This window comes from Bombina bombina, chromosome 1, assembly GCF_027579735.1.
Source record: "Bombina bombina isolate aBomBom1 chromosome 1, aBomBom1.pri, whole genome shotgun sequence".
Lineage (NCBI taxonomy): Eukaryota > Metazoa > Chordata > Amphibia > Anura > Bombinatoridae > Bombina > Bombina bombina.
Window position 1 is genome coordinate 527,157,523 of NC_069499.1, and position 144,179 is coordinate 527,301,701.

The following is a 144,179-nucleotide window of genomic DNA, read 5'->3' on the forward strand; positions in this document are numbered from 1 at the left end:
CAACAACAAATACTAAGAGAACAAAGTACATTTGATGATAAAAGTGAATTGGAAAGTTGTTTAAAATTGTATTCCCTATCTGAATCATGAAAGTTTAATTTTGACTAGACTGTCCCTTTAAACATGTATTAATGAAAGAAGACAATTTTCACACTGATGAGTATTGCACTTATTTTATTATTTCCCTTTTATTACATATACTGTTTAGTTTATATAATATACATAAAGAAGATTGTATATTTTAAAGAATAAATTAAAGATAGATTTTGTAGAAAATTATTTATTAGAACATTATTTTAAGACATTTATTTCAAGTAACATAATAGTTCAAATTAAATTTGAACATATGCTTTTCACATTTTATTTGATTATTTTTTTATTTAAATATAATTTGAATATCAAAAAATTTTTGCAGGAAAATATATTACTGTTCAGCAGCATACACACATATGACGTGGATGGCCTTCACAACTGTAATCAAACACCACATTTATAGAGAGCTAATAGTGGCTTCTATAATAAAAAATAAGTAAACTTTGACTAATAACACTAAAAATATTTGAGTTTTTGTGGTTGAAAACTATAACACAGTGTATGCACAAAATACATTTTTAAGCCATATTGCAAATAAAATGACACTTGCAAATGTTTAATATTTTGAGACATATTTATTTTTATTGATGTGTCAAAGAGGATTACACAAGATTACAAGTCGCGTGCTAGAATAAAATTTCTGTCGGGCACTAACTACGCTCAAAGTAAAAATGCATCACGGTCAGGTAAGCGAATGCATTACAAGGTGAAAGTAAAAAGCTATTGTGCGAGCAAAGGACTGATGCCGCTAACTTCAGGACTTTGGATACTGTGACTACGCTAACTTCATCTCCCCATAGACTCGCTGTGAAAAAAAACTGTTATCGCTTGCGTGCTAACCTGACACCGCATTAGACCATCTGCACTAAAGTGAGTTAGGAATACTTTAAACTTCTATGTTCTTCAATTAGAAGAAAATTTTCTTTTTATTTTAAAATATGTATATATATATATATATATATATATATATAGTGTGATTTTTAAAAAAATATATATCTATCACTATATGAATATTTATCTATATGAATATATATTTAAAACTTTCAACTTGTAATTAGTGATGTTGCGAACTTAAAAATTTTGGCGGACTCGAACTTCCGGTATTGTTCGCGAACCGGCGAACCGCGCGAACCGCCATTGACTTCAATAGGCAGGCGAACTTTAAAACCTACAAGGACTCTTTCTGGCCACAATAGTGATGGAAAAGTAGTTTCAAGGGTACTAACACCTGGACTGTGGCATGCTGGAGGGGGATCCATGTCAAAACTCCCATGGAAAATTACATAGTTGATGCAGAGTCTGCTTTTAACCCATAGAGGGCCTAAATCACCTAACATTCCCAAATTGTTTGCAATAACGTGCTTTAAAACATCAGTTATGATGTCGTATCTATCAGGTAGTGTAAGTGTTACGGCCGCTTCACAGTGACAGAGCAAACTCCAAGTGTAACGCACCGCAAACAACCGCAAACAGTCCATTTGCACAACCCCGAGATAGATAGATTTGATAGATAGATACATAGATTACATAGCTCAATCGATGCAATATATATATGATCGATACAAATTACATAGATCAATAGATGCAATATACATTTGATAGATACGAATTACATTGATCAATAGATGCAATATCCATTTGATAGATACGAATGTTATCGATCCAAAGATGCAATATACATTTGATAGATACGAATTACATCAACGAAAGATGTAATATACATTCTATAGATACGAATTACATCGATCAATAGATGCAATATACATTTGATAGATACGTTTGATAGTTAGATCGATTTGATAGATAAATAGATAGATTTGAAATACAGGGAGTGCAGAATTATTAGGCAAATGAGTATTTTGACCACATCATCCTCTTTATGCATGTTGTCTTACTCCAAGCTGTATAGGCTCAAAAGCCTACTACCAATTAAGCATATTAGGTGATGTGCATCTCTGTAATGAGAAGGGGTGTGGTCTAATGACATCAACACCCTATATCAGGTGTGCATAATTATTAGGCAATTTCCTTTCCTTTGGCAAAATGGGTCAAAAGAAGGACTTAACAGGCTCAGAAAGTCAAAAATAGTGAGATATCTTGCAGAGGGATGCAGCACTCTTAAAATTGCAAAGCTTTTGAAGCGTGATCATCGAACAATCAAGCGTTTCATTCAAAATAGTCAACAGGGTCGCAAGAAGCGTGTGGAAAAACCAAGGCGCAAAATAACTGCCCATGAACTGAGAAAAGTCAAGCGTGCAGCTGCCAAGATGCCACTTGCCACCAGTTTGGCCATATTTCAGAGCTGCAACATCACTGGAGTGCCCAAAAGCACAAGGTGTGCAATACTCAGAGACATGGCCATGGTAAGAAAGGCTGAAAGACGACCACCACTGAACAAGACACACAAGCTGAAATGTCAAGACTGGGCCAAGAAATATTTCAAGACTGATTTTTCTAAGGTTTTATGGACTGATGAAATGAGAGTGAGTCTTGATGGGCCAGATGGATGGGCCCGTGGCTGGATTGGTAAAGGGCAGAGAGCTCCAGTCCGACTCAGACGCCAGCAAGGTGGAGGTGGAGTACTGGTTTGGGCTGGTATCATCAAAGATGAGCTTGTGGGGCCTTTTCGGGTTGAGGATGGAGTCAAGCTCAACTCCCAGTCCTACTGCCAGTTTCTGGAAGACACCTTCTTCAAGCAGTGGTACAGGAAGAAGTCTGCATCCTTCAAGAAAAACATGATTTTCATGCAGGACAATGCTCCATCACACGCGTACAAGTACTCCACAGCGTGGCTGGCAAGAAAGGGTATAAAAGAAGAAAATCTAATGACACGGCCTCCTTGTTCACCTGATCTGAACCCCATTGAGAACCTGTGGTCCATCATCAAATGTGAGATTTACAAGGAGGGAAAACAGTACACCTCTCTGAACAGTGTCTGGGAGCCTGTGGTTGCTGCTGCACGCAATGTTGATGGTGAACAGATCAAAACACTGACAGAATCCATGGATGGCAGGCTTTTAAGTGTCCTTGCAAAGAAAGGTGGCTATATTGGTCACTGATTTGTTTTTGTTTTGTTTTTGAATGTCAGAAATGTATATTTGTGAATGTTGAGATGTTATATTGGTTTCACTGGTAAAAATAAATAATTGAAATGGGTATATATTTGTTTTTTGTTAAGTTGCCTAATAATTATGCACAGTAATAGTCACCTGCACACACAGATATCCCCCTAAAATAGCTATAACTAAAAACAAACTAAAAACTACTTCCAAAACTATTCAGCTTTGATATTAATGAGTTTTTTGGGTTCATTGAGAACATGGTTGTTGTTCAATAATAAAATTAATCCTCAAAAATACAACTTGCCTAATAATTCTGCACTCCCTGTATATATAATTTCCCTGACAGAGTATAAGAATAAGACATGCTGTCTGTGACCCGTGGTGTGTTAAGTAGTACTATTCTTAGCAGTTTACTACAACCTGTTACTCCCCCTATCGGGGGAGTCTATATGGCCTGCATTTTTGGAACCGGGAGATGGAAGAAGATGATTGGTCTGTCCTCCTACTTCAAATTTGTCAAAAACACAAGTGGCTGTCTCAAAACAGTCCGGACACAAGATAGATAGATAGGATAGATAGATATACATAGATTGATAGTTATATAGAATCGATAGAATCGATAGAAGAGAAATAGATAGATTTGTTAGATATATAATTACCCTGATAAAGTATAATAATTAAACATGCGGTCTGGGATCCATGGTAACTAGGTTGTGTTAAGTAGTACTATTCTTAGCACTTTCAGCCCTGTAACTCCTCCTATCGGTGGAGGTCTATATGGCCTGCATGATTACCATGACAAAGTATAACAACAAGACACGCGGTGTGGGACCCATGGTAACTAGGTTGTGTTAAGTAGTACTATTCTTAGCACTTTCAGCCCTGTAACTCCTCCTATCGGTGGAGGTCTATATGGCGTGTATGATTACCCTGGCAAAGTATAACAACAAGACACGCGGTCTGGGACCCATGGTAATTAGGTTGTGTTAAGTAAAACTTTTCTTAGCACTTTAATCCCTCTTACTCCCCCTTTCGGTGGAGTTCTATATGGCCTGCATGATTACCCTGACAAAGTATAACAACAAAACATCTGGTCTGGGACCCATGGTAACTAGGTTGTGTTAAGAAGTACTATTCTTAGAACTGTAATCCCTGCTACTCCCCCTATCAAGGGAGGTCTATATGGCCTGCATGATTACCCTGACAAAGTATACCAAAACATGAGGTCATGGACCCATGGTAACTAGGTTGTGTTAAGTAGTACTATTCTTAGCACTTTAATCCCTGTTACTCCCCCTATCGGGGGAGGTCTATATGGCATGCCTGATTATCCTGGCAAAATATAACAACAAGACATGCGGTCTGGGAACCACTGTTAACTAGGTTGTGTTAATTTTTACTATTCTTACCACTTTAATCCCTGTTACTCCCCCTATCGGGGGCGGTCTATATGGCCTGGCTGATTATCCTGGCAAAATCTAATAACAAGACATGCAGTCTGGGAACCACTGTTAATGTTAACTAGGTTGTGTTAAGTTGTACTATTCTTTGCACTTTAATAACTGTTACTTTAATCCCTGATCGGATCAGCCAATCGGATTGAACTTGATTCTGATTGGCTGATTCCATCAGCCAATCAGAATTTTCTTACCTTAATTCCGATTGGCTGATAGAATCCTATCAGCCAATCGGAATTCGAGGGACGCCATCTTGGATGACTTCCCTTAAAGGAACCGTCATTCGTCGGGAAGTCGTCGTCGGAAGAAGATGGGTCCACGGTGGAGGTCTTCAAGATGGAGCCGGTCCTCATCGGATCTACTCTTCTTCCCGGATAGGATGAAGACTTTGGAGCCTCTTCTGGACTTCTTCAGCCGTCGGATGATGGATGTCTAGCCCCCGCTTGGGCTTAGATGAAGATTTTGGAGCCAGGACGCATCGGTGATACCCGGTGAGGTGAAGACAAGGTAGGAAGATCTTCAGGGGCTTAGTGTTAGGTTTATTTAAGGGGGGTTTGGGTTAGATTAGGGGTATGTGGGTGGTGGGTTGTAATGTTGGGGGGGGTATTGTATGTGTTTTTTTACAGGAAAAAGAGCTGAATTTCTTGGGGCATTCCCCGCAAAGGGCCCTGTTCAGGGCTAGTAAAGTAAAAGAGCTTTGAACTTTTGTAATTTAGAATAGGGTAGGGCATTTTTTATTTTGGGGTCTTTGTTATTTTATTAGGGGGCTTAGAGTAGGTGTAATTAGTTTAAAATTGTTGTAATATTTTTCTTATGTTTGTAAATATTTTATTATTTTTTGTACTTTAGTTAGTTTATTTCATTGTAGTTATTTGTAGGTATTGTATTTAATTAATTTATTGATAGTGTAGTGTTAGGTTTAATTGTAGGTAATTGTAGGTATTTTATTTAATTTATTTATTGATCGTGTAGTGTTAGGTTTAATTGTAACTTAGGTTAGGATTTATTTTACAGGTAATTTTGTAATTATTTTAACTATTTTAGCTATTAAATAGTTCCTAACTATTAAATAGCTATTGTACCTGGTTAAAATAAATACAAAGTTACCTGTAAAATAAATGTAAATCCTAAAATAGCTATAATATAATTATGATTTATATTGTAGCTATATTAGGGTTTATTTTACAGCTAAGTATTTAGTTTTAAATAGGAATAATTTATTTAATAAGAGTTAATTTATTTCGTTAGATTTAAATTATATTTAATTTAGGGGGGTGTTAGTGTTAGGGTTAGACTTAGCTTTAGGGGTTAATACATTTATTAGAATAGCGGCGAGATTCGGTCGGCAGATTAGGGGTTAATAATTGAAGTTAGGTGTCGGCGATGTTAGGGAGGGCAGATTAGGGGTTAATAAATATAATATAGGGGTCGGCGGTGTTAGGGGCAGCAGATTAGGGGTACATAGCTATAATGTAGGTGGCGGCTCTTTGCGGTCGGCAGATTAGGGGTTAATTATTGTAGGTAGGTGGCGGCGACGTTGTGGGGGGCAGGTTAGGGGTTAATAAATATAATATAGGGATCGGCGATGTTAGGGCAGCAGATTAGGGGTACATAGCTATAATGTAGCTGGCGGCGGCGTGCGGACGGCAGATTAGGGGTTAATAAGTGTAGGTAGCTGGCGGCGACGTTGTGGGGGGCAGATTAGGGGTTAATAAATATAATATAGGGGTCGGCGGTGTTAGGGGCAGCAGATTAGGGGTACATAAGGATAACGTAGGTGGCGGTCGGCAGATTAGGGGTTAAAAAAATTTAATCGAGTGTCGGCGATGTGGGGGGGCCTCGGTTTAGGGGTACATAGGTAGTTTATGGGTGTTACTGTAGTTTAGGGCACAGTAGTTAAGAGCTTTATGAACCGGCGTTAGCCCAGAAAGCTCTTAACTACTGACTTTTTTCTGCGGCTGGAGTTTTGTCGTTAGAATTCTAACGCTCACTTCAGCCACGACTCTAAATACCGGAGTTAGAAAGATCCCATTGAAAAGATAGGATACGCAATTGATGTAAGGGGATCTGCGGTATGGAAAAGTGAGCGTTAAACCCTTTTTTGACTGACTCCAAATACCGGCGGTAGCCTAAAACCAGCGTTAGGAGCCTCTAACGCTGGTTTTCACGGCTACCGCCAAACTCCAAATCTAGGCCATAGATTGATAGTTAGATAGAATCGATAGAAGAGAAATAGATAGATTTGTTAGATATATAATTACCCTGACAAAGTATAATAATTAAACATGCGGACTGGGACCCATGGTAACTAGGTTGTGTTAAGTAGTACTATTCTTAGCACTTTAATCCCTGTAACTCCCCCTATCGGGGGAGGTCTATATGGCCTGCATGATTACCCTTACAAAGTATAACAACAAGACACGCGGTGTGGGACCCATGGTATCTAGCTTGTGTTAATTAGTACTGTTCTTAGCACTTTAATCCCTGTTACCCCCCCTATCGGGGGAGGTCTATATGGTCTGCCTGATTACCCTGACAAAATATAATAATAAGACATGTGGTCTGGGACCCATGGTAACTAGGTTGTGTTTTAAGTAGTACTATTCTTAGCACTTTAATCTCTGTAACTCCCCCTATCGGGGGAGATCTATATGGCCTGCATGATTACCCTAACAAAATATAATAATAAGACATATGCTCTGGGACCCATGGTAAGTTTGTGTTAAGTAGTACTGTTCTTAGCATTTTAATACCTGTTACTCACCCTATCGGGGGCGGTCTATATGGCCTTCATGATTACCCTAACAAAATATAATAATAAGACATATGCTCTGGGACCCATGGTAAGTTTGTGTTAAGTAGTACTGTTCTTAGCATTTTAATACCTGTTACTCACCCTATCGGGGGAGGTCTATATGGCCTTCATTATTACCCTTACAAAATATAATAACAAGACATGCGGTCTGGGACCCATGGTAACTAGGTTGTGTTAAGTAGTACTGTTCTTAGCATTTTAATACCTTTTACTCACCCTATCGGGGGAGGTCTATATGGCCTGCATGATTACCCTAACAAAATATAATAATAAGACATAAGCTCTGGGACCCATGGTAAGTTTGTGTTAAGTAGTACTGTTCTTAGCATTTTAATACCTGTTACTCACCCTATCGGGGGAGGTCTATATGGCCTGCATGATTACCCTTACAAAATATAATAACAAGACATGCGGTCTGGGACCCATGGTAACTAGGTTGTGTTAAGTAGTACTGTTCTTATTAGTTTAATACCTGTTACAACACCGAATGGTGGGAGGTCTATATGGCCTGCATGATTAGCCGCACCAAACCAAAAAAAAAGGCATGCGGTCTTGGACTAAGACCCATGGCTAACTCGGTTGTTTAAAGTAGTACTATTCATAGCACTTTCATCCCTGTTACTTCCAGGCCTCTCGGGGGAGGTCTACATGGCCATCATGATTATCCTAACAAAGTACAACAACAAAACATGCGGTCTGGGACCCATAGTAACTAGGTTGTGTTAAGTAGTACTGTTCTTATTAGTTTAATACCTGTTACAACCCCTAATGGTGGGAGGTCTATATGGCCTGCATGATTAGCCGCACCAAACCATAAAAAAAGCATGTGGTCTTGGACTAAGACCCATGGCTAACTCGGTTGTTTAAAGTAGTACTATTCTTAGCACTTTCATCCCTGTTACTTCCAGGCCTCTCGGGGGTGGTCTACATGGCCATCATGTTTAGCCTAACATAGTACAATAAAACCTTGGCTCTTGAAAGCCTGTTAATTGGCTTTATTTTGGTAGTACTGTTCTTATTAGTTTAATACCTGTTACAACACCGAATGGTGGGAGGTCTATATGGCCTTCATGATTAGCCGCACCAAACCAAAAAAAAAGGCATGCGGTCTTGGACTAAGACCCATGGCTAACTCGGTTGTTTAAAGTAGTACTATTCTTAGCACTTTCATCCCTGTTACTTCCAGGCCTCTCTGGGGTGGTCTACATGGCCATCATGTTTAGCCTAACATAGTACAATAAAACCTTGGCTCTTGAAAGCCTGTTAATTGGCTTTATTTTGGTAGTACTGTTCTTATTAGTTTAATACCTGTTACAACACCGAATGGTGGGAGGTCTATATGGCCTGCATGATTAGCCACACCAAACCAAAAAAAAAGGCATGCGGTCTTGGACTAAGACCCATGGCTAACTCGGTTGTGTAAAGTAGTACTATTCTTAGCACTTCCATCCCTGTTACTTCCAGGCCTCTCGGGGGTGGTCTACATGGCCATCATGATTAGCCTAACAAAGTACAACAATAAAACCTTGGCTCTTGAAAGCCCGTTAATTGGCTGTATTTTGGTAGTACTGTTCTTATTAGTTTAATACCTGTTACAACACCGAATGGTGGGAGGTCTATATGGCCTGCATGATTAGCCGCACCAAACCAAAAAAAAAAGGCATGCGGTCTTGGACTAAGACCCATGGCTAAGTCGGTTGTGTAAAGTAGGACTATTCTTAGCACTTTCATCCCTGTTACTTCAAGGCCTCTCGGGGGTGGTCTACATGGCCATCATGATTAGCCTAACAAAGTACAACAATAAAACCTTGGCTCTTGAAAGCCCGTTAATTGGCTGTATTTTGGTAGTACTGTTCTTATTAGTTTAATACCTGTTACAACACCGAATGGTGGGAGGTCTATATGGCCTGCATGATTAGCCGCACCGAACCAAAAAAAAAGGCTTGCAGTCTTGGACTAAGACCCATGGCTAACTCGGTTGTTTAAAGTAGTACTATTCTTAGCACTTTCATCCCTGTTACTTCCAGGCCTCTCGGGGGTGGTCTACATGGCCATCATGTTTAGCCTAACATAGTACAATAAAACCTTGGCTCTTGAAAGCCTGTTAATTGGCTTTATTTTGGTAGTACTGTTCTTACTAGTTTAATACCTGTTACAACACTGAATGGTGGGAGGTCTATATGGCCTGCATGATTAGCCACACCAAACCAAAAAAAAAGGCATGCGGTCTTGGACTAAGACCCATGGCTAACTCGGTTGTGTAAAGTAATACTATTCTTAGCACTTTCATCCCTGTTACTTCAAGGCCTCTCGGGGGTGGTCTACATGGCCATCATGATTAGCCTAACAAAGTACAACAATAAAACCTTGGCTCTTGAAAGCCCGTTAATTGGCTGTATTTTGGTAGTACTGTTCTTATTAGTTTAATACCTGTTACAACACCGAATGGTGGGAGGTCTATATGGCCTGCATGATTAGCCGCACCAAACCAAAAAAAAAAAGGCATGCGGTCTTGGACTAAGACCCATGGCTAACTCGGTTGTGTAAAGTAGGACTATTCTTAGCACTTTCATCCCTGTTACTTCAAGGCCTCTCGGGGGTGGTCTACATGGCCATCATGATTAGCCTAACAAAGTACAACAATAAAACCTTGGCTCTTGAAAGCCCGTTAATTGGCTGTATTTTGGTAGTACTGTTCTTATTAGTTTAATACCTGTTACAACACCGAATGGTGGGAGGTCTATATGGCCTGCATGATTAGCCGCACCAAACCAAAAAAAAAGGCATGCGGTCTTGGACTAAGACCCATGGCTAACTCGGTTGTTTAAAGTAGTACTATTCTTAGCACTTTCATCCCTGTTACTTCCTGGCCTCTCGGGGGTGGTCTACATGGCCATCATGTTTAGCCTAACATAGTACAATAAAACCTTGGCTCTTGAAAGCCTGTTAATTGGCTTTATTTTGGTAGTACTGTTCTTACTAGTTTAATACCTGTTACAACACCGAATGGTGGGAGGTCTATATGGCCTGCATGATTAGCCACACCAAACCAAAAAAAAAAGGCATGCGGTCTTGGACTAAGACCCATGGCTAACTCGGTTGTGTAAAGTAGTACTATTCTTAGCACTTCCATCCCTGTTACTTCCAGGCCTCTCGGGGGTGGTCTACATGGCTATCATGATTAGCCTAACAAAGTACAACAATAAAACCTTGGCTCTTGAAAGCCCGTTAATTGGCTGTATTTTGGTAGTACTGTTCTTATTAGTTTAATACCTGTTACAACACCGAATGGTGGGAGGTCTATATGGCCTGCATGATTAGCCACACCAAACCAAAAAAAAAGACATGCAGTCTTGGACTAAGACCCATGGCTAACTCGGTTGTGTAAAGTAGTACTATTCTTAGCACTTTCATCCCTGTTACTTCAAGGCCTCTCGGGGGTGGTCTATATGGCCATCATGATTAGCCTAACAAAGTACAACAATAAAACCTTGGCTCTTGAAAGCCCGTTAATTGGCTGTATTTTGGTAGTACTGTTCTTATTAGTTTAATACCTGTTACAACACCGAATGGTGGGAGGTCTATATCGCCTGCATGATTAGCCGCACCAAACCAAAAAAAAAGGCATGCGGTCTTGGACTAAGACCCATGGCTAACTCGGTTGTTTAAAGTAGTACTATTCTTAGCACTTTCATCCCTGTTACTTCCAGGCCTCTCGGGGGTGGTCTACATGGCCATCATGTTTAGCCTAACATAGTACAATAAAACCTTGGCTCTTGAAAGCCTGTTAATTGGCTTTATTTTGTTAGTACTGTTCTTATTAGTTTAATACCTGTTACAACACCGAATGGTGGGAGGTCTATATGGCCTGCATGATTAGCCACACCAAACAAAAAAAAAAGGCATGCGGTCTTGGACTAAGACCTATGGCTAACTCGGTTGTGTAAAGTAGTACTATTCTTAGGACTTCCATCCCTGTTACTTCCAGGCCTCTCGGGGGTGGTCTACATGGCCATCATGATTAGCCTAACAAAGTACAACAATAAAACCTTGGCTCTTGAAAGCCCGTTAATTGGCTGTATTTTGGTTGTACTGTTCTTATTAGTTTAATACCTGTTACAACACTGAATGGTGGGAGGTCTATATGGCCTGCATGATTAGCCGCACCAAACAAAAAAAAAAGGAATGCGGTCTTGGACTAAGACCCATGGCTAACTCGGTTGTGTAAAGTAGGACTATTCTTAGCACTTTCATCCCTGTTACTTCAAGGCCTCTCGGGGGTGGTCTACATGGCCATCATGATTAGCCTAACAAAGTACAACAATAAAACCTTGGCTCTTGAAAGCCTGTTAATTGGCTGTATTTTGGTAGTACTGTTCTTATTAGTTTAATACCTGTTACAACACCGAATGGTGGGAGGTCTATATGGCCTGCATGATTAGCCGCACCAAACCAAAAAAAAAGGCATGTGGTCTTGGACTAAGACCCATGGCTAACTCGGTTGTGTAAAGTAGGACTAATCTTAGCACTTTCATCCCTGTTACTTGAAGGCCTCTCGGGGGGGGGGGTCTACATGGCCATCATGATTACCCTCACCAAAATATAACAACAAGACGTGCGGTCAGGGAACTATGGTAAGGTTACTACCTTTCGCAAAATCTAGTATACCAGTTGCAGGCAGAGTTTCTGACCCTGCATTATGGCTGCACCTCTCCCTGAAAGAGGCATCCGTTATAGAGTCTGTGGGCATGTATGCAAAGAGCTGGCCTGCCTAAAAGGAGAGATTTTTAGGAACCGTGAAATTGAACAAAAAATCATGGTTGGACACCCAGTACAGTACAGGTCGTTCTCCTTCGGCCTTTTTATAAGAGGGTCCCGGACCCTCAACAACAACAACAGCAGGAAAGAGGACATATGGCATCCTTTTGAACAATAGAGTACAGGTAAGGCATTGATTTTAGAAACCCGGAGATAATTTTTAGGAAACGGGAAATAGAAAAAAACATTGAATGGACACCCAGTACACTTCTTTCTCCTTCGGCCTTTTTATAAGAGGGTCCAGGACCCTCAAGAGAAACAACAGCCGGAAAGAGGACATATGGCATCCTTTTGAACAATAGAGTACAGCTAAGGCATTGATTTTAGAAACCCAGAGATAATTTTTAGGAAACGGGAAATAGAAAAAAAGATTGATTGGACACCCAGTACACTTCTTTCTCCTTCTGCCTTTTTCTAAGAGGTTCCAGGACCCTCAACAGAAACAACAGCCGGAAAGAGGACATATGGCATCCTTTTGAACAATAGAGTACAGGTAAGGCATTGATTTTAGAAACCCAGAGATAATTTTTAGGAAACGGGAAATAGAAAAAAACATTGATTGGACACCCAGTACACTTCTTTCTCCTTCGGCCTTTTTATAAGAGGGTCCAGGATCCTCAACAGAAACAACAGCCGGAAAGAGGACATATGGCATCCTTTTGAACAATAGAGTATAGGTAAGGCATTGATTTTAGAAACCCAGAGATCATTTTTAGGAAACAGGAAATAGAGAAAAAAATATTGATTGGACACCCAGTACACTTCTTTCTCCTTCTGCCTTTTTATAAGAGGGTCCAGGACCCTCAAAAGAAACAACAGCCGGAAAGAGGACATATGGCATCCTTTTGAACAATAGAGTACAGGTAAGGCATTGATTTTAGAAACCCAGAGATAATTTTTAGGAAACGGGAAATAGAAAAAAACATTGATTGGACACCCAGTACACTTCTTTCTCCTTCGGCCTTTTTATAAGAGGGACCAGGACACTCAACAGAAACAACAGCTAGAAAGAGGACATATGGCATCCTTTTGAACAATAGAGTACAGGTAAGGCATTGATTTTAGAAACCCAGAGATAATTTTTAGGAAACGGGAAATAGAAAAAAACATTGATTGGACACCCAGTACACTTCTTTCTCCTTCGGCCTTTTTATAAGAGGGTCCAGGACCCTCAACAGAAACAACATCAGGAAAGAGGACATATGGCATCCTTTTGAACAATAGATTACAGGTAAGGCATTGATTTTAGAAACCCGGAGATAATTTGTTGGAACCGGGAAATTGAACCAAAAAAATTATTGGAAACCCAGTACACTTCTTTCTACTTCAGCCTTTTTATAAGAGGCTCCAGGACCCTCAACAAAAACAACAGCAGGAAAGAGGACATATGGCATCCTTTTCAACAATAGAGTACAGGTACAGCATTGATTTTAGAAACCCGGAGATAATTTTTAGGAAACGGGAAATTGAACCAAAAAAATGATTGGACAACCAGTACACTTCTTTCTACTTCAGCCTTTTTATAAGAGGGTCCAGGACCCTCAACAAAATCAACAGCAGGAAAGAGGACATATTGCATCCTTTTGAACAATAGAGTACAGGTACAGCATTGATTTTAGAAACCCGGAGATAATTTTTAGGAACTGGGAGATGGAAAAAGATGCTTGGACAACCAGTACACTTTGTTCTCCTTCAGCCTTTTAATAAGATGGCCCACAAACCTCAACAGGCACAACAGCATGAAACACCACATATGCCATCCTTTTGCACAATCGAGTACAGGTATGGCATTGATTTGAGGAACCCGGAGATAATTGAGAGAAACTGGGAACATTTAACAAAAAATGTGCTTGGACACCCAGTACAATAGGGGTTATAAGACCTTAGAAGGAGACAAAATTGAGGGTTTTTTTCCCTGCCACCAATGTAAGGCGTGCAAGAATAGCACCAAACTTAAACAGATTACATCTGAAAAAGATGGAAGGATTATAAAGATTACCGAGATTATAAGATGTACAGATATAAACATCATATACATGTTACAGTGCGATTGTAATTTGAGATACTTTGGACAGACAGGGCGAAAACTAAAAGACCGTATACGCGAACATATACTGGCGATTGAGCATGAGAGAGAGGATACCATCTTGTATAAACATTTTAAAGAGGTCCATAGGGGAAATCTAGGAGCTTTTAAATTCTGGGGAATAAAAAAAGTAACACCAGATGGGAGGAGAGGGAATTTAACAAGGAAATTACTAAAACAGGAGGCCGAATTTATTTTTAATTTTGGTACACTACACCCAAAAGGTCTAAATAGTGAAATGGACATAAACTCTTTCATTTAATTGGACAATCTTTCAAATATTTGATGAGTGTCTAATATAAACTTAACTAAATGATTGGTGTTAATCCGCAATTGATATAATGAATGGTAAAATAAACAACCCTAAATCATGTGAAGGTACAAATTAATCGAACAACATATATACTATAATCCATAATTCTTTAAGGTTTTTTAGCCAAATGAGTTAAGATAAAATAAGGGATTTTTTTGATAAGTATCTTTTCACTATCAAAATATATTTTTTGTAATATCTAAAATAATATCTCACACTTAAATTTAGACACTAACATCATGTAGTACTGAGTAGACATCACATCCTCCATAGAAAGAGATGAATATCTAGATTATTTGAAATAAAACTATATAACAGATCGAAGATTGAGACTATTATAGCCACTGTACAAATAGCATAGTGGTTAAGACGTAAACCCTTGACAGGGTAGGAATAGGAGTTTGAATCAAGAGAGGAATTGAAAACATTAGTTTAAATTTTTCCTTAAAAAGATGATCAGACAAGGAGATATGATTCAGACTGTCTAGACATCAAGACGTATAACAACCATAGCACAAGGATTAGGGATATGGATTCTAGACCACTATGTCACCAGTTCGAATCTGACCATGATTTATATAAATGTCATAAGAATTTTTTTTCAAGATTTTGTTGTTTTTTCATGAAACGTTGCAAATATATATTTACTTAAGACCAGTGCAAAATTCATTTATCTTAGTTTTTTACTAAATTTAGATTTGAGATGGGTTTAAAAAGCAAATTGCTAAATGAAATTTGTCTGAATTTTAAAGTATTATCAACTGATGACACAGCCGTTTTTGACAATTTTTTGACAATGTTTTATTGAATATATGGGATAATGCATAACTTCTAAACAGGGAAATATTATGAGTTGAAATAATATGAGTTTGAACCAGAAAGTTCTGAAAAGATTTAAAAAATCCTAAGAAAGGGTTAAACATGGAGCGATCGTATAAAAAGGCATCACAGCTGGTGGGGGTTATCTTGACAAAGGCTCCCTGGAGAGCTGAAACGCGTAGAAAACCACACCAGAGTTTGTTTTTGGGAAAGACTCAACCTATTTGAAAAGACTTATCTGGCTCCCAGGACCGTCTAAACCAGCTCAGGTGGAATAACTGCAAGACAACGCTGAGCAGACGGTAGGAGTGAAGAGTGAAAGAAGGAGAAAGAAAACTGTAAGTGTGCACACTTAGGAGATACATTGTGATTAAAGGAAACGCTGAAACATAGGCGAGTGTTTGTACCTTGCCTCCTCCCACACCGGAACTCCGGACAGTAGGATTGGGGAGAGAACTCGCTGTAGTAGCAGCCTGAAAAGGGCCCAGGAAACAGCTGCTTAGTGGCTCACATAAGAAAATTTCAACACATTTATGAATGAACTTTATGCCTGAACATTAGGAATTGGCTGCTAGAATAGAGCCGAATACAATAGACTTTATCTACCAGTGTATGACACTACATGTCTGCATAAGCAAGTGTGTCAGTAATTTAAGTAACGAATCTGCTAACAAAGCGCCAAGAGACACTAGCTTTATGTAGGGAAACTGAATTTCTAATCCCTGTGGTATATGCTTAAAACTACTAGAACAATTACATTTATGTTATGGTAATTGAATGCCCAATCCCTGCAATATATGTTTAAAGGCTTGTTTTTATACGTATCAGTTGAGTGATATTAACCATTTAGGTTTTAGAAGTGAACACTGGTGTTTTTAGAAAAAGATTGATTGCTTTTTTAGATTTATTATTGAATGCATTGTTTTAAATAGGAATTGAACCCGCTAAATGAATTGAACCCTTCAAATCGATTGAACTTGAGAAATATTATTGAATATTATTTTTTATAACTGATCAATAAATTATTGTGGACTTTGCTTTAAACTAACAATTGTAGTAATTTGCTTTATTATAAATATCGATATTCAGATACATATAGTGTCTACTAATTAATCAGATAGCCTTAATTGGCGCCACTTCCAATCAGTATTTTTTGTGATTGATTTTAGAAACCCAGAGATAATTTTTAGGAAACGGGAAATTTAACCAAAAAAATGATTGGACACCCAGTACACTTATTTCTCCTTCAGCCTTTTTATAAGAGGGTCCAGGACCCTCAACAGAAACAACAGCAGGAAAGAGGACATATGGCATCCTTTTGAACAATAGAGTACAGGTACAGCATTGATTTTAGAAACCCAGAGATAATTTTTAGGAAACGGGAAATTTAACCAAACAAATGATTGGACACCCAGTACACTTCTTTCTCCTTCAGCCTTTTTATAAGAGGGTCCAGGACCCTCAACAGAAACAACAGCAGGAAAGAGGACATATGGCATCCTTTTGAACAATAGATTACAGGTAAGGCATTGATTTTAGAAACCCAGAGATAATTTGTTGGAACCGGGAAATTGAACCAAAAAAATGATTGGACACCCAGTACACTTCTTTGTACTTCAGCCTTTTTATAAGAGGGTCCCGGACCCTCAACAAAAACAACAGCAGGAAAGAGGACATATGGCATCCTTTTGAACAATAGAGTACAGGTACAGCATTGATTTTAGAAACCCGGAGATAATTTTTAGGAAACGGGAAATTGAACCAAAAAAATTATTGGACACCCAGTACACTTCTTTCTACTTCAGCCTTTTTATAAGAGGGTCCAGGACCCTCAAGAAAATCAACAGCAGGAAAGAGGACATATGGCATCCTTTTGAACAATAGAGTACAGGTACAGCATTGATTTTAGAAACCCGGAGATAATTTTTAGGAACTGGGAGATGGAAAAAGATGCTTGGACAACCAGTACACTTTGTTCTCCTTCAGCCTTTTAATAAGATGGCCCACGAGCCTCAACAGGCACAACAGCATGAAACACCACATATGCCATCCTTTTGCACAATCGAGTACAGGTATGGCATTGATTTGAGGAACCCAGAGATAATTGAGAGAAACCGGGAACATTTAACAAAAAATGTGCTTGGACACCCAGTACAGGTCGTTCTCCTTCAGCCTTTTTATACCATGGGCCACGACCCTCAACAGGCACAACAGCATGAAACACCACATATGCCACTCTTTTGCACAATAAACTACAGGTATGGCATAGATGGAACCCGGAGATAATTTAGAGCAACCAAGAGATGGATAAAGATGCTTGATCGGTCCTCCTCCTTCAAATTTGGGGCACTGCGCGTGCAATTTAATTGTCCACCAGATATGAGTGGTGTGTTAAGTTTTACTATTCTTAACAGTTTTATCACTGTTATGTGCCTTTTTTTTTGCTTTGAGTTTTGTAGCCACAGAGCAGCAGCAGAGGCCAGAAAAATTAGGCATGTACAAATGACTGAAAAATTGGGTATTGTTGCAGCCACTGCTGTATCAGCTGCCAGAAAAATTGATGTTTGTAAAACATTTAGAAAGTGCCCTAAAAGCTTGCGGCTTGAACACTAGTTGTTGGCGGATAAGTCAAGCAAGTCATCCTGCATTATAAGAAAAAAAAGCCAGCGTGTGTACCAGTTGTAGCCCAAGACAGCTCATCTCATCATCAGGCCTTTTTTACTCAAATGTATCGTCCAATGTCAGTCCCTTCGGGATCCATCCCTCATTCATTTTAATAAAGGTGAGATACTCAAGACTTTTTTGACCTAGGCGACTTCTCTTCTCAGTGACAAAACCTCCTGCTGCACTGAAGGTCCTTTCGGACAGGACACTTGAAGCGGGGCAGGCCAGAAATTCAATTGCAAATTGGGATAGCTCAGGCCACAGGTCAAGCCTGCACACCCAGTAGTCAAGGGGTCCATCGCTCCTCAGAGTGTCGAGATCCGCAGTTAATGCTAGGTAGTCTGCTACCTGTCGGTTGAGTCTTTCTCTGAGGCTGGATCCCGAAAGGCTCTGGCGATGCATGGGAGTTAAAAAGGTCCGCATGTCCTCCATCAACAAGATGTCAGGAAAGCGTTCTGTCCTTGCCGCCGTGGTTGTGGGAGGAGGAGGATTACTTTCATCTCTTCCCCTTTTACATTCCCGTGGTGCTGTGACATCATTCTTATACGCTGTGTAAAGAATAGTTTTTAATTTATTTTTAAAATGCTCCATCCTTTCCGACTTGCGGGAATTTGGTAACATTTCAGGCACTTCATGCTTATACCGGGGGTCTAGTAGTGTGGACACCCAGTACAGGTCGTTCTCCTTCAGCTTTTTTATACGAGGGTCCCCCAACAGGCACGACAGCATGAAAGAACCCATTTGCACAAGGTTGGATGCCGAGCTAATCATGTCCCGTTCCTCCTCCTCACTGATGTCACTGAGGGTATCTTCTTCCCCCAGCCACGTACAACACCACAGGTACCAGAAAGGTGACAACAACGAGCACCCTGGGATGCCTGTTGTGCTTGGTCTTCCTCCTCCTCCTCAAAGCCACATTCCTCCTCTGACTCCTCTTCCTCACAAATTCCTCTTCCTGCGTTGCCGCAGTTCCAGCAAGCAATGCTGATAAGGCTGTTCGTGGTGGTGATGGACACCACAACTCTTCCTCTTCCTCTTCACGCTCATCTACGGCCTAATCCAGCACTCTTCGCAGGGCACGCTCCAGGAAGAAAACAAATGGTATGATGTCGCTGATGGTGCCTTCGGTGCGACTGACAAGGTTTGTCACCTCCTCAAAAGGACGCATGAGCCTACAGGCATTGCGCATGAGCGTCCAGTAATTTGGCAAAAAAATCCCCAGCTCCCCAGAGGCTGTCCTAGCACCCCGGTCATACAAATACTCATTAACAGCTTTTTCTTGTTGGAGCAGGCGGTCAAACATTAGGAGTGTTGAATTCCACCGTGTCGGGCTGTCACAAATCAAGTGCCTCACTGGCAGGTTGTTTCGACGCTGGATATCGGACAAGTGCGCCATGGCCTTGTAGGAATGCCTGAAATGGCCACACACCTTCCTGGCCTGCTTTAGGACATCCTGTAATCCTGGGTACTTATGCACAAATCGTTGTACAATCAGATTACACACATGTGCCATCCACGGCACATGTGTCAACTTGCCCAATTTCAATGCCGCCACCAAATTACTTCCATTGTCAGAAACAACCTTGCCAATCTCCAGTTGGTGCGGAGTCAGCCACTGATCCACCTGTGCGTTCAGGGTGGTCAGGAGTGCTGGTGCAGTGTGACTCTCCGCTTTCAGGCAAGTCAACCCCAAGATGGCGTGACACTGCCGTATCCGGGATGTGGCATAGTACCTGGGGAGCTGGGGGGGTGCCATTGATGTGGAGCAAGACGCAGAAGCAGAAGAGGACTCAGCCGAGGAAGAGGTTATGGAAGAGGTTATGGAAGAGGATGGAGTAGGAGGAGTAGAGGAGGTAGCAGCAGGTTTGCCTGCAAGTCGTGGCGGTGTCACCAACTCTTCTGCAGAGCCACGCATTCCATGCTTGTAAGACGTCAGCAGGTTTACCCAATGCGCAGTGTAGGTGATATACCTGCCCTGACCATGCTTTGCAGACCAGCTATTCGTGGTCATATGGACCCTTGCCCCAACGCTGTGTGCCAGAAATGCCATTACTTCCTTTCGCACAACAGAGTACAGGTTTGGGATTGCATTTTGTGAAAAGAAATTTCTGCCAGGTACCTTCCACTTCCCAATAGATACAAATTTTTTGAAAGCATCAGACTCCACCAGCTTGTATGGTAAAATCTGGCACGCTAAGAGTTCAGACAAGCCAGCTGTCAGACACCGGGCAAGGGGGTGACTTTGAGAAATTGGTTTCTTACGCTCAAACATGTCCTTGACAGACACCTGACTGTGGGCAGATGACCAGGAACTGCTATGTAAGAGAGACTGAGTGGAGGATGGTTGAGAGGGGGCAAGGAGGACAGCAGTGGTTGATGTGGCTGAAGATGCTGGAGCAGGAGGAGGAGGGTGGCTTTCAGTTTGTGTGCTGCTTCTACTCATGTGTTCTTCCCATCGGCGTTTGTGATGGGAGACCATGTGCCTTCGCAAAGCAGTTGTACCCAGGTGGGTGTTGGACTTCCCACGACTCAGTTTCTTTTGGCACAGGTTGCAAATGGCATCGCAGTTGTCAGAGGCAGACACACAAAAAAAATGCCACACTGCTGAGCTCTGCGATGACGGCATTCTGGTGGTGGCAACAGCATGCGTTGATGGGCGTCGGCGTGCTGTCTGACTGACCCCGGGTGCCGATGCATGCTGTCTGACTGTGCCACTAGCTCCTTGCGACGACCTCCCCATGCTTCCAACTTGTCTCCTCCTCCTCCTCTCTGTCTCCCCATCTGAACGTTCCCCCTCTTCTTCTTCTATTCTAGCAGGCACCCACGTGACATCCACCGACACATCATCATCAACCACTTCACTTGTATCTGACACATCAAGCAAGGAAGCAGCAGCGGGTACAACATCATCATCACACCGTACCTCCATGTCTGTAATGCTGCCTGACTGAGACATATCACTGTTATCTACATCCTCTGTCAATAATGGTTGCGCATCACTCATTTCTTCCAACTGATGTGTCAATAACTCCTGTGACAGATAAAGTGAAGCGGCTGTGGTGCTAGTGTTGGTGGTGGCGACAGGCGGGCGAGTGGCACTGGTCACTTGAGACGTGCCCAAAGCACAGCTGGACATAGATGGTGCGTCAAGGTTAGGAGGACTAGGAGCGGAAGCTGTAGAAGATTGGGTGTCCTGTGTTAGCCATTCAACTAGGTCCTCCTCAGAACTTTTCGCGTCCCCCCTGGCACCCGGCGACTGAGCAATGTGCATATTTGTAGGGTCTAAAGGAATCACAGCACCACGACCACGATGTAACCTGCGGGGTGGCCTGCCTCTGCCTGTCATTTTTTTTTAAATGGACACTTACAATACTATTACACAAATTATGAGTGGTGGCACTGGGCAAGTGGGCACAGTATACGCTGTGAGACTGACAACAAAAAAAGACTGATGTTTCAAACTCAAAAATGTTTATTTTTTAAATATTAGAAGTACTGTGCCAACAAATATGATTGTTGGCACTAGTTGGCAAATGGGCCTGTCTGGCACACACGCTGGGAGTAAGGCAACTGCAATTAGATTAAACTAAGTGAGTCATGCTTCTTAGTCCAAATTTTTTTTTTTTTTTTTAAATTGACAATACTGTTAGAACGAATATGATTGGTGGCACTAGTTGGAAACGGCAAGTGGGCTTGGCACACAGGCTGGCAGGCAGGCAACTGCAATTCAATGGCACTAGGAGACTGAAGATCCACAGTCAAAAAAGTTATGATTTAAAAAAATTTCAATACTGTTACAACAAATATGATTGGTGGGAATAGTTGGCTAGTGGGCCTGGCACACACGCTGGCAGGCAGGAGGAAACTGAAATTCAATGGCACTAGTAAACTGATGATTCACAGTCTAAGAATTTTTTATTTTAAATATTTACAATACTGTTGCAACAAATATGATTGGTGTAACTAGTTGGCAAGTGGGCCTGGCACACAGGCTGGCAGGCAGGCAACTGCAATTCAATGGCACTAGAAGACTGAAGATTCACAGTCAAAAAAGTTATGATTTAAAAAAATTTCAAGACTGTTACAAGAAATATGATTGATGGCACTAGTTGGCTAGTGGGCCTGGCACACATTCTGGCAGGCAGGAGGAAACTGCAATTCAATGGCACTAGCAAACTGATGATTCACAATCTAACAATTTTTTTATTTTAAATATTAACAATACTGTTACAACAAATATGATTGGTGTAACTAGTTGGCAAGTGGGCCTGGCACACAGGCTGGCAGGCAGGCAACTGCAATTCAATGGCACTAGGAGACTGAAGATTCACAGTCAAAAAAGTTATGATTTAAAAAATGTTCAATACTGTTACAAGAAATATGATTGGTGGCACTAGTTGGCTAGTGGGCCTGGCACACACGCTGGCAGGCAGGAGGAAACTGCAATTCAATGGCACTAGCAAACTGATGATTCACAATCTAACATTTTTTTATTTTAAATATTAACAATACTGTTACAACAAATATGATTGGTGTAACTAGTTGGCAAGTGGGCCTGGCACATACGCTGGCAGGCAGGCACTTGCAATTCAATGGCACTAGGAGACTGAAGATTCACAGTCAAAAAAGTTATGATTTAAAAAAAATTCAAGACTTTTACAACAAATATGATTGGTGGCACTAGTTGGCTAGTGGGCCTGGCACACACGCTGGCAGGCAGGAAACTGCAATTCAATGGCACTAGCAGACTGATGATTCACAATCTAAGAATTTATTATTTTAAATATTTATAATACTGTTAGAACAAATATGATAAGTGTAACTAGTTGGCAAGTGGCCTGGCACACACGCTGGCAGGCAGGCAACTGCAATTCAAAGGGACTAGCAGACTGATGATTCACAGGCAAAAAATTATTTATTCTAAATATTTACTATACTGTTATAATAGTTGGCAGCAAGTGGGCCTGGCACACACGCTGGCAGGCAGGCAACTGCAATTGGATTACACTAGCAGACTGATCTTTCAGAGTCAAAAATTTATTATTTTTAATATTTAAACTACTGTTATAACAAATATGATTGGTGGCACCAGTTGGCAAGTGGGCCTGGCACACACGCTGGCTGGCAGGCAACTGCAATTCAATTGCACTAGCAGGCCGATGATTCACAGTCAAAAAATATTTTATTTTAAATATTTATACTACTGTTATAACAAATATGATTGGTGTAACTAGTTGGCAAGTGAGCCTGGCACACACGCTGGCAGGCAGGCAACTGCAATTAAATAACAATAGCTGAGTGATGTAACAGTTTGTTTTTAAAAAGTTACAAAAATGTTACAACTGATAGGAGTAATGGCACTCAGGATAGAACTAGGCACAGTATGTGCTGGCAGCCTGACACACAGGCTGGCACTAGTGGTGGCAGGCTGGCCTGTGAACTAAGATTAAATAACACTCGAAGAGTGATGTAAGTTTTTTTTTACAAAATTTTATATTATGTTACACCAGATAGGAGTCGTGGACTGGCACTGAGGATGGAAGTAGGCACAGTATATGATGGCAGCATGACACACAGGCTGGCACTAATGGCAGCCTGGCTGGCCTGGCAACTAAAATTAAATAACACTAGAAGAGGACTGATGTAAAATTTACACTAATGTTGTTACACCAGATATAAGTGGTGGAAAAAAAAAAATAATAATCTGTGTCACACTATATGATGTGGGCCAGAAACACACAGGCCTGATGGAAAAAGAAATTAAATTACACTAACAAAATGATTTTAATTTTTTTTTAACTTTAAAATAATGTAAAGCAGATATGAGTCGTGGCTGGTAGGTAGGGCAGCAATTTAACACAGTATGCTGTGTAAGTGAGAAAGACACAGGCCTGATAGAAAATGAAATTAGATTACACTAGCAAAATAATTTAAAGGTTTTTATTTGGAATTTAAAAAAAGGTTAAGCACATATGAGTCATGGCTGATAGACTAGGGAGGGCAGCAATTAAACACAGTATGCTCTGTAAGTCAGCAAAACACACAGGCCTGATAGAAAATAAAAATAGATTACACTAGCAAAATGATTTAAAGTTTTTTTTTTTTAATTTAAAGAAAAAGGTTAAGCACATATGAGTCGTGGCTGCTAGCCTTGGTAGGGCATAAATTAACCACAGTAGGCTCTGTAAGTCAGATACACACAGGCCTGATAGAGAATAAAATTAGATTATACTAGCAAAATGATTTAAAGTTTTTTTTTTAATTTAAAGGAAAAGGTTAAGCACATATGAGTCGTGGGCCGGCTGCTAGCCTTGGTAGGGCAGCAATTAACCACAGTAGGCTCTGTAAGTCAGATACACACAGGCCTGGTAGAAAATAAAATTAGATTACACTAGCAAAATGATTTAAAGTTTTTTTTTTGGAATTTTAAAAAAAGTTAAGCACATATGAGTCTTGGCTGATAGACTAGGGAGGGCAGCAATTAAACACAGTAAGCTCTGTAAGTCAGCAAAACACACAGGCCTGATAGAAAATGAAATTAGATTACACTAGCAAAATGATTTAAAAGTTTTTTTTTAATTTAAAATAATGTTATAAGCAGATATGAGTGGTGGCTGGCACAGAGCAATGAACCACAGTGTATGCTGTGTGAGCCTAAGACACAGGCCTGATAGAAAATGAAAATAAATTACACTAGCAAAATAATTTCAAATTTTTGTTGGTTAAATTTAAACTAATGTTAAGCAGATATCAGTGGTGGCACTAATCACAGCATATGCTGTGAGCCTCACACACAGGCTGAAAGCCAGGCAAATGCAAATAAAAATACAAAGAAAAAAAAAAAACGACTGAAGTTATAGCCCTAAAAATGGCTAATGAGATGAGTCCTTCAGGACTGTAGTGGACACTAAATACACTAGCCTAGCTATCTATTTCCCTATAATGTCAGCAGCAGCAACACAAAAGGTCCTCTCACTAACAAAGCAAGATCGTAATGAGTCTAAAATGGCTGCTGCCAAGAAGCTGGGAGGGTCTGTGAGGGAGTGTCTGATGCTGATTGGCTCTAGTGTGTCAGAAGGCTGTGACATACAGGGTCAAAGTTTCCTCAATGATGACACATAGGGGGCGGATCGAACATCGCATATGTTCGCCCGTAGCGGCGAACGCGAACATGCTAAGTTTGCGGTGAACTGTTCGCGGGCGAACAGTTCGGGACATCACTACTTGTAATATCAGCGCAAATTAGCGTGTTTGCAATATACATTGAAAGTATAGGCTGCGTGAAGTTAGCCGAGCTAATTCTTCTCTGGTTAAAGCTCTTTACAATAGACTTCTAATATCAAAGTTGCCATCTAATTGTGGTCAAACGATATTGGTTTTTGCGTCTGTGCTATCATTAGCACTTCACTTTGTAATCTGGCCCTATATCTATATTAATATCTGTATATATTCATATAGATTTATAGGTATAGATATTTACATAAAAAATCAAATATATATAAATAAATATCTATTTAAAAAGAAAAAGAAAATGTTCTATGTGAAGAACATAGGAATTTAAAATATTCCTAACACACTTTCGGGTTTAGCTCAGTTGGTCTAGAGCAATGTTGGGTTAGCGCGCACGCGACAAATAGAAAAGGCTATTTTAGAGCACCTTATAGAAGTCTAAGGAGAGAGCAATTTAGTGCAGTAATTATATACCGATGTCCAGAAGTTAGTGGGTGTCAGTCTTTCATGACACTTGTAACCTGAACAACATGTGTAGGTTTCTTACTGAAAGATATTCTAAAGAAGGGCTCAAATTTGAGCTGCATCTAAAAACTCTAAAACATCTCAGCACGGGTGAAAATGGCTCAGTGTTTAAGGGGTTAATATTAACTGTGCAGTACCCTCCATTACTCATACCATCAGCTGCCTATCTTTAAAGAGAAAATATATTCATAAATCTATCCATAATACAAAATCATGTACTGGTAAGATAAACTATACTAAATTAAAAAAATAGCTAAAAAGGGCTGCTTCCCCTTGAGGGAAAGTAAATTGCATACTCTGTGTATTTCAGTCCATGTAGATTAGATGTCAAACCAATATTTAATTGAAATTGATTTTTACTGAACATTTGTCATGTTACATAATGAAATTGAAGCAGTCCTTATAACCATATCTTAGTTGCGTTCCTTTACATTACTTTGTATTCTTGTAGGTACACAAGTCATAGTAATCAACTTAACGTGAATAAGAGAGCTAGACCAAACCAACTAAAGGTTGAATAAATAGCATTACTTATTTTCCTTCTGTAGCTGTCCTTGAATATTATACATTTTGTCTATTAAGTCTAGATCTCTAAAAGATGATTGTGTTTGTATTTAACAAATGTTTAAAATTTTAACAAAAATATAGTAACTTGGTATAACAAAAAAAACTAATAAAACACTTCAAATATAATGTCTTAAATAACCAAATTCACTGTACATTCTCTTCTAGTTGCTTAAAGGGATACTAAACCCAATTTTTTTCTTTCATGAGTCAGATAGAGCAGGAGCGAGCTGCACTGTGTCTAATGGTACGGTCAGGCCGGGCTGTGACTATACAGCTGGCCCGATGCGCTCAGTAAAAACAACAGACCCGCTCAGCAGAGCCCAGAGAGCGGGTCTGTAAAACAGCAATATTTTTTTAAAATAAAAAGGCAATATTATGATTTAAAAAGTTTGGCTAATGTAATGTTATATAATTCTGCACTATGTGCAGAATTATATAACATTATTTTTAAGGTTTACTGACCCTTTAATACCTCCTGCTACTCTGGTACCCCTGTCTTCCAATGTTTGGCTATATTGATACGGGTGACAGTACATATAATTCTAATAAATGTGTTTATATGCTTATTAAACTTAGTTTTTTTTTTTTCATTTAGCAGTGCTTGAGCTGGGGTCAGAGTTAGTGATTCACCTAAGATCAGGGATAGGCACGGACAAGGCTGTGGCAGACATTTTCCAAAGTACAGACCTTTGTGAAGGACACCAAGGTACATTTTAAATTAAAAACATCAAAAAAACACTCTCTTTACTGAGAGGGTAGTGGATGCATGGTGGAATAGCCATCCAGCAGAAGTGGTAGAGACAGTTAAAGGGACATGAAACTCACATTTTTTCTTTCATGATTTAGAAAGAGAATGCAATTTTAAACATCTTTCTAATTTACTTCTATTATCTAATTTGTTTTATTCTCTTGATATTCTTTGCTGAAAAGCATATCTAGATATGCTCAGTAGCTGCTGATTGGTTGCTGCATATAGAAGCCTCATGTGATTGGCTCACCCATGTGCATTGCTTTTTCTTCAAATAAGGATATCTAAAAAATGAAGCAAAATAAATAATAGAAGTAAAATGTAATGTTGTTTAAATTTGTATGTTCTATCTGAATCATGAAAGAAAGATTTTGGGTTTAGTGGCCCTTTAAAGAGTTTAAAAATGCATGGGATAGGCATAAGGCTATGCTAAGTATAAGATAAGGTCAGGAAATAATAAAAGTATTCAGAAAATTGGGCAGACTAGATGGGCCGAATGGTTCCTATCTGCCAACACATTCTAAGTTTCTATAAGTCAGGAGAGTGGCACTTTGCTGTCAAATGGGCTGCTTGTTGATTGCCCCTGGTCTAGTTCCACAAGTACAAATTAGTCATCTAATCAAACAACTTTAAAATAGCATTTATATAAAGACTGCTTGTGGTATACTAGTATAAAAGGTTTTAAAAATTCGAAACTTTTTTTTTTTTTTTTGTATTGATAGTCTGCAACTCCTAACCAAATGAACCCACCTTGATGTTAATCGCATGATCATCATAATTGGTTACCTATTTGGTTATTTAAGGTTTATCAGTGTAGGCGGCGGTCTTCTACACACAGACACCAGCACCACACTGCCGCACAGATAAAGGAATCTGGACAGGTCACGGCTCACGGGTGGTTGACACAGGCTGCACTGCAGGCAGCTTGCTTCTTCCCTCTTTCTCACTCACTTTCCCACTACTAGGCGGCGTCCCGTGGGTGCGGCCCCAACCCTGCAAAACGTGGTGTTGCCTGCGTCAAGGAGGAGTCAGGACCAACATTCATCTGTCCTACTCCTCCTTGCCCACCAAAAAATGGGTGACGGACACTGCAAGGGCCAGTCACGGACACCAGTGTCCGTGTACGGACACCTTGCCTATCCCTGCCTAATATATTGGTTAGAAATTTAGATAAGGCATTCCATACTAATTGTACTTTAGGGCACTCCCACCATAAGTGAAAAAATGTTCACATATTTTTCAGCATCCTCTGTAGCAGTCTTTGGAGCCCCCACGTATCATGTGTGCCGTTCTTACTGGAGTCATATACCACCTGAATGTGGTTTTAATACAATTTTCCCTTAAGTCTGCACAAAGTAAACCTTTACTAGAGTTAAAGAATATTTTATCCCATTTATCTAGTTCCATTTCTCTTGCTATATCTCCCTCCCAATGTAGGATATTAGAAGCTTTAGATGTTTTGTCGCTTGTATAGCATAATATAGATGAGAAATAGATTGTTTTGGTCTTTGTTTGACTTCACATAGTGCGGGGTTGTGAGGTCTGTAAGGTGTTCATGTAAATATGTAGTGCAGAAGCTGTTTGTAGATAAATAAACCAAGGTAACCGAAGGGGATTTAGTCTTTGCTGGAGTTGGTCAAACCAATATTTAAAGGACCATGAAAGGAAAAAATGTTTTTTCTGATTTAGATAGAGCATTCAAGTTGAAACATTACAATTATTTCTATGATCAAATTTGCTGTCTTCTCTTGTTATCCTTTGTAGAATGAGCAGCAATGCATTACTTGGAGCTATCTGAACACATTAGGTGAGCCAATGATAAGAGGCATATAAATGCAATCACAAATGAGCAGCTAGTTTCCAGTAGTATTTTGCTGCTCCTGAGCATACCTAGGTATGCATTTAAGCAAAGGACACCAAGAAAACAAAGCAAATTAGATTATAGATGTAAATTAAAAAGGTGTTTAAAATTGATTCATGTCCCTTTAACAAAATCTGTAATAAAAATATTTGAGCTTTACAGAAGACGTGGAGGAGTTGTTCTGGAGTGCCGTCTTTAAACCATTTAAGATTTTTATACATATGAAAAAATATATAGCACCCGCAATTACTAATTTACAGAGGATCAGTCAAGGGCAGGTTAAATGTAATCTAGTCAATGTTTTACTGTTAGATTAGCCTCAATTTATGTGAAAAATAGTGTCCCGATATAAATAAAGAAACATTAAACCCAAGCATACTCACTATACCTTCTTATTGCTCAGTTTGTAGGCCTATATTATATATATGATTATATATAAGTATAGATATATACAGATATACAGAGGTATTTGACTGCAAAGGGCCTCACTGTACACACACACACACACACACATATATATATATATATATATATGTGTCTATATATGTATCTATATATTTATGTGTTTTACTGTATATTTACTGTACATATTTCACATTCCAATGTTCTTTACTTAAAGGAACATTTTTTTTGTAAATGCATATTTATGTATGTATATATATATTTATATATATATATATATATATATATATATATATATATATATATATATATATATATATATATATCCCTACACCTGTATATCTTTTCCAATAGATATATAGGTATAGATATCTATTTTACATTAACATTATCATATATATATATATATATATATATATATATATATATATATATATATATATATATATATATAGTGAAGATTGGAGTAGCCGTGTTAGTCCAGTAGATAGATGCTCAAATAACTAAGTATTGCAGTATGCAGTGATACCTTTTTTATTGGACTAACATTATATTTAAAAGACAAGCTTTCGAGAGTTTTCCTATCTTCCTCAGGTCTAAAGCAATACTGATCATTCTGATATAGATACACATCACATACAACAAATGGAAGGGAGGGAGGGGGGTGAGAGGGGGGTCATAAAAGCAGAGAATGTGTCTGAAGGAGAAAATAGCTGAGAATAGCCAGAAAGAATAAATAAACAGAGGAGAGTAAATAGGCCAGATGAGAGGAAAAACAAAAAGGAAAAAGAAACCAATATAGGACAATAAGATGAGAGATTATAGAAAGTTATGGTAGTGTGTGAGAAAGCCAGAGTCTACATTAAGTCCTTCATTTCTGGTATTGAAATGTGTGATCTTTTTCATCTCAAACGTCTTTCGTTCATGAGAGTCTTTGAAATTCCCTTTAAGAATTTTAATCCTGAGGTTAAGGATGGAGTGACCAGTCTGGGTGAAGTGATGACCAACAGGGGTACAATATTCATTTTCCTTGTGGTTTTTGATCGAGTGTCTGTGTAGATTCATTCTGAGATGCAGCTTTAGGGCAGTTTCTCCAATGTAGCAACCTCTGTCACACGCTGTACACTGATTCATGTACACCACATTAGCAGATGAGCACGAATAGGATCCTTTAATATTGTATGACGCGTTGTTGTGTCTGGCTGTGTTGTTGTCACATATATGTTGACACAGTTTGCAGAGTGATTTTTTGCATCGTGCAGTGCCATTCTGTGTAAGCTTCTGTTCTGTGGTTAATTTGCTGCGGACCAATCTCTGTCTCAGGTTAGGCGGTTGTTTGAATGCTAGTATAGGGGGTTCAGGAAATATTTTTTTGAGTGTGGGGTCCTCTGAAATTAGTGGTTGTAGCTCTTTAATAATTTTGCGCACTCCTTCCAGAGTAGGGTTGTAAGTGACTACTAGAGGGGTTCTTGTTTTGTTTTCCTTTTCTTTGTATTGTAGGAGTCTTTCTCGTGGTGTTTTTAGGGCAGATTAGATTTTTTTAGATATTGTCCTTTCCTTGTAGCCCTTTTGCTTAAATGACTCTGACAGTGTACTCAGGTGCTGATCTCTGTCTTTTGTGTCAGAGCAAATGCGGTGATATCTGATAGCTTGGCTGTAGATGATACCTTGTTTGGTGTGATTGGGATGGAAGCTGGAATTGTGGAGGTAGCTGTACCTGTCTGTGGGTTTTCTGTATATAGATGAATGAAGGATGCCATTGGTGACAGTTATTGTGCAGTCCAAGAAGTTCACACTATGATTTGAAAAGTCCATTTTAAGGTTTATTGAAGGGTGAAATGAATTAAATGATTTGTGGAAATCTAAGAGGCTTTCTTCTCCTTCTGTCCATATTATGAAAATATCATCAATGTAACGATAATATGTATACGGTTTGTGGGGCTGAGTACATAAGAATCTGCATTCTAGGTACGCCATGAAAAGATTGGCGTATTGGGGTGATATTTTTGTGTCCATCGCTGTCCCTGTCATTTGTAGGTAGTAATTGTTGTTAAAACTGAAATAGTTGTGTGTGAGTATGAATTCTATAAGCTGGGCAATAGTTGCACTATCATATTTGTGTGTTGTTTAGTGGGATGAGAGAAATTTACTGCAGGCCTCAATACCATCCTTATGCGGGCTGTTGCTGTATAAGGATTCCACATCCATAGTAACTAGTATAGTGTTTCTAGGTAGTTCATTTATCTGGTTAAGTTTATTAAGGAAGTTTGTAGTGTCCTGTATAAAGCTATCCGTTTTAATAACAAGAGGCTTAAGAATGTTTTCTATTAGGCCAGATATTTGTTCAGTGAGTGTTCCCATACCTGTTATAATGGGGCTTCCTGGGTTTCCTGGCTTGTGGATTTTGGGTAGCATGTATAAGGTACCCATCTGAGGATTGGAAGGTACCAGATTTTCTAATTCTTGCTGAATGTGTTTAGGAAATGCTTTGATAAGTTTTGTGAGATTAGCTGAATATTCCTTGGTGGGGTCCATGTCCAGTTTTTTGTAGTAGTTTATATCAGACAACTGTCTGTAACCTTCTGTAGTGTAGTCCTGGGTATTCATGATAACTACTGATCCACTCTTGACCGCCGGCTTGATGATGATATTATTATTCATCAAGTTTTTCAAGGCATTTCTTTTTCAGGGGGGGTATTGTATTTTTATTACAGGTAATAGAGCTGATTACTTTGGGGCAATGCCCCGCAAAAGGCCTTTTTAAGGGCTATTTATAAATTAGTAAAGGGTAGGGCTCTTTATTATTTTGGGGGACTTCTTTATTTTATTAGGGGATTAGATTAGGTGTAATTAGTTTAAAAAACTTGTAATTATCTTATTATTTTCTGTAATTTAGTGTTTGGTTTTTTTCGTACTTTAGATACTTTTTTTCAATTGTATTTAATTGTAGTTAGTTTTGGTAATTAATTTAATTATAGTGTAGTGTTAGGTGTAATTGTAACTTAGGTTAGGATTTATTTTACAGGTAAATTTGAATTTATTTTAACTAGGTAGCTATTAAATAGTTAATAACTATTTAATAACTATTGTACCTAGTTAAAATGAATACAAAGTTGCCTGTAAAATAAAAAACCCCCTAAGATAGCTACAATATAACTATTAGTTATATTGTAGCTATCTTAGGCCTATATTTGGAGTTTGGCGGTAGCCGTGAAAACCAGCGTTAGAGGCTCCTAACGCTGGTTTTAGGCTACCGCCGGTATTTGGAGTCAGTCAAAAAAGGGTCTAACGCTCACTTTTCAGACGCAACTTTTCCATACCACAGATCCCCTTACGTCAATTGCGTATCCTATCTTTTCAATGGGATCTTTCTAACTCCGGTATTTAGAGTCGTGGCTGAAGTGAGCGTTAGAATTCTAACGACAAAACTCCAGCCGCAGAAAAAAGTCAGTAGTTAAGAGCTTTCTGGGATAAAGCCGGTTCATAAAGCTCTTAACTACTGTGCCCTAAAGTACACTAACACTCATAAACTACCTACGTACCCCTAAACCGAGGCCCCCACATCGCCGACACTCGATTACATTTTTTTAACCCCTAATCTGCCGACCGCCATCTACGTTATCCTTATGTACCCCTAATCTGCTGCCCCTAACACCGCCGACCCCTATATTATATTTATTAACCCCTAATCTGCCCCCCACAACGTCGCCGCCAGCTACCTACACTTATTAACCCCTAATCTGCCGTCCGCACGCCGCCGCCAGCTACATTATAGCTATGTACCCCTAATCTGCTGCCCCTAACATCGCCGACCCCTATATTATATTTATTAACCCCTAATCTGCCCCCCTCAACGTTGCCTCCACCTGCCTACACTTATTAACCCCTAATCTGCCGACCGCAAAGAGCCGCCACTTACATTATAGCTATGTACCCCTAATCTGCTGCCCCTAACACCGCCGACCCCTATATTATATTTATTAACCCCTAATCTGCCCTCCCTAACATCGCTGACACCTAACTTCAATTATTAACCCCTAATCTGCCGACTGAATCTCGCCGCTATTCTAATAAATGTATTAACCCCTAAAGCTAAGTCTAACCCTAACACTAACACCCCCCTAAGTTAAATATAATTTAAATCTAACGAAATAAATTAACTCTTATTAAATAAACTATTCCTATTTAAAACTAAATACTTACCTGTAAAATAAACCCTAATATAGCTACAATATAAATCATAATTATATTATAGCTATTTTAGGATTTATATTTATTTTACAGGTAACTTTGTATTTATTTTAACCAGGTACAATAGCTATTAAATAGTTAAGAACTATTTAATAGCTACCTAGTTAAAATAATTACAAAATTACCTGTAAAATAAATCCTAACCTAAGTTACAATTAAACCTAACACTACACTATCAATAAATAAATTAAATAAAATACCTACAATTACCTACAATTAAACCTAACACTACACTATCAATAAATTAATTAAATACAATACCTACAAATAACTACAATGAAATAAACTAACTAAAGTACAAAAAATAAAAAAGAACTAAGTTACAAAAAATAAAAAAATATTTACAAACATAAGAAAAATATTACAACAATTATAAACTAATTACACCTACTCTAAGCCCCCTAATAAAATAACAAAGCCCCCCAAAATAAAAAATGCCCTACCCTATTCTAAATTACAAAAGTTCAAAGCTCTTTTACCTTACCAGCCCTGAACAGGGCCCTTTGCGGGGCATGCCCCAAGAAATTCAGCTCTTTTTCCTGTAAAAAAACACATACAATACCCCCCCAACATTACAACCCACCACCCACATACCCCTAATCTAACCCAAACCCCCCTTAAATAAACCTAAGCCCCTGAAGATCTTCCTACCTTGTCTTCACCTCACCGGGTATCACACCGATCCATCCTGGCTCCGATATCTGAAGAAGTCCAGAAGAGGCTCCAAAGTCTTCATCCTATCCGGGAAGAAGAGTAGATCCAGACCGGCAACCATCTTCTTCCAAGCGGCATCTTCTATCTTCAACCGATGAGGACCGGCTCCATCTTGAAGACCTCCACCGCGGACCCATCTTCCGACGATGACTTCCAGACGAATGACGGTTCCTTTAAGGGATTGGATCAGCCAATCGGATTGAACTTGATTCTGATTGGCTGATTCCATCAGCCAATCAGAATATTCCTACCTTAATTCCGATTGGCTGATAGAATCCTATCAGCCAATCGGAATTCGAGGGACGCCATCTTGGATGACGTCATTTAAAGGAACCGTCATTCGGCGAGTAGGCGTCGGGAGAAGAGGATGTTCCGCGTTGGATGGAAGATGATGGCTCCCGAAGAAAGAAGATTGAAGATGCCGTTGATAGAAGACTTCATCCGGATCATGGACCTCTTCAGCTCCCGCTTGGATGATGACTTCAGCCGGATCATGGACCTCTTCAGCCCCCCGCTTGGGCTTGGATCAGGACATCGGAGGAGCTCTTCTGGATCGATCGGTGAACCTGGTATGGTGAAGATAAGGTAGGAAGATCTTCAGGGGCTTAGTGTTAGGTTTATTTAAGGGGGGTTTGGGTTAGATTAGGGGTATGTGGGTGGTGGGTTGTAATGTTGGGGGGGTATTGTATGTTTTTTTTTTACAGGCAAAAGAGCTGAACTTCTTGGGGCATGCCCCGCAAAGGGCCCTGTTCAGGGCTGGTAAGGTAAAAGAACTTTGAACTTTAGTAATTTAGAATAGGGTAAGGCATTTTTTTATTTTGGGGGGCTTTGTTATTTTATTAGGGGGCTTAGAGTAGGTGTAATTAGTTTAAAATTGTTGTAATATTTTTCTAATGTTTGTAAATATTTTTTTATTTTTTGTAACTTAGTTCTTTTTTATTTTTTGTACTTTAGTTAGTTTATTTCATTGTATTTATTTGTAGGAATTGTATTTAATTTATTTATTGATAGTGTAGTGTTAGGTTTAATTGTAGATAATTATAGGTATTTTATTTTATTTATTTATTGATAGTGTAGTGTTAGGTTTAATTGTAACTTAGGTTAGGATTTATTTTACAGGTAAATTTGTAATTATTTTTACTATCTTAGCTTAGCTTAGTTCATAACTATTTAATAGCTATTGTACCTGATTAAAATAAATACAAAGTTGCCTGTAAAATAAATATTAATCCTAAAATAGCTATAATATAATTATAATTTATATTGTAGCTATATTAGCGGTGAGCTCCAGTCGGCAGATTAGGGGTTAATAATTGAAGTTAGGTGTTGGCGATGTTAGGGAGGGCAGATTAGGGGTTAATACTATTTATTATAGGGTTAGTGAGGCGGATTAGGGGTTAATAACTTTATAATAATAGTGGTGCGGTCCGGTCGGCAGATTAGGGGTTAATAAGTGTAGGCAGGTGGAGGCAACGTTGTGGGGGGCAGATTAGGGGTTAATAAATATAATATAGGGGTCGGCGGTGTTAGTGACAGCAGATTAGGGGTACATAGGGATAATGTGAGTAGCGGCGGTTTACGGAGCGGCAGATAAGGGGTTAATAATAATATGCAGGGGTCAGCGATAGCGGGGGCGGCAGAATAGGGGTTAATAAGTGTAAGGTTAGGGGTGTTTAGACTCGGGGTACATGTTAGAGTGTTAGGTGCAGACGTAGGAAGTGTTTCCCCATAGCAAACAATGGGGCTGCGTTAGGAGCTGAATGCGGCTTTTTTGCAGATGTTAGGTTTTTTTTTCAGCTCAAACAGCCCCATTGTTTCCTATGGGGGAATCGTGCACGAGCACGTTTTTGAAGCTGGCCGCTTCCGTAAGCAACTCTGGTATCGAGAGTTGCAGTGGCGTTAAATATGCTGTACGCTCCTTTTTTGGAGCCTAACGCAGCCATTCTGTGGACTCTCAATACCAGAGTTATTTTAAAGGTGCGGCCAGAAAAAAGCCAGCGTTAGCTACGCGGGTCGTTACCGACAAAACTCTAAATCTAGCCGTTAGGGTTTATTTTATAGGTATTAGTAATAGTATTTAGTCTTAAATAGGAATAATTTAGTTAATGATAGTTATTTTATTTAGATTTATTTAAATTATATTTAAGTTAGGGGGTGTTAGGGTTAGACTTAGACTTAGATTTAGGGGTTAATAAATTTAATATAGTGGCGGCGACTTTGGGGGCGGCAGATTAGGGGTTAATAAGTGTAGGTAGGTTGCAGCGACATTGGGGTGGCAGATTAGGGGTTAATAAATATAATGCAGTGTTCAGCGATGTTGGGGGCTGCAGATTAAGGGTTCATAAGTATAATGTAGGTGGCGGCGGTGTCCGGAGCGGGAGATTAGGGGTTAATAATATAATGCAGGTGTCAGCAATATCAGGTGCGGCATATTAGGGGTTAATAAGTGTAAGATTAGGGGTGTTTAGACTCGGGGTTCATGTTAGGGTGTTAGGTGTAGACATAGCTTTTATTTCCCCATAGGAATCAATGGGGCTGCGTTAGGAGCTGCTTTTTTGCAGGTGTTAGGCTTTTTTTCAGCCGGCTCTCCCCCATTGATTCCTATGGGGAAAATGTGCACGAGCACGTTTTACCTGCTCACCGCTAATGTAAGCAGCGCTGGTATTAAGGTGAGATGTGGAGCTAAATTTTGCTATACGCTCACTTTTTGCGGCTAACGCCGGATTTCTAAAAACCCGTAATACCAGCGTTACTGTAGGTGAGCGGTGAGGGAAAACTGCTCGTTAGCACCGCACAGCCTTACCGACAAAACTCTTAATCTAGGCGTAAAATTCTGAGGCCTCACAGAACTGAAAAGGTTTTTTAGATAACCTTGCTAGACTAGATATTTTAGAAAATCAGGCCCTATGCACATCTATTTATTATATTTAGACATTTTTGTATATTAAAGATGTGATATAAAAGCTTTGTTTTAGCAGTTCCTAGTTTGCTGGATTTTTATTGTGAAAGTTATGACACACTTCAATATATATATATATTAAAGGACTGTTAAATGCAGTAGAATTGCATAATCAACAGATGCAAAATAAAAAGAAAATAGCATCTACTCTTAATTGCAAATGAGCAGTAGATTTTTTTAAATTTAAATATTCTTTTAAATTTTACTTCCCCGTATCATGTGACAGACATCAATGAATCACAGACTCATATACGTATACGTATACGTATACACTCTGTGAACTCTTGCACATGCTCAGTAGAAGCTGGTGCCTCAGAAAGTGTGCATGGAAGTAAATTGCAAAAAAATTAAACAGCATACTCTATCTGAATCATGAAGCTTCATTTTTACTTTAGCATCCCTTTAAGTTAAGGTATACTGTGCTTAATTTTTTTCTGTCTTCCAAACTGAATAGCAGTATCTAAACATGTTGGGCTAGATTACAAGCAGAGTGCAAAATATTATTGTTATTGAGCCCAAATTACGCTTAAGTTAAATCAAAAGTGGTCCTTTTTTTGCACTGGTATTACAAGTTTAAAGGGACATGAAACTCAATTTTTTTCTTTTATGATTCAGATAGAGAAAACTATTTTAAACAAATTTCCAATTTATTTCTATTATCTAATTTGCTTCATTCTCTTGGCATCCTTTGCTGAAGAAGCAACAATGCACTAATGGGAACTAGTTAATGCACTGGGAGGGCCAATAACAAGAAGGACACATGTGCAGCCACAGGCACAGCAGCTACTATGCCTACCTAGGCATCCTCTTCAACAAGGGATAGCAAGAGAATACAACTACTGTAATTAGGTAATAGAAGTAAATTGGAAAGTTTTTTAAAATAACATTTTAAAAGTCAAAGGTACGTTGAGAAATACTTTAAATACTTTTGTTCTTCACTTAGAAGAATTTTTTTTTTTATTTGTAAATGGAGGCTCCTCCATAGGGGCAGTCGCGGCAACAACAAAAAATAAATACAAACAAATAAATAAATACAATTTTATTGTAAGGTGTCAAGTCAAGTTAAAAGTGTTTTTCTCAGGAGGGAGGGTTAGTTGAAAATATTAATAAAAATGCTTATGGCAAATAAAATACTGTCAACATTTTGAGTCAAAATAAACTAAGGGCATTTTTGAAATATGCCCTGTTTGAGAGCACTTTTACACATCCTCAATCTGTTCCTTTAAAGTGATTTGTGACGCCAGCCATTCAATTTCCTTATAGGCGTCTAAGCACAGACGTCCTATGAAAAAAGAAGAGGGCTCATTGAGTGACAGCATAGGGGTTGGAGTTTTGAAACACACTGGTTGGTTACACAGTAGAGCAATACAGACTCAGAGCACCAGACACATTAGTAGTGCTATTGCTATTAGTGCACTGTCTAAGTGAATACAGGATTCAGCTTCTCAGACACTTTTTGCTCCTTCTTTGCACTTCATGGTTAAGGTGCTTTTTCCGGTGAACCATCCTCACATAGCCAAGCTCAGCTGGCTGCCCTGAGGTCACATCCCCACATGTTCTCCAATACATCGAGGTGCTACTGGGAAACATTCTAGCAATCCTCATTGGTATTCTGTGCCACTTTAATAGTACCTTCATATACACTTTCATGAACGTCACACAATGCAAGGTCTTTTTCGTTAAAGAAATTGCTTTACTTAGGTCTTGTTCCATTATAACTATGTTGAGTTCACTTCCCCAAGCCCTTTCTTGCCACGGGAGGCCCTGTGAATGGTCCTGTAGCAGAGTTTCATAATGGAAGGAAAGGGGTCTCATCATATTCCTGCCTTTTACCCATCTCTCCTCGCATTTAGTAGCCTGTCTAAGACCTGTTTTGGGGAAACCCCAAGATTTAAATAGGTTCAAGATCCTAAAGGACTCGAAACTAAGCCATCTAGGACTTCCACTCTGGGAGCCACTCAAAAGTGTCATGCTGCTAAGAGTCCCATCTTAGTACAGGTCCAAAGCTTGTGTCTTCCCCAAGGTTCTCCAGTACTCCTTGTGTATGCACTGAGGAGGAGTGGATAGGAGAGGGATGTGGCGATATACCTAAGTAATGGCGTATGTCATGCCATATTGTAATATTCTGTTGGACTATTGGATTGTTAATCCATTTGGCTAAAGATTTGTGTTTTGGGACCCAGATAATCTCGGCTAACTGGACTCCCTGTGGTAGGGAAGCTTCTTCCACTCTGTACCACCCTGGTTTTTCTCCCTCAAGTTTCTTTACCCGCGCTTAGTTGGACCCCCAAGTGTTTGAGGTGCATAGTGGACCACTGAAAGTTGTATACTCATTGCAAGTTTGTAAGTTTGTCTTGAGGGACATTGATTGCGTAAGCTTCAGTCTTGGAGACATTAGTCTTATAATAACTGAGACTACCGAATTGTTCGATTAACGTGAACACCGCTGGGATGGACACTGTCGGATCAGTCAAAAGTAGAGTGACATGATCTGCGAAAAGCCTGTTTTTTTCTTCACTTGTGCCATATGAGACTCGAGTTATCAAATACGAATTTCTAATTGCCTGAGCAAAAGGCTCCATTACCAGGGCGAAAATCAAAAGAGACAGGGGGCAACCCTGTCTCGTGCCATTGGTAATAGTTATGCTCGGAGAACAGAATCCCATGCCTCGAACTTTAGCGAAGGGCGAAGAGTATAATACTTTAATTGCAGATATCATCGGCGGGGGGAATCCAAATACCTTAAACAACTCCCATAGGTAATCCTATCGGACCCTGTTGAAAGCTTTCTCAGCATCCAATGACAGGGCCATCATTGGGACCCCCCTAGAGCTGGCTTCTGAAAACACGCTGAGTAACCTCCTTGTGTTATCCGGACCCTGACGGCCCTTTGTGAAACCAACCTGATCTGCGTGGATCAGGTCAGGTAAAAGATGGATCAGTCTGTCCGCTAGCAGTTTAGAGTAGAGTTTCGTGTCAACATTTATTAAGGATATGGGCCTGTAGTTGCTGCAGAGTGAGACATCTTTATTGGGTTTTGGAATAGCCACTATAGTAGCCTCCAAGCTTTCCCTGAGAATAGAGCCCTCCTCCTTAATTTCATTAAACATCAACCGGAGCACCATCACCAATTGTGGACCAATCTTATACAAAGATCCCGGAAAACCATCCGGGCCTGGCACTTTATTATTCTGTAAGTTCAACAGCCAATTACACTTTCCTCGCACTGAATGGTTCAAGCATAACACTCTTAGCCTCATCCGACAGAGTGGGTAAGTTTAGCGCCTGTAGGAAAAAAGAGATCTCCACTATTGGAGCTTCCTACGGTCTCTTGTGTTTCGCGATATTATATAGGTTGTCGTAAAAGTCCGCAAAAGCCTCATCCCAGAGGAACTTCGGAAACCTCCATGCAGGTTTGGTTGGGGACTCCTCAGTTCTTTTAAGTCAAAAAGAGACGTTGTCATGGTCTGACCATGAGCATGAATGGATTTTAGACTCCTGAACGTCATTCAAAGTCCAGGAGTCGGCAAATAAGTAGTCCAACCTGGAATAAGACTGGTGCGGGACTGAAAAGTATGAATAGTCTCTAGAATCCGGGTGGCAGGACAGCCATATGTCATATAAGGAGTACTGGAATATTATATTCCTAAATTTAGGAGCCGAGGTTTTGGAAATAGAGTCCAAGGCTTTATTGAGGGATAAACTCTTATCTATAGTCGGATCCCATACCAGGTTGAAGTCTCCGCCTAAGATTTAGGTTCCCTGTTTAATCCTATCTATAAAATCAAGTGTTTGCCTTAGGAAAACTATTTGTCCCTGGTTAGGGGCATATATATTGGCCAAAGTAAACAGCCTATTATTCAATCTACATACCAGTATGAGAAAGCGTCCTTCCTCGTCCTGTTCAACATAAATTGGTTGAAAGGCCACACTTTTATTTATCAGCACAGAAACATCTCTGCTTTTGTCTTGATAGGTGGAATTATAAACCATTGGAAAATTTGGAAATTTAATTGCTGGAGTACAATGGTCGCCCAGTGGGTTTTTTGTAGGTATACTACCTCCGTCTTTAAGGTTTTGAGAAAATTCTGCAGAACACTGCGCTTCGTAGGGGAGTTCAACCCCTTAGTATTTAGAGTGGTGAAGTACAGCGAAGAAGAATGGGTCATGTTATTGAAAAAAAAAGGGACAATGGAAGGGATGCTGGGAGGGGTATAGTGTTTTCCTAGGATACCAAGACAGCACCCACCGTGAAAAGGCAGTAGGCTAAAAACCAAGTATCAACAGTCTCTAGAATACCCCGCTTCTGAAAGAGAAACAAGTGGTATTACTTTGAAATGGTAAAGGGACTGAGTATTACAAATCTGTGTTCAGGCATTTACTAAGTAAACTAAGTTTTATACTGGGGTTGATGAGTTTATCTGTTACCGTCTATGAATCGGATGGCATTTACCTGGCCAGAGTAGTTATAAAGAAAACGTTAGGCACAAATCTTGAGCCTTAAACTATAAAAAATATAGTGGGGAGCAGGAATATTAATCCTAGTGCAGAGATAGGGTGCGCCGTATAAAGTGCAAATGAAGGGGAATCTACTCACTCCCTGACTGTTTAGGTTAGGGGAATCTCAGGGAAGTGTGCAGTTGGTATGTTACTCTGTAAGCTTTAGTTTGCAAAGTCATTTAGATGTCAGTTAGAGCTATCCTCAGGGTAAACAAGTGACAAAATCTAATCCAAGCTATCTGTGAGAGTTTATGGCATATGGACCATTTGATAGCATTACACATACATTAACGCACTAATTAAAACATGGCTCCTGAGATTAAACCAAAACCTTTTTGTTCTAAGTAGTAGTTTGTGGGCTCTTCCCCATTAACTGGAGCATAAACACAAGCATAAAAGTGTGAACAATCTTATAACTTTTGACATTCCATAAACAATATTTTGTAAAACTTTGTTAAAAAACCACCAATATATATCTCTAAACCACAGGATTCTTGGAGGGGCACAATAAGTACTGTCTGAGCATGAGGGAGTGCCAGGTCCTATGAAATACCTAGTGCAGAAGAATCTACTCACTAAGTAATCTACTCGGGGATTGGTCATTCGCTAGATTAAATAAGCCCTTAAAACCAGATGAGAGTTGCCTCCCCATCAATCACAGCAACATAGTGTCTACTAGGCTCCACAGACATTTTAGTTGATTAAGGTCACCCCTAAGCATCCTTGCTATAAGATTAAAATTTATCCGATACATGTATGGTCAGAGAGACCATATTCCTATTGTACAGAGGTTCTGGGCCATATAGCCTGTCATGTGCCACGGTGTCCAGCAGTTATCCAGTTACACAGGCTATGAAGACTTGTGAGGCGGCTGTTAGCTTTCTATATTACTTCTTTAAGCATGGTGATGCCATGATTTTAGGGTCTCAGTAGAGTAGAAGGGTTGCTTTATTTGGGGACAAATCTGGAAGATTGGTATGTATGTCCCCTCTCAGGGATTGAAACCTAGTCCCTAGCTAGGGTTTACACATCTATTATGAACAACCTGTTAGCTATTAACATTTAATAGCTCTTAGTTACCAAACTTAGCTAGGTAGATAAACGATACTTTTCTGAGAGTCCCCTAGTAGTCATAAATGTACCCGGTCCCGTGGAATACTTATATACCAAATCTACTACTTCTTATTAATGAAAACATTGAAGCTAAACAAAAAAGGAGTATTATAGGTGTATCAGGTGTGCTAGTCTGCCCCCCCCTCACCTCAGTATATGGTGCCCTGACCTGGAATCAGTCAGGTTGCTGCACTGAAACAGTCACTTATTTTGAAGAGGCCAGGGGGCCAAGACAGAGTGGCACACCCATCATTCAAAGGAACCCGGAGTCCACTAAACCCAATAAGCATTTACTAGGTATGTCCCCCTGCAAATCCCGAGGCTTTCCACAGCTAGGTATTATGTTGATTCTTAAGCTACGAAATATGCAAGGAGGACCAGCAGCCTTAACCCCATCTTGGAATAGTTATGTACCATGTGAATTGGCTTCTTTCAGGAGGTCTAAATATTGTGTACCTGTCTGAGTTGGATTAACCTGGATAATGGCTCTTAGCTTATAGTGATACATCTGTGCACACCGAGTTGCTGAAACATGAAAGCCCCAATGAAGTACAGACCAGCCCTCCCTGAGAATACCCTCCCACCATAGCAATTCAGTAGCAGTTACATAGCCCCTAGAGTATAGGAGCCATGTAATGGCAAACATTAAACACAGGCATACATTTATTATATACTGCTATACCCCAAACTCCCTACATCTCAAGGAATTAGTTCTCAGTTTCCCCCCAGGGGGCCAAAGCCCGACCGCTGACCACCAGAATAGCAAACCACATAGTACTGTACTAATAGTTGATGGAATTGCGTCTTTTGTTAGAGGCTAACCTGTAACTAAATATTGGTGTGTCTCCTGTGATCAGTTCTCAGCCTCCCCCATGGAAATAACAGAACTATAACCATCCACATGTGTTAAACATAAGTCACGTATGAACCTTGCGTAAGTGCAACACTGATAGCTAGCATATATAATAATAACATTTCAGGAGAAACCCAGCAATGACACACCCATGGATCCCGAGTTGCTGAGACATGTTTACCCCGTTGGAGTAAAGGGCAGCCCACCGCAAGAATACCCTCCCACCACAAAAATCCAGGAGCAGTCAACCAGCGTATAGAGTATAGAAGCCACACAATGGCAATCGCGTAAGTGCAACCTTGCGTAAGTGAAACACTGCGTAAGTGCAACACTGATAGCTAGCATATATAATAATAACATTTCAGGAGAAACCCAGCAATGACACACCCATGGATCCCGAGATGCTGAGACATGTTTACCCCGTTGGAGTAAAGGGCAGCCCACCCCGAGAATACCCTCCCACCACAAAAATCCAGGAGCAGTCAACAAGCGTATAGAGTATAGAAGCCACACAATGGCAATCGTTAAATACAGGCATACATTTGTTATATACTACTATACCTTACACTCCCAGCATCTCAGAGAATCAATTCCTGATTTCCTCTCGGGGGGCCAGAGTACGACCGCTGACTACCAGGTTAGTAGACCACATGGTAATGTACTAATAGTTGTTGGGATTACGTACTTTATTAGAGGCCAACCTGTAACTAAATCTTTGTGTGTCTCCTGCGATCAGTCCTCAGTCCCCCCTGCGGAAAAAAAAGGATCATAACCAACCACATGCATTAAACGTAAGTCACGTATAAAGTAAGTGTAACACTTATAACTAGAATATATAACATTTCAGAAGCATGAAGGCTGCAGCCCCATCCCACCCGCACCGCCCCGCGGTGTCCTGACTCAAAATCTGACAGGTCTCGGGTAGCATTTACCCTCCTATGAAAATAAGGCCTCGCGGGTGGGACAGATCAACACCCCCAAAATTTAGGAAATATAGATTCCCACAATACATTACATCATGGCTCTTTCAAAGTCATCTTCCTGGGGCTGGTACTTATCACTTATCTGAGGGTGAACCTCTCGCCACCGGCTCCCTCACAAGTGAGTCTCTAGTTGGAAACTGCTGCAAGAGTGAGTCCATATCCATGGACTGATGTTTCCCAAAAGATGGTCTCTGCGGTAGAGGGCACCATTCAGAAGCCAGAGGCCTGAACTCTGAGGAAATTGGTGGTGTCAAGTCCTCTTCTCTATGGAGGGATGTCGCTCTGTCATTCACTGATTCCTCAGGTTGGGACCATTCCTTCAAAAGTTGCTGTCCTTTTGACGGGGTGTCTGCACTGAACATGCGGCCTTCTCTATATATGAGGAGCCCCACTTATACCTGATGCCTCTTTGTCTCAGGGATTTGGTGATCTCCCTAAATGTTCCCCTTTATTGAATAGTAAACTGTGATAGGTCTGGGAAGACTTGTATGTGTTGAAAGCGCTCAGGTAAAGTAGGGTTAGAGAACACAGCTTTCATGATCTGTTCTTTGTACGTGAAATAATGAAATCTGGCAATTATATCTCTCGACTTTTCCAAAGAAACATTTTTACCTCTTGGCAATCTATGGACTCTATTGATCATTATGTTGTTTGGGGTCAAGGGTGCTTTCAGAAATTCACAAAACTCCATCAAAAATTATCTCAGATAAGGTGCTGCAACCTCCTCCGAGATGCCCCTGATGTCTGCCAGTTTTGCCTTCAGGGAATCAATCATGTCAACTAGCACCTGGGAATGGTTAGAAATATTAGCCTGCTCTACTTCTAGATACTCTTGTTTCTTTTCTAGCGTTTCCACCCTCTCATTGATTGCACTGATATCCTTTCTCAAGTCAGCTACTGACCCTTTAATAGCCATTTTGAGTGATTCCTGAAGGAGATTTAGCCTTTGTGTTAGGGTTGTGACTATATCAGATGCCATTATAGTCTCCAATTCAGGGGCTGTCTGAGTTTACTGTTTTATTTGAAGCAAATAAGTCAGAGTCTCTTTTTTCAGCAGGTCCCTCTATTGAAGTCTTTGCTCTGAAGTGGTCTGCCACTGATTTCTTTATGTCAGAGGAGTGTGCCACCTTCTTTTTAGACCCTTGCGGCATTATATAATTACTAGGTATCTGTCTGGCTACAGTTCTGATGGTAGATCTCAGTCGAAGATTAGCAGCAAATTGGGAAATGTTGTGAATCAGTACCAGTGGACTACATGAGCTCCTCACACTTTACTTTTCTTGATTTTTTCTGCAGCCCACTTCTTGCACCCTGGCCAAATGAGCCCAAGCTTGTTTATACGCTCATCTTAATTTGTAGGTAGACTGTTCTCTGAAGCATATGGGACAAGCCTTTTCATGGTACGTGTAATCAATTAGCTTTCCTGCTGTAACGCTATCCAGTTTTGGAAGGTCACCTATAAATCTTTGGACTATGTGTTCTAGATATTGGTTCAGCTTAGACACATTTGTGGATGGTTCCACCCTGAACCACAATGAAGATCAGCACTATAGGTGTAGAGTCCTAAGTAAGCCCACCAACCCAGGAGGGGTTAAAAGATCTTCAGCCAGGAGGGGTTAAAAGATCTTCAGTATATCCCACCAGCAAAACTATCACTGATTGTATGGGTTAATGGGATAAGCTTCTATGCTATTAAGTGGGCTTGTTATATAGACTCACTAGGCCTTTAGTCGTTACTGCTGCGTGACCGCTCACAAACTGCAGGGACTGCCTTTGTTCTGGGATGTCTTCACAGTGTGTTACAGGAATAGATTCTGCTTAGTGTGGTTGAGTCATGCTTGAAGGATAGCTACGAGTTGGCCTGCCTTCTTTGGAATGTTTTGGCACCAGTGACATTAACAGAGTGGGTCTAATGTAAGTGCAGGTGAGTATAAGTGATGCATCACACTTATGGACCCAAGATGGCGATTCGCGCCAAGAGCCGCCTTTATCCTCAGACGACCTTCCACTGTCTCCCAACTCTGCCAGAACACCTCACAACCAGCCAGAAACCTCTATCCCCTTCCGAATTTGAATTATTGTAGCGGCCCTCTGCTGGGACCAATGCAGCAGACCACGCTGGAAGGTGAAGGCAACAAGACTATTCTGGATGGCGGTGCTCTGTATGTCACGGTGATTCAGTTCCCGGAGGTCTGTAAGTTCTTCAAAGCTCGGAGTATATTGTCAGTAACACAGTAACAGTTAACAACTCAGCCTCCCCATGTAAAGAATACTTGGCAGTCCCCGTCAGCAGGACCAATATCCAGGTTGGCAGGGTGAAGTTCTTAGGTTATGTTGAAATAATAGCCCCAAAAAGTCTATGAATAGTTAGAAGAAGCAAGTTATTACAAATTGTGGTCAGTTTACAGCCGGACCTAACTTTTTAGTACACTTTGAAGATAGATATAGCCGGAGCTATGTGGCAACATGTCTTTTATCACAGCTAGTTAGCTCTGCCCCAAGGTGTGTTTTATTTTAATGTCACTCTCTCTCTAGTCTAGTGCACTCATTATAAAGTACAAGGTTAAACAAGGTTCGCTTACATAAAAACTATTCTATTAGACTGATAGACTGTGAGAGTATTTGAAAAAACAAATGATTAAAGCAAAAAGATTGCCATGAAATTCACTGTGCCCTTCTCAAACTAACATGTCCCACACTGACTCTCAAGGACTTACATAATTTAGCAATAAAACGTTATGTCCCAGGTTCCTCTACATCTCCCCAGCCCACCCTGATTACTGCTGTCCAAGCTTGGTAGTGAGTGTGACAGATAGGAGTCGGTTACAAGGGGTGGGAGTCGCTTCTGCGTAGGGACGCACTGAGTTTGTTATCCGGGTCAGGTCTGACAGCTGCTGGAGGAATTAGCAGAGCACACTGAGAAGGATCCGCTCAGCATACACCCATTGCAGATAATGGCACTACCCCTAGGATGACCTTCAGCCAGGGACACAAACACTCGAGCAGGGACCCGCCTGGGGGCACACACAGGAGTGACAGCCACTGTGCAGTTACAGGGAGTGTCCCAGGGCAATACTACAGTTAACTTTTAGCAGATAGCTCCCTTAATGCAACAATTTACTCAGGTAAGCAGCTTTTTGTATTCAAAGTAACTGTAGGGACACTTTTTCTTCTACCCCACTGTAACTAACTCTTGATTACATAGCTTTTCTACAGCAAATACTGCAGTATGGATAAGATTATTATATGTGGCAGTTTCCCCAGGAAAAATCAGATATTTCAAACTATTGTCCCCTTTATCAAGCTAAAGGCCACCCATGGTTAGTCGTCCAGGTTACAACCCATGCAAAATTAAAAGCAAAATGGACACTAAACAGATTTGATTCATGTCCCTGCTGCCTTAGATTGAACCTGCCCTGGTTTACACAATTTTGCATCACTTATGAGGGAGATAAATAATGTCTATACACTGCCAAATGGACTGCAAATGTATATACTTTTAATAATTGTATGAAAAGGACTTACACCTAGATTACGAGTTTTGCGTTAACAGGGGTGTGGTGCTAACGAGCAGTTTATGTTCACCGCTCACTTGCAGACAACGCTGGTATTACGGGTTTTTAGAAATCCGACGTTAGTCGCAAAAAAGTGAGCGTAGAGCAAAATTTAGCACCAAATCTGACCTCAATACCAGCGCTGCTTACGGTAGTGGTGAGCTGCTAAAATGTGCTTGTGCACGATTTCCCCATATGAATCAATGGATTGGCTATCAGCCAATGGAATTCTATCAGCCAATCGGAATTGAAGGGACGCCATCTTGGATGACGTTAATTAAAGGAACCTTCATTCTTCAGTCGGCCGTCGTTTGAAGAGGATGCTCTGCGTCGGATGTCTTGAAGATGGACCCGCTCCACGCCGGATGGATGAAGATAGAAGATGCCATCTGGATGAAGACTTCTGCCCGTCTGGAGGACCTCTTCTGCCCGGCTTTGATGAAGACTTCTGCCCGTCTGAAGGACCACTTCTGCCCGGTTGGGTGAAGACGTCTCACTGTAGGGTGATCTTCAAGGGGTTAGTGTTAGTTTTTTTTAAGTGGGGATTGGGTGGGTTTTAGAGTAGGGTTGGTTGTATGGGTGGTGGGTTTTAATGTTGGGGGGGTATTTGTACTTTTTTTTTACAGGTAAAAGAGCTGATTACTTTGGGGCAATGCCCCGCAAAAGGCCCTTTAAAGGGATATTTGTAATTTAGTGTAGGGTAGGGCTTTTTTTATTTTGGGGGGCTTTTTTATTTTGTTAGGGGGATTAGAGTAGGTGTAATTAGTTTAAAAATCTTGTAATTATTTTATTATTTTCTGAAATTTAGTGTAATTAATTGTATTTAGTTTAGGGAATTTATTTAATTATAGTGTAGTGTTAGGTGTAATTGTAACATAGGTTAGGTTTCATTTTACAGGTAAATTTGTCTTTATTTTAACTAGATAGTTATTAAATAGTTAATAACTATTTAATATCTATTCTACATAGTTAATTAGTGAATTGTAGTACTTTTATTTAGATTTATTAAAATTATATTTAAGTTAGGGGGTGTTAGGTTTAGGGTTAGACTTAGGTTTAGGGGTTAATAACTTTAATATAGTGGCGGCGACATTGGGGGCGGCAGATTAAGGGTTAATAAATGTAGGTAGGTGTCGGTGATGTTAGGGCAGGCAGATTAGGGGTTAATAATATTTAAATAGTGTTTGCGAGGTGGGAGTGCGGGGGTTTAGGGGTTAATATGTTTATTTTAGTTGCGGCGATGTCCGGTTCAGCAGATTAGGGGTTAAAATTTTTATTTTAGTGTTTGCAATGTGGGGGGGGGGGGCTCGGTTTAAGGGGTTAATAGGTAGTTTATGGATGTAAGTGTACTTTTTAGCACTTTAGTTAAGAGTTTTATGCTACGGCGTTGTAGTGTAAAACTCTTAACTACTGTCTTTTAAATGCTGTACCAGTCTTGACAGGAGAGGGTTTACCGCTCACTTTTGGTCAGACTCGTAATACCGGTGCTATGCAAGTCCCATTGAAAATATAGGATACGCAATTGACGTAAGTGGATTTGCGGTATTTCCGAGTCTGGCCAAAAAAGTGTCTGTACCTGCAGAACTCGTAATACCAGCGGGCGTTAAAAAGCAGCTTTGGGACCTCTCAACGCTGCTTTTTAACCCTAACGCACAATTCGTAATCGAGCTGCTAATTTGTTATGGTTTAAAATAAGACATATTAAAAATGACTGCAAAGTAAGGTGTTTCACAATGGCTCAACATATGCAAAGAGGGTGTGGGGTTGTGGATGCAGTGTGGGCAGGTGAAAGATGGGATCAGTGGTGAGTAACATTTTGGCATGGCTAGTAGCCTAGGACTTGAAATTTTGAGCCCCCTGTATGTGTGTGTATATATATATATATAAAGAACATTTTCTTCTAATTGAAGAACAGAGGTATTTCAAGTATTTTTATTAGAAAAACTCCAATAAAAACATTCAATTTGTTTAAAATGGATATTTTATTGTGTCAAGGTGTTTGACTGGGAATGGCGAAAAGGATATATACAGTATACAGTATATATATTCCTCTTGTCTAAGGAAGGGGAGTATGTCCCCGAAATGTCACACTTGTTTCAACTAACAACTTTTCTAAAAAGACCAGAGAGTGCCTTCTATCTCCACATATATTGAACCGCTGGCATCCTTGCAGATGAAAAATAAGGTGAGAGTGCTCATTTCTGGACTTTATATATATGTGTGTGTATGTGTACAAATGTATATATGGGTGCACATACAAATCTACACATATAAACACAAATATACACAGGTATACACATATATACATATACACATACATTTATATTTTTGTAGCCTAACACTTTACGTCAGCTTTCAATTTGCTCTAACACATAACTTTAAACTTGTAATTTGAGCTATGTTTAGCGCGGCTGTTATATCCATTGAAAGTATAGGGCGATCTAAAGGGATATCAGCTGGGATATTAATTCTCTGTTAATTCTTATTTACCTTGGACTTATAATACTGTACTAGCACACCCTGGTTATGAATAGCACTCCACATGTAATCTATGCCGTGTTTTGCATGACAAAATGTAAAGCAAAGCTGTTTACATTTAAAATGAATCTAATACAGCAGTATTGGTTGTGTACCTCCGGCTAATCCTCATTGGATGATAGTGACTTCCTACTAATGTTCATTGGCTACTAGGTACTTCCTTTTACTTATCATACACTGATGGCTGGTCCTGTTAATAGACCAGTGACTATTAGTATGAAGTAAGAACAGATAGTGCAAACGCTGCTTTCATGCAGATAACAGAACATTTTTGAGGACTGTGTTCCTTAAATGCAAGGTATAAATAGAGGTGAACTACAATCTATAAAAGAGTGTATATGGCCTAATCAAATTCAAGTTGTAATGTTAATAACTTATTGCAAAAATAAATTGTTTCCTAAATGTTAATGAAGGTTTTTGTTGTTACTACCAATTTTTTAATTTACATCAATATATTTTTTTTAAATGATCTTAATTCTATTATTTTAAACGACATCTTTTGGAAGTGATTTTTATTTAATCTTTGACAGTGTATCTAAGTTCTTGAAAGAAGTTTCAAATTACCAGACAAATTTAGATATCAGAATTTTTTATTCAATATATATCTTCATGGGTATCTAGGGGGCGGGGCAAATGACCCTTACCCTGGAATGTTTAGCCTTATATCAGAATTTTTTATTCAATATATATCTTCATGAGTATCTAGGGGGCGGGGCAAATGACCCTTACCCTGGAATGTTTTGCCTTATATCAGAATTTTTTATTCAATATACATCTTCATGGGTATCTAGGGGGCAGGGCAAATGACCCTTACCCTGGAATGTTTTGCCTTATATCAGAATTTTTTATTCAATATATATCTTCATGAGTATCTAGGGGGCGGGGCAAATGACCCTTACCCTGGAATGTTTTGCCTTATATCAGAATTTTTTATTCAATATACATCTTCATGGGTATCTTGGGGGCGGGGCAAATGACCCTTTCCCTGGAATGTTTTGCCTAATAAGCAGTATTTTTACTCTTTTGATACCAAAAATGCATAATTATTTTAAATAATGTGCAGCTCATGTGTACAACAAACTGCATATTACCATATTACCATTACTATGCTTGTGCCATTTTTTTGTTTTTATACCCTATTGGAAATATTACCATAAACATATCTGCCCATGTAATTCTAAATTGAACTTGATTTAATTGAAGCACTGTCTACTATTTGTAGTTTTAATCTAGATTTATCATCTGAATTATTTTTTAGGAATAATGGGATGTCCACCTTTACACTACCAAAGCATATATTTTGCAACTTTTTTTTATCAGTGCTTACCGAAAATAAGATATTTAAATGATTCTAAGATCATTACTTTATTAGGTTCCCATAAAATGCTTTCAGTGGAATTTAAGGGTACAACATTTGCTCACAAAATACAAAACAAGGTTTCCATCTTTATTTAAATTACATACATTACAGTTTTATACCATTAATATATTTTGAGATTAAATTTTTTCTTTTATTTGTTCAGTCGTCAAAATTGTTCTCGCCTCTGTCTACAGTTAATTTTAAAATCATGAGACATATGTGCTAATAATACATGACAAAAACAAACTCATCCATAGACCTTCAGAGAATATGCTTGTGGCACTGTTGAAGTACTTTTCATTAATATGCTCTAAGATTGTTATCATTCCATCTGTAGTCTCTTCACAGGTGGGCTTAATCTGGTTTTCAGGAAGCTGAAATCCATAGGTACCATTGTCTCTCAGCTCAAATGTGTAAGAAAAAGGAATTCCAAGATCAGTGGCCCAGTCCCTCGAAGACCCTGAGTTGCTGTCTGTAAAAAATAATGATAAAATAGCATGAATAGGAAAAACATCTAAAATAACTGTAGTTAGTAGTCCAATGAGTCAAAGTAGCATATCTTCCAATATTTCCCAGGTGCCATCTGGGCCTGAGAGGCCTAGGCTGAGTGAGGAGACTGGTAGGTAGTACTTGGGGAGGACATAACAGGTTTGGGTGGAATCAAGGGTCTTTGAAGCAGTGCATGAAATGGGCACACCTTGGTTTCATTTTGGAAACTGTGACATTTGTAGAAAACGGATCATTGCAGGAGGGCATTGAAAAAGAACTTGCTAAACTGGAAAATCTGGCATAATTATGAAAATTACAGGGAACCATTCAAACATTAAAATGATGGCCTAGATTTAGAGTTCGGCGGTAGCCGTCAAAACCAGCGTTAGAGACTCCTAACGCTGGTTTTGGCCGCCCGCTGGTATTTGGAGTCAGTGATTAAAGGGTCTAACGCTCACTTTTCAGCCGCGACTTTTCCATACCGCAGATCCCCCTACGCCATTTGCGTAGCCTATCTTTTCAATGGGATCTTTCTAACGCCGGTATTTAGAGTCGTTTCTGCAGTGAGCGTTAGAGCTCTAACGACAAGATTCCAGCCGCCTGAAAATAGCAGGAGTTAAGAGCTTTCTGGCTAACGCCGGTTTATAAAGCTCTTAACTACTGTACCCTAAAGTACACTAACACCCATAAACTACCTATGTACCCCTAAACCGAGGTCCCCCCACACCGCCGCCACTCGATTAAAACCCTAATCTGCCGACCGCCACCTACGTTATATTTATGTACCCCTAATCTGCTGCCCCTAAGCCCGCCGACCCCTATATTACATTTATTAACCCCTAATCTGCCCCCCACAACATCGCCGCCAGCTACTTAAAATAATTAACCCCTAATCTTCCGACCGCAAAGCGCCGCCACCTACGTTATCCTTATGTACCCCTAATCTGCTGCCCCTAACACCGCCGACCCCTATATTATATTTATTAACCCCTAATCTGCCCCCCTCAACGTCGCCTCCACCTGCCTACACTTATTAACCCCTAATCTGCCGAGCGGACCGCACCGCTACTATAATAAAGTTATTAACCCCTAACCCGCCTCACTAACCCTATCATAAATAGTATTAACCCCTAATCTGCCCTCCCTAACATCGCCGACACCTAACTTCAATTATTAACCCCTAATCTTCCGATCGGAGCTCACCGCTACTATAATAAATGGATTAACCCCTAAAGCTAAGTCTAACCCTAACACTAACACCCCCCTAACTTAAATATAATTTTAATCTAACGAAATAAATTAACTCTTATTAAATAAATTAATCCTATTTAAAGCTAAATACTTACCTGTAAAATAAATCCTAATATAGCTACAATATAAATTATAATTATATTATAGCTATTTTAGGATTAATATTTATTTTACAGGCAACTTGGTATTTATTTTAACTAGGTCGGAACAGCCAATAGAATGCGAGCTCAATCTGATTGGCTGATTGGATCAGCCAATCGGATTGAACTTGATTCTGATTGGCTGATTCCATCAGCCAATCAGAAAATTCCTACCTTAATTCCGATTGGCTGATAGAATCCTATCAGCCAATCGGAATTCGAGGGACGCCATCTTGGATGACGTCCCTTAAAGGAACCGTCATTCGTCGGGAGACATCGGAAGAAGAGGATGGATCCGCGTCGCCTGCTTCAAGATGGACCCGCTCCGCACCGGATGGAAGAAGATAGAAGATGCGGCTTGGAGAAGATGTTTGCCGGTCCGGATGTCCTCTTCTTGCCGGATAGGATGAAGACTTTGGAGCCTCTTCTGGACCTCTTCAGCACCGGATTATGGATCGCCAACCCCCGCTTGGGTTGGATGAAGATCTTGGAGCCAGGACGGATCGGTGAACCTGGTATGGTGAAGACAAGGTAGGAAGATCTTCAGGGGATTAGTGTTAGGTTTATTTAAGGGGGGTTTGGGTTAGATTAGGGGTATGTGGGTGGTGGGTTGTAATGTTGGGGGGGGGTATTGTATGTTTTCTTTTACAGGCAAAAGAGCTGAACTTCTTGGGGCATGCCCCGCAAAGGGCCCTGTTCAGGGCTGGTAAGGTAAAAGAGCTTGTAACTTTTTTAATTTAGAATAGGGTAGGGAATTTTTTATTTTGGGGGGCTTTGTTATTTTATTAGGGGGCTTAGAGTAGGTGTAATTAGTTTAAAATTGTTGTAATATTTTTCTTATGTTTGTAAATATTTTTTTATTTTCTGTAACTTAGTTCTTTTTTATTTTTTGTACTTTAGCTAGTTTATTTAATTGTATTTATTTGTAGCAATTGTGTTTATTTAATTTATTGATAGTGTAGTGTTAGGTTAATTGTAGGTAATTGTAGGTAGTTTATTTAATTAATTTATTGATAGGGTAGTGTTAGGTTTAATTATATCTTAGGTTAGGATTTATTTTACAGGTAATTTTGTAATTATTTTAACTAGGTAACTATTAAATAGTTCTTAACTATTTAATAGCTATTGTACCTAGTTAAAATAAATACCAAGTTGCCTGTAAAATAAATATTAATCCTAAAATAGCTAAAATATAATTATAATTTATATTGTAGCTATATTAGGGTTTATTTTACAGGTAAGTATTTAGCTTTAAATAGGAATCATTTATTTAATAAGATTTAATTTATTTCGTTAGATGTAAATTATATTTAACTTAGGGGGGTGTTAGTGTTAGGGTTAGACTTAGCTTTAGGGGTTAATACATTTATTAGAATAGCGGTGAGCTCCGATCGGTAGATTAGGGGTTAATAATTGAAGGTAGGTGTCGGCGATGTTAGGGAGGGCAGATTAGGGGTTAATACTATTTATGATAGGGTTAGTGAGACGGATTAGGGGTTAATAACTTTATTATAGTAGCGCTCAGGTCCGCTCGGCAGATTAGGGGTTAATAAGTGTAGGCAGGTGTCGGCGACGTTGTGGGGGGCAGATTAGGGGTTAATAAATATAACATAGGGGTCGGCGATGTTAGGGCAGCAGATTAGGGGTACATAGGGATAACGTAGGTTGCGGCCGTTTACGGAGCGGAAGATTAGGGGTTAAAACTGTAATGCAGGGGTCAGCGATAGCGGGGGCGGCAGATTAGGGGTTAATAAGTGTAAGGTTAGGGGTGTTTAGACTCGGGGTACATGTTAGGGTGTTAGGTGCAGACGTAGGAAGTGTTTCCCCATAGGAAACAATGGGGCTGCGTTAGGAGCTGAACGCTGCTTTTTTGCAGGTGTTAGGTTTTTTTTCAGCTCAAACAGTCCCATTGTTTCCTATGGGAGAATCGTGCACGAGCACGTTTTTGAGGCTGGCCGCGTCCGTAAGCAACTCTGGTATCGAGAGTTGCATTTGCGGTAAAAATGCCCTACGCTCCTTTTTTGGAGCCTAACGCAGCATTTGTTTTAACTCTCGATACCAGAGTTAAATTTATGGTGCGGCCAGAAAAAAGCCCGCGGAGCGTTAACAGCCCTTTTACCGCCGAACTCTAAATCTAGGCCGATATTTGCATGAATAAAGATTTAAAGAACATTAAAATACTTTTCTGTTTTGATTTTAAAAGAGAACAGTTTAAAAATAAAATTACAATTTCGTTGTAACACTCATCTACATAAAGTAGATAGCCAAACCAGTACTGAAACAAGAATCAGCAGAGGTAATGGTATATAAGAGTATATCGTCAATCTGAAAAGGGAGGTAGGAGATGAATCTCTACGACCGATAACAGAGAACCTATGAAATAGATCCCCGTTAGGATGACCATTGCATTCAATAGGTAATACTCTCTTCACATCCCTCTGTCATTCACTGTACTCTGAGAGGAATCGGGCTTCAGCATGCTGAGAAACGCATATCAACGTAGAAATCTAGCACAAACTTACTTCACCACCCCCATAGGAGGCAAAGTTTGTAAAACTGATTTGTGGGTGTGGTGAGGGGTGTATTTATAGGCATTTTGAGGTTTGGGAAGCTTTGCCCCTCCTGGTAGGAATGTATATCCCATACGTCACTAGCTCATGGAATCTTGCCAATTACATGAAAGAAATATACTGTATGCTTGTTGACCTTTGAGAATTTTGCACATCAATCAGTTACGTCTATCCCACTGATCAGCACTAATGCAATTTGAGTTTAATATAGATGATTTTTAATTTTATCTCTTTTAATGCAAAATAGTTGACAGAAAATATGATTTATTTTTAGAGTTTATTATCCCTTTAAATTAAAAATAGATATAGAAAAATACAAGTGAATGCTTGTACATAGCTGGCTGAATAGGATGGCGCCCACAGCTCTGTTTGGGAATAGGGGCGTGGCCCTCATACACGAATAGAAACAGAAGCTAAAATTTACTTGCACCTACTAGGATAAAAACATTTTTTTGGAAAGAACATACACTTAAAAAAAAAAAGTTTAAAATACCCTCTTTTAAATGCAGTTTTAGGAAAGATACAAACTAAAAATGTCCTCATGGCTTTTGTTACTTAAATTAAAATTTTAGTGGTAGTTCTATGGGGGGTGTACTGGGGTGCAAAATCACCCCAATCTTTTAAAATACATCACTGTTGTGTTGAGCAGGATGATGAAAAGTGGCCCTCCTTTTCACTGCCCATTAATGTCTAGCCACGCCCCTACATAAACTAACCGCGCCCCCAGACCACCCAACTCTGCCTACTGACACTTTATGTCACCATCATTTCTCCCAAAAATCTATTGCTGGAACAATGCTGATTCACTGCTTTATTTATCCACAATTTTGGTATTTCTTAATAGTGTTTTTTTCTTGTGAATGTTTTTTGCTATTCAATTGAAATGCAGCTACTTTAAATTATCTTAATAATAAACATACATATTAATGTACATATGTATGTCACGCTAAATGTTTTAGTGCTATTATGTGTTGCATTCGCACTGTAAAGTTTGAGAATCACTGCTCTAGACCTTTACATTTTTACATACATTTTTCCCTTAGTAAAATAAATACTCAAAATCTAATACATTTATAATGCAAATATGTTTCTATTCAAAGGTGTAATTCATCTATGTGGATTTAAATTTGACTGGAATGTCCCTTTAAGGAAAACCTAGCATAGAGAATTTGCTTTTTGGCTTCTCTAGGGAGGAAGGGTTAAGTACAATTTTTTTACACAAAACTAAAGCGTGTTTTATATCCTTTAATTTAAAAATGATGGATTTTTGTTTTCCCAAGAATGTAAATGGAATATACCCTTAAATAATTATATAGACACTTACATAATATTTGGGATGCTGATCCAACTTTATACTGTGTGCCGTGCCTTGCTTTGAGTTTATCTGCTGCTCTCTGGGCAACTGTCAGCTGTAAATATAGAAATAGATGAATGTCAGACTTTTTTATGAACACACCTAAAATTGAAACATCTCTATTAAAAAGCAAATTTACCTTATTTATTAAAAGTATTTCTCAGTTAACATTTTTACATTTTAGAATATTTAGAATAATTTGTAATGGGTATTTTTTAAAATTATTTTTAAACTGAGTTTTGGACCATGAAACACAATCTGCTTTCTATTTTAAAGGGACATTTAACACTTTGGGCCCGATTCATCAAGCTCCAAATGGAGCCTGATGTAGCTGTTTTCGTGCGAGCCTTCAGGCTCACCGGAAACAGGAGTTAAGAAGCAGCAGTCATAAGACCGCTGCTACATAACTCGTCCGCCTGCTCTGAGGCTGCGGACATCAATCCGTCTGATCGCATACGATCATTTTGATTGAAACCCCCTGTTAGTGGCCAATTGGCCGAGAATCTGCAGGGGGTGGCATTGCACAAGCAGTTTACTAGAACCGCTTGTGCAATGTTAAATGCCGACAGCGTTTGCTATCAGCATTCAGTGATGTCAGACTGACATGATTCGCTACAGCGAATCATGTCTGCCGCCATTTGATAATTCGGCCCATTTGAGATAGTAATATAAAGTGATAAATCATATATATATATATAAAAAAAACCTCTACAATATACTTTCATTATTTATTTTGTCTCCGTTTCCTGTAATTCCATTCTAAAATTGTGAGCATTTCAGTTCCTGTTAGAAATGGAAGTGCAGAACACTGTTATATTTCACACTGCCATTGGCTGCACACTCTAGTGACCTATTTATAACTGTCCCTATTTGGCTACAGCAGAGAAAGTAATCTAAGTTACAACATGGCAGCTCCCATTCGGCTAGATTACGAGTTTTGCATTAGAGGCTATGCGATGCTAATGAGCAGTTTTCTCTCACCGCTCACTTACCTGCAGCGCTGATATTTCGAGTTTTTACAAACCCGGCGTTAAAAGACAAAAAAGTGAGCGTAGAGCAAAATTTTGCTCCAAATCTCACTTCAATACCAGCGCTGCTTAAGTCAGCGGTGAGCTGGTCGTACGTGCTCATGCACGATTTCCCCATAGGAGTCAACGGGGAGAGCCTGCTGAAAATAAGTCTAACACCTTCAAAAAAGCAGCGTATAACTCACTAACGCAGCCCCATTGATTCCTATGGGGAAACACATTTTATGTTTACATCTAACACCCTAACATGAACCCCGAGTCTAAACACCCCTAATCTTACACTTATTAACCCCCAAATCTGCCGCCCCAGACATCGCCGCAACCTACATTATATTATTAACCCCTAATCTGCCGCTCCGGACACTGCCGCCACCTACATTACACTTATGAACCCCTAATCTGCTGCCCCCAACATCGCCGCCACCTACATTATATTTATTAACCCCTAATCTGCCGCCCCCAATGTCGCCGCAACCTACCTACACTTATTAACCCCTAATATACCGCTCCGGACATCGCCGCCACTATAATAAACATATTAACCCCTAAACTGCCGCACTCCCGCTTCGGAAACATTAGTTTATTATTATTAACCCCTAATCTGACGTCCCTAACATCGCCGCCACCTACCTACATTTATTAACCCCTAATCTGCCACCCCCAATGCCGCTGCCACTATATTAAATGTATTAACCCCTAAACCTAAGTCTAACCCTAACCCTAACACCCCATAACTTAAATATAATTAAAGTAATCTTAATAAATATTCCTATCATTAACTAAATTATTTAAAACTAAATACTTACCTATAAAATAAACCCTAAGCTAGCTACAATATAACTAATAGTTACATTGTAGCTATCTTAGGATTTATTTTTATTTTACAGGCAAATTTGTATTTATTTGAACTAGGTAGAAAAGTTATTAAATAGTTATTAACTATTTAATAACTACCTAGCTAAAATAAATACAAAAGTACCTATAAAATAAAACCTAACCTAAGTTACAATAACACCTAACACTACACTACAATTAAATCAATTCCCTACATTAAATACAATTAAATACATTAAATTAAATTAGCTAAAGTACAAAAAACAAACACTAAATTACAGAAAATAAAAAACAAATTACAGATATTTAAACTAATTACACCTAATCTAATAGCCCTATCAAAATAAAAAAATGCCCCCCCAAAATAAAAAAAAAACCCTAGCCTAAACTAAACTGCCAATAGCCCTTAAAAGGGCCTTTTGCGGGGCAAATGAAGGTGAATGAAGGTACCTTTAAGTGACGTCATCCAAGATGGCGTCCCTTAGATTCCGATTGGCTGATAGAATTCTATCAGCCAATCGGAATTAAGGTAGAAAACATCCTATTGGCTGATGCAATCAGCCAATAGGATTGAACTTCAATCCTATTGGCTGATCCAATCAGCCAATAGGATTGAGCTCACATTCTATTGGCTAATTGGAACAGCCAATAGAATGTGAGCTCAATCCTATTGGCTGATTTGATCAGCCAATAGGATTGAACTTCAATCCTATTGGCTGATTGCATCAGCCAATAGGATATTTTCTACCTTAATTCCGATTGGCTGATAGAATTCTATCAGCCAATCGGAATTTAAGGGACGCCATCTTGGATGATGTCACTTAAAGGTACCTTCATTCATCTTTAGTCATTGGAAGAAGAGGATGCTCTGCGTCGGATGTCTTGAAGATGGACCCGCTCCGCGCCGGATGGATGAAGATAGAAGATGCCATCTGGATGAAGACTTCTGCCCGTCTGGAGGACCACTTCGCCTGGCTTGGATGAAGACTTCTCCCGGCTTCGTTGAGGATTTCGGCCCAGCTTGGATGAAGACTTGTCCCGGTAAGTCGATCTTCAGGGGGTTAGTGTTAGGTTTTTTTAAGCGTGTATTGGGTGGGTTTTATTTTTAGGTTAGGGACTTTGGGCCTGCAAAAGAGCTAACTGCCCTTTTAAGGGCAATGCCCATCCAAATGCCCTTTTCAGGGCAATGGGTGCTTAGGTTTTTTTAGTTAGGTTTTTATTTGGGGGGTTAGTTGTGTGGGTGGTGGGTTTTACTGTTGGGGGGGTTGTTTGTAAAAAAAATTTCAGGTAAAAGAGCTGATTACTTTGGGGCAATGCCCCGCAAAAGGCCCTTTTAAGGGCTATTGGCAGTTTAGTTTAGGCTAGGGTATTTTTTTATTTTGGGAGGCATTTTTTTATTTTGATAGGGCTATTAGATTAGGTGTAATTAGTTTAAATATCTGTAATTAGTTTTTTATTTTCTGCAATTTAGTGTTTTTTTTGTACTTTAGCTAATTTAATTTAATTGATTTAATTGTATTTAATGTAGGGAATTGATTTAATTGTAGTGTAGTGTTAGATGTTATTGTAACTTAGGTTAGGTTTTATTTTACAGGTACTTTTGTATTTATTTTAGCTAGGTAGTTATTAAATAGTTAATAACTATTTAATAACTATTCTACCTAGTTAAAATAAATACAAATTTGCCTGTAAAATAAAAATAAATCCTAAACTAGCTACAATGTAACTATTAGTGATATTGTAGCTAATTTAGGGTTTATTTTATAGGTAAGTATTTAGTTTTAAATAGGAATAATTTAGTTAATGATAGGAAAATTTATTTAGATTTCTTTTAATTATATTTAAGTTAGGGGTTGTTAGGGTTAGAGTTAGACTAGGTTTAGGGGTTAATACATTTAATATAGTGGCGGTGATGTTGGGGGTGGCAGATTAGGGGTTTAATAAATGTAGGTAGGTGGCGGCGATGTTAGGGACGGCAGATTAGGGGTTAATAATATTTAACTAATGTTTGCAAGGCGGGAGTGCGACGGTTTAGGGGTTAATATGTTTATTATAGTGGCGGCAACGTTGGGGGCGGCAAATTAGGGATTAATAAATCTAATGTAGATGGTGGCGGTGCCAGAGCGGCAGATTAGGGGCTAAAAAAAATATTTTAGTGTTTGCGATGCAGGAGGGCCTCAGTTTAGGGGTTAATAGGTAGTTTATGGGTGTTAGTGTACTTTTTAGCACTTTAGTTATGAGTTTTATGTTACGGCATTGTAACTACTGACTTTAAAATGTGGTAGGATTCTTAACAGCAGAGGTAAAACTTTAAAAATTACATATTTATGTTATTCTCAGACTAATCTTTTCTTTGAATACAGCTTTCTATCTAGCATTTATTTAGTGTTTCATATCCCTTTAACACTTTTGTGTGGAATGTTGCAGACTCAGGTAGAGGAACAAGCAGTAGAAATAAATAATTAAAATATGTAGCATTTTTATCCCATTAATAAAACATTTTAAGCAAATATTAAATTCCAAGTTGAATGCTCTTTAACAAACATATTATAAAAGGTGTTAGTGAAGACAATTGTTACTTTCTACCTTTTAATTTATATTTGTATCTCTTTATTTAACACCTAGATGTGCATACAAAGACCATATAACAAAATAAAACTCACAGCGTATCAGCAGAAAGTAGTTATACCCACTTTAGAAGTAACATAGAATCTCTATAATAAGAAGTTCCTCTGCATTCTCCATGACAAGTTTTGACAACCAAGTAACATAATTTTAAATTTGACAGATAAACCCATAAAATAAATAACATAACCTAAAAATAAAACAAATCAAAAAGGCACATCTACAGGTATATAAGGGAAGAGAAAGTGGAATCTACACAGTCATGATTACCACAGTCATTTGCCTACTACACAAAAAACCTTAGGCCTAGATTTGGAGTTTGGCGGTAGCCGTGAAAACCAGCGTTAGAGGCTCCTAACGCTGGTTTTAGGCTACCGCCGGTATTTGGAGTCAGTCAAAAAAGGGTCTAACGCTCACTTTTCAGCCGCGACTTTTCCATACCGCGGATCCCCTTACGTAAATTGCGTATCCTATCTTTTCAATGGGATCTTTCTAACTCCGGTATTTAGAGTCGTGGCTGAAGTGAGCGTTAGAAATCTAACGACAAAACTCCAGCCGCAGAAAAAAGTCAGTAGTTAAGAGCTTTCTGGGCTAACGCCGGTTCATAAAGCTCTTAACTACTGTGCTCTAAAGTACACTAACACCCATAAACTACCTATGTACCCCTAAACCGAGGCCCCCCCACATCGCCGACACTCGATGAAATTTTTTTAACCCCTAATCTGCCGACCGCCACCTACGTTATACTTATGCACCCCTAATCTGCTGCCCCTAACACCGCCGACTCCTATATTATATTTATTAACCCCTAACCTGCCCCCCACAACGTTGCAGCCAGCTACCTACACTTATTAACCCCTAATCTGCCGTCCGCACGCCGCCGCCAGCTACATTATAGCTATGTACCCCTAATCTGCTGCCCCTAACACCACCGACCCCTATATTATATTTATTAACCCCTAACCTGCCCCCCACAACGTCGCCGCCAGCTACCTACACTTATTAACCCCTAATCTGCCGTCCGCACGCCGCCACCTACATTATAGCTATGTACCCCTAATCTGCTGCCCCTAACACCGCCGACCCCTATATTATATTTATTAACCCCTAATCTGCCCTCCCTAACATCGCCGACACCTAACTTCAATTATTAACCCCTAATCTGCCGACCGAATCTCGCAGCTATTCTAATAAATATATTAACCCCTAAAGCTCAGTCTAACCCTAACACTAACACCCCCCTAAATTAAATATAATTTAAATCTAACGAAATAAATTAACTCTTATTAAATAAATTATTCCTATTTAAAGCTAAATACTTACCTGTAAAATAAATCCTAATATAGCTACAATATAAATTTTAATTATATTATAGCTATTTTAGGATTTATATTTATTTTACAGGTAACTTTGTATTTATTTTAACCAGGTACAATAGCTATTAAATAGTTAAGAACTATTTAATAGCTAAAATAGTTAAAATAATTACAAAATTACCTGTAAAATAAATCCTAACCTAAGTTACAATTAAACCTAAACACTACACTATCATTACATTAATTAAATACAATACCTACAAATAACTACAATGAAATAAACTAACTAAAGTACAAAAAATAAAAAAGAACTAAGTTACAAAAAATAAAAAAATATTTACAAACATAAGAAAAATATTACAACAATTTTAAACTAATTACACCTACTCTAAGCCCCCTAATAAAATAACAAAGCCCCCCAAAATAAAAAAATGCCCTACCCTGTTCTAAATTACTAAAGTTCAAAGCTCTTTTACCTTACCAGCCCTGAACAGGGCCCTTTGCGGGGCATGCCCCAAGAAATTCAGCTCTTTTGCCTGTAAAAAAACACATACAATACCCCCCCCCCCAACATTACAACCCACCACCCACATACCCCTAATCTAACCCAAACCCCCCTTAAATAAACCTAACACTAAGCCCCTGAAGATCTTCCTACCTTATCTTCACCATACCAGGTTCACCGATCGATCCAGAAGAGCTCCTCCGATGTCCTGATCCAAGCCCAAGCGGGGGGCTGAAGAGGTCCATGATCCGGCTGAAGTCATCATCCAAGCGGGAGCTGAAGAGGTCCATGATTCGGCTGAAGTCTTCATCCAAGCGGCAGCTGAAGAGGTCCATGATCCGGATGAAGTCTTCTATCAACGGCATCTTCAATCTTCTTTCTTCGGGAGCCATCATCTTCCATCCGACGCGGAACATCCTCTTCTCCCGACGCCTACTAGCCGAATGACGGTTCCTTTAAATGACGTCATCCAAGATGGCGTCCCTCGAATTCCGATTGGCTGATAGGATTCTATCAGCCAATCGGAATTAAGGTAGGAATATTCTGATTGGCTGATGGAATCAGCCAATCAGAATATTCCTACCTTAATTCCAATTGGCTGATAGAATCCTATCAGCCAATCGGAATTCGAGGGACGCCATCTTGGATGACGTCATTTAAAGGAACCGTCATTCGTCGTTCAGTCGTCGGCCAGGATGGATGTTCCGCGTCGGATGTCTTCAGGATGCTGCCGCTCCGCTCCAAATGGATGACGATAGAAGATTCCGCTTGGATGAAGACTTCAATCGGATGGAAGACCTCTTCTGCCCCGCTTGGATGAAGACTTCTACCGGATGGAGGACCTCTTCTTGCTCCGCTTGGATGAAGAATTAGGCTTGGCTGGGTGAAGACGACTCAAGGTAGGAAGATCTTCAGGGGCTTAGTGTTAGGTTTATTTAAGGGGGGTTTGGGTTAGATTAGGGGTATGTGGGTGGTGGGTTGTATTGTTGGGGGGGGTATTGTATGTTTTTTTTACAGGCAAAAGAGCTGAACTTCTTGGGGCATGCCCCGCAAAGGGCCCTGTTCAGGGCTGGTAAGGTAGAGCTTTGAAATTTAGTAATTTAGAATAGGGTAGGGCATTTTTTTATTTTGGGGGGCTTTGTTATTTTATTAGGGGGCTTAGAGTAGGTGTAATTAGTTTAAAATTGTTGTAATATTTTTCTAATGTTTGTAAATATTTTTTTATTTTTTGTAACTTAGTTCTTTTTTATTTTTTGTACTTTAGTTAGTTTATTTCATTGTATTTATTTGTAGGAGTTGTATTTAATTTATTTATTGATAGTGTAGTGTTAGGTTTAATTGTAGATAATTATAGGTATTTTATTTAATTTATTTATTGATAGTGTAGTGTTAGGTTTAATTGTAACTTAGGTTAGGATTTATTTTACAGGTAAATTTGTAATTATTTTAACTATTTTAGCTATTAAATAGTTCTTAACTATTTAATAGCTATTGTACCTGGTTAAAATAAATACAAAGTTACCTGTAAAATAAATATTAATCCTAAAATAGCTATAATATCATTATAATTTATATTGTAGCTATATTAGGATTTATTTTACAGGTAAGTATTTAGCTTTAAATAGGAATAATTTATTTAAGAAGAGTTAATTAATTTCGTTAGATTAAAATTATATTTAATTTAGGGGGGTGTTAGTGTTAGGGTTAGACTTAGCTTTAGGGGTTAATACATTTATTAGAATAGCGGTGAGCTCCAGTCGGCAGATTAGGGGTTAATAATTGAAGTTAGGTGTCGGCGATGTTAGGGAGGGCAGATTAGGGGTTAATACTATTTATTATAGGGTTAGTGAGGCGGATTAGGGGTTAATAACTTTATTATAATAGCGGTGTGGTCCGCTCGGCAGATTAGGGGTTAATAAGTGTAGGCAGGTGGAGGCGACGTTGTGGGGGGCAGATTAGGGGTTAATAAATATAATATAGGGGTCGGCGGTGTTAGGGGCAGCAGATTAGGGGTACATAGGGATAATGTAAGTAGCGGCGGTTTACGGAGCGGCAGATTAGGGGTCAATAATAATATGCAGGGGTCAGCGATAGCGGGGGCGGCAGAATAGGGGTTAATAAGTGTAAGGTTAGGGGTGTTTAGACTCGGGGTACATGTTAGAGTGTTAGGTGCAAACGTAGGAAGTGTTTCCACATAGGAAACAATGGGGCTGCGTTAGGAGCTGAACGCGGCTTTTTTGCAGGTGTTAGTTTTTTTTTCAGCTCAAACAGCCCCATTGTTTCCTATGGGGGAATCGTGCACGAGCACGTTTTGAGGCTGGCCGCGTCCGTAAGCAACTCTGGTATCGAGAGTTGAAGTTGCGTTAAATATGCTCTACGCTCCCTTTTTGGAGCCTAACGCAGCCATTCTGTGGACTCTCAATACCAGAGTTATTTTAAAGGTGCGGCCAGAAAAAAGCCAGCGTTAGATACGCGGGTCGTTACCGACAAAATTCTAAATCTAGCCGTTAGAATTGCAAAAGGGGATAATGATTTTGCTTCTAATTGGCTTAAGCAGTTCCCATTTTTCTATGAAAGCTTTAATATCTGCCTGTTACACCAACAGCTGTGAGTGTATGGGATAGAATAGTGCTTTGAGGACTTTTGTCAATCCAATAGTTAAGTAAAAGCTTTTGCTTTAGTAGAACTATAGTACCAACAACGTGTAATATTTTGTTATCAAATATAGTTTTGACATAAAGAAAACATGCTGAGCCATAAGATCTATTGAGCTGTTACACAGTTTACAACCAGTATGCCAGCTTGTCCCACAGACCCTTTAAAAACGTTCAATTTAATTTAATGGTAAACTTAAATCGACTTAATCAAGGCCAATAATCTTCAGTGTGAGTTTAAACCACTGGTTTTTAAACCTGTCCTCAGGCCTCCCCAACAGGCAAAATTATCTTAATTACCTTGGGGGAGAGCAGGTAAAACAAACTATCAGGTAGATTACGAGTTGTGCGTTCATCTTTTAATGCTGAAAAAATGGTAATTTCAGCTTTAAAACAGCACCGCAGCCATTACGAGTCTTGTCGGTATAGCTGTACCGCAAGACTTTTAGCCTGTAAAGCAACGTCAGTCCCGCACTCGTAGAAATTATCACCTAGATTACGAGTCTTGCATTAGCCTTAAAAAGCCCTCAATGATGCTTTTTAACGCCCGCTGGTATTACGAGTCAGGCAGGAGAGGGTCTACCGCTCACTTTTATTCTGCGATTTTAGGTTACCGCAAATCCCCTTACATCAATTGTGTATCCTATCTTTTCAATGGGATTTTCCTATTGCCGGTATTACGATCGCCTAAAAAAGTGAGCGGTACACCCTCTCCTGTCCAGACTCCTACCGCATTTAAAAGTCAGTAGTTAGGAGTTTTATGGGCTAACGCCGTAACATAAAACTCTTAACTACAGTGCTAAAAGTACACTAACACCCATAAACTACCTATCAACCCCTAAACCGAGCCCCCCCCCCACATCGGAAACAATTAAATAAAATGTTTAACCCCTAATCTGCTGACCGGACATCGCCGCCACTTTAATAAATATATTAACCCCTAAACCGCCGCACTCCCGCCTCGAAAACACTAGTTACATTTTATTAACCCCTAATCTGCCGTCCCTAACATTGCCGACACCTACCTAAATTTATTAACCCCTAATCTGCTGACCCCAACGTCGCCGCCACTATATTAAATTTATTAACACCTAAACCTAAGTCTAACCCTAAGTCTAACCCCCCCTAACTTAAATATAATTTAAATTAAACGAAATAAATTTACTTTTATTAAATAAATGAATCCTATTTAAAACGAAATACTTACAGATAAAATAAACCCTAAACTAGCTACAATATAACTAATAGTTACATTGTAGCTAGCTTAGGATTTATATTTATTTTACAGGCAACTTTGTATTTATTTTAACTAGGTAGAATAGTTATTAAATAGTTATTAACTATTTAATAACTTCCTAGTTAAAATAAATACAAAAGTACCTGTAAAATAAACCCTAACCTAAATTACAATTACACCTAACACTACGCTATAATTAAACTAATTACCTAAACTACCTACAATCAATTACAATTAAATTAAATAAACTAAATTACGAAGAAAAAAAAACACTAAATTACAGGAAAAAAAAAGAATTACAAGAATTTTAAACTAATTACACCTAATCTAATTCCCCTAATAAAATAAAAAAGCCCCCCAAAATAATAAAATTCCCTACCCTATACTAAATTACAAATAGCCCTTAAAAGGGCCTTTTGCGGGGCATTGTCCCAAAGTAATCAGCTCTTTCATCTGTAAAAAAAATACAATACCCCCCCAACATTAAAACCCACCAGCCACACACCCAACCTTACTCTAAAACCCACCCAATCCCCCCTTAAAAAAAACTAACACTACCCCCTTGAAGATCACCCTACCTTGAGCCATCTTCACCCAGCCAGGCACAAGTGGTCCTCCAGAGGGACCAAAGTCTTCATCTTATCTGGTCAGAAGAGGACCTCCAGACCAGCAGAAGGCTTCATCCAGGCGGCATCTTCTATCTTCATCCTTCCTGAGCAGAGCGGGTCCATCTTCAAGACATCCGACACGGAGCATCCTCTTCATCCGATGGCCGACACTGAATGACTGGTCCTTTAAGTGACATCATCAAAGATGGCATCCCTTGATTTCCGATTGGCTGATAGAATCCTATCAGCCAATCGGAATTAAGGGAGGAAAAATCCTATTGGCTGATGCAATCAGCCAATAGGATTGAAGTTCAATCTGATTGGCTGATCCAATCAGCCAATAGGATTGAGCTTGCATTCTATTGGCTGTTCCATTCAGCCAATAGAATGCGAGGTCAATCCTATTGGGTGATTGCATCAGCCAATAGGATTTTTCCTACCTTAATTCCGATTGGCTGATAGGCCATCTTGGATGACGTCACTTAAAGGACCATAAGTATAATGTAGGTTGCGGCGGTGTCCGGAGCGGCAGATTAGGGGTTAATAATAAAATGTAGGTGTCAGCGATAGCGGGGGTGGCAGATTAGGGGTTAATAAGTGTAAGATTAGGGGTGTTTAGACTCGGGGTTCATGTTAGGGTGTTAGGTGCAGACATAAAATTCATTTCCCCATAGGAAACAATGGGGCTGTGTTAGGAGCTGAACGCTGCTTTTTTGCAGGTGTTAGTTTTTTTTCAGCCAGCTCAGCCCCATTGTTTCCTATGGGGAAATCGTGCACAAGCACATTTTGCCAGCTTACCGCTACCGTAAGCAACGCTGGTATTGAGGTGAGATGTGGAGCTAAATTTAGCTCAACGCTCACTTTTCTGAGGCTAACGCCGGCTTGCAGAAAACTTGTAATACCAGCGTTGGTTTAAGTGAGCGGTAAGAAAAAAAGGCTCGTTAGCCCCGCACAGCCTTACCGACAAAAACTTGTAATCTAGGCATATGTTTTTTTCATGGGACTTCCATAGCGCAGCAATTACGACGCAACAAAACTCATAACTAAAGTGTTAAAAAGTACACTAACACCCATAAACTACCTATTAACCCCTAAACCGAGGCCCTCCCACAGCCTAACTCTATATTAAAGTTATTAACCCCTAATCTTACGCTCCCGACATCGCCACCACTTATAAATAAAATGTATTAACCCCTATTCTGCCGCTCCCTGACATCATCACCACTATAATAAAGGTATTAACCCCTAAATTGCCGCCCTCCCACATCACAAACACTATTTAAATATTATTAACCCCTAATCTGCCATCCGCCCACATCGCCCCCACTATACTAAAATTATTAAGCCCTACACAGCCGCCACTATAATAAACCTATTAACCCCTAAAACGCAAGCCCCCACAACAAAATATACTAAATTAAACTATTAACCCCTAAACCAAAAGCCCCCCACATTGCAATAAACTCATTTAAACTAGTAACCCCTAAAACTAACGCCCCCCCTAACTTTATATTAAAATTACAATTTCCCTATCTCAAATTAAATTAAAACTTACCTGTCAAATTAAAAAAAACGAAGTTTAAACTAACAATTAAACTAATATAACTACAGGTGGCCCTCGGTTTACAACGGTTCAATTAACACGGTTTCAGAATAACAACCTTTTTTTCCAGTCATGTGACTGCTATTGAAAAGCATTGAGAAGCAGTGCATTGATTAAAATAGCCAGTAGGTGGAGCTGTTCGCTTGTGTTGCAGAAAAGCCAAGCAAGCTGAAATTAATCAGTTTAACCAGACCTGAGCTATTGAGCAGATTTCAAAGGAACAAGATCTTCCTGTCTATAAATTAGTCCAGATTGGAATGCATAGAAAGAACTGTTTGCAGAAAAATGCAAGTGAAGTCTGTGTTGTGTGATTATTTTATTAGGTTTATAATGCTGTTTAGCAAATGTTTTTGTTCAATTAACTTAGTTTACTTATATATTCTGTGTTGTGTGATTATTTTATTAGGTTTATAATGTTGTTTAGCATTTAAAGTCTTCATTTCAAAGCTTTAAAAATAATGTATTAGGTTTAACTCATGACAATTTTGAGAGGGGCCTAGAACCAAACTCCCTCTCTCCCATTGACTTACATTATAAAATGGGTTTCAATTTACAACGGTTTTGATTTACAACCATTCCTTCTGGAACCTAGCCCCGGCGTAAACTGAGGGCTACCTGTATTTAACTAATATTAAACTAACTACCAATTAAATAAAACTAAAATACACTTTAAAAAAATCCTAACTCTACTATAAAAATTACAAACTATCTAATTACAAAAATTAAAAAATACTAAATTACAAGAAATAACAAACACTAAATTACGAAATAAACAACAACAAAATTATCAAAAATAAAAAAGAATTACACCTAATCTAATAGCTCTATAAAAATAAAAAAGCCCACCCAAAAAAAAAAACCCTAGCCTACAATAAACTACCAATAGCCCTTAAAATGCCCTTTTGTAGGGCATTGCCCTTAGTTAAACAGCTATTTTACCTGTAAAAAAAATACAAAGACCCCCCAAAGGTAAAACCCACAACCCAACCAACACCCCAAAATAATTTTCTAATAAAAACCTAAGCTACCCATTGTATGGGCATTGCCATTAAAAGGGCATTAGCTCTTTTGCATTGTCCTGAAAAGGGCATTTAGTTTTTTTACAAAAAGCCCAAACCCTAAACTAAAAAAAAACCCACACAAAAAAAGTTTCAACAATAGCCCCCAAAGATCCACTTACAGTTGTTGAAGTCCCGCTTGAAGGATCTTCATCCCGGAGGCTCCATCTTCATCCAGATGGCTCCATCTTCATCCAGACGGCATCTTCTATCTTCATCCCGGCGGTGTCTTCTATCTTCATCCCGGCAGCGCGGAGCGGGTCCATCTGGAAGACATCCGGCACGGAGCATCCTCTTCATACGGATGAATCTTCAATGCAAGGTACGCGATTCAAAATAGTGTCCCTTGCATTCCTATTGGCTGATTTGATTTTGGAAATTCAAATCAGCCAATAGGATGAGAGCTACTGAAATTCTATTGGCTGATTTGAACAGCCAATAGAATTTCAGAAGCTCTCATCCTATTGGCTGATAAAAGGTAAAAGAGCTGTTTAACTTAGGGTAATGCCCTACAAAAGGCTTTTAAGGGCTATTGGTAGTTTATTATAGATTAGGTTTTTTATTTTGGGGTGTTTTTTGTAAAAAATCAGTATTAGAATAGGAATAATTTTTATTATTTTTGATAATTAGTTTGTTATTTTGGGGTGAGTTTTTTATTTTTAGATTAGGGGTTGGGCATTTCATAAAAGAGCTGAATGCCCTTTTACGGGCAGGAAAAAGAGCTGAATGCTGAATTGGATAATTTTGTTTGTTATTTTTTGTAATGGTAGGTTTTTTTATTTTTTGTAATGTTAGGTTTTAGTGTAAGACAGCTTAGGTTTTATTTCACAGGTAAGTTTGCATTTATTTTAACTAGGTAATTAGTAAATAGTTAATAACTATTTACTAACTAGCCTACCTAGTTAAAATAAATACAAACTTACCTGTGAAATAAAAATAAAACCTAAGCTAGCTACAATATAACTATTAGGTATATTGTAGCTAGCTTAGGTTTTATTTCACAGGTACGTCTGTATTTAGTTTTAAATAGGTATTATTTAATTAATAATTGTAACTTTAATTTAGCTATATTTTAATTATGTTAAAGTTAGGGGGTGTTAGGGTTACAATAGGGTTAGGGGATAATATAGTTTAATTTAGGTTGTTGCAATGTGGGGGGCTGACCATTTAGGGGTTAATACGTTTTTTTTAATGGTAGTGATGTGGGAGGCTAGAGGTTTAGGGGTTAATAGCTTTATTTAGTGGCGGCGATGTTGGGGAGCGGCGGAATAGGGGTTAATAGATTTATTATAGTGTGGGCGATGTTGGGGTGCAGGGGAATAGTAGTTAATAACTTTAGTATAGTGGCGGCGACATCGGGAGCGGCAGATTAAGGGTTAATAGTTTTCATTTGTTGGCAGCGATATCGGGAGCGGCAGATTAGGGGTTAATAACTGTATGTAGGTGTCAGCGATGTTGAGGGCAGCAAATTAGGGGTGTTTAGATGTGGGGTTTATGTTAGGGTGTTAGGTTTAAATGTTACTTTTTTTCCCCCATAGACATCAATGGGGCTGCATTACGGAGCTTTTCATTCCATGATTGCAGGTGTTAGGTTTTTTTCTAACACGCTCTCCCCATTGATGTCTATGGGGAAAGCTGGCACGAGCACGTCAAAACAGTGCTTGTATATTGTGCAGTATGGAGATCAACGCAACCATATCGCACGCACAAGGCAGCTGTTTTGAAACTTGTAATGGCTGCGCTATAAAATTCCCTATAGCGTGCATAACTTGTAATCTACCTGTATGTTTACTAATAAGCTAATTATTTCACCTATGCTCCAGTTCAGATATCCTCAAAATGTGGCCTGTTAGGGAGGTCTGAGGACAGATTTGAAACCCAGTGGTTAAAACTGATCACAAAGGAACTTCCAAAACTGTAGAACACCTGTAATATATAAAAGTTCAATGGCCCTAATAAGTCTCTTTTAACAATAAAATGTGCTTGAAATCTTTTGTGTGTTACCTATAATCAGCTCTGTGTTTTATTCTATTTTGACCACTTCCAGGTAAACCTCCATTGATTAAACTCTTACCATCTCCATGTGGTTGACAGATTGATTCTTTGTATAACCATATGGAAGGAGAATTAATTGGCTGTAAGAGTGAATAGTTAGGAAACACAAGATGTCAGATTTAAGACTTCCCACAAGTTGAGACAGAGCTTTCGCCTCTGGTTCTGAAGCAGGTCCAGTTCCGCAAAATGTCATTTCACTACAATTTCGTGAGGCTCCAATGCCTAGTTGTAACAAATGAGACACAAGAAAAAATATAATTTTCAACATTTTTTTTTTTTACAAAGCAGCCTGCAATAATTAAAAAAGAATACTTCTACCAAGCACAATTGTCAACAATATTAAAATAGACATTCAATGCATAAATTAGATGCTCTAATTGATTAGATCCTGTACGTTTTGATTTACTAAACCCAGCTAGCTCTCTGTTTAACCAATATACAAACAGAGAGACCGAACCTTTAGATGTTTAGATGTTATACATCTGTTTGCTATCAAACAGTTACATATACAATTTATGTTTTGTGCCACCTAAGAAAAATAATAAAAAAAATTACTTTGTGACATACACCCTAAATAATAGGGGTGGGAGAATATTTGGATTCACTGAATATGGCAGCAGGCAGCATCATTTGGCTCTTTTCAGAGACGGATATATCAGTGTGATAAAAGATCTGGATTTGCACACGAGTGCCGAATCTGAATATTCTCCCATGCTTACTAGATATACACAGGAGAACATTACTATCCAGATGAAGGAGTCATCGAGGCATATTTATTAAGCTCCGTACGGAGCTTGATGCCCCATACGTTATGATGCTCCAGAAGTTATGAAGCAGCGGTCTAAAGACCGCTCCTCCATAACTTGTCCGCCTGCTCTGAGGTGTCCGCTCGCACAATAATAAATAGGCCCCATCCAGCTTTGAGACAGTAGCATAAGCACAAAAAGATTAGTGGGTTATACACCCTGGTCACAATGTTTGCTCCATTACAAGCTGTTCAAGGCCAGATCACAGAGTAATGTACTTTTCCTTACTACTTTCAGAACTGTTAGTAAGGGACACTCATGTTGCACTAACTTTCTGAGTTATCCTCAACAATGTACTATATTTTCATTGACTGAGCCAGACTTACGTTTACCTTAAGTCTCTCAATGACTATAATTCAGGATATTACAGGACTCACAGACAATGCTTATACTAGTAATTTATTATCTAATTTCAAGTTCATTATTAGATTGGCTGACAGGTAGTATGTGCTTTATAGATTTTCTATCTGTTTAACCACTCAGCAGAACACGTTTGCTGAGCCAATCAGGTGTCGCCATCACTGGCCATGTCCTGATCAGGAACTACAGCTTCTGATCAGGACTTAGCTTATGCAATTTTTGCATTATAATGTCCCTCAAAATATAGGTAATATATATAATCACATCCACTCAATTGTTAACTTACTGCACCACTGAGAATCGAAATTTCTGTTGAGATCAACACCATAGCAGGTATTATTATTATGTGGTGAGCGGGATTTTCTCCAAAGACGATCCTATATAATAATAAAAAAAAAAAATAGTTTCTGCTTATCTCACTCATATTTCTCACAAGAATACATACAGTATATTTAACCATGTAACATTATAAACAAAGCACGATTCTATTGGGTTAATAGAATGTAAAAGCATTTTATACAATATATTAGAGAGGGTAATATTTATTAGTTTATTAATGCTTACTACACAACACCTTTGTTTCTGATGTAGGGAATGAAGGAGTCTGGTTAGATAATTATTCTATGATCTCTGACACACCATGAATGCATTAAGGCAGATCACTTGGGAGTATATTATTTTCTAAAGGGACATCAATTTCAGTTTGTTTCCTTATTGCATTTACCGTAGGGTATTATGGGGTAAAATGTATTTGAGAAGTTTTTGTTTTTTTTATTGCGATATTCCTGTCCTGAGTAAATAACTTTTCATTCTTATATTTGTGGGATATGTGTCTGTCCAGTAGAACTGTGGAAATATGACTTATCAGCCAACTAGTCATTTATTTCATGGGATTATTATGCAGGCACTTGTGTTTCCTGTTTGCATTTGATTTATTTTACACTTACGGCTAGATTTAGAGTTTGGCGGTAGCCGTCAAAACCAGCGTTAGAGGCTCCTAACGCTGGTTTTGGGCTACCGCTGGTATTTAGAGTCAGTCAGGAAAGGGTCTAACGCTCACTTTGCAGCCGCGACTTTTCCATACCGCAGATCCCCCTACGCCAATTGCGTATCCTATCTTTTCAATGGGATCTTTCTAACGCCGGTATTTAGAGTCGTGGCTGAAGTGAGCGTTAGAAATCTAACGATAAAACTCCAGCCGCAGAAAAAAGTCAGTAGTTGAGAGCTTTCTGGGCTAACGCCGGTTTATAAAGCTCTTAACTACTGTGCTCTAAAGTACACTAACACCCATAAACTACCTATGTACCCCTAACCGAGGTCCCCCCACATCGCCGCCACTCTATTAAATTTTTTTAACCCCTAATCTGCCGCTCCGTACACCGCCGCCACCTACGTTATCCCTATGGACCCCTAATCTGTTGCCCCTAACACTGCCGACCCCTATATTATATTTATTAACCCCTAATCTGCCGCCCCCGCTATCGCTGACCCCTGCATATTATTATTAACCTCTAATCTGCCACTCCGTGCACCGCCGCAACCTACGTTATCCCTATGTACCCCTAATCTGCTGCCCCTAACACCGTCGACCCCTATATTATATTTATTAACCCCTAATCTGCCGCCCCCGCTATCGATGACCCCTGCATATTATTATTAACCCCTAATCTGCCGCTCCGTACACCGCCGCAACCTACGTTATCCCTATGTACCCCTAATCTGCTGCCCCTAATACCGCCGACCCCTATATTATATTTATTAACCCCTAATCTGCCGCCCCCAACGTCGCCTCCACCTACCTACAATAATTAACCCCTAATCTGCCGACCGGATCTCACCGCTACTCTAATAAATGTATTAACCCCTAAAGCTAAGTCTAACCCTAACACTAACACCCCCCTAAATTAAATATAATTGAAATCTAACGAAATAAATTAACTCTTATTAAATAACTTATTCCTATTTAAAGCTAAATACTTACCTGTAAAATAAACCCTAATATAGCTACAATATAAATTATAATTATATTGTAGCTATTTTAGGAATTATATTTATTTTACAGGCAACTTTGTATTTATTTTAACCAGGTACAATAGCTATTAAATAGTTAATAACTATTTAATAACTACCTAGTTAAAATAATTACAAAATTACCTGTAAAATAAATCCTAAACTAAGTTACAATTAAATCTAACACTACACTATCAATAAATTAATTAAATAAAATACCTACAATTATCTACAATTAAACCTAACACTACACTATCAATAAATTAATTAAATACAATACCTACAAATAAATACAATTAAATAAACTAACTAAAGTACAAAAAATAAAAAAGAACTAAGTTACAAAAAATAAAAAAATATTTATAAACATTAGAAAAATATTACAACAATTTTAAACTAATTACACCTACTCTAAGCCCCCTAATAAAATAACAAAGACACCCAAAATAAAAAAAATGCCCTACCCTATTCTAAAATTAAAATAGAAAAGCTCTTTTACCTTACCAGCTCTTAAAAGGGCCATTTGCGGGGCATGCCCCAAAGAATTCAGCTCTTTTGCCTGGAAAAAAAACATACAATACCCCCCCCCCACACATTACAACCCACCACCCACATACCCCTAATCTAACCCAAACCCCCCTTAAATAAACCTAACACTAAGCCCCTGAAGATCTTCCTACCTTATCTTCACCACACCGGGTATCAGCGATCCGTCCAGGCTCCAATGTCTTGATCCAAGCCCAAGCGGGGGGCTGAAGACGTCCATCCTCCGGCTGAAGTCTTGATCCAAGCGGGCAGAAGAGGACATCCGGACCGGCAAACATCTTCATCCAAGCCACATCTTCTATGTTCTTCCATCCGATGACGACCGGCTGATCTTCAAGACCTCCAGCCCAGATCCATCCTCTTCTTCCGACGACTAGACGACGAATGAAGGTTCCTTTAAGGGACGTCATCCAAGATGGCGTCCCTCGAATTCCGATTGGTTGATAGGATTCTATCAGCCAATCGGAATTAAGGTAGGAAAATTCTGATTGGCTGATGGAATCAGCCAATCAGATTCAAGTTCAATCCGATTGGCTGATCCAATCAGCCAATCAGATTGAGATCGCATTCTATTGGCTGTTCCGATCAGCCAATAGAATGCGAGCTCAATCTGATTGGCTGATCGGATCAGCCAATCGGATTGAACTTGAATCTGATTGGCTGATTCCATCAGCCAATCAGAATTTTCCTACCTTAATTCCGATTGGCTGATAGAATCCTATCAGCCAATCGGAATTCGAGGGATGCCATCTTGGATGACGTCCCTTAAAGGAACCGTCATTCGTCGGGAAGTCGTCGGTGAAGATGGATGTTCCGCGTCGGCAGGATAAACTATATGGATCCGGAAGAAAGAAGATTGAAGATGCCGCTTGATAGAAGACTTCAGTCGGATCATGGACCTCTTCAGCTCCCGCTTGGATAAAGACTTCACCCGGATCATGGACATCTTCAGCCCCCCGCTTGGGCTTGGATCAAGACATCGGAGGCTCTTCTGGATCGATCGGTGAACCCGGCGTGGTGAAGACAAGGTAGGGATATCTTCAGGGGCTTAGTGTTAGGTTTATTTAAGGGGGGTTTGGGTTAGATTAGGGGTATGTGGGTGGTGGGTTGTAATGTTGGGGGGGGTATTGTATGTTTTTTTTTACAGGCAAAAGAGCTGAATTCTTTGGGGCATGCCCCGCAAAGGGCCCTTTTCAGGGCTGGTAAGGTAAAAGAGCTTTTCTATTTTAATTTTAGAATAGGGTAGGGCATTTTTTTATTTTGGGGGTCTTTGTTATTTTATTAGGGGGCTTAGAGTAGGTGTAATTAGCTTAAAATTGTTGTAATATTTTTCTAATGTTTGTAAATATTTTTTTATTTTTTGTAACTTAGTTCTTTTTTATTTTTTGAACTTTAGTTAGTTTATTTCATTGTAGTTATTTGTAGGTATTGTATTTAATTAATTTATTGATAGTGTAGTGTGAGGTTTAATTGTAGATAATTGTAGGTAGTTTATTTAATTTATTTATTGATAGTGTAGTGTTAGGTTTAATTGTAACTTAGGTTAGGATTTATTTTACAGGTAATTTTGTAATTATTTTAACTAGGTAGCTATTAAATAGTTATTAACTATTTAATAGCTATTGTACCTGGTTAAAATAATTACAAAGTTGCCTGTAAAATAAATATTAATCCTAAAATAGCTACAATATAATTATAATTTATATTGTAGCTATATTAGGGTTTATTTTACAGGTAAGTATTTAGCTTTAAATAGGAATAATTTATTTAATAAGAGTTAATTTATTTCGTTAGATTTAATTTATATTTAACTTAGGGGGGTGTTAGTGTTAGGGTTAGACTTAGCTTTAGGGGTTAATACATTTATTAGAGTAGCGGTGAGATCCGGTCGGCAGATTAGGGGTTAATAAGTGTAGATAGGTGGAGGCGACATTGTGGGGGGGCAGATTAAGGGTTAATAAATATAATATAGGGGTCGGCGGTGTTAGGGGCAGCAGATTAGGGGTGCATAGGTATAATGTAGGTTGCGGCAGATTAGGGGTTAATAATAATATGCAGGGGTCAGCGATAGCGGGGGCGGCAGATTAGGGGTTAATAAGTGTAAGGTTAGGGGTGTTTAGACTCGGGGTACATGTTAGGGTGTTAGTTGCAGACTTAGGAAGTGTTTCCCCATAGAAAACAATGGGGCTGCGTTAGGAGCTGAACGCTGCTTTTTTGCAGGTGTTAGGTTTTTTTTCAGCTCAAACTGCCCCATTGTTTTCTATGGGGGAATTGTACACGAGCACGTTTTTGAAGCTGGCCGCGTCCACAAGCAACGCTGGTATTGAGAGTTGCAGTGGCGGTAAATATGCTCTACGCTCCCTTTTTTGGAGCCTAACGCAGCCATTCTGTGAACTCTAAATACCAGCGGTATTTAAAAGGTGCGGGGGAAAAAAACATGCGTAGCTAACGCACCCCTTTGGCCGCAGAACTCTAAATCTAGCCGTTAGTTTTCTAGAAAAAATGTTTATAATATGTTTATTGCTTTTTTTCCATATTTAAAGCGGCAGCCTAGTATTTTATGAGTGTGCTGTAAGCTTGTTGTTAAAAAAAATTCTACTTAGATTTTTGAATGACAGCAAAAAGCACATGCGCTACATATGCATAAATCAGGGCAGCACCTCATATCTTGTAGTTAAACAAAAGGCTCCAGTTTAGTTTGTGCAACCATGACCCTATAATGGCCAGCATTTATCGACTGCTGGATAGACAGTGTTTGCTCATACAAACCTGTCTGCCCGGGATTGCAGAATGCGGGCAGCATATTGCAGCAAAATGCTTCCTGTATTTATCATTTCACAAGCCTTTGCTTGTGCAATGCTGCCCCCTGGTTGCCATAGCCCAATGGGGCAAAAGTACCCAGGATGATTTAATCTGCCAGCTAATAGCTGTGGTACTGGTTAGGAAGCTGTGGTCTGATGATATAGGTATATAGAGACATAGTAAAATTGATATTCAATAAAGCACATATTTCATTTACAATAATTTGCAATAAAACACTATATAAAGGTTCCCTTCTGCTTGCTGGTGACATCTGTAAAGGAGCAGCCAATACAGTGGTATATGCAGAAAATGTCTAAGACCCAGATTACAAGCGGAGTGCTATTAAAACCCAGCTATATTTCCTAAAATGTGTTTAATTGTATTAGAGCAGTCAAGCGATATACCCCTTGAAAAGTCTTTTAAGTATATCTCTTATCTACTTTGCCTCTGGTTAATAAGGGGCAGATATAACTGAGCTCCTAAACTGACTAAGCAATCACTGTGTTACATGAAGATGAATCAATGTTCTGAAATCTACAAGAAAGCCTTTCTTTTGGAGTGTAAAAAAAAATATGTGCAGCAGTTTGAAGGCCAAATCTGATATTTTTAATAGAAATGTAATTTTTCTAGCGTTAGCTTGTTTTATTTATCTTACACAGACTAAACACATAAGTCATAAGTCACTGAAGTATTTTGTAATGGTAAATGTAGTTTATGGGCAGACATTTTTACCATAGATAGAAAATATTGGTTACACAGAAATGATCATTTAGTCCAAAAACTGTTTTGCGAACACATCCTTTTTTGTCAGTCTTACCGTTTGCCAAGAATAAATATATCCATCAATATTGAGGACAGGCACAATGTAGAAATCTATATTTTGAAGAGCTTTTTTATATATAGGATTGGAATCATGATTATGAAGAATCTGAAAAAAAAGGCAAATGTATAAATATTTATATATAACTAAATACAGTATATAAGTAAGATATGGAGGCCTATTTAACAACGGTCTTGCGGACCTGATCCGACAGTGCGGTTCAGATCCGCAAGACCTCGCTGAATGCGGAGACGCAGTACGCTCTCCATATTCAGCATTGCACCAGCAAATCACAAGAGCTGCTGGTGCAACGCCGCCCCCTGCAGACTCGCGGCCAATGAGCCGCCAGCAGGGAGGTGTCAATCAACCTGATCGTACTAGATCGGGTTGAATTGTGGCGATGTGTGTCCGCCTGCTCAGAGCAGGTGGACAGGGTTACGGAGCAGCAGTCTTTAGACCGTTGCTTCATAACTGCTGTTTCTGGCGAGTCTGAAGGCTCGCCAGAAACACGGGCCCACAAGCTCCATATGGAGCTTGTTAAATGGGCCTCTATACCTAAATACAGTTTAATGTTCAAAATTACCCAAATAAATATGACCATAAACATAATAAGTGTTATCATTTTGCTATTTATTTCACAGGAATTAAAGGGACATTAAAATTAAAATTAAGCTTGTGTGACTCCGAAAAAGCATACAATAAAAAAAGAAAAGATTTTTTTTTTTCTAATTTACTTTAAATTTACTCCTGCTATAGAAAATGTGAACCATAATTTTGTATGCACACTTTCTAAGGCATCAGCTACTACTGAAACTGTGTAACAGTGCATAGTATATATGTTTTGTGATTGGCTAATGGCTGTCACATGAAACAGAGGAATGGAAAATTGAATTACCTTTGAAATTTCCTGGACAAAAATCTACTGCTATTGCATTGTCTTTTTATTATGTATTTGTCGATTATGCAGTTCTACTGTTTAATAGTCCTTTAAGCATGCATGCATCTATTGTTATTCTGGGGTGCATCCATATTACAGTACTTTATTTATTTTTTTATGATGTATACCCCCATGCTGTTACAAGTCACAGGCTAGCCGCTCTCAATAAAATGTAGCAATTTTAATCAATATGTTACTGGCTTACTGAAAAGTTATATTAATATATGTTTTACCTCTGTAATTACCTTGTATCTAAGCCTCTGCAAACTGCCCCCTTATTTCAGTTCATTTGACAGACTTGCATTTTAGCCAATCAGTGCTCACTCCTAGGTAACTTCACATGCATGAGCTCAATGTTATCTTTATGAAACACATGAACTAAAACCCTCTAGTGGTGAAAAACTGTCAAAATGCTTTCAGATTAGAGGCGGCCTTCCAGGTCTAAGAAATTAGCATATGAACCTCCTAGGTTTCGCTTTCAACTAAGAATACCAAGAGAACAAAGCAACATTGGTGATAAAAGTAAATTGGAAAGTTGTTTAAAATTACATGCCCTATTTAAATCATTAAAGTTTTTTTGGACTTGTCTGTCCCTTTAAAGGAATATTAAACAGTGCTTGTTTAGCAAAAACAAATATGATAAATCAAAGTAAACATATATAAAAACTGAAAAAAATGAACATTTATAATTTCTCATTGTAGCCACTGCCCTCAGGGGGATAAGAGAGCAGACATTTTTGGAACTTAAGTTGCATTCTGCAACTTCTGATTATGAGCAAACCAGACACCTGCTGTCTTTTTAGCATTATCTGAATAGTAAACTAGGTCAAGTTACCCTAGAAGATTTATGACATCAAGTTAGCTAAATATTCCTGCAAAAACCACAGCCTCCTTGTAGGTCTGTGACAGGAAGTAATGGACACTGCACAAATTAAGTTAAAAAAGAAACAAAAGGTAAAATCCTTTTAAAATGATGAATAATACACATTGCAATAATTTCTTTTAAGTATAAGCCCCTGATTAGTGCTTTTTCTTACAACAATGAAACAGACAGTTTAATATCCCTTTTAAAGGCAAATAAAACACTAAGAGCTAGATTACAAGTATTTAACTCTCCCACTCGCGCGTATTACAACTTTAAAGTAAAAAGTTTTTTGCTCACCTGCTAGCCCTCTGCACGCAAAAAGTCGAAGTTAGAATATTGTATGTGCCTGTAATGTATTCCACCATAGAAGTCAATGGAGCAAAAAAAGTGGAAGAAAACCTAACATTCTATTAGAGCACAAACCCAATAGGATATTCTCAAGTGCGCTAACCTGACATGAAAATATGAATATTTCACTTTCCAATGTTCTTCACAAAGCAGAATATGTTCTATTTATTCATAAATACATATTTCTACATTTTTCTGATGGTATTTTGGTACAATATACATCTATACCTATATATAGGTATAGATATATAGGTATAGATATAAACACACACACACACATATATATATATATATATATATATATATATATATATATATATATATATATATATATACAGGGAGTGCAGAATTATTAGGCAAGTTGTATTTTTGAGGATTAATTTTATTATTGAACAACAACCATGTTCTCAATGAACCCAAAAAACTCATTAATATCAAAGCTGAATAGTTTTGGAAGTAGTTTTTAGTTTGTTTTTAGTTATAGCTATTTTAGGGGGATATCTGTGTGTGCAGGTGACTATTACTGTGCATAATTATTAGGCAACTTAACAAAAAACAAATATATACCCATTTCAATTATTTATTTTTACCAGTGAAACCAATATAACATCTCAACATTCACAAATATACATTTCTGACATTCAAAAACAAAACAAAAACAAATCAGTGACCAATATAGCCACCTTTCTTTGCAAGGACACTCAAAAACCTGCCATCCATGGATTCTGTCAGTGTTTTGATCTGTTCACCATCAACATTGCATGCAGCAGCAACCACAGCCTCCCAGACACTGTTCAGAGAGGTGTACTGTTTTCCCTCCTTGTAAATCTCACATTTGATGATGGACCACAGGTTCTCAATGGGGTTCAGATCAGGAGAACAAGGAGGCCATGTCATTAGATTTTCTTCTTTTATACCCTTTCTTGCCAGCCACGCTGTGGAGTACTTGGACGCGTGTGATGGAGCATTGTCTTGCATGAAAATCATGTTTTTCTTGAAGGATGCAGACTTCTTCCTGTACCACTGCTTGAAGAAGGTGTCTTCCAGAAACTGGCAGTAGGACTGGGAGTTGAGCTTGACTCCATCCTCAACCCGAAAAGGCCCCACAAGTTCATCTTTGATGATACAAGCCCAAACCAGTACTCCACCTCCACCTTGCTGGCATCTGAGTTGGACTGGAGCTCTCTGCCCTTTACCAATCCAGCCACGGGCCCATCCATCTGGCCCATCAAGACTCACTCTCATTTCATCAGTCCATAAAACCTTAGAAAAATCAGTCTTGAGATATTTCTTGGCCCAGTCTTGACGTTTCAGCTTGTGTGTCTTGTTCAGTGGTGGTCGTCTTTCAGCCTTTTTTACCTTGGCCATGTCTCTGAGTATTGCACACCTTGTGCTTTTGGGCACTCCAGTGATGTTGCAGCTCTGAAATATGGCCAAACTGGTGGCAAGTGGCATCTTGGCAGCTGCACGCTTGACTTTTCTCAGTTCATGGGCAGTTATTTTGAGCCTTGGTTTTTCCACACGCTTCTTGCGACCCTGTTGACTATTTTGAATGAAACGCTTGATTGTTCGATGATCACGCTTCAGAAGCTTTGCCATTTTAAGAGTGCTGCATCCCTCTGCAAGGTATCTCACTATTTTTGACTTTTCTGAGCCTGTCAAGTCCTTCTTTTGACCCATTTTGCCAAAGGAAAGGAAGTTGCCTAATAATTATGCACACCTGATATAGGGTGTTGATGTCATTAGACCACACCCCTTCTCATTACAGAGATGCACATCACCTAATATGCTTAATTGGTAGTAGGCTTTCGAGCCTATACAGCTTGGAGTAAGACAACAAGCATAAAGAGGATGATGTGGTCAAAATACTCATTTGCCTAATAATTCTGCACTCCCTGTATATATATATGCACACACACATACATACTTAGACATGTATATATGTATGTATCTCTATGTTAAAGCCCTCTGTATTCTTTTTTTTTCTAACAATATTTTTTTTAATATTTTTTATTACATAGTGCTATGAGTGTAAGTGTACTTTTCAATGTAAGTTTGATGTTTTCTGACACTTTTTTGTTTTGCAAAACAGTTAACCAGGGCTCTGATGTTGCTCTATACAGTATCCTGACACGCGTTTTACTCAATTGCGCTCAAGCGATCGAGTTTACTTTAAACTTGTAATACGATCAATACAACGAATGCACACAAACAGCCGCAATAAACCTCTTATTGCTTGCGCGTAACTGTATACACGCCACGCCACTCGTAATCTGGCCCTAAATACATGCTATACATAATGATGTAATCATAGCAAAGGAATAATATGCAGATTTTCTTTTATACATTATCTGCTTATAAATATGTGTAAATATAAAGTGATGGGTGCAACCATGTTGTAACCTATGTTTCTGATATTGTATATCCTCTGTTGAAGCCATGAGAGACAGATATTAATTAGTTACCACCAGTGAACAAAAACTATCTGTATTGAATATAGCAGTGCATTCCAGTTTGCCCACAATTTTCAGACTTAGATTGCCAGAAAAGGGAACAAAATTAATAATGAAAGTTTACAATCTCAAATTGTTTAATACGCCTTTAAATAATGATATAATTATGACAGTGTACATACTTGAAATTCCTTATTTGTTGCCCCCCACAAAAAAAAGCTAAAACAGAAAAACCACAAGAAATCACATACTTCTTTAATAAACCACTGACAGAAGGCTACTGAGATCCACTCCCGAGCATGAATTCCACAATCCATCCAAATGACTTTCTTTTGCTTGTCAGATGGCGATCCAATCTGTAAAATAGTAAAAAAAAAAAAGTCAGAAAACAATGGACTAGATTACAAGTTGAACGCTATTTACTGCCCCTGCTCGCATGCTAACTTCGCTCGACTTCTGCTATTTGTGCACGTCGGGTAGCACCCGTATTACAAGTTGAAAGTAAATGTTTTTTACTTGCACGCCAACCTGTTGCACCCAAAGAGCAAAAGTTATAATATTGCGACCACGTTAACGTTATTTTTTTTTTAGATAGACTTTTTAATTTTTAATTGTGCTGTGTAGATTTATTTTTTTAAGAAAAAGAGCTGACACTTTAGGGCAATACCCTGCAAAAGGCCGTTTTAAGGGCTATTTCTGTAGTTTAGTGTTAGTATAATTTTTTTGTTTTAAGTGGGGTTTTAGACTGGGCATAACACTTTTTTATTTTTGGTAATTTGTTTGTTGTTTTTTGTAATAGTGTTTTTTTTGTAATGTTAGTATTTTTTCCCCACTGTTTCACGGTTTGTTAGTTTTAAGATAAGGCTAGGATTTTTATTTTTAATGGTAAATTTAGTTTTTTTATTTTAAAAGTTAAGATTAAGTTTTTTTTATTTTTTTCAGTTTTTTTTTTAAAGGTACTGTAAGTTTTTTTTTTTGCAGGTAAGGTTAGTATGTTTTGGGGTAACTTAGGGGTTGTTAGGTTATGGGATTTAGTGGTTACTTTGCGATGGGGGTTGTGGCTGTTTAGCGGTTAATAGTGTAGTGGGTTACTTTGCAATGAGGGTGTGGTGGTTTAGTGGTTAATAGTCTAGTAGGTTTTTTTGCGATGGGGGTGTGGAGGTTTAGGGGTTAATAGTGTAGGGGGTTACTTTGCAATGGGGTGTGTGGCAGTTTAGGGATAAATAGAATCGTTCAGAGCAACTGTTTCCTCCGGCCAAACTCTTTATGCCACCTTTATGGTTGCGTAAAAAGTTTGAGCGTTAAATGCGATTGCGTTTGAGCAAATACATTTACTTTTAACTTGTGATATGAGCGGTCATTGTCGCTCAACGCCGCCAATACAAAATAAGAAGAGCGTAAATAAAGCAAATTCGCACAAACTAATTTGCAGTAATTTAAACAGTGTGCCAATTGTATCCCACACACCTGAAAAGCAAATTGTGTAATGTAGGTTAAAATAAGTTATCTCATATAAATGAGTTATGGGGGGGTAGTTATCAACGTGTCTACTTTCCTGCCTTCGCCGGCCTAATACGCCCGCCTAAGCTCGCCTACCTTTGCCGCCGCGGACCTGAAAAAATACGCCTAAGTTATCAAAAAAAGCTGTCAAAAAGCCGCGGGGCGATGAGCAGCGGACTGTGAGAGTTATCACTCATCCGATCTCGCTGCTCTTCGGCTGTTTGACAGCTTTCTTGCTAGCCTGTCACTAAGCACTCACACTAAACTACACTGTTCTACCCCCTATACCGGCGCCCCCGGAGCCCCCCGCAACTAAATAAAGTTACTAACCCCTAAACCGCCGCTCCTAGACCCTGCCGCAAGTCTTATAAATGTATTAACCCCTAAACCGCCGCTCCTAGACCCCGCCGCAAGTCTTATAAATGTATTAACCCCTAAACCGCCGCTCCCGGACACCGCTGCCACCTACATTATACCTAGTAACGCCTATCCTGCCCCCCCTATACCGTCGCCCTCTATAATAAAGTTATTAACCCCTATCCTGCTGATCCCGCAACTCGCCGCAAATAAATAGTTTAACCCCTAAACCGCCGCTCCCTATATTAAATTTATTAACCCCTATCCTGCCCCCCCATACCGCCGCCCTCTATAATAAATGTATTAACCCCTATCCTGCCGATCCCACACCTCGCCGCAACTAAATAAATAGTTTAACCCCTAAACCGCCGCTCCCGGACCCCCGCAACCTTTAATAAATTTATTAACCCCTATCCTGCCCCCCACTACACCGTCGCCACTGTAATAAAATTATTAACCCCTAAACCTAAGTCTAACACTAACACCCCCCTAACTAAAATATTAATTAAATAAATCTAAATAATATTTCTATTATTAACTAAGTTAATCCTATTTAAAACTAAATAATTACCTTTAAAATAAACCCTAATATAGCTACAATATAAATAATAATTATATTGTAGCTATCTTAGGATTTATTTTTATTTTACAGATACCTTTCAATTTATTTTAACTAGGTACAATAGCTATTAAATAGTTATTAACTATTTAATAGCTTACCTAGCTAAAATAAAGAGAAAATTACCTGTAAACTAAAAACTAACCTAAGTTACAATTACACCTAACACTACACTATACTTTAATAAATTATTCCTATTTAAAACTAAATACTTACCTGTAAAATAAACCCTAATATAGCTACAATATAAATAATAATTATATTGGAGCTATCTTAGGATTTATATTTATTTTACAGGTAACTTTGTATTTATTTTAGCTAGTTAGAATAGTTATTAAATAGTTATTAACTATTTAATAACTACCTAGCTAAAAGAAATACAAAATTACCTGTAAAATAAATCCTAACCTAATTTACAATTAAACCTAACACTACACTATCATTAAATAAATTAAATAAACAACCTACAAATAACTACAATTAAATACAATGATATAAACTAACTAAAGTACAAAAAATAAAAAAAGCTAAGTTACAAAAAATAAAAAAAAATAAGTTACAAACATTTAAAAACATATTACAACAATTTTAAGCTACTTACACCTAATCTAAGCCCCCTAATAAAATAACAAACCCCCCCAAAATAAAAAAATGCCCTACCCTATTCTACATTAAAAAAGTTCAAAGCTCTTTTACCTTACCAGCCCTTAAAAGGGCCTTTTGTGGGGGCATGCCCCAAAGTTCAGCTCTTTTGCCTGTAAAAGAAAAATACAACCCCCCCCAACATTAAAACCCACCACCCACATACCCCTAATCTAACCCAAACCCCCCTTAAAATAACCTAACACTAATCCCCTGAAGATCATCCTACCTTTAGTTGTCTTCACTCAGCCGAGCCACCGATGGAACTGAAGAGGACATCCGGACCGGCAGAAGTTATCCTCCAAGGGGCGCTGAAGAAATCTTCCATCCGATGAAGTGATCCTCCAAGCGGCGCTGAAGAAATCTTCCATTCGGGCGAGGTCATCTTCCAAGAGGCGCTGAAGAAGTCTTCTATCCGGGCGAGGTCATCGTCGAAGCCGGGTCTTGAATCTTCATCCCGCCAACGCGGAACATCCTCCTTTCCCGATGAACTACCGACGAATGAAGGCTCCTTTAAGGGACGTCATCCAAGATGGCATCCCTTCAATTCCGATTGGCTGATAGGATGATAGGATTCTATCAGCCAATCGGAATTAAGGTAGGAAAAATCTGATTGGCTGATGAAACTTATTTTTTTTATTTTTTGTAACTTAGCTTTTTTTATTTTTTGTACTTTAGTTAGTTTATATCATTGTATTTAATTGTAGTTATTTGTAGGTAGTTTATTTAATTTATTTAATGATAGTGTAGTGTTAGGTTTAATTGTAAATTAGGTTAGAATTTATTTTACAGGTAATTTTGTATTTCTTTTAGCTAGGTAGTTATTAAATAGTTAATAACTATTTAATAACTATTCTAACTAGCTAAAATAAATACAAAGTTACCTGTAAAATAAATATAAATCCTAAGATAGCTCCAATATAATTATTATTTATATTGTAGCTATATTAGGGTTTATTTTACAGGTAAGTATTTAGTTTTAAATAGGAATAATTTATTAAAGTATAGTGTAGTGTTAGGTGTAATTGTAACTTAGGTTAGTTTTTAGTTTACAGGTAAATTTCTCTTTATTTTAGCTAGGTAAGCTATTAAATAGTTAATAACTATTTAATAGCTATTGTACCTAGTTAAAATAAATTGAAAGGTATCTGTAAAATAAAAATAAATCCTAAGATAGCTACAATATAATTATTATTTATATTGTAGCTATATTAGGGTTTATTTTAAAGGTAATTATTTAGTTTTAAATAGGATTAACTTAGTTAATAATAGAAATATTATTTAGATTTATTTAATTAATATTTTAGTTAGGGGGGTGTTAGGGTTTGTGTTAGACTTAGGTTTAGGGGTTAATAATTTTATTACAGTGGCGACGGTGTAGTGGGGGGCAGGATAGGGGTTAATAAATTTATTATAGGTTGCGGGGGTCCGGGAGCGGCGGTTTAGGGGTTAAACTATTTATTTAGTTGCGGCGAGGTGTGGGATCGGCAGGATAGGGGTTAATACATTTATTATAGAGGGCGGCGGTATAGGGGGGGCAGGATAGGGGTTACTAGGTATAATGTAGTTGGCGGTGGGCTCTGGGAGCCGCGGTTTAGGGGTTAATATGTATAGAGTAGCTTGCGGTGGGCTCCGGGAGCGGCGATTTAGGAGTTAATATGTATAGAGTAGCTTGCGGTGGGCTCCGGGAGCGGCGGTTTAGGGGGTAATACATTTATTTAGTTGCGGCGGTGTAGGGGGGGCAGATTAGAGGTGTTTAGACTCGGGGTACATGTTAGGGTGTTAGGTGTAGACAGCTCCCATAGGAATGAATGGGATGTCTGTCAGCAGCGAACTTGTACTTTTGCTATGGTCAGACTCCCATTGATTCCTATGGGATCCGCCGCCTCCAGGCTGGCGGTTTGAAAACCAGGTACGCTGGGCCGTAAAAGTGCCGAGCGTACCTGCTAGTTTTTTGATAACTAGCAAAAGTAGTGAGATTGTGCCGCACTTGTGTGCGGAACATCTGGAGTGACGTAAGAATCGATCTGTGTCGGACGGAGTCCGGCGGATCGAAGCTTACGTCACAAAATTCTACTTTTGCCGGTCTGAAGCCTTTGATAACTAAGGCGAATCAGCCTCGCCACAAATACGCTGCGGAATTCCAGCGTATTTGAGGTTGACGGCTTGATAACTACCCCCCATGGGCTGCATTTATGAAGCTTTGGAGCCCTTGTGGTGCAGGCTTGCCCAGACTTAAATGGACAGTCTACTCCAAAATGTTTATTGTTTAAAAAGATAGATAACGCCTTTACTACCCATTCCCCAGCTTTACACAACCAACATTGTTATATTAATATACTTCATAAGGTTTAACCCTCTAAATTTCTGCCTGTTTTTAAGTCTATACAAACCACCTCTTATCTCATGTATTTTTATTAGCTTTTTACAGCAAGACACTGCTAATTTATGTGTGCCATATAGATAACATTGCGCTCATTTGCGTGCAGTTTTGCAGGACCCAGCACTAATTGGCTAAAATGCAAGTATTTTAATACCCCTAAGATAAGGGGGCTGTCTAGAGAGGCTTAGATACAAGGTAATCACAGAGGTATAAAGTATATTAATTTAACCGTGTTGGTTGTGCAAAACCGGGGAAAGGGTAATAAAGGGATTATCTATCTTTTTAAGCAATAAATATTTTGGAGTAAATGGTCCCTTTATACCATCATAAGTGGTGAATTTAAATAGATGCAAACATATTTAATCAGAATGATTGTCAATGAATATCACATTCGAATTCAAAATAGTATTTCTAGTTTACAACTGTGTTTAATAAATGTGATATTCATTTCGAATGTGATATTCGATTCAAATGTGACATTCGAATTCGAAATAGTATTTCTAGTCTAATACTTGTACTGTGTTTTATAAATGTAATATTCAAATTCGAATGTGATATTCGATTTGAATGTGATATTCAATTTGAATGTGACATTTGAATTCGAAATTGTGTTTCTAGTCTACAATTGTGTTTTATAAATGTAATATTCGAATTAGAAAGGGACATTCAAATGTGATATTCGAATTCGAATGTGACATTCGAAAACTGTAAATAACATTCGAAAATCGAATTTTTAAGAATGTTTGTTCTATTATGTAAATTGAATTTCTACAATAACATTCATTCTAACATTCGAATTCGAATATAAACACATTCGCCCATCCCTAAAAGGGATATGAAACTCCAATATTTTCTTTCATGATTCAGATGCATGCAAATTTAAGCAACTTTCTAATTTACTCCTATTATCAATTTTTCTTAGTTCTCTTTATTTGAAAAGCAGGAATGTATGTTTAGGAGCTGGCCATTTTTGGTTCAGAACCTGGGTAGCACTTGCTGATTGGTTGCTAAATGTAAGAGAACAAAGAAAAATTGATAATAGGAGTAAATTAGAAAATTACGTGGTCTATCTGAATCATGAAAGAAAAAATGTTGGTTTATTTTCCCTTTAATAAATTCAACAACTTTCTGTAAATCCATAATTTCTATTTTTCTTTTAAAGCACAGCGGGAAGAAAGAAATTAAACCATCAGAAACATCAAAATGATTACCTAAATAATACAAGGTACAATATTAAATGTCAGAAATGAAGGCTTTAGGTGCTTCAAATAAGGAAGAAAAATGTTCTAAGAGCAGATAAATAAGGGAACCTGGAAGACTATAAAAATGTTTGGACAAATAAGGGAGGTCCCTGGAAATAGAATGGCTCCCCTAGGATGCACCTGTTTTAAATGATAAATGCAGTAATTTACAGCCATACTAACCCCAAATGCGGGTGGACAGGTTTCCTGGTTGTGAACATTTTTTAAACATGGTTTCGTAAATGGGAGCCTGTGTCTTTACCCATAACCCAATTTTTTAACAATATTTTCCCAATAATGGCCTATACTACAAGTGTAGTGGAAAAATATTAGTGCTATTGTGCATTAACTCCATTTGAGTGCAATCAATAGTGCGTCTAATTACGTATTATAAGTCAAAATGTATTTTTCAGCATGTCAATTAGTGCGGGTGCGCTAAATCCCTCACATTATAGGTTTTATGGGGTGTGCAGTAAAATTCATGTCAAGCTTTAAGCTTAGGGAGTGCTAAGCCAATGGTGAGAAAGTAGATGAGATATTCATATAGCTACATTCTTATAGCGTAGCATTTTACAACAGAATGTTGGATTGCTCTTGAGCACAACACCTAACTCACCATTGGGCGCAATGAGTGAGCTTATAGAGCACCCTGATCTATCCAGGGGTAGGCTGAAAAAGCTTCTGCTGTGTTAAAATGCTTAAAATGTTGCATATCCATTTGTAATACAAAATTGTGCATTATTCTTTGCCCAAAAAATAATGCACTTTGAGCTATCGTTTATGCTCCACTTGTAAACTAGCTCAATATGTGTATCTTTGTTAAGTTAGATATACTTAACAATGAGAGGAAAAAACATTATTCATTGCATCATTTGAGTCAATAGCATTTAACTTGTACTAGTGAAAAAGAGTGCAAAAGACTAATTAGATTTATTACGAATAGAAATATATTTCCAGTAAGACAAATGTCTCCATTTACTCTAGAACCTGTTCACTATCTTTAAGAGTTATCTTATTTTTTTTAGTGAATATAATTAATTGAAAAACGTTTACTTTCATCTCCATAAGGAGCTATCAAAATGAATCTATCTCTGTCTTCATCTTACCTTAAAATAAAATATAGGTCGCAACTCATATGTAGATCCTAGATAGTGCATTGTCACAAGATCACTGTATTTCTCTTTAATCTGCTCCATCCAGTGATAAATCTGAAAATTAAGGGATTTGCTGTAAGTATAACATTTTAAACTTTCACTTAAATAGGAGAGGACTATAAACATTTTTGGATGATAAGATTTGCAGAAAACATAGTTCTTTTGATTTGTATAACATATGTTTTTTGGCCCAATACCAGTAGAAGTGCATGTTCAAATAAGACATTTTAGTTTCCTGATAATATCATAGCTCCCAATTATCCTGCACCACGGATGTCACCTTTGTACCAAACCAAGGACCACCCCCACAACTACTTATGATGACTCCACCCATGGCTTAGCCAATGCTCCCTCTAGAACAACCACAAATCCCTTCCCAACATCATGGCTCTGCCACATTTAACTCTGCACACAAATCACACTCACTAGGCTCCCTAGAAATGTTGGAAGGTAAGTACTATACCCTAATCCTCTACGACTCTCCTTCCATGGAGATACACAAGCAATTTATTTATATTTTGGATGTCAAAAATGAAAATAAAAAATTTAAACATTTAGATTAAGGTATATCCCTCTCCAAGGTTTAGGTATTGTAATAATGACAGATATTACTTTCTACAGGAGCTGCTATATTATATATCCACATTTTTCTATAGTGTGCAGATGGTCTTTATGCTCATGCAAATCATTTTTTTTTAATTTTTTTTATAGCAATACTTACGATATGTCACTGAACAGCTTTTATGTAGCCAAAACTTAATAAGGATGAACAAAAATAATCATTCACACTGAGTTTACCACTACAGCAATACATTTACCATAACCTTTTCCCCACTACAAATAACACTAAGGGGCCGAATTATCATTGTGCGAGTGGACATTATCCGATATTGCGATATCATGTCTGCTGCACATCGATAAATGCCGACAGCATACGATCTCGGCATTTATCATTGCACCAGCAGTTCTTGTGAACCGCCCCCTGCAGATTTGCAGCCAATCGATTGCTAGCAGGGGGTGTCAATCAACCTGATCGTATTCGATCGGGTTGATTTCTGGCGATGTCTGTCCGCCGCATCAGAGCAGACGGACAAGTTATGGAGCAGCGCTGCTTTATAACTTGTGTTTCCGGCGAGCCTGAAGGCTCACCAGAAACACGGGATAGCAAGCTACATACGGAGCGTGATAAATATACCCCTAACTGCAAATCCTGCATCACTGCAATGAATCCTAATCACAATCGTGCCTTATAGGAATTAACCCTAACCATAACCCTGCCCCATCTAAATATTACAACAAACTCCCTTTAAACTTAATCTTCCCTAAATGAATCCCTTATTACAATAAACCCACTAAACTCATAATTCGCCATGCAATCACTTTTCTTATTTTAACCCCCGGTACAAACCTATCAATAATATTAGATGCTATAGCCTCAAACCTGGAGCAGTAAAACCAAAAATGTCCACTATTACAGTAGCCCCAAAAGGACTACCAATGTCAGGAAAGGCACAACAGGTTCTATTATTTTAAAACTAGTCCTAAAGCCCATTCACACGGGCCATTTTTTGCAGTACAGCGGTCCCACCCCTTGCGCTCTTTCCCTCCCCCTTTCTTTTGCTCTCTCTCTCTCCCCCTCTCTTTTGCTCTCTCTCTTCCCCTCTCTTTTGAGCTCTCTCCCCCCTCTCTTTTGAGCTCTCCCTCTCCCCCCTTTCTTTTGCGCTCTCTCCCCCTCTCTTTTGTGCTCTCTCTGTCCCCCCCTCTCTTTTGTGCTCTCTCTCTCCCCCCTCTCTTTTGCGCTCTCTCCCCCTCTCTTTTGCGCTCTCTCTCCCCCTCTCTTTTGCGCTCTCTCCCCCATCTCTTTTGCACTCTCTCTCCCTCATCTCTTTTGCGCTCTCTCCTCCCCCTCTTTCTCCCCTCTCTTTTGCGCTCTCTCTCCGCCCTCTCTTTTGCACTCTCTCCCTCTCTTTTGCGCTCTCTCTCCCCTCTCCTTTGTGCTCTCTCTCCCCCTTCTCTTTTGTGCTCTCTCCCCCCTCTCTTTTGCGCTCTCTCCCTCCTCTCTTTTGCGCTCTCTCTCCCCCCTCTCTTTTGCGCTCTTCCCCCTCTCTTCTGCACTATCTCTCCCCCCTCTTTTGCACTCTCTCTCCCCCCTCTCTTTTGTGCTCTCCCCCCCCCCTCTCTTTTGCGCCCACTCCCCCTCTCTTTTGCGCTCTCTCTCCCCCCTCTCTTTTGCGCTCTCCCCCCTCTCTTTTGCGCTCTCTCCCCCCTCTCTTTTGTGCTCTCTCTCTCTCCCTCTTTTGCTCTCTCTCTCTCTCCCCCCTCTTTTGCTCTCTCTCTCCCCCTCTCTTTTGCTCTCTCTCTCTTCCCCCCTCTCTTTTGCGTGCTCTGTCTCCCCTCTCTTTTGCGTGCTCTCTCTCCCCCTCTCTTTTGCGTGCTCTCTCTCTCCCTCTCTTTTGCGCTCTCTCTCCCCCTCTCTTTTGCGATCTCTCTCTCCCCCCTCTTTTGCGCTCTCTCCCCCCTCTCTTTTGAGCTCTCTCTCCCCCCTCTCTTTTGCTCTCTCTTTTTCCCCCCTCTCTTGCTCTCTCTCTCCCCCCTCTCTCTCTCCCCCATCTCTCTCTCTCACCCTCTCTCTCTCTCTCCCCCTCCCCCTCTCTCTCTCTCTCTCTACCCCCTCTCTCTCCCCCCCTCTCTCCCCTCCTTTCTCTCTCCCACTCTCTCTCTCTCTCTCTCTCTCTCTCTCTCCCCCCTCTCTCTCCCCCTCTCTCACCCCCCTCTCTCTCTCTTCCCTCTCTATCTCCCCCCCTCTATCTCTCTCCCCTCCCTCTATCTCTCTCCCCTCCCTCTATCTCTCTCCCCTCTCTATCTCTCTCACCTCTATCACGCGGCCGCGCCCGGCAACGCCCCTTCACGCCCAACCACGCCCCCTTCACGGCAATTCACGTCCTGCCACGCCCCCATTCACGACGACCATGCCCCGCTCACACCCGGCCACGTCCCCGATCACACCCGGCCACGCCCAGGTGTGTTTGTCCTTGTGCTGTCTCTACTGCGCATGACAGCTTCGGACAAACACACTTGGCCTTTTATATTATAGGATATGTTTAGAAGAACATTTAATAATATTTTCTGTCATCAATGTAAAAGCATGCAAGCAAGCATGCAAGCATGCATGCAATGAGGAAAAAAAATGACATAGAAATGATATAAAATGTGTTCTTATATTTGTTGACTAACCAAACTTAAGTGTTAAAGGGACATTCTAGTCAAAAATAAACTTTTATGATTCAGATAGGGCATGGAATTTTAAACAACTTTCCATTTTACTTTTATAAACAATTTTGCTTTGTTCTGTTGGTATTATTTGTAGGCTCATATGCTAATTTAGATACAAGGTAATCACAGAGGTAAAAGGTATATTAATATAACTGTGTTGGTTATGCAAAACTGGGGAACAGGTAATAAAGGGATTATCTATCTTTTAAAACAATAAGAATTCTGGTGTAGTCCCTTTAAGTTTATTTGTGTTGCAGGCAACACTTCCTGTTAATCTTAAATATGTGATATAACGCAGAACCCCACAGTTAGAGAAATTAGCTTCTATCTATTGAGTTCTACATTGAAGAAAAACAATAGGTTAATACAAAAGTAATTTAACTTGCTTTATTTAGATACATACTGGACATATGATTTATTTTAACAGGCATTAACAAACGTACTGCACATGTGATTTACTTTAACTGACGTTACTTAGACATGCACTGCACATATTTTCCTTAAACCCTTGTTAGCCAGGATGGGCCTTAATGTAAGAATGTGGGGTTTTATTTTTAAACGTTGATTCAGTTGTGAGTACTATGATATCTTGGAGCCACCGATTTAAAATAAAAGTGATTTTACAATAATATAAGTTTGACTAATCAAAAATAACAATTTGAACTTGGCAATCTGCTACTGTTAGGTTCTTAAGCAAATTATGCAAAACAAAATTAAGATTTATGAAAAAGTTATATTAAAAAAAAGGAATAATTTATGATGTTTATATCTGTACCTTGATAATAATAACTATAAGGAAGAGCTTACATTGCTGGTATTAATAATTTTGGCTAGTTGAAAGCAATTAAAATGGCTGTTGAAAAAACTCTCAATTTTCTATTTTTAGCAACCAAATTACAACAGCGGAAGGTCAATAATAACTAAAAAATGAAAAGTATTTGCACAGAGTTTACAATGAACCCATTCACAAATGTCAGTTTGTTGTATGTTATAATAAATGGACTTATGTTTTCTTCTTCCTCTACTAGAGGCAAAGGCCTCTAGTTATCAAGCCGTCAACCGCAAATACGCTGGAATTCCACAGCGTATTTGTGGCGAGGCTGATTCGCTGTAGTTATCAAGCCCTACAGCCCGGCAAAAGTAGAATTTAGTGACGTAACATACGATCCGCCGGACTCAGTCCGACACAGATCGATGGTTACGTCACTACAGATGTTCCGAACACAAGTACGGCACAATCTGACTACTTTTGGAAGTTATCAAAGAACAACCAGGTACGCTCGACACTATTCCGGGCCAGTGTACCTGGTTTTCAATCCGCCACCCTGGAGGCGGCGAATCCCATAGGAATCAATGGAAGTCTGACAGCAGCGAGAGCTCATGTTCGCTGCTGCCCAATATCCCATTGATTTCTATGGGAAGTGTCTGCACCTAACACCCTAACATGTACCCAGAGTCTAAACACCCCTAATCTGCCCCCCCTACTTTATACTTATTAACCCCTAAACTGACGCTCCCGGACCCCGCCGCAACTATAATAAATATATGAACCCCTAAACCGCCGCACCCGGACCCTGCCACCACCTACATTATACCTATTAACCCCTAATCTGCCGCCCCCTATACCGCCGCCACCTACATAAAGTTATTAACCCCAACCCTGCAGATCCCGGACCCCGCCGTAAATAAATTAATTGTTTAACCCCGAAACCGTTGCACCCAGAGCCCTCCGCCACCTACATTAAATTTATTAACCCCTATCCTGCCCCCCTACACCGCCGCCACCTACAGTACATTGATTAACCCCTAATCTACCCCCCTAAACCGCTGCCAATATATTAAATTAATTAACCCCAAAACCTAAGTCTAACCCTAACCCTAACACCCCCCTAACTTAAATATTATTTAAATTAATCTAAATAAATACAGGTGGCCCTCGGTTTACAACGGTTCAATTTACACCGTTTCAGAATAACAACCTTTTTTTCCAGTCATGTGACTGCTATTGAAAAGCTTTGAGAAGCAGTGCATTTATTAAAATAGCCAGTAGGTGGAGCTGTCCGTTTGTGTTGCAGCAAAGCCAAGCAAGCTGAAATTAATCCGTTTAATCAGACCTGAGCTATCGAGCAGATTTCAAAGGAACAAGATCTTCCTGTCTATAAATCAGTCCAGATCGGAATGCATAGAAAGAACTGTTTGCAGAAAAATGCAAGTCTGTGTTGTGTGATTATTTTATTAGGTTTATAATGCTGTTTAGCAAATGTTTTTGTTCATTTAACTTAGTTTAATTATATATTCTATGTTGTGTGATTATTTTATTAGGTTTATAATGCTGTTTAGCAAATGTTTTTGTTCATTTAACTTAGTTTAATTATATATTCTATGTTGTGTGATTATTTTATTAGGTTTATAATGCTGTTTAGCAAATGTTTTTGTTCATTTAACTTAGTTTAATTATATATTCTATGTTGTGTGATTATTTTATTAGGTTTATAATGCTGTTTAGCATTTAAAGTCTTCATTTCAAAGCTTTAAAAATAATGTATTAGGTGTTACTTATGACAATTTTTAGAGGGACCTGGAACTTAACTCCCTCACTTCCCATTGACTTACATTATAAACTGGGTTTCAATTTATAACAGTTTTGATTTACAACAATTCCTTCTGGAACCTAACCCCGGCGTAAACTGAGGGCTACCTGTATTCCTATAATTAAATAAATTAATCCTTTTTAAAACTAAATACTTACTTATAAAATAAACCCTAAGATAGCTACAATATAATTAATAATTACATTGTAGCTATTTTAAGGTTTATTTTTATTTTACCGGCAACTTTGTATTTATTTTAACTAGGTACAATAGCTATTAAATAGTTAATAACTATTTAATAGCTACCTAGCTAAAATAACTACAAAAGTACCTGTAAAATAAATCCTAACCTAAGTTACAAATACACCTAACACTACACTATCATTAAATAAATTAAATTAATAAACTACAATGATCTAAATTGAAATACAATTAAATAAACTAAACTATATTAAAAAACAAACAAACACTATATCACAAAAAATAAAAAAAATATTACAAGAAGTTTAATCTAATTACACCTAATCTTAGCCCCCTACTAAAATAAAAAAGCCCCCCAAAATAATAAAATTCCCTATCCTAAACTAAATTACAAAGTAATCAGCTCTTTTACCAGCCCTTAAAAGGGCTTTTTGCGGGGCATTGCCCCAAAGTAATCAGCTCTTTTACCTGTAAAAAAAAAGAAATACAATTCCCCCTCCAATATTGCAACCCACCACCCACACACCCCTACTCTAAAACCCACCCGATCGCCCCTTAAATAAACCTAACACTACCCCCTTGAAGATCTCCCTACCTTGCGCCGTCTTCACCCAGCTGGGCCAAACTCTTCATCCGATCCGGGCACAAGTGGTCCTCCAGCTGGGCAGAAGTCTTCATCCGATCGGGGCGGAAGAGGTCCTCCATCCAGCAGAAGTCTTCAGACAAGCGGCATCTTCTATCTTCATCCTTCTGGCGATGAGTGGCTCCATCTTGAAGACCTCCGGCGCGGAGCCTCTTTCCAGCACGATGGACTAACGACGAATGACGGTTCCTTTAAATGACATCATCCAAGATGGCGTCCCTCGAATTCCGATTGGCTGATAGGATTCTATCAGCCAATCGGAATTAAGGTAGGAAAAATCCTATTGGCTGATGTAATCAGCCAATCGGATTGAACTTCAATCCGATTGGCTGATTACATTAGCCAATAGGATTTTTCCTACCTTGGATGAAGACTTCTGCTGGATGGAGGACCTCTTCTGCCCCGATCGGATGAAGACTTCTGCCCGGCTGGAGGACCACTTGTGCCCAGATCGGATGAAGAGTTCGGCCCGGCTGGGTGAAGACAGCTCAATATAGGGAGATCTTCAAGGGGGTAGTGTTAGGTTTATTTAAGGGGGATCGGGTGGGTTTTAGAGTAGGGGTGTGTGGGTGGTGGGTTGTTCGGGGGGATTGTATTTCTTTTTTTTACAGGTAAAAGAGCTGATTACAATTAAATTACTATTTAATTGTATTTTAATTTAGATCATTGTAGTTAATTAATTTAATTTATTTAATGATAGTGTAGTGTTAGGTGTATTTGTAACTTAGGTTAGGATTTATTTTACAGGTACTTTTGTAGTTATTTTAACTAGGTAGCTATTAAATGGTTATTAACTATTTAATAGCTATTGTACCTAGTTAAAATAAATACAAAGTTGCCTGTAAAATAAAAATAAACCCTAAAATAGCCACAATGTAATTATTAATTATATTGTAGCTATCTTAGGGTTTATTTTATAGGTAAGTATTTAGTTTTAAATAGGATTAATTTATTTAATTATAGGAATATTTATTTAGATTAATTTAAATAATTTTTAAGTTAGGGGGGTGTTAGGGTAAGGGTTAGACTCAGGTTTTGGGGTTAATTCATTTAATATATTGGCAGCGGTGTAGGGGGGTAGATTAGGGGTTAATCAATGTACTGTAGGTGGTGGCGGTGTAGGGGGCAGGATAGGGGTTAATAAATGTAATGTAGGTGGTGGAGGGCTCCGGGTGCGGCGGTTTAGGGGTTAAACAATTAATTTATTTGCGGTGGGGTCCGGGATCGGCAGGATAGGGGTTAATAACTTTATGTAGGTGGCGGCGGTATGGGGGCGGCAGATTAGGGGTTAATAGATATAATGTAGATGGCGGCGGGGTCCGGGAGCGGCAGTTTAGGGGTTCATATATTTATTATAGTGGTGGTGGGGTTCGGGAGTGGCAGTTTAGGGGTTAATATATTTATTATAGTTGTGGCGGGGTCCTGGAGCGGCGGTTTAGGGGGTAATAAGTTTATTATAGTTGCGGAGGGGTCCGTGAGCGGCGGTTTAGGGGGTATAACTGTATAGTATAGTGTGGGTGCTTAGTGATACAGTAGCAAGAAAGCTGCGAAGAAGCCGATGAGCAGCGAGATCGATGACTGTCAGTTAACAACAGTCCGCTGCTAACCGCTCAGTACTTGGTGCGCGGCTTCTTAACAGCTTTTTTGATAACTTTGGCGAACGTATTCAGGTCCGCAGCGGCGATGTTAGGCGAGCTTAGGCGAGCGTATTGGGCCGGAGAATGCAAGTAAATACGGAGCTTCATAACTAGAGGCCAAAGGGTCAAAATGCTCTTTACAACTAGTATTAGCAAATACCAAACATTTTTTAAACCTGTAAAAAGCACATACATTCATTAATTCATAGGAATCTTTAAGAATTATGTTGAATATTTTATTTTGATAAGTTACTTATAAGTATGAATATAAAATAAATGAAATCTGGACATCTATTATCTTAAAGTAATAAAGAATTGATGATAATATAAGGTATTGTTTAAAGCTATGATGAAAATATAGTAACTAAACACAGGAGTATAACAGAGATATAAACAAAATTGTTTATTAAATATTTTAAAACCTATTTGCTTGACTTTTGTTGCTGACAGGGGAAGGGGGCATGTACAAAACCCATGTTATGCTATCTATTAGGAAACTACTTGGAGACTCTGATTTTCTTCTAAAACCTGCTTTAAGTAGATTTTAGCTGACAAAATTTTCATGTACAAAATGAGAAAATATGAAAACCTGGTGAAAAACAAAAGGCAATATTTTTTTCATTTCTTTTTTAAAGGTTAACATGATTAACCTCTAAAATTTTACAGCAATATTTTTACTTGTATTTGGTCCATATATCGTCTTACTATCTGTATAGACAGAAAAATCTTTAGTTTTGAAAATCAACCTGTTTTACTCACCTCATCCATTGGGTGATATTTATTATAGTCAAAATTGGCCAAAGATCGCTTCTTTCTGATGTGTGTACCCATAGTTTGTCTGTCTATAAGTTCTTGTACATCATTAATCAGTACTCTTGGGAGGAAAGAAAAAAAATTAAACAGAATCATTTTTCATTCAACAGTGAATGCCATAAATTGTATGTAGTTTTGCCTTATTTTATAGTAACAGGACACATTAGTTAAAATTGTTGGAGTGTTCAGGGATAGCAGAGTTCCAAGTGCCTAGGACAACAAACAGTAAACTAAGGATCAATTTATTAAAGTCTGGCGGACATGATACGCTGTAACGTATCATGTCTGCCAGACATCGCTGAATGCGGACAGCATACGCTGTCCATATTCAGCATTGCACAAGCAGTTCTAGTGAACAGCTTGTGCAATACCGCCCTCTGCAGATTTGCAGCCAATCGGCCGCTAGCAGGGGGTGTTAATCATCCCGATCATATAGGATCGGGCGGATTGCTATACGCAGCCTCAGAGGCGGCGTATGAGTTAAGTTATAGACCGCTGCTTCTTAACTCCTGTTTCCGGCAAGCCTAAAGGCTCTCGCGGAAGCAGGGTAAATTGGCCCAATTCGGCCAATAATAAAATGACCCCTAAGTGTTAAAAAAACAACTGGGTTATGGTGGAGTGTGTATAAATTTACTAAAATATGGAATCATGAAACTATTATTATGTCAAGAAATTCTAACTATCAACATTCACCTTCAATGGTGCCGTTCAAAGTAATAACTTTAAAATAAATGTATATTAAATCTCTTAAATTTGTATAAAATAGATTTCCAAATCTGATTCTAAAGGATTTTATTTCACAGAGCTTTAGATGCCCGTGGGCACGTAACTGTATAAATAATGAAAAAGGCATTTTCCATCATTACTTGGCAATGGTTAAAGGGACATGGAAGTCAAAATTTAACTTATATTATTCAGATAGAACATAGAATAAAAAAAAACCCATCTATTTTAAAAATTACTTTGTCCGCTTGGTATTCTTTGTTGAAGAGCATACCTATGTAGACTCAGGAGCATGCGTGTGTCTTAAGGAATCATATGGCAGCAGTGCTTGCAATGAATAACACTGTTATTGTAAGCAATGCAATTTGTAATGAAAATTGATTTAAATACTTCTTATAATAATTCATGTACATACTCAAACTGAATATCATATTGAAGAAGGTTCTCTTTCAACTGCTGCAAAGTCGCAAATGGTACATGGACATCTATTTCATTTCCAGGAAAAATGTCTTCAATGTTGTGTGGCTTCCAAACATCAAGCTGTATTGAACAGATTCGGTAACATTAATCATTCAAACTGTTTTGTTATATTTTTAAATCAGTGTTTGTATTGTATAAAACATATAGCTAATCTATATTATGTCAGTGGTTGCTGTATATAAGATACACATGTGGGGTTCTAATACCCCTGTTATTAGTAGATGATTAGCAGAAAAATAGCAATCACCTACCTGATGTATTTACTGTATTGGGGCAGTGGCCCCAAAGGAGCTCCGATGCCTTAAAGACAGCAAACAACACACATACACACAATACCCCTCACATGAAAGTCAGGATTATCAATTATCAAATGAGGGGTCTCATGTCCCTTTAAATAGTAGGTGATTGCCATTAAAATAGTAATAACCTGTATACTAGGTACTTTTTACAGTTCTCTGAGTTATAAAAGGGACACTAACACTATGAAATATGCACTACAAATGGGCAAGTGACCCTTCTTTATGGCCCTATGCCCAGGTGGACTTTGGTTGAAAACTTTGTTTACAGTGATCACCTAACAGAACCATAAGCATATGAAACAACATCAGGGAGTAAGATATCCCCCATGTTGCCCCCACAATACATAATGAAACTTGATACCACTTATTCGAAAGCAGCACACTTACTCTTTCTAATGAATAGGGTTGCCAGCTGTGCGCTATAAAAATACCGGACAACCTATAGGTGACTGGACATGGGTTGTAGCTGGGTTGACACAATGTCCCCACAAAAGCTCAATCTTAGGCCCCACCCTTGATCCCACCACATATATTTTTCACAACTAAGCAGTCATTTTATCCCCTTAGTTGCCAGTAACACATGTACAGAGCAGTGATGTGACCCGTTTGGCTACCAGAAGTAAACACCCAGCAATGATTGAACAAACCCCATGTTTGCCTAAAACACATATAATAGAACATGCACAGTGTAACTTCTTTTTTTAGCCATATTTCTAATGCATAAAGGCCTAGAAGGCCCTTTACATTTAGCTGACAGGGGTCTTTAAGTGTCCAGTATTTTTGTACAGATTATACTGAACTGCCTGCTAAAATACTGGACACCCTATTTGTATGGTTCAGGTCAACTATAATTAATATAAAATTGATACAGACATAAAGGCTTCTAAATGTGGGGAATATACTATCAAGTAATGACAGACCTAGCACCTGTAGTTTCTTAGCTACACTGCACAATTACAAATGCTAATAAGTATGGCTGGTAACCACAGAGGTAATCACATGACATGATCCTGAGGCTCAGCCATAGCTCTGTAGATATTACCAGACCAAAGCAGTTCATGACATTTTAATAATCTATTCCCAACATATAAGCACTGGAAACTCAGGATTTATAATGGGAGTTTTGTTAGAACTTAAAGGGACAGTAAACGCCTTGTAATTACAAGACATTTGTTACCATCCTACAGAATAACATATACAGTTCCAAATCATTTTCAAAGCTAATTACATGAAAAGGGGCAAAATAAAGAATGAGTATATTCCAAAGTTGTTTTATTATGCATAATTAAACATCTTATGTTAAAAATACACTAATAACAGGATAAACTGACAGTCATGGTATAATGTGATGCCTGGTTGTCATGGTGACAGTCTTAGGGGAGTGACTTATGTGATGCAGCAGTTATGTCACAAAACCTACTGACAACACAAAGCAACCATCCTCATAACTGATGCTAACTTTACTAGAGTTGCCAGTTTGATCCTGCTGAGCTTCAGTAATCACTGACATGTAAATATTAGTTATCTAATATATTTATTTCACAGCTAACACATTACATTACAGCTTGGCTTTACAACTACAGCTCTGTATATGTGCTGGTGAGAAGAACAGTGACTACCTCCAACACAATGCAAATGGCATCCGGTGAGAGCTGCAGGTATGAACACCAATTACTACAGGTAGTGTTACCATGATCACCCCAACTTAGTAACTGAATAATGCTAAGTCATCTTGTTATACACTGTAAAATAATACAGATAAATTACAAAAGTAATAGCTTAATCTTTGTAGCTTCCTATGGGCACCAGTACTCTGAGACAAAACATAGCATACAAACCTTGCATAATAATAATCAATATTATCTTCACACCTTTATTTAAAAATAATTATAATTTATTAAATATAATATAATAAATATAATATTTATAAATATATATTTTTAAACATATTATAGCATTATAAGTATTATAGCCAAAACTGTAGGACACACCAATGCCTTTCTGGGCTTCCTCTACATATCTTTATAAGACTTGCAGCTGGCAGTAAAGGCTTTAAACCAGCTTTAAGGATGGTAAGAATTACTGCATCATTAGTCTGCAAATGCTCTAAAGCGAGTACTTCTAGTAAGGCCTAGAATATAAACCCCACGGCATGGGTCTGCAATTTATACGCTGCACACTCACTCGTACTGGGACCCTCATTAAACACTGTACTGTAAGGTGCTGCATCTGATGCAGCTGTTGTTTTCTGCTTGACCCGGATGAAGAAAAGGCAACTGGGGACTTGAAATAAATTCAGATCAGACTGATGCGCATCTGGCCAGCAGTATTCGTGCTGATGGCAGATGTCCACGCGCTGCAAACCAACTGGTGCTGGGACCATCATTAAACACTGTACTGTAAGGTGCTGCATCTGATGCAGCTGTTTGTTCTGCTTGACCCAGATGAAGAAAAGGCAACTGGTGATCCGAAATAAAATAAGATCAGACTGATGCGCATCTGGCCAGCAGTATATGCGCTGATGGCAGATGTCCTCACGTTGCAAACTCACTGGTGGTGGGACCGTCATTAAACACTGTACTGTAAGGTGCAGCATCTGATTCAGCTGTTTGTTCTGCTTGACCTGGATGAAGAAAAGACAACAGGCAATCTGAAATAAATTCAGATCAGACTGATGCGCATCTGGCCAGCAGTATACGCGCTGATGGCAGATTTCCTTCAAGGATTTTTATATTACTAAACTGTAAGTATCTAAGGTAAGATTTTCTGAGATCTTTGAGCAAGACATCTCATTACCACACTAGATTGTAAATACAGATCCTGCTCCAAGAGCCTACAGACATGTGCAGTGAGGTCAGATCATTTCTCACATTTCTGTCATGCTTTTTCTTTACTTTCCCATTTCATAGAAATCTAGCTTTAATTTGGTTCTGTATGTTTAAAGCTTTCTGTACTTTTCAAGGCTTATTGATATAAAATATACAAATCATCTCTGTGACACTAGAACTTGAGTCATGACACCAACAGCATAATTTCACTTACACTGCTATAACTTTAATAAACTGATGGCTTAAATCCATTCTTACAGCACATATCTGTCTAATGTAATAATGTTAAGGATCTTGGTGAAGAGAATACAATGATATGATTAATATGTTTGCACTTATATCCTCAATGCAATGTCTTGACGTAGGGACACCAATAAGCACCTTGCAGCTGGTTTGCAATTTTATCTGAGAACTGCAGCAACCTGGAACAAGGACTACTATATCTGTGAAACTAAACTTGAATGTCTACAGTCACCGTGGGACAAGTACTACTGTTGGATTTTGGAAGCAGAGAGTCCTAGTGAAGCACAAGATTTGATAGGTCATGGGATGGTCCTGTATTTTATACCTCAGATTAGAAATTAAAAAAAAAAACTGCATTATAAGGTACAGTGTGCATTGGATGAAAAATCCTTACAAGATGTGCATAGACTAATTCATATCTGGCAAGCAGTATAACGAAGACTATAATACTCTATAGCAGTGGCAGGAAGATTGAAGATTTCAGAGGAACTAGTGTTATGTAACATGCTGAGTGCAGTCTTACATCAGGAATTTATTTTATTTCTCTACACTGTAAGTACCCAGAGGTAAGTTCTCCTTAAATACAAAATTGTAAGCTATTTTAACAAAGCACTGAAACACTAGATTGTAAGCTTCTTGGAACAGGGTCTGCACTTATACCCATGGAAATCCCTTAGAGCAGGGACTCCCATTGTACTGAATAAATGTATTGTTGTTAATAGAGTGAGATAAACCCTCCATTTAATTAGTTCAGCAAGGAATAAATATACAATGCATAGAATATTCAAATTATCCTACAGAGTATTACTAATTCAAAATGCATTTTAATATGGCACCCCTTATGCTCCTGTCAGTTTAAACCAGTAGTATAGCAAACTGTGAAATAAATGAGGCTTAAATAACACAGCATCAACCATAGGCAGCCTGTTTCGCTACTTTGGGACTCTTTCTCACTCAAGTCATTATGGTTGATGCTGATGTCCTCAAGCATTCCACCCTTTGCTACAGGACTGCCCATTATATTGAAATGGATTTTGAATTGTAAGTGTTGCAATTTTGCACAGATAAGTATATTTATTTTTTGCTAGGATTAATACAATGGAGGAATGAGCCCCAAATGGGCCAAACAGGCTGTCTATGGTTGGTGCTGCTGTTCTGCTCAAGCATTAATTTCACGCTTTGTAAGTGTGGTTACGAAAATTAATGTAATCATCAGCAAAACTGGCATATAGCCGTAAACCTTAAATCAATGCTTGAGTCCAATAACATAGCACCTACATCATACTGAAGAGCCCCAATGAGGGTGAAACAACCTGCCTATAGTGAAAAAAACACTTTACATTTGTAGTATTATAATATATTATTCACCTGCAAGACACCACTCTTTTTGTACTGGGTTTGTATGCAAGAATAACTATTATAGAATAATAAGGCTTCCATATATCATAAGATTTGAGATTTTGCCTGATTTCCAAGTGCCCTTGACATAGTAAAAGTGTTACTAGCTAAAACTATTAAATGGTCAGATGTTCTTTCTGTACATATCTGCAATAAATATGTTTGTATATTTAAATATGAGGACACAAAGAATATCTGTTAATGATAGTAGCAACTGGATCACCCAAATCACTCAGCAGCAACTGGATCACCCGAAAACCCCTATGAGTTATGTCCATGCTTAATTCAGTGCATGCCTCTATTTACCAAGTTGCCTATAAGCTAATCATACTGTAACACACCTAGTAAAGAAGGCTTATTTACAGTATACTGAGAACTTGAAAAACAGCCCTATTAAAACTTAGAAATCAGCTATTTAGATATTTTAAATTGCTCTTTTATCTGGTATCAGATCAAAGTAATTGCCAAAGAAAGAGGATAACTACATTATTAGTTTACAAACTGTATAATAAAGTATGCATTTTTGCACATGTCCAGTAAATTCTTTGCCTTGATAAAAAAATATAATGTTCTAATTCTTGAGAGCATTTATCATTAAATGTTTGCAGTACACTACAGGTTACATCGTATGGGACCTACTAAAGGGATATAAAACCCATTTTTGTTCTTTCCGGATTCAGATAGAATATTACAGGCAATTTTATATGATTTTCCAATTTACTCCAATTATCAAATGTGCTTAATTCCCTTGATATACTTTGCTGAATTTACAAAACACATCAACATTTAAAAGTACAGTTACACTCATAATAACACTATCTGATACAAAAATATTAAATAAAAATATTGCATTAAAAAGTTATAAGGGCTCAAAGATATGAGGTCTCAGGTGTTATATATATATTAAAAAAGCCTGCAAAGGGCTTTAACATAGAGATACATTCATACACATGCCTAAATATGTTTATGTATGTATATATATATATATATATATATATATATACTGTATATATATATATATATATACTGTATATATATATATATATATATATATATATATGTGTGTACATATGTATTTATATTTGTATATACGTCTTTACAGAATATAAACACTTAAATACATATGTATGCATATATATATATATATATATATATATATATATATATATATATATATATATATATATGCATTGGAGCCCTTTGCAATTAAGTAGATGAAAACATGAAAAACATATTTATGCAATATTCATGTGTTTAACTGTGTATTTACTATATAAATCTCACATTCCAATGTTTTTGCACAATGGGGAATATGTTCTATGTATTTTTAAATAGATATTCCTATATATCTGTATATATCTAGACCTATATATAATCAAGTTTATATACATATATATATATATTAATATATATATATATATATGTATAAATATATATTTGTGCAAATATCCATCAGATATACATTTAAATATCTCTTAATGATACATAGAACATATTCTGCTATCCGCAGAACATTAGATTATGAAAGATGCAATATTATCTTCTTATGTTATGCTTTTAAATAACCGCCATCGTGTTTGTGTGACTTGTGGGTGTTAGGTATTTTACAGCTATACTGAAGTCTATGGGGGAATGCGATTTTGTATTCGCAACTTCTCAAAGTCTATTTTTTACTGTGACGTTATGAACATGAGAGAGCAAACCTTTTACTTTCAACTCATAATATGAGCCTGAAACTCTGAGAGCAAAAAATAATTAAGAAGTCATTTTATCCCCTTGGTTGCCAGTAACACATGGACAGAGCAGTGATGTAACCCAGCAATGATTGACCACATCATGTTTGCCTGTAACACATATAATAGAAAATGCACAGTGTAACTTATTTGTGAGCCATATTTCTAATGCATAAAGGCCTAGAAGGTCCTTTACATTTAGCTGACAGGGGTCTTTAAAAATACTGGACATTTAAGTGTCCAGTATTTTTGTACAGGTTTTACTGGACAGCCTGTTAAGATACTGGACTATCCGGTTGAATACTGGACACTTGGCAACCCTATTGACCACATCATGTTTGCCTGTAACACATATAATAGAAAATGCACAGTGTAACTTATTTTTGAGCCATATTTCTAATGCATAAAGGCCTAGAAGGTCCTTTACATTTAGCTGACAAGGGTCTTTAAAAATACTGAACATTTAAGTGTCCAGTATTTTTGTACAGATTTTACTGGACAGCCTGTTAAAATACTGGACTGTCCGGTTGAATACTGGACACTTGGCAACCCTACTAATGAGTGGTCCTGTGTTCACCTGCTGCCAGTTGATTTTTATCACAATTAAAAATACCTTCTAATATTGGTTCTATTTTGAGGGTTACAGCTTTTTAAGAAGCCTTTATTACCGCTTACCTTATTAATAAACCATAGTACACTATATTTGAAAGAATGAGGTTTCAGAATTCAAATAAGAGATTTCTTTCCTTATAGCTATGAAGTGATCACTACAGTAACAATGATAATTTGGCAGTAACCACTAACCTAATTTTTTCTGTTGTTGATGTTAAGGCTAATAGATTCATGAATTTTTGAACTTATAAAGAAAATTTAGGAATCAAAATAAATGGGACAACTGGGTAAATGTAAAAATTGTGATATTTTGTGAAATTCTGTATAGGATGACTTATGGTAGAATTATTTTTTGTTTTTTGTTCTTTTTATTTAATTTTTTTGCAGTGTTGAATGAGTTTGGACAGGTAGGAAAATTAATACTTTGTCAAAATGGGTTAAGCGACTTCTCTGGGAGAATTTTAAATGTATGCAATATTTGTATGGTTAAATATTTTATACCTTTGGAGTTTCAGCATAAAGTGCAAGATAATCAATACTGACAAAAATAATCAAGTTCTCTTCGGATAATTTAATTGAACAATATACGTATGAAATTAGTTAATTTTGCTGTTTTTGGAAGATGAACTGATGCTAAATATGAGACAATAAAATGTTTGAAATACTTAGGCATTGCTGTTGTAAACTATGTGAACTGGTGGTAACATAAAACATCTCCATAGACTTTAACGGAGATACCTGTTTCACCAGATTACAAAATGTACAACAATAGAAACTAGATCTTAGGAAAAAATGACTCCTGTGATGCCATTTACTTTGTACACCATAGAAAATGACGCAAAAATTTAAATTTGTTTTGCATTTCATATGGTGATTGGTGACTTTTCCAATATTATGATATTTCTACAACCTAAATATATTTTTGAAAAATACTTTGCTGAAAAACAAGGTATAATGTGTGTCTGTACCTAAAAGAAAAAAAGTTAAAATTTATTTGTAAATGTAATGAGTGCCAAACAACAAAATACCTGTAGAACAGGGTTGTAAAAATGGTTAAGCTGTTTTGCTGTTCAGAAACATACCCTTTAAAAAACCTATTGAGCATTCCTGAATCCTTATCTTTTCTTCTCATCTGTGTCTAAATAAGGTCAGATACTCATAAAAGACTACCTGCTCTGATCAAACAATCATTTTGTTGGCTGTACTATGATTAGGTGTGGAGCATGTACATAAACCTCTTGTGGGAACTGAAAAAAACATTTAATAACTGAGACATAAGTTAAAAGATACAATACAAAGCTCAACAAACACAGGTTGATTGGTCATCATGGCAACAAGAAATGAAAGTCTGGGGCCAAAACTTTACTACATCCCTTTCCTCAAAAGCAAGGGAACCAGTGTCACAGAAAAATGTTTAGCTGTCATTATGCCACAACATTTCTCCCCTGACCTAGAACACTGATGCCATTCTGCCAGCAAATCTATATTATTATACAGTGCAGAACAAAGTGCGCTGAGATTCTGTCTTACCTGCAGCTGAGTGGATATTTCTTGTATGTGCTTAGCATGTTGCACACTTTGTGGGATCAATCTTAGAACTTGATCTCTGAAAAAAAAGAAAGAAAGTTGCTGTGTATTTGACTACAGTGTTTAGTCTGGTTCCTATCCCAGATACCAATGTACATATTTTTTGACTTGCCCTCATTTGTTTGACCTAATTAGATTGTTGAGTTGGCCCTGCGCAAATATAGATACCTGTAGCTCTCCTCTGTAGGTTCCCTAGTGAACCTCAAAGGTAACAATATAGTGAATATGTGAGGGGGGCGCCAAAAAGGCTAAGGTAAATGAAAAATAGTATAGTCAGTTTAAAAATATAGTATAAACAGTTTAATACAGTTTTAATTATACTACACTATAGTAGTCTAAAACATTAAAAAAAAAATATTAACATAAAATACATGGATCCATGTCTAACAAACCTGCAAATGTAATATTAAAAACTTAATCACAATAGAAAACAAAGTTATATAATAAACAACAGTATCGCAGTAGTATCGCAATAATAAAATGAAATAAACAATAGTACAGTTGTGCAATGAAATCAACAGTATCGCAATAGTCTGGCATACACTGGTATGTGAATGAGAACAGTGTTGATCTAAGTGAAAATAGATGGTGTATAGTCCTTAGGATTACTCCTATTTAAAGGGTAGTCTTTTCCTGATAGAATGTGATGTCTGTAGTGTTCAGATGAATAAAGAAAGTTGTCCAAAATCCAATGTGTCAATGTTATACAAAAATAATCCAAAGTCCTAAGTGAAAAAAAAATGCTTGAAAGTGATAAAAAATAGGTGAATAAAAATGGTGAAAAATTTTTGAAAAATATGTTGAAAAATAAAATGAAAAGTTAAAAATTAAAAGTAAAAATGTGATAAAAATCTGAAGAGTGATTTGTAATCAAAAAGTCCCAATATTAGAAGGAAAGTAGGGTGAATTCCTTTTCTTTTCAAAAAACCATAAGTATTACCAGTGGCTATGTAAAGGTTCAAAAATAAGAAACCTGTTGAAAAAAAGAAAAAAACAATACTGCAGAATATATCAACTGTTAAGTTTAGATATACGTAATGTGCTTAGTTACATTGATTCTGTCGACGAGTACAGGTAAAAGAGCTGATTACTTTGGGGCAATGCCCCGCAAAAGGCCCTTTTAAGGGCTATTTGTAATTTAGTGTAGGGTAGGGCTTTTTTATTTTGGGGGGGCTTTTTTATTTTGTTAGGGGGATTAGATTAGGTGTAATTAGTTTAAAAATCTTGTAATTTATTTATTATTTTTGGTAATGTAGTGTTTTTTTTTTTGTACTTTAGCTAATTTTATTTAATTGTATTTAATTGTATTTAATTTAGGGAATTAATTAAATTATAGTGTAGTGTTAGGTGTTAGTGTAACTTCGGTTATGTTTTATTTTACAGGCCAATTTGTATTTATTTTAGCTAGGTAGTAATTAAATAGTTAATAACTTTATAATAACTATTCTACCTAGTTAAAATAAATACAAACTTGCCTGTAAAATAAAAATAAACCCTAAGATAGATACAATGTAACTATTAGTTATATTGTATATCGGTTAGGGTTTATTTTATAGGTAAGTATGTAGTTTTAAATAGGAATAATTTAGTTAATGATAGTAATTTTTATTTAGATTTCTTTTAATTATATTTAAGTTAGGGGGGTCCGGGTTAGACTTAGATTTAGGGGTTAATAACTTTAGTATAGTGGCGGCGATGTTGGGGGTGGCAGATTAGGTTTTAATAAATGTAGGTAGGTGTCGACGATGTAAAGGATGGCAGAATAGGGGTTACTAATATTTAACTAATGTTTGCAAGACGGGATTGCGGCGGTTTAGGTTTTAATATATTTATTATAGTGACGGCGATGTCCGGTTCGGCAGATTAGGGGGTAAAAAATATTTTTAATGTTTGCGATGTGGGAGGGCCTCGGTTTAGGGGTTAATAGGTAGTTTATGGGTGTTAGTGTACTTTTTAGCACTTTAGTTAAGAGTTTTATGCTACGGCGTTGTAGTGTAAAACTCTTAACTACTGACTTTAAAATGCGGTACCAGCATTGACAGGAGAGGGTGTACCGCTCACTTTTTGTCAGACTCATAATACCGGCACTATACAAGTCGCATTGAAAAAAGAGGATACACAATGAAAATTGTACCAATAGAACAAATTCAGTCAACGAGAGACATATTGGATCTATAAACTTCAAATATTATTTCCTAGTGGCCTTAATGATACTATTGATCTAGCTTCCTTCAATACTTAATCATTTCATAACTTTTCTTCCCCCCAATCACCTCACTATCGCATCATACACCCTCACTCCCACAGCAACACATTCCACCCCACACAGTATTCCAAAGTATTCCAAAGCATCCATACATTTTTCAAGAACTGATTACGTCTCTGTTTTTGAGAGACATACCAGAGGTCTATAAATCTCCAACTTTATTCCTTAATAGTCTCAATGATAATATTGGTTTTAGTTTCCATTAATATTAAACCATTTCATTACTTTCTCACTGAACACCCCACAAACCACACCATAGACACCATTACTCATATTATATTCTGCAGATACTCTCACACACTCCACACTATACACCAAACATCATTAAACATACAACAACTGATTCCTTCACACCAGCTTAATTTATAATTATTAACACAGCCCTTCAAGCAATACCACCAATATTCATAACATCACACATAGCCATAACTATTCTAATATACAAGAACCTTAGACCGTCTTCTTTTTTATTTTCTTTCCTAACACCACACAACACTCCCAACACCCCAGCACACACCACATACCATTCCCACAGACACCAATCATCACATGTTGTTCCTTTCACAAAACCTTTATTTCTCTTTTCACACCACACTCAGTTTTTTTACACCAACAAGCATATCAAGAGAAATTTAAATTAATTGCTCACCCCATTCTCGATTCATATTAGTGACTTCATTCACACTTCAATTACAACAACAACAATTTTCAAACCACTATATCAACCTTTGTCTCCAGCAACAATTAGTTCTGATTGATCTAACAGCATTAAACCAGCATTCCACTTCAAGTATTCCTTTTTAATCACGGCCATTATTAATATTAATATCATAATTTTTCACCTCATTTTCTTAACATGAGTTTTAATTCACAGAACTACATATGAAGAATAATAACAAGTTATATTAGAATAATATTACAGATTTACTATAGTCATCCTATATAATAAAAGGCCAGGTATGTTTGTCAGATGCAGTCATGCACAGTAGAGACTGCACAAGGACAAACATACCTGGTTTCTAGGATAAACTTCGGCCGTTGCAGGGGGCATGGTTGTGGGCATGGTCGGGCGTAGCAGGCGTGATGAGGGGCGTGGCCGATGGGAGTGCCACAATGGGGACATGGGTGGGCGTGGCCGGACTGGGAGTGGGCATGGCTGACAGGGAGTGGGTGTGGCCTGAGAGCGACAAAGAGTGGGGAGAGATAGAGGGGGCAAAAGAGAGGGGGAAGAGGGGGCAAAAGAGTGGGGGAGAGGGGGCAAAATAGAGGGGGGAAGAGCTAAAGAGAGGGGGAGAGAGAAAGAGAGCAAAAGAGAGGAGGGAGAGAGAGTTAAAGAGAGGGGAGAGAGAGAGTTAAAGACAGGGGAGAGAAAGCAAAAGAAAAAGGAGAGAGAGCAAAAGAGAGGGGATAGAGAGCAAAAGAGAGGGGGAGAAAGAAAGAGAGTGGGAGAGAGAGTTAAAGGGCTCGATGATTGAAAGCTCTCTGGGCTGGCGAGATTATTAATGAATGCTCGCCAGTCCTTCTATTTCCCTGGTGGAATGATCTACATTCAATTTTTTTCCTGAAAACAGGGTTTCTTGCTAAGGGGCATATACTGCATTTTCATATGAAATGTGCACAACAAAAGTCGTATTTTAAACATTATACAAAACAAATATTTGAACCATTCACACAAAAATAAGCAGGGAAAAATTATATTGTTAAGGTGATTCAAAAATCGTATGTTAACAAAAAAGTAAAATTAGTATGTAATTTACACAGGAATAAATCAAATTAAATATGCACAGCATAAATCGTAATTGTAGTACACTGGATGTGCAAAAATCACACAGAAATTTGAATTTATAAATACAAAATGCACAGCGAAATTGTTGTTTTTTCGTAAAATGGGCTGAACATGGGCGTTCCATGGGCGTATATGACAATGTCTCACTAATCCCAGCGTAATTCTATAAAGATTTTCGCACTGCAGATATCACAGTTTTTTCTTGCAAACTAAAAGGTGGCGAGCTTTTCTCAAAACAATACGAGCACTTATAACCCCAATAGAAAAAAAAGTGCATACTAAAATATAGGCGAATGTAAGATGCTATAAGCAGAAAGCAGCGTAATGTTAGTTATATTGGCTGCAGGATTTTAATTTTAAAGTGCTCCCCCTGCTCCCTGATAACTTCACAATAAGGAGCGAAGTTTCCCTAACCAGCGAGATCAAATACTTTTAATAGGAGCCATCTCGCAACTCGCAGGGACTGCCCCTTTTTTAGATCATTGCACCGGGGCAGCCCTGCGAGTGTCAGCGAGAAAAAGAAGGTTTGAGCTGGCGAATAATATATCATCGACTCTAAAGAGAGGGGAGAGAGAGCAAAATAGAGGGGAGAGAGCAAATGAGAGGGGAGAGAGAGCAAAAGAGAGGGGGAGAGAGAGCAAAAGAGAGAGGGGAAAGAGAGCAAAGTAGAGGGGTGAGAGAGAACAAAGGAGAGAGGGGAGAGCAAAAGAGGGGGGGAGAGAGAGCAAAGGAGAGGGGGAGAGAGAGCAAAGGAGAGTGGGAGCAAAAGGGAGGGGGGGGAGAGCAAAAGAGAGGGGAGAGAGCAATGGAGAGGGGGAGAGAGAGAGCAAAGGAGAGGGGTGAGAGAGAGCAAAAGAGAGAGGGGAGAGAAAGCAAAAGAGAGGGGAGAGAGAGCAAAATAGGGGGGAGAGAGAGCAAAATAGGTGGGGGAGAGAAAGCAAAAGAGGGGGGAGAGAGCGAAAGAGAGGGGGAGAGAGCAAAAGAGAGGGGGGAGAGAGAAAGAGCAAAAGAAAGGGGGAGAGAGAGCAAAGGAGAGGGAGAGAGAGAGAGAGAGAGAGAGAGAGAGAGAGAGAGAGAGAGAGAGCAAAGGAGAGGGGAGAGGGAGAGCAAAAGAGAGAGGGGAGAGAGAGCAAAGGAGAGGGGGAGAGAGAACACAGGAGAGGGGGGAGAGAGAGCAAAGGAGAGGGGGGAGAGAGAGCAAAGGAGAGAGGGGAGAGAGAGCAAAGGAGAGGGGGAGAGAGAGCAAAGGAGAGGGGGAGAGAGAACAAAGGAGAGGGGGGAGAGAGAGCAAAGGAGAGGGGGAGAGAGAGCAAAGGAGAGGGGAGAGAGAGAGCAAAGGAGAGAGGGCAAAAAAGAGAGGGGAGAGAGAGCAAAAGGGGGGGGAGAGAGGGCAAAATAGGTGGGGGAGAGAGAGCAAAAGAGGTAGGAGAGAGCAAAAGAGAGGGGGAGAGAGCAAAAGAGAGGGGAGAGAAAGAGAGAGCAAAAGAAAGGGGGAGAGATAAAGAGAGAAAAAGGGAGGGGCAGAAAGCGCAAAAGAGAGGGGGAGAGAGAGCAAAAGAGAGGGGGAGAGAGAGGGGAGAGAGAGAAAGCGCAAACGAGATGGGGATAGAGAGAGCACAAAAGAGAGAGGGAGAGAGAGAGCAAAAGATAGGGGGAAGAGAGAGAGAAAGCACAAGAGAGGGGGAAGAGAGAGAGCAAGGGGTGGGACCGCTGTACTACAAAAAATGGCCCGTGTGCACGGGTTTCAGGACTAGTTATATGATATTATATTATATTATATTAAGCTAAAAAACACTTTTCTTATTCCATACTCCATTCTGGGTGTGTCATATCTAGTCCTGCACATTTGGTTCTTGTTTTTTCTTCTCTTTGTTAATTTTATGATATTATTATATCATATCATTATTATTACATCACTTACAAAATGAGCTCACTGCAACATATACTATATTTTACATTTCATGGGGGGTAGTTATCAAGCCGTCAACTTTTCTGACTTCGCCGGCCCAATACGCCCGCCTAAGCTCGCCTACCTTCGCCGCGGACCTGAAAAAATACGCCTAAGTTATCAAAAAAAGCTGTCAAAAAGCCGCGGGGCGATGAGCAGCGGACTGTGAGATTTATCACTCATCCGATCTCGCTGCTCTTCGGCTGTTTGACAGCTTTCTTGCTAGCCTGTCACTAAGCACTCACACTAAACTACACTGCTCTAACCCCTATACCGGCACCCCCGGAGCCCCCCGCAACTAAATAAAGTTACTAACCCCTAAACCGCCGCTCCTAGACCCTGCCGCAACTATTAAAAATGTATTAACCCCTAAACCGCCGCTCCTAGACCCCGCCGCAAGTCTTATAAATGTATTAACCCCTAAACCGCCGCTCCCGGACACCGCTGCCACCTACATTATACCTAGTAACCCCTATCCTGCCCCCCTATACCGCCGCCCTCTGTAATAAAGTTATTAACCCCTATCCTGCTGATCCCGCACCTCGCCGCAAATAAAAAAATTGTTTAACCCCTAAACCGCCGCTCCATGACCCCGCCGCAACCTATATTAAATTTATTAACCCCTATCCTGCCCCCCCTACACCGTCGGCACCTATAATAAATTTATTAACACCTATCCTGCCCCCCACTACACCGCCGCCACTGTAATAAAATTATTAACCCCTAAACCTAAGTCTAACACTAACACTAACCCTAACACCCCCCTAACTTAAATATTAATTAAATACATCTAAATAATATTTATATTATTAACTAAGTTAATCCTATTTAAAACTAAATACTTACCTATAAAATAAACTCTAATATAGCTACAATATAAATAATAATTATATTGTAGCTATCTTAGGATTTATTTTTATTTTACAGGTACCTTTCAATTTATTTTAACTAGGTACAATAGCTATTAAATAGTTATTAACTATTTAATAGCTACCTAGCTAAAATGAAGAGAAATTTACCTGTAAAATAAATCCTAACCTAAGTTACAATTACACCTAACACTACACTATACTTTAATAAATTATTCCTATTTAAAACTAAATACTTACCTGTAAAATAAACCCTAATATAGCTACAATGTAATTCATAATTACATTGTAGCTATTTTAGGATTTATATTTATTTTACAGGTAACTTTGTATTTATTTTAGCTAGTTAGAATAGTTATTAAATAGTTAATAACTATTTAATAACTACCTAGCTAAAAGAAATACAAAATTACCTGTAAAATAAATCCTAACCTAAGTTACAATTAAACCTAACACTACACTATCATTAAATTAATTAATTAAACTACCTACAAATAACTACAATTAAATACAATTACATAAACTAACTAAAGTACAAAAAATAAAAAAAGCTAAGTTACAAAAAAAAAAAAAAGTTACAAACATTTAAAAACATATTACAACAATTTTAAGCTACTTACACCTAATCTAAGCCCCCTAATAAAATAACAAACCCGCCAAAATAAAAAAATGCCCTACCCTATTCTACATTAAAAAAGTTCAAAGCTCTTTTACCTTAACAGCCCTTAAAAGGGCCTTTTGTGGGGGCATGCCCCAAAGTTCAGCTCTTTTGCCTGTAAAAGAAAAATACAACCCCCCCAACATTAAAACCCACCACCCACATACCCCTAATCTAACCCAAACCCCCCTTAAAATAACCTAACACTAATCTCCTGAAGATCATCCTACCTTTAGTTGTCTTCACTCAGCCGAGCCACCGATGGAACTGAAGAGGACATCCGGACCGGCAGAAGTTATCCTCCAAGGGGCGCTGAAGAAATCTTCCATCCGATGAAGTGATCCTCCAAGCGGCGCTGAAGAAATCTTCCATCCGGGCGAGGTCATCTTCCAAGAGGCGCTGAAGAAGTTTTCTATCCGGGCGAGGTCATCGTCGAAGCCGGGTCTTGAATCTTCATCCCGCCGACACGGAACATCCTCCTTTCCCGACGAACTACCGACGAATGAAGGCTCCTTTAAGGGACGTCATCCAAGATGGCGTCCCTTCAATTCCGATTGGCTGATAGGATTCTATAAGCCAATCGGAATTAAGGTAGGAAAAATCTGATTGGCTGATGGAATCAGCCAATTAGATTCAAGTTCAATCCGATTGGCTGATCCAATCAGGCAATCAGATTGAGCTCGCATTCTATTGGCTGATCGGAACAGCCAATAGAATGCGAGCTCAATCTGATTGGCTGATTGGATCAGCCAATCGGATTGAACTTGAAACTGATTGGCTGATTCCATCAGCCAATCAGATTTTTCCTACCTTAATTCCGATTGGCTGATAGAATCCTATCAGCCAATCGGAATTGAAGGGACGCCATCTTGGATGACGTCCCTTAAAGGAGCCTTCATTCATCGGTAGTTCGTCGGGAAAGGAGGATGTTCCGCGTCGGCGGGATGAAGATTCAAGACCCGGCTTCGACGATGACCTCGCCCGGATAGAAGACTTCTTCAGTGCCTCTTGGAAGATGACCTCGCCCGGATGGAAGATTTCTTCAGCGCCGCTTGGAGGATCACTTCATCGGATTAGTGTTAGGTTATTTTAAGGGGGGTTTGGGTTAGATTAGGGGTATGTGGGTGGTGGGTTTTAATGTTGGGGGGGGTTGTATTTTTCTTTTACAGGCAAAAGAGCTGAACTTTGGGGCATGCCCCCACAAATGGCCCTTTTAAGGGCTGGTAAGGTAAAAGAGCATTGAACTTTTTTAATGTAGAATAGGGTAGGGCATTTTTTTATTTTGGGGGGGTTTGTTATTTTATTAGGGGGCTTAGATTAGGTGTAAGTAGCTTAAAATTGTTGTAATATGTTTTTAAATGTTTGTAACTTCTTTTTTTTTTGTAACTTAGCTTTTTTTATTTTTTGTACTTTAGTTAGTTTATGTAATTGTATTTAATTGTAGCTATTTGTAGGTAGTTTAATTAATTAATTTAATGATAGTGTAGTGTTAGGTTTAATTGTAACTTAGGTTAGGATTTATTTTACGAGTAATTTTGTATTTCTTTTAGCTAGGTAGTTATTAAATAGTTAATAACTATTTAATAACTATTCTAACTAGCTAAAATAAATACAAAGTTACCTGTAAAATAAATATAAATCCTAAAATAGCTACAATGTAATTATGAATTACATTGTAGCTATCTTAGGGTTTATTTTACAGGTAAGTATTTAGTTTTAAATAGGAATAATTTATTAAAGTATAGTGTAGTGTTAGGTGTAATTGTAACTTAGGTTAGTTTTTATTTTACAGGTAAATTTCTCTTTATTTTAGCTAGGTAGCTATTAAATAGTTAATAACTATTTAATAGCTATTGTACCTAGTTAAAATAAATTGAAAGGTACCTGTAAAATAAAAATAAATCCTAAGATAGCTACAATATAATTATTATTTATATTGTAGCTACAGGGAGTGCAGAATTATTAGGCAAATGAGTATTTTGACCACATCATCCTCTTTATGCATGTTGTCTTACTCCAAGCTGTATAGGCTCGAAAGCCTACTACCAATTAAGTATATTAGGTGATGTGCATCTCTGTAATGAGAAGGGGTGTGGTCTAATGACATCAACACCCTATATCAGGTGTGCATAATTATTAGGCAACTTCCTTTCCTTTGGCAAAATGGGTCAAAAGAAGGACTTGACAGGCTCAGAAAAGTCAAAAATAGTGAGATATCTTGCAGAGGGATGCAGCACTCTTAAAATTGCAAAGCTTCTGAAGCGTGATCATCGAACAATCAAGCGTTTCATTCAAAATAGTCAACAGGGTCGCAAGAAGCGTGTGGAAAAACCAAGGCGCAAAATAACTGCCCATGAACTGAGAAAAGTCAAGCGTAGAGCTGCCAAGATGCCACTTGCCACCAGTTTGGCCATATTTCAGAGCTGCAACATCACTGGAGTGCCCAAAAGCACAAGGTGTGCAATACTCAGAGACATGGCCAAGGTAAGAAAGGCTGAAAGACGACCACCACTGAACAAGACACACAAGCTGAAACGTCAAGACTGGGCCAAGAAATATCTCAAGACTGATTTTTCTAAGGTTTTATGGACGGATGAAATGAGAGTGAGTCTTGATGGGCCAGATGGATGGGCCCGTGGCTGGATTGGTAAAGGGCAGAGAGCTCCAGTCCGACTCAGATGCCAGCAAGGTGGAGGTGGAGTACTGGTTTGGGCTGGTATCATCAAAGATGAGCTTGTGGGGCCTTTTCGGGTTGAGGATGGAGTCAAGCTCAACTCCCAGTCCTACTGCCAGTTTCTGGAAGACACCTTCTTCAAGCAGTGGTACAGGAAGAAGTCTGCATCCTTCAAGAAAAACATGATTTTCATGCAGGACAATGCTCCATCACACGCGTCCAAGTACTCCACAGCGTGGCTGGCAAGAAAGGGTATAAAAGAAGAAAATCTAATGACATGGCCTCCTTGTTCACCTGATCTGAACCCATTGAGAACCTGTGGTCCATCATCAAATGTGAGATTTACAAGGAGGGAAAACAGTACACCTCTCTGAACAGTGTCTGGGAGGCTGTGGTTCCTGCTGCACACAATGTTGATGGTGAACAGATCAAAACACTGGCAGAATCCATGGATGGCAGGCTTTTGAGTGTCCTTGCAAAGAAAGGTGGCTATATTGGTCACTGATTTGTTTTTGTTTTGTTTTTGAATGTCAGAAATGTATATTTGTGAATGTTGAGATGTTATATTGGTTTCACTGGTAAAAATAAATAATTGAAATGGGTATATATTTGTTTTTTGTTAAGTTGCCTAATAATTATGCACAGTAATAGTCACCTGCACACACAGATATCCCCCTAAAATAGCTATAACTAAAAACAAACTAAAAACTACTTCCAAAACTATTCAGCTTTGATATTAATGAGTTTTTTGGGTTCATTGAGAACATGGTTGTTGTTCAATAATAAAATTAATCCTCAAAAATACAACTTGCCTAATAATTCTGCACTCCCTGTATATTAGGGTTTATTTTATAGGTAATTATTTAGTTTTAAATAGGATTAACTTAGTTAATAATATAAATATGATTTAGATGAATTTAATTAATATTTAAGTTAGGGGGGTGTTAGGGTTAGTGTTAGACTTAGGTTTAAGGGTTAATAATTTTATTACAGAGGGCGGCGGTATAGGGAGGGCAGGATAGGGGTTAATAGGTATAATGTAGGTGGCGGTGGGCTCCGGGAGTGGCGGTTTAGGGGTTAAGACATTTATTATAGTTGCGGTGGGCTCCGGGAGCGGCGGTTTAGGGGTTAAGACGTTTATTATAGTTGCGGTGGGCTCCGGGAGCGGCGGTTTAGGGGGTAATAACTTTATTTAGTTGTGGCGGTGTAGGGGGGCAGATTAGTGGTGTTTAGACTCGTGGGTATGTGTTAGGGTGTTAGGTGTAGACAGCTCCCATAGAAATCAATTGGATGTCTGTCAGCAGCGAACTTGTACTTTCGCTATGGTCAGACTCCCATCGATTCCTATGGGATCTGCCGCCTCCAGGCTGGCGGTTTGAAAACCAGGTACGCTGGGCCGTAAAAGTGCCGAGTGTACCTGCTAGTTTTTTGATAACTAGCAAAAGTAGTCAGATTGTGCCGCACTTGTGTGCGGAACATCTGGAGTGACGTAAGAATCGATCTGTGTCGGACGGAGTCCGGCGGATCGAAGTTTACGTCACAAAATTCTACTTTTGCCGGTCTGAAGCCTTTGATAACTAAGGCGAATCAGCCTCGCCACAAATACGCTGCGGAATTCCAGCGTATTTGAGGTTGACGGCTTGATAACTAGGCCCCCATATCTCATGTTTATATTATACACAAAAATTTGTTATGCAGTTCTTAGATACCTGTGTAATATAATATATGACATCAGTGTCACATAGTTTTCTATATCCTCAGGCATTAGGTTATCTCAAAAATCATACTCGCTTACATATGTAAAACATAAATGTTTGCATGTCTTAGTTTCTTCTTTCCTTCAATATCATTTTTTCCGAATAGTATTGGTGCTTACAAGTCTGTAATTTATGGCGGACTCTTATTTACGCATTGGTTAAATAATTTGCAATATTAATGTGTTATTTCATCTCTCCAATGCAATTGTGTTCAAATTTTACTTGTTGTTTTTAAACATCACCTAATATGTTTTTTAGTTGGTATGTCAAGAGTTAATTAGTTTGCACTAAGAGTATAAATTGCCTGTCTCTGTCTCCACACATGAGTCTATGAATAAGCGCCACTAGGGGGTGCGAAACGCGTTAGACTGCTCTTGGCTTCATGTCTGCCCTCTATTGTGGGAACACTTCATGTTTTATTTGTACTAATAAAGGTATGTTTTTACTATTTTTCTAACCAAGTAGTGCCTGCATCCATTTTTGTCCAGTTTTTAAGGCTAACTAGGCAGCTGCTGGAGCACTGGGGGTCTGGCACACACAAAACAGTTACAGAGTTGCTGGCACTGCTATTTTGTTGTTACATCTTTCCTCCAACTCCCTCTGCATGAGTAAAGCAGAGCTGTTGTCAGCATAAACTGTAAAAATCAAGCAGTAACATATGCACTCTTAAGGCATAGTTACCAACATTCAAAAAACATTTCCAGGGACATTTTGCAGCAGAGCCATGACCATGTATGCTTTGCACAGCTCAGCCCACTCCAATCCAGGTAAACAAACACTTCACTCAAGCGTAAACTTTGCTAGAAGGTTTTTTTTGTCGCTAAATTTAACTGCTAGGAGTTCTTCACTCCGTATCGCTGCTGGGTCTCCTGCCTTTTGCTTCTTGGAGACTAATTGCTGTATGAAACCTTTACGATTTTTTTCAAATTGTTCTACAGGCTACAGTGTCAAGGCAAAATATGATTTTATAAAGGGAATTTTCACAGAGAATGTTCTCACTTGTTGTAAGGAAAGGTGGGCAGCCAGGTGGATCTAATTGTCAGTCTTTCGCTTCATATAGAGGCCCATTTATCAAGCTCCGAATGGAGCTTGAGGGCCTGTGTTTCTGGGGAGTCTTCAGACTCGCCAGAAACAGCAGTTATGAAGCAGCGGTCTAAAAACTGCTGCTCCATAACCCTGTCCGCCTACTCTGATGAGGCGGACAGCAATCGCCGAAAATCAACCTGATTGAATACGATAATACGATAAGGTCAATTGACACCTCCCTGCTGGCATCCGATTGGCCGCGAGTCTGCAGGGGGTGGCGTTGCACCAGCAGCTCTTGTGAGCTGCTGGTGCAATGCTGAATACAGAGAGTGTATTGCTCTCCGCATTCAGCAAGGTCTTGCGGACCTGATCCGTACTGTTAGATCAGGTCCGCAAGACCTATGATAAATAGGCCTCATAGTCTAAACTTTTGTATGTAGCCTGTGGAACTCTCACACAGTTAATAAAATGTAATACCCTAATGTGCTCTTTTGGAGGAGTTATTGTTTAAATTGAAGTCTACCTTTTAAAAGCATTAGGGGTTCTTCTATATAAATATATTTAGATAGGGTAAACACTTCAGCAAATAATTTGTTAAAATAATCAATTTGTCATCTTATTTTATATAAGCTGTCATAATTTGTGTCAGTCAAAGGTAGGGCCTGTGTGTTATCAGTAAAGTATAAGGTTTCATATCTTGATCTGGGCATTACTGCTGGGAACAGAGGTGTTGAAAATACAGTGTAGCTAGACCAATACAATTTCATGCTTGGCTTATGTATGATGCTCATAGTAAGAGTGAGAATCCAAAAATGTTTAAACTCTGCAATATTTTTTGGATCCAATTATTGCTTTGTAAATCTCTAGGAGATTTCAGGGCCATACACTGCTCTGCCTAAAGATTGGTTTGGCAAACCATTTCTTACAAAATAGCATCTGGAAAAAATATTTGGAAAAAGTCTGCTGACTTGAAACTGGTCATGTCTACATTGATACCAGCACACTTAATAAATGTCCAGATTACAAGTGGAGCAGAATTTTGTGCTTCCTCTAGAGCGCTAACTCCGCTAGAATTAAGATTTTTGCGCTAGTCAGGTTGCTGTCGTATTACAAGTTGAAAGTAAACTGTTTTCTCTTTAGCGGTAACCTGAACTTAGAATATTGGATGCGCATTTACGTATTCCCCCATAGAAGTCAAAACACCCCACTTTCATGCAAACATGATTGCATATTCTCAGTTGCGCTAACCCGGCTTGAAAATATGAATATTTCATATTGCAAAGTTCTTTACATAACAGAATATTTATCCATACATAAATATTTATAAATATATCTGATGGTATTTTGCACAAATATATATTTATACATATATACTGTATATATATACATATATATATATATATATATATATATATATATATATATTTATATACATATATGATTGTATATAAGTATGGATATATACAGATATATACTGTATAGGAATATCTATTTATAAATACTAGAACATATTCCCTTATGTGCAGAACATTATAATGCAAAATAATTACAGTAAATACATAGTTCAAACTTTTATTAAATATGAATATGAATAAATATGTTTTTACATGTTTTCATTTATTTAACAGCAAAGGGCTCCAATGCACATATATATATGTGTGTGTGTTTATATGTCTTTAAATACATATACACATATAAATACATAAATACATAATAACATATATATATATATATATATATACACATACATAAATATCCATCTTTAGCAATGCATATTTATGTATCCTTATGTTAAATCCCTTTGTCTGCTTTTTTTTCTCTAACACCCGTGATCTCATATCTTTGAGCCCTTTTAACTTGTGTGTGCAATATTTTTTTTTTAAATAATTTTTATTAGACAGTGCTATTTAATGTATTTTGGATGTGTTTTGTGCAAATTTTTCTTTTCGCGAAAAAGTTAACCACAGCTCTGAGGTCGCGGTAATGATTCTAGTGTAAATTGCGATTGCGCTCGCGTTATCACATTCATGCTCAACTTGTAATATGAGCGGTAAGCCTGATGAGCAAACCCTCACAAAATACCCCTTATCGCTCGGGCGCAAACAATTCCGCTCCACTTATAATCTAGACCAAAATCTGGAAATTCAGGGCTATAAAAATGAGGGTTATTCTAAATTAAAATTGTCACCATGAGACTCTGTAAATTGTTCTTGTGGAGATTGGGCCTTTGTTTTTTTTGGGGGGGGGAATATGGGGCTTGGCATCAGTGTCACTTGTTTCCTCACTGTCTGAATTAGGATGGTATTCTGATTCAGTGGGGTCAATTTTAGAGTCTGTATCATTAACAATTTTGTATGCCTCCTCCAGATAATAAAATCTTTTTAGTTTGGTAAATCTATAGTATACAGTATATCTTGCAACAAAAAAACCCAAAAACAAAATCTTGTAGTTTAATATAGAACAGATTACTTATGCGCTCTCTCTCCCTAAAATAATTCCAATGAGTATTATAAAAAATTTACAAAAAAAAAATATTACAAAGCTTATTTATTTTATTAATTTATTATTTTTTGCTTCCATTATATTTATATATATATATATGGTCACTGATCATGCTCTGTTTCCATTTGCAGACAGATGCCTGCAGCTCAGGAACAGCAGTTCCCAGCTATCACTTTATAGCTGAGACTGCTGTAGCTTCCTGAAACTAGGACGTATATATACGTTATGCAATACAAAGGGCAAAATACCACATGACGTATATATATATATATATATATGTGTGCTTTTGGGTCAAGGGGTAAAAGGGCCAAAACAGTCAACAATGATATGCTCTAATTCATTAAAGCATGTAATTCTAAGACTATCAACCCTGCCCTATTGTGTGTTTAACCCCCACAAAGGGGTTGAACACACAGTAGAAATACCACCAGGGCCATCTTTAATATTGACTGGACCCTGGGCAAAAATGTTCTTGCCCCCCCAACCCCATGCAATTTTGCTCTTCACCCCAACATCCCAAAAAACAACTAAATCCATTTATTTTATAAAAAAAATTAAATTATTAGGCCAGAGAGAGAGACAGAGAGAAAACAAAAACTATAAAAATAAATCTTACATTAATGTGTGAAGTATCAGCATGACACTATACATCAGCTACAACAGCACATGTCCCTTCTTTGCTAGGAACAAGTTCCCTCTCACCCTGTGCTAGACAATGCTGCATGGGGAGGGGCATGTGTGCACTCACTTAATTCTTCCCACTGACACCTTTCTACAAAGCACTATTCCCCGAACAAACTTCAGTTAGTTGATCTTAGGGCCACAGCAGAAAGAGCAGGGCTAAAGGGACCAGCAGACTGGATGCTGTCTGCCCAAAGCTGCATGGATACAGTGTGAGACAAGTCACACAGCCTCAAGACTGAAGAGAGCAGTGTGTGCAGCTGCAAAGATGCTCAAATCCTCACATGCCTGCCGCTCCAGCTTTCTGCTGCATGCGCCTACAGTCAGACCTACCCAGAAACAATCCTAACCATCAGAGCAGTTACCTGGTAACAGTGGTAACCCCAGCAGGACCTTTTCTGATGCAGTGGGAATGGCTGGATGCCGAGTTAACATTCAGTGCTGCACAGTGCACATCTAAAACAGCACATGGCAATAGCTTGGCATGTCACATGACACCTGCACGGTCTGGCACAGTGTATCATAAATAAATATAAGCAGAGAGCTTTTGACTGTGGCAGTATTATGAATGACTGTGTGTGTTCCCCATGTCACATATGCAGTCTGGTATGAACCAAAAAAAAAAAAAAAAATGTTTCGGATTCTTGGGCCCCTCAACAAAGACTGGGTCCTGGGCAGCTGCCCCTTTTGCCCTGTGTTAAAGACGGCCCTGAATACCACTCAGGTCCGTAGCGCTTGTTACACATCTGAGTCATGGAAAAGCACAATATTCATATTTAATAAGTTTTAACTATGGCGTCTATTTATCAAGCCGTCAACTTACCTGCATTCAACGGCATCAATACGCTCACCTAAGATAGCCTAACATCGCTGCCGCAGACCTGAATACGTTCTCAAAAGTTATCAAAAAAGCTGTCAAAAAGCCACGCACCAAGTATGGTGCAATGAGCAGCGGACTGTTGTTAACTAACAGTCATCGATCTCGCTGCTCATCAGCTTTTTTACAGCTTTCTTGGTACCCTGTCACTAAACACCCACACTATACTATACTGTTAACCCCCTAAACCGCCACTCCCGGACCCCGTCGCACCTCTAATAAATATATTAACCCCTAAACTGCCGCACCTGGACCCCGCAGCAACTAAATACAATTATTAGCCCCTAAACCACCACTCCCGGAGCCCACCGCCACCTACATTATACTTATTAACCACTAATCTGCCGCCCCCTACACCGCCGCCACCTACCTACATTTATTAATCCCTAATCTGCCCCTCCCTACACCGCCGCCACTATATTAAATTTATTAACTACTAAACCTAAGTCTAACCCTAACACCCCCTAACTTAAATATAATTTAAATAAATGTAAATAAATATTACTATCATTAAATAAATTATTACTATTTAAAACTAAATACTTACCTGTAAAATAAACCCTAAGCTAGCTACAATATAACTAATAGTTACATTGTAGCTATCTTAGGGTTTATATTTATTTTACAGGCAACTTTGTATTTATTTTAACTAGGTAGAATAGTTATTAAATAGTTATTAACTATTTAATAAATTCCTAGTTAAAATAAAGACAAATATACCTGTAAAATAAAACCTAACCTAAGTTACAATTACACCTAACACTACGCTATAATTAAATAAATTAACTAAACTAAATACAATTAAATACAATTTAAAAAAATTATCTAAAGTACAAAAAACAAACAAACACTAAATTACAGAAAATAATAAAATAATTACAAGATTTTTAAACTAATTACACCTAATCTAATCCCCCTAACAAAATAAAAAAGCCCCCCAAAATTACCTACCCTACACTAAATTACAAATAGCCCTTAAAAGGGCCTTTTGCGGGACATTGCACTAAAGTAATCAGCTCTTTTACCTATAAAAAACGAAATACACCCCCCCAACATTAAAATCCACCACCCACACAAGCAACCCTTCTCTAAAACCCACCCAATCCCAAAGATTTTAAAAGTATTAAACTGACACAGTGCAACAAAGTTACAACAGTGCGACTGATCATGACAGCAGAATAGCGATATAACAAATTAAAGTGTCTCACTCTCACAAGAAAATAGATTTTCAAAGTATCCATACTCTAAGCAAATTCATCTATAATCAGCCCCAAAATAAAAAACAAAGCTGCACATTAATGTCAAGTATTAAAGAGACAGACAAAATCCAAAAGTACAATATGGTCACTGCACAATTATGTTTTAACCAGAACTCCTTTAGTAGCTGTTAAAGCAATACAACAAAATCAAATAAAAAATATAACTGCTCAATTAGCTAATAACAAATAAGTTCTGCTTGCCACCAAAATACCATAAGATAAAAAGAACAAATACTGATCTAATAGTAAGATTTGAAGTGGAAAAACCTCAACACACATTAATAACGTTTTTGTACTTTAAAAACAAGCCATATGTATGGCCAAGAGAAATCACACTGAATAAGTACATCATTAATACAAAAGTCCAATATAAGATCGAAACCTCATAGATCCTATTTTTGATATCACCTATAAGTATATTCATACAATAAATATCAAACTAAGGGAGAAGTGTTTTTAATTCACGTGAAGGCAGCAGATCACCTAAATATAAGCTGTCTTTTTAATAAGTATATAATATAAGTTACATTTTATATTCTTTCTGCTAACAGCACCACAGTGCAACTTACAATCAAAAACAGTGCAGAGAAGCATACTTTCTTGACATGGTTCACATACCTGTGATTTATGTCTATTCAGTAGTAATTATTTTTTATGCTTAAGCACTGCTCCTTAAGGAGACCTACAAATTAATATATACTACTGACAAGGTACCTAAGGAGAAATTCAGCTATATATATAAATATACAAACTCTATATTTTTTGTTTTTTGTTCCTCACTTCTTGTTAATTAATAAATATAATGTAGGTGGCGGCGGTGTAGGGGGCGACAGATTAGGGGTTAATAACTTTATGTAGGTGGCAGCGGTGTCGGGGCGGCAGATTAGGGGTTAATAAGTATAATGTGGGTGGAGGTGGGCTCCGGGAGTGACGGTTTAGGGGTTAATAAGTTTATTTAGTTGCGGCGGGGTCCGGGAGCAGCAGGATAGGGGTTAATAACTTTTATTTAGGTGGCAACGGTGTAGGGGGGGGGGGGCAGATTAGGGGTTAATAAGTATAATGTAGGTGGCGGCAGTGTAGGGGGGCAGATTAGGGGTATTTAGACTCTGGGTACATGTTAGGGTGTTAGGTGTAAACATTCCCATAGGAATCAATGGTATATCGGGCAGCAGCGAACATAAGCTTACGCTGCTTTCCAACTTCCATTGATTCCTATGGCATCCGCCGCCTCCAGGGCGGCGGATTGAAAACCAGGTACGCTGGGCCAGAATAGTGCCGAGCGTACCTGGTAGACTTTTGATAACTTACAAAAGTAGTCAGATTGTGTCGAATTTACTTTCGGAACATCTGTAGTAAAGTAAGCATCGATCTGTGTCGGACTGAGTCCGGTGGATCGTATGTTACGTCACCAAATTCTACTTTTGCCGGTCTGTAGGGTTTGATAACTAAGGCGAATCAGGCTCGCCACAAATACGCTGCGGAATTCCAGCGTATTTGCGGTTGACCGCTTGATTAATAGAGGCCTTAGTATTTACTGTAAATATTTCACATTCCAATGTTCTGCACATAGCAGAATATGTTCTATGTATTTATAAATAGTTATTCCTATTTATATCTGTATATATCTATACCTATATATATATATATATATATATATATATATATTTAATTATCTATATATATATAGGTATACATATATATTTGATTTAAAAAACATCAGATATATGTAGAAATATTTATTTATTAATAATTAGAACATATTCCATTATGTAAAGAACATTGGAATATGAAATATCAATATTTTCATGTTGGGGTTGCGCTAATGAGATAATGTCATGTTTGCGCGAGAGTGGGGTGTTCATTTTTTCAAACTTTTTTTGCTCCATTGACTTCTATGGGGAATGCGAAAATGCGATTACAATTTTTTTAGTAGACAACTCAAAGTATTGATCTAGGCCCATTTTGGTATATTTCATGCCACCATTTCACCGCCAAATGCGATCAAATAAAAAAAAATTGTTAACTTTTACACAAACTTTAAATTTCTCACTGAAATTATTTACAAACAGCTTGTGCAATCCTGGCATAAATGGTTGTAAAAACTTCTCTGGGATCCCTTTTGTTCAGAAATAGGAGACATATATGACTGTGCCATTGCTTTTTTTTGTAATTAGAAGGCCGTTAATTGAAGCTGCGCAACACACTTTCATTATTCCCAGCAGTGAAGGGTTTAATCAGGTAGCTTGTAACTTAATTTTAGTTTTAGTGTAGAGATTACCCTCCCACCTGACACTTCCCACCCCCTAATCCCTCTCAAATAGCTCTCTTCCCTCCCCTACCCACAATGGTCACCCCCATCTTAAGTACTGGCAGAAAGTCTGCCAGTATGAAAACATAACACTTTTTTTTTAATAACATTTGTATTTTTATTTTTCTATTTTCTGCAGTGTAGGATCCCCCCAACCTCCCTGATCCCCCACAAACAGCTCTCTAAACCTACCCCATCTAACTGATTTCTCCCATCTTAGGTACTGACAGCCAGTCCCCAGTTTGCTCTAAAAAAATGTTTTATTAAAAAAAAACGTTTTTTTCTGTAGTGTAGCTGCCCCTTCCTTCCCTCCCTCCCTCATTTACCCCCTCCCCTTCCAAGATCATATCCCTACCCTCTAATCCCCCCTTCTACCATAGGATACTCCTATAACTACTTTTCCCTCCTCCCCCTCCCTCCTTCCCCCTCCCTGCCACTGTCCAGCGATGGGCCACCCACCCGCCTCCCTCCCTCCTAATCCTCCCATACCACCAACGATCGGCACCACTGCTGTCCTATGAAGAGAGGGCCTCTGCATTGGTAACTCTGCCCACCAGTTTCGTACAGGGTAGCGCAAAAATGAAAATTCTATCTGTGTTTTTGCTATAGCTAAAATGCAAAATACCTCTCCACTTGTAATCTAGCCCTTAGTTAGAAATATCAAGAAGTATGATCATAGGACATTTTCAAATTATGTCAAAATATTTTCCATATCCACAGAGGCTGTTTTATGAACACTAACATGACTTCTTGTAGCTAATAAGGAAAATATCCATATAGTGTTGGTATACACCGTACTTTTGTTTTCCAAATGGTTACACTCAGTAATAGTGCATAATAGAGCGGAACATTCATTATAAGTCATTAAAGTGCAATTATGTGGCTGGCTGCTACTGCAGCAGGTATGATCTGCAGAATAAGATAATTCTAAGATAGGAATAATGCTTTATTAAATTATTTCTATGCAGAAAAATAAAGAAGTTTGTATTTACAAACTAAGACAAAGAGATCTGTTGTTTAGTAATATTCAAGCTACTTGCTACTTCTTGTTATGTTACAAATGTTAGCATAAAATATTACAGTTTGATGCATTCTAGTCCTTATTTCAATCCAGTCATATTTACTTAATATTTGTTCTGCAAAGAGCTGAAACTTTAGAATTAATTTTCATGCCCATGAGTATTTTTTTTACAGTCAGAAATTGGAAAGGCTGATACAGTGGAGATAATATGGGTGTGGCAGATGTGCACCTCCATTGCTACAGCCCCAAACCCTAATGGTGCCAGATGTACTGAATTTGCAAGGTTATCTGCAAGTCAAGTGTTCTTTACAGAGCAAGAATAGAGGTACACAGTAAATATGGGGGATTTAAATATAAATAAATAGAAAATATCAAACATAAGATAATACATAAATAAATTGAGGACATCCACCAGATTTTGGTACTCATATGTTCAATGCATTCTATAGGTATCTATCTGTCTGAGGTTTGGCACTCACCCATTGTACTGAACTTTTGCAAATGAGCCATTCCATGCCAGGATTGTAAGAATACAAATACTGCAGTATAGAAGCTTCATCTTTCTTCTTTGAAAGTTGATTTCTGTTAAAAGTGAATCAAGCTCATTTCGGATGGAAGAATTCTAAATGCATTCTGTGAAAACCAATAATCCGTAAATGCAATGAGTCATAAAGATAAGGTTATCTAAGCCCATCCCTTTGGGAATGCATCTATATCATAAATAGCTCTAAACTGCAATTGATACTATCATTACATGCCAGGATATTCACAGGACTGAACTCTAGAAATCTCTAAGGATCATTTAGGGATATTATGTAAATGGTGGATCAGAGGTTATCATGTTAAGGGCAGGTTATCTGAATACACTTGTTACAATAAGCATTGGTAAATATTCATGCTGACTGTTTATTTATAAGTAAACTTTTTAATCCACTCTCAGACTAGTCGAAGAACTTTAGACTGCAGATGTAAGTTTAGATATACTGTGTTTTTTGAACACTTAGACATAAAATTGCTTGCTAAGGTTCATTAATGTTTAGTAATGTTAAAACTACTGGAAAAAATGAAATGGTAACAAACACTTTACCTTATCTGTTATCAATTAGTAATGATGCCTGAAACTAGAATCACAACAAAACACTTTTCTACTTATAGAGCAAAAGTAATATTCTCTGCTTACATTAAAGTGATGTTAAATGTTACCAATGTAGAGCAAAATTATTCTTAAAAACAGGGACACTTTAATTCATTACATTTTATAAGGACACTTCATTTGTAAAATATTTATCATTTAGTGATGGAAAACATTGCACCGTTCCTCCGCCTGCATCTCATACTTTATTTTGCTGATGAATCCGGCTTCATCCAATCATTGCATGCCACACAAGCTGGACGCCAAATGATACAATTTATCGGTAGACATTTTAGTCAGTGGTTTTCAGTATGTCTCAGTCAGATGATAATTCCCAATATTTTCCTGAACATTCTGTTCAAACTACAAAAATTAATTTAATGACTAAATTAATTTTTTTATTTCTAATTTTCAACCAGAACAACTTCCTGTTCCAAAGAAATGCCTGACAAAATCTAAGCAACTAAATTTCTCTTCTCCTATTTTAAAATATTAAAAAGTATGTTTTTCGTCTTTTATATATGAGACAGTGTACATAGCTTACATCAGTTAAGCACCCATACTGCTACTTGGCACCTTTCTGGCACCCAGGTTTCTTATAGTGTTGAGAACCACAATGCAGAATGTACCTCCAGAATATCTTCAGTTCAAAAAACAGTTTCTGAAATTACCAAGGCTTTCCAACCTCATATTCCTTCTTTCTCAGACAAAGAAGTTATTTATTTGTCTGCTAAGCAATCCGACCTTTCCGAATATGGTGAATATTTAAAATTTAAGAGGCTTAAAAAAGGTCTCTTAAAAAAATGTTTCTTGACTCTTCTAGCAGAGAACCTTAACCACTCCAAGGGCGCGATCCGATAAAGATCGTAGTTTGCGGCGCAAGCGAGGGAACCCCCGCCACCCATAGTTTCTGCTCGCAACTCGAGCTATCCTATATACGGCGCTGTCAGATGCTAAAGTGCCGTAATGTCGGATAAACCAGCGATGTCCATAAATCTGCGTAAGTACAAATTTCTGGAGTCGCCAGTGACTTACGGCACTTTAGAAACTGCCGGCGCCTACAAAACCTGACTAAATTATTAAATCTCCCGTACTGTCTAACACGCCTCCCAAACATAGCCCGACACGTCTAACCCTCTATCCGCTATCCCCCCTCACTATCCTAACAATAAAAAATGTATTAAACCCTAAACCGCCGACCCCGGACCCCGCCGCCACCTAATAAAGTTATTAACCCCTAAACCGCCGCTCCCGGACCCCGCCGCCACCTACATTATCTATATTACCCCTAATGTGAGCTCCTACCCCGCTGCCACCTACATTAACTACCCCCTAATGTGAGCTCCTACCCTGCCGCCACCTACATTAACTACCCCCTAATGTAAGCCCCTTACACCGCCGCAAGCTATATTAAAATTATTAACCCCTAATCTAATCCCCCTACCCCATCGCCAGCTATATTAAAATTATTAACCCCTAATTTAATCCCCCTACCCCGCCGCCAGCTATATTAAATTAATTAACCCCTAATCTAATCCCCCTATACCGCCGCCAGCTATATTAAATACATTAACCCCTAATCTAATCCCCCTATACCGCCGCAAGCTATATTAAATACATTAACCCCTAATCTAATCCCCCTACACTGCCGCCAGCTATATTAACTATATTAACCCTAATTATATTAGGGTTAATATAGTTTATATAGTTATTATATTATATATATATTAAGTATAATAACCCTATCTAACTCTAACATCCCTAACTAAATTCTTATTAAAATAAATCTAATTAATATTAATATTATTAATTAAAATATTCCTATTTAAATCTAAATACTTACCTATAAAATAAACCCTAAGATAGCTACAATGTAATTAATAATTACATTGTAGCTATTTTAGGGTTTATATTTATTTTACAGGTAACTTGGTATTTATTTTAACTAGGTACAATAGCTATTAAATAGTTAATAACTATTTAATAGCTACCTAGTTAAAATAATTACCAATTTACCTGTAAAATAAATCCTAACCTAAGTTACAAATACACCTACACTATCAATAAATTAAATAAACTACAAATATCTAAACTAAAATACAATTAAATAAACTAAACTAAATTACAAAAAAAAAAAAAACACTAAATTACAAAAAATAAAAAAAGATTACAAGATTTTTAAGCTAATTACGCCTATTCTAAGCCCCCTAATAAAATAATAAAGCCCCCCAAAATAAAAAAAATTCCCTACCCTATTCTAAATTAAAAAAGTTAACAGCTCTATTACCTTACCAGCCCTTAAAAGGGCCTTTTGCGGGGCATGCCCCAAAGAAATCACCTCTTTTGCCTGTAAAAAAACACATAATACCACCCCCCAACATTACAACCCACCACCCACATACCCCTACTCTAACCCAAACCCCCCTTAAATAAACCTAACACTACCCCCCTGAAGATCTCCCTACCTTGTCTTCACCCAGCCGGGCAGAATTCTTCATCCTATCCGGGCGATTTCTTCAATCAAGCGGCAGAGAAGAAGTCTTCCATCCGGCGATGTCTTCAATCAAGCGCCAGAGAAGAAGTCTTCCATCCGGGCGATGTCTTCAATCAAGCGACAAAGAAGAGGTCCTCCATCAGGGCGAAGTTTTCTTCCAAGCGGCATCTTCAATCTTCTTTCTTTGCTCCTCCGACGCGGAACATCCATCCGGCACGACGACTTCCCGACGACTGAGGTTCCTTTAAATGACGTCATCCAAGATGGAGTCTGTCGAATTCCGATTGGCTGATAGGATTCTATCAGCCAATCGGAATTAAGGTAGAAAAATCTGATTGGCTGATTGAATCAGATTCAAGTTCAATCCGTTTGGCTGAACCAATCAGCCAATCGGATTGAACTTGAATCTGATTTGTTTGGGGCATGCCCCGCAAAAGGCCCTTTTAAGGGCTGGTAAGGTAATAGAGCTGTTAACTTTTTTAATTTAGAATAGGGTAGGGAAATTTTTTTATTTTGGGGGGCTTTATTATTTTATTAGGGGGCTTAGAATAGGTGTAATTAGCTTAAAAATCTTGTAATTTTTTTTATTTTTTGTAATTTATTGTTTTTTTTTTTGTAATTTAGTTTAGTTTATTTAATTGTATTTTAGTTTAGATATTTGTAGTTTATTTAATTTATTGATAGTGTAGGTGTATTTGTAACTTTGGTTAGGATTTATTTTACAGGTAAAGTGGTAATTATTTTAACTAGGTAGCTATTAAATAGTTATTAACTATTTAATAGCTATTGTACCTAGTTAAAATAAATACCAAGTTACCTGTAAAATAAATATAAACCCTAAAATAGCTACAATGTAATTATTAATTACATTGTAGCTATCTTAGGGTTTATTTTATAGGTAGGTATTTAGATTTAAATAGGAATATTTTAATTAATAATATTAATATTAATTAGATTTATTTTAATAAGAATTTAGTTAGGGATGTTAGAGTTAGATAGGGTTATTATACTTAATATATATATATAATACAATAACGATATTAACTATATTAACCCTAATATAATTAGGGTTAATATAGTTAATATATATATAATACAATAACTATATTAACTATATTAACCCTAATATAATTAGGGTTAATATAATTAATATAGCTGGCGGCGGTGTAGGGGGATTAGATTAGGGGTTAATAAATTTAATATAGCTGGAGGCGGTGTAGGGGGATTAAATTAGGGGTTAATACATTTAATATAGCTGGCGGCGGTGTAGGGGGATTAGATTAGGGATTAATAAATTTAATATAGCTGGCAGCGGTGTAGGGGGATTAAATTAGGGGTTAATACATTTAATATAGCTGGCGGCGGTGTAAGGGGTTCACATTAGGGGGTAGTTTAATATAGCTGGCGGCGGGGTAGGAGCTCACATTAGGGGGTATGTAATGTAGCTGGCGACGGTGTAGGGGGATCACATTAGAGGGTTATACTTTTAATGTAGGTGGCGGCGGGGTCCGGGAGCGGTGGTTTAGGGGTTAAATACTTTATTAGGGATTGCGGCGGGGGATCACGGTTGACAGGTAGATAGACATTGCGCATGCGTTAGGTGTTAGGTTTTATTTAGCAGCTAGTTTAGGGAGTTACAGGGCTCCAATAGACAGCGTAAAGCTTACTACGGCTGCATTTTGTGGCTAGGTGCAAATGGAGTTTTTTAATTTAGAATAGGGTAGGGACATTTTTTTATTTTGGGGGGCTTTATTATTTTATTAGGGGGCTTAAAATAGGTGTAATTAGCTTAAAAATCTTGTAATCTTTTTTTATTTTTATTTTTTTATTTTTATTTTATTTATTTTATTTTATTTTTTGTAATTTATTGTTTTTTTTTGTAATTTAGTTTAGTTTATTTAATTGTATTTTAGTTTAGATATTTGCAGTTTATTTAATTTATTGATAGTGTAGGTTTATTTGTAACTTTGGTTAGGATTTATTTTACAGGTAAAGTGGTAATTATTTTAACTAGGTAGCTATTAAATAGTTATTAACTATTTAATAGCTATTGTACCTAGTTAAAATAAATACCAAGATACCTGTAAAATAAATATAAACCCTAAAATAGCTACAATGTAATTATTAATTACATTGTAGCTATCTTAGGGTTTATTTTATAGGTAAGTATTTAGATTTAAATAGGAATATTTTAATTAATAATATTAATATTAATTAGATTTATTTTAATAAGAATTTAGTTAGGGATGTTAGAGTTAGATAGGGTTATTATACTTAATATATATATAATACAATAACGATATTAACTATATTAACCCTAATATAATTAGGGTTAATATAGTTAATATATATATAATATAATAACTATATTAACTATATTAACCCTAATATAATTAGGGTTAATATAATTAATATAGCTGGCGGCGGTGTAGGGGGATTAGATTAGGGGTTAATACATTTAATATAGCTGGAGGCGGTGTAGGGGGATTAAATTAGGGGTTAATACATTTAATATAGCTGGCGGCGGTGTAGGGGGATTAGATTAGGGATTAATAAATTTAATATAGCTGGCAGCGGTGTAGGGGGATTAAATTAGGGGTTAATACATTTAATATAGCTGGCGGCGGTGTAAGGGGTTCACATTAGGGGGTAGTTTAATATAGCTGGCGGCGGGGTAGGAGCTCACATTAGGGGGTATGTAATGTAGCTGGCGACGGTGTAGGGGGATCACATTAGAGGGTTATACTTTTAATGTAGGTGGCGGCGGGGTCCGGGAGCGGTGGTTTAGGGGTTAAATACTTTATTAGGGATTGCGGCGGGGGATCACGGTTGACAGGTAGATAGACATTGCGCATGCGTTAGGTGTTAGGTTTTATTTAGCAGCTAGTTTAGGGAGTTACAGGGCTCCAATAGACAGCGTAAGCCTTACTACGGCTGCATTTTGTGGCTAGGTGAAAATGGAGTTAGATTTCTCCATTTTCGCCACGTAAGTCCTTACACTGTATATTGGATACCAAACTGCGCGGGTTTGGTATACCTGTCTATGGCCCAAAAAACTACGGGCGAAGGCAGAAATATACGAGCGTAACTTCTAGGTTACGCAGTATATAGGATACCAAACCCGCACAAATGTTGGCATTGCCGGCTTCTGCGGGCGACGCTGCATATCGGATCGAGGCCCATGTTTTTAGAATGGTCCCCCTTTTCAGAAACTGCTGACTATATGGATTTGTATCTTAGACAATCCATTTCTAAAGAAGTCTGCATTGAACTTAGATAGAATGTCCATGTCTCTCCCTTTCCAATAATTAAATCAGCATCAAAACAGGTTCTGACAGGCTTTTGAAGGCCTGTCCTGAAAAACTTTTTGATGCCTCTGTTATCATGACTAACATTTTTTGAGATAGTGGAGAAAGCCTCCTTTTCCAACTCTTCTTTGGATCCTATAACTGTACACAAATGTTAAAGGGACACTAAACCCAATTTTTTTCTTTCATGATTCAGATAGAGCATGCAATTTTAAGCAACTCTCTAATTTACTTCTATTATCAATTTTTCTTCGTTCTCTTGCTATCTTTATTTGAAAAAGAAGGCATCTAAGCTAAGGAGCTGGACAGCACTTGTTTAATGGTGGGTGCATTTATCCACCAGTCAGCAAACACAACCCAGGTTGTTAACCAAAAATGGGCTGGCTTCTAAACGTACATTCTTGCTTTTCAAATAAAGATAGCAAGAGAATGAAGAAAAATTGATAATAGGAGTAAATTAGAAAGTTGCTTAAAATTACATGCTCTATCTGAATCGTGAAAGAAAAAATTTGGGTTCAGTGTCCCTTTAACTTGCACCAAAATGTCTTTTGTATCCAGTGTTATGTGTGGTAGGGAATGTGGAAGGGAAGAGTGTACAATCCCTCCTTGATTCAGGGAGTGTGGTTACATTGGTAAAAATTGTTTTGCTACAGCCAGAAAAATTTGCTAAAAATCAAAAGTTTGATATTGTCTGTATACATGGGGATACACACTCATACCCTACAGCTGAGGTTGAATTTATCACAGATATTGGTAGGGTCGCGTAGGAGCAGTACCTGTATTACCATATGATATGGTATTGGGGAGAGACTTTACTCACTTTTGTCAATTATGGGAGAACCTTTAGTAAGTCAGGCAATTAACCCTGGGAAGGTACAGGATTTAGAGGGTATATAAACCATTTTTCAATTCTCCAATGTTGATTAGGAGCCAGACACTGAGCAGGCCTCTAGTGTGTCTGGGCAATGAGGCAGAGCCCCCTCTGAGTAATTCTTTTTGAAAAGACATAGACATAATTGTTATTATTTTGGATAATTTCGTTTATTATTTTTTGTAACCTTAGAGTTTTTTATTTTTTCATAATTTTAGAGTTTTTATTTTTTGCAATGTAATTTATTTTTTATTTTTTCGTAGTGTTAGGATTTTTTGAATTTTAATTTAGTTTTTTTTATTTTTCATAAATGTTATTGTTTTAAAATAGTAATGTTAGGTTACTTGTTTAAACTTATTTTTTTTTTATTTAACAGGTAAGTTTTTATTTATTTAAATATAGTTATATTGTAAATTTAATTTAAAATTAGGGGGTGTTAGGTTTAGGGGTTAATATTTTATTTTAGTGTGTTGTGATGTGGGGGGTCGGCTGTTTAGGGGTTAATAGGTTTATTTTATTAGTAGCGATGTGGAGGCCAGTGGTTTAGGGGTTAATAGGTTTATTTTATTAGTAGCGATGTGGGGGGTCGGTGGTTTAGGGGTTAAAAGGTTTATTTTATTAGTAGCGATGTAGGGGACCGGAGGTTTACGGGTTAACAGGTTTATTTTATTAGTAGTATGGGGGGGCGGTTTAGGGGTTAATCATTTTATTTAGTGTCGGGGAGCAGCGGATTAGGGGTGTTTAGACTAGGGGTTTATGTTAGGGTGTTAGGTGTTAACATAACTTTTTTTCCCCATAGACATCAATGGGGTTGCGTTACGGCATTCTCCATTGCGTGATCGCAGGTGTTAGTTTTTTTCTAACACTTTCTCCCCATTGATGTCTTTGGGGGAAAGCGTGCACGAGCATGTAAAGTCAGGCCTTGGGTTTTGTGCGGTATGGAGCTTATTGCACCATACCGCACAACAAGAGATTTTTCAGTAACTTGTAATGGTAGCTCTATGGAAAGTGCGATACCGCAAATTTTTTGTTATTTACACACCCGGTATAGCACAAAACTTATAATTTTGGTGTATGTTAGTAAAAGCTCAAATTGTGCCAGGCTTTTGTTTTATTGTTATAAACACACATTGCTGTAATCTGCACTTGCACAGCGAAAATAAAACTGTTTGCTAAAATTTATCAAGAATGACTGTGTCATTTATCATTTATACCCTAGAGGACCGTGCTATTTCCCTGACACTAGGCACCAGGGGCTTGATCACATATGCAGATAATAGGAAAGAACAGTAGAAGGCGCCACAATAGTGCACAATCAATGGTGTTTGATATCCCACACACAAGACAGGTATTACTTACTAGATTAAAAGCACTTGAGAAGTGCCACAGGTGCAGACTGGACTCTTAGTAGCTGCCCAGCAAGCTATCCTCACATAGTATTTGCAGACACTTTAAATCCAAATCCACAGTCAAAATATGGTGACAGTAACCGCTATGCGTATTACTCTGCTGCCCGATCTGGTAGTGTCAAATGCTTCAAGAGGATAGGTCATAAAAAAGTACGTGATGACAAAGTTGTTAAAAACAACAACTTCAGTTTATTAAAAACAAAGTACACAACGCGTTTCCCGGTACACAGACGGTTTCATCAGGTGTATAACAATAAAATGCCATCGCGACTTCTAAAGACATATTCGGCGTGTCTAGCCGAAGATTGCGCATGCGCGCTAGAAAAATGAACCAATAAAAACCAAGACTGAGCCGGCTTGGATTCTGATAGGTGATTTACGTGGGTGTGTAAAACCGAACCTCCCTGAGAAAGTGCGATATTGTTTTTTTTAGACTCCCTAGAGCGTCTTCAGCCCCTCTAGCCTCACCAGTCCTTATGTTATCGAATAGTATTTAATAACATAAAGACTGGGGAGGCAAGAGAGGCTGAAGACGCTCTAGGCAGTATAAAAAAACATATCGCACTTGCGCTACAGATAGCGCACCACTCGTAATCTAGGCTTATGAGAATACCATGGAAGCAAGAGGTGGACAGGCCAGGCAGCAAAAAACTGTTTCAATTATAGATTTTACTGAGTACATGGGTGGAGTAGACTTTTTAGACCCAACAATTAAAGGGACAGTAAAGTCAAAATTAAACTTTTATGATTAAGATATGGGTGCATATTTAACAATGTGTGAGCGGACATGATATGAAGTATCGTATCATGTCTGCCG

General features: G+C 38.3%; 1 protein-coding gene across 1 annotated transcript; it reads right to left on the minus strand.

Annotated features, from left to right (window-relative positions):
- Positions 1-47,711: 47,711 nt before the first annotated feature.
- On the minus strand, positions 47,712-115,845 carry LOC128659458 (carboxypeptidase O-like). Its single transcript, XM_053713083.1, has 13 exons — positions 115,795-115,845; positions 112,685-112,764; positions 112,460-112,535; positions 103,752-103,876; positions 102,560-102,674; positions 93,408-93,509; positions 85,811-85,915; positions 80,954-81,064; positions 75,065-75,155; positions 73,632-73,834; positions 58,060-58,144; positions 52,501-52,757; positions 47,712-47,918 (listed from the first exon to the last, which is right to left on the minus strand). Exons 1-13 carry the CDS (start codon positions 115,843-115,845, stop codon positions 47,712-47,714), a joined length of 1,608 nt encoding a protein of 535 aa, XP_053569058.1.
- Positions 115,846-144,179: the final 28,334 nt, after the last annotated feature.

Excerpts from the sequence above, each read along its gene's own strand:
- LOC128659458 (XM_053713083.1), bottom strand. The coding sequence starts at position 115,845 with ATGCCCACAACCATGCCCCCTGCAACGGCCGAAGTTTATCCTAGAAAC. Across the intron at positions 103,877-112,459 it reads AAATATCCACTCAGCTGCAG|CTTGATGTTTGGAAGCCACA; the intron begins GTAAGACAGAAT and ends TGTTCAATACAG. Across the intron at positions 102,675-103,751 it reads CAATATGATATTCAGTTTGA|AGTACTGATTAATGATGTAC; the intron begins GTATGTACATGA and ends TTTCCTCCCAAG.